Consider the following 104760-nt stretch of genomic DNA (forward strand, 5'->3'; position numbering starts at 1 on the left):
ACAAGCTGTTAAGCTGAGGCCAAGTGGAAGAATTTGGATGTAGTCATCCCGCTTTGTTTTTACATCCACTTTATGTAATGCATCAGTACTGCCGGGAGCCAATTGGGCCCACATTATAATGGTCCCACCACAGTGCTCCAATAAAACCAAACCTAACCTCGGAAAGTGACAATGGAGCTCCAGCAGTTTCCACTTCATGGCAAGATCTCTCACTGAGTTTGGTGTTGGTCAGTTAGATACGTGCTGCTTAATAAAGTCGAGTTACCAGACAATCCCAAACCTTCAACACCACTTATTGAATTATGTAGTTGAATGAATGTCTATATTTGAGCTAGTTCGGACCGTGTGTGGAGCAGAGGGAACATCATTCAAGCTGAGCTCCAAAAGTTTGTTCTTATAGCATGAATGTTTCTGAACATTTCCTGGTTTTCCCTGATTAACGTGACCTGCTACTGTTGGTTACAGTTCCAACTCCCACAGCCCTTCTCCCCCGAGCAGCTTCAACGCCTTCAGCCTGGTGAGCTCTGAGCAGGACAACCCTTCAACCAGCGGCTGCAGGTTAGTACCTGACTCCATCAGAGCTCAGTGTCTACGTGTTTTCAGCCGTTCCCAGTCGCTCCCTATCCCCTCTTTGGCCATCTTAATGCAGAGCATGACATTTCTAGTGAGACCTTGTCATGCCTGACACCTGCACGTCTTTCTCTGTCACGTCATGCAGCAGCGAACTGTCGGCCAAAGCCAAGACTCAGAAGGAGCTGTTCAAGATTCTCAAGGAGCTCAAGATGCACTTGCCTTCAGAAAAGAGGAGTAAGGGCAAATCCAACACTGTCAACACGCTGAAATATGCCCTGCGGTGTATCAAACAAGTGAAAGGTAAGACTCACTCACATCAGCTTTTCTTTTTTAAAATGAGCATCTTTACTTTAATATTTTGAAAATAATAAGAGTGATTAATGGTGATCTGATCTGTCTGGACTCCACAGCTAACGAGGAATACTACCAGATGCTGATGATTAATAACAGTCAGCCTCCTGGCTTCGATGTGTCGTCATACACCATTGAAGAAATTAACACCATCACCTCAGAATACACCCTGAAAAACACAGTAAGTATGACGGCTGTTCACGGCACTTCAAGGCAGGGTCTTTAACCTCAGCTTGGGGTTCTGAAACAAAAAGCAGCTAAAGATAGATTGTAGCTATAGCACTGATCAGTCCTTACTAACATTTCTGTATATCAGGCTCAAAGACAGCGTGAAGCCAAAGGTGGTAGAGAAGCAGCGCTGATACTCTGTTCTTTAAAACAACCAGAGAAAACTCTGATCTATTCAACACCTTGTGGCCCTCTCTACCATCTCTTTAAAAGAGTTTTATGATGTGGCATTTTCTGGTCATAATCTTAAAAACAATAAATTGATGCTGTTTTTATCATTAATAGCCCCCTGTTTAATTTACTTACTTACTAACTGTATATTCAACTAATAGCAGATGTCACAAGTCCCTTATTTTGTGAAGCTAATTGGTTTGTTAGTAATTAATAACATTAGTAAAGCCATCATTTGAAGTAGGAAACATGAACACTGAAACAATGTAAAGGAGATTCCTAAAACAGGAGAATCAACACAAAATTAGTTTTACATGGAAAAACAAAAAGGTTGGCTTTTAGCTGGGATTTGAAGCCCTGCACTAAAAGTTCACACCAGGGCCTCCAAAGGAACACCGGCCCACAATCTGGGAGACTCTGTAGGAAAAACCACAATCTTCATCTCTTTTGATTTCACTCTTAAGACTGCAGAGGTAGTCCCTAGTTCATTAGCTGGAAAAGTAGTTGCTAATAAATCCTTTTATCTCTGCCTCCAGGATATATTTGCTGTGGCGGTGTCGCTCATCACCGGGAAGATTGTTTACATTTCAGACCAGGCAGCCTCCATACTGAACTGTAAGCGGGAAGTTTTCAGCAATGCCAAGTTTGTGGAGTTCCTGACGCCTCAGGACGTCAGCGTGTTCTACAGCTTCACCACACCGTACCGCCTCCCTTCATGGAGCATGTGCACCGGAGCAGGTACCAGCTGTAGCGAAGGAAGAAGGTTTTCCTACTTCCTTGCGGCGTGCACTTAGATCACACATTTCTAATGCCGGGGGAGCACACGTTGCAAATCCACATGAAACACAACCCACCTCACCAAGTTGTGCGAAATTACTTAACGAGCCCCACACACATAGGCTAGATGAACACATTGCAAGTTATTAATTAGTAAGATCATTTACATATTTACCAGCACCTGTCACACACAGGGAAGTCAGAAGCTTCGAAGACAAGTGCAGTGATAAACCTCAGGAAAAACCTCTCAGCTGCAGCGAAGGATCTGAATATTTATTCTGAACAGACTGGAAGAGGTCAAGCTAATCATTTGTTGGCACTTTCTCTCCTTCCCTTCTCCAGAGTCGTCTCCCACAGAGTGCATGCAGGAGAAATCCTTCTTCTGTCGCATCAGGTGAGTGAGAGAGGCTGCAGCTGCTTTGATTCATAGTTTCCTGCTCAAAACCAACTCTTAGTCAGCGCAGAGCCAAGTGGAGGGGGAGGCATCCCTACCTAGTGGCCAGTCCATCGGTCTATTATAATTTGTGATTTTCATGTAGAGTAGTACTTGATTAGGGTATAAAGATTAGATTTTATGTGTGATCGAATGTATTAAGCATGAATCCATTGTAGACATCAATTCAGCTTTAAACGTTTAATTTTTGTGGCTCAAAAATCATTGAGCTGAGAAGCACGGCTTCACTTTCAATCCTAATTACTGAACTAAAAAACACTTGAGAGAAAACAAACATGGTTGTAGTTCAAGTTTTCAGCTGCGTGAAGTTGATACTAGAGCGCTGTGTTGATGTTGCAGCGGCGGTAAGGAGCGTGAGGGGGATCTCCAGTACTATCCTTTCCGGATGACTCCTTACCTGATGAAAGTCCAAGATGCTGAGCTGTCTGAGGAACAGTTCTGCTGCCTCCTGCTGGCGGAGAGGGTGCACTCTGGATATGAAGGTGAGAGCTGAGGTTTCTAACGAGCTCCAACTCAATAATTCCCTTCTTCTTAAAGCAGGTTTATTCACAGATTCTGGAAACATAAATATGAAACAAATATACAAATTAATTTGATGAAAATGGCTTCTTTAATGAAGATGGTAGCATCTAGTTAGGAGCTAAATGTAATAATCTGATCAGTTGTTTCCTATCAGTGACTCTGTGTGAACATCAGATTACTCATTGCTCAGCTTTATGTCCGATCATATTGGATCTTCTACAATAATTATATCGAGTGACTTTAAGTCTTGAAGTATTTAATCTGTTTATTTTGATTCCTGACAAATTATTGTTCTTTCCTCTTTGCTCAGCCCCCAGGATTCCTCCAGACAAACGTATTTTTACCACCACACACACTCCTAACTGTGTGTTCCAGGATGTCGATGAGAGGTGGGTGGACTGGAACAAGTTCTATGAACGGGAGGTTTAATGACGTTGTACGGCTCCACAGTAAAACAGCTGTTTTTGTTACTTGAGCAGGGCTGTGCCTCTGCTGGGATACCTCCCTCAGGACCTGATCGGGACTCCCATACTGCTTAATGTGCACCCCAGTGACCGGCCATTAATGCTGGCTGTGCATCGCAAAAGTAAGAAAGCACTTTGTGTTCTGTCTGTTCCTACTAATGTAATTACATGTGCTATTCAAAAGTTTTCATGCCCCTTCACCTATTTTGTTTCATTTTGATGCGGTACAAACACAAACTTTAATGTATTTTATTAGGATTTTATGTGCCAGACGCACACAAGTTGCCGCAAGATTGTGACGTGAAGACGACACATGGTTCTCAGATATTTGATGAATAAAAATGAATTATGAATTTGTAACCAGCCCAGTTTATGAATTAACTAATTTCCTTCAGAATTCACCTGATTAGAGTCCACCTGTATGTAATTTAACCCTGTTACTCTGAAGGAGCTGCAGAGATGCACAGCTCAGGAAGAAGAATTTAAAAGGACAACTATTAGTCGGCACAATCACGCCGACTTTTCTTCAGCAGGGACACTGATGTTGTTCCGAGTTGATGGAAAGATGAATGTAGCAAAATACAGGAATAGTGGGAGAAGACCTATTAGAGACAGCCAAAGGCTTTAGACTGGGGTAGAGGTTGAGTTTACCTGAACATACAGTAGAAACAATTTGATCAAAGTATTTTCAGGTTAGAATGGTCCAGTCAAAGTCCAGGCCTGAGCTGTTTTGCATAGAAGAATAGGCAAAAAGCTTGCAGACCCCCAAAGCTGTAACTGGCAGAGATTATTTAAAATGTTTGTTTTTAGGGGCGCTAAATAACAAGGTATGCTCCATTTAGTTTTTTAGGCCTTTATTTGTAAAAAACAATATTGACAGCCACATATTATTTTCCACTTCATTACAGTTATGCACTGCTTTGTGTTTGTCTGTCCCAGTACCTTCATTGGACATTCATTTGTGGTTGTTGCATGACCAGTTGTGTCACCCGTAGGAGTATGAATACTTTTCCAAGGCGCTGTGTGTAGCTACAAAGATTGAATCCAGTGATTTCAGGAATTCCATCCATTCATGCTTTTAACTTTTATTTTGCTATCTTCTGTTGCAGTTCTGCAGTGCGCCGGTCAGCCTTTTGACCATTCCTCGATCCGTTTTTGTGCACGAAATGGCGAATACATCACCATCGACACCAGCTGGTCCAGCTTTGTGAATCCTTGGAGCCGCAAGGTGTCCTTCGTCATCGGGAGGCACAAAGTGCGCATGTGAGTGTTTCCATCATGTCGCTTTAAATTTGCGACTTTTCTTACTAATCCAGGTGCAAAAGGTAGATAACCCGATGTCTCTGTGGTCTTCAGGGGCCCTGTCAACGAAGATGTTTTTGCAGCACCAGCTTTCCATGGAGGAAAGATGATGGATTCAGACATCCAGGATATTAGCGAGCAGATCCACAGGCTGCTGCTCCAAGTACGTAAACACACACGTATACTGTTAACTCTTTCCACAAGGAGGAAACCAGTTCCTTCCTTTAACAGTCTGCTTCTTTGCAGCCGGTCCACAACATAGGCTCCAGTGGTTATGGCAGCAACGGTTCCCACGAGCAGCAGGTCAACATCAGCTCATCCAGCGAAAGCAATGGAAATGTCCCAGCAGGGAGCACGACTGAGGAGACGGGAAAGACCAAGCCCTCGAGGACCTTTCAGGAGATTTGTAAGGGAGTCCACATGCTGAAGAACCAGGACACCCAGGTCTGCATGCGCTCCTCCTCGATGTGGCAGCCCAAAGCTGAGCAAAGAAAGACCATTGACAGTAAGTTCAGTTTCATATCTCACTATAAGCCTGCAGCGATCTGAAACCACTTTTTCTGAAAGCTTACATGGATGAACGTTGGTTATTCTAAGCTTTAGACGTCCAAACAAATAGAAATGTTTGTGCAGCTTATGGTTTATAGACCAAAAATAAAATTTACCAACTTCTAAAAGTCACAAACTCAAATGAAAAAGAAACATTCAAGTGCATTTATAGCTGAACATTATCTGAACATTTTATACAGCGGCGTCTCAAAAACAGCTAAAACCTTCAGTTCAGCATCATTGTGTGACATCCAGCTCAACAGCGTTAGACAGCAGCCAGCTCCAGTCAATATAAAGCTGTCCTTATTGTTGGGGTGCATTTTCTGACATATCCTCTCTCTCTCTCCGTCTGCAGCTCAGAGGAGTTCAGGGGTCCTTGTAAGGGACTCTGCCCCCCCTTCACAGGTCAGAGACAACACTGGAGCCAGCATGGACGGCTTCACCTACAAAGACCAGACTGTGTGCTCCTACCAGCAGATCAGCTGCCTCGACAGTGTCATTAGGTGTGTGACTGGGATTTATGGTCTCTACTCAGTGTATGTAACTTCTGCTGAACATTTAGATCAAACCATCTTTGATTCTACGTGTAGGTATCTGGAGAGTTGTAATGTCCCCATCACAGTGAAGAGGAAATACCAGTTCTCATCAAACACCACGTCATCCAACTCAGATGATGACAAGAGGGGCTCAGAAGATGGTATGCAGGTGCCTCAGGGGACGCACCCAGGTGTGATGGCTTTTTGTGCACACACACACACACACATACACACTGTTTTCGATCCCTTTCATATGCAGCTCTTGAAATGTCTCCCTTTCTGATCTTGTGCAGACCCTTTGATGCTTGCAACCCAGCCAGGCCTGTCAAACATGAAAGCACCTAAGAAGCCCCCATCTGGGGCAGCTGCTGTGGTGGGGGGCACCCTGGCACCACTAACTCTGCCCAGTAAGGCTGAAAGTGTTGTGTCCATCACCTCGCAGTGCAGCTACAGCAGCACCATCGTTCATGTGGGAGACAAGAAGCCTCAACCGGAGTCTGGTTAGTTTTAAACTTTAATCTCTTTTAAAAATTGCTGCAAAACACAAAGACAGAATCAACCTGTTTAACAGTATGCTGTGTTTTACACATTTGGCCTTTTTTATGTTACAGAGATCATTGAAGATGTTGTAGAGAGCCCAGCACCCCCGGCTGTTCCGGTCAGTATGGTATCTCCACCCAGTCAGGAGAAGGAGGCCTACAAGAGGCTGGGGCTGACGAAGGAGGTGCTGGCAGCACACACCCAGAAGGAGGAGCAGGCCTTCCTGAGCCGCTGCCGAGAGCTCCGCAACGCCAGAAGCTTCCAGAAGGAATGTTCTTCATGTCTGCTTAACCAGAGAGGTCCAGCTAACGCTGAAGGTACTGCAGGTTTATCGTCATTAAGATCACACTCAGATTAAAACAGAAGTTTTGTTGATTTTCATTTGATGCTTTTAATCTTGTAATTATGTGTTTTGATTAAGTTTGAACATTGATTAGATATTTAAAAGTTCTGGATATAGTGCTTTGCAAAACTATTCATACCTCACTGGCCTTTCCACATCTTGTCTTGATATAACCAGAAACTAATGTATATTAATCTGGATTTTATGTGGTAACTCAAAACCAAGTAGTTCATATTTAAGGAAGGAAATTTATACCTGGGTTTCAGTGTTTGGAGAAGCAGCCAAGAGGCTCATAGTATCATGGAGGAGATGCAGAGGTCCGCAGTTTAGGTGGGAGAATCTTTTGATTGGACAAATCGAGCTTGAGTTATTTTGTGAAGGAAAATTGGCAGAAATTTCAGTGTATAGCATTGATTCAGGGGGGCTAAATACAAATGCATGCCACCTTTTTTCACACTATTACTTGTATGCAATGTTTTGTCTAGATTTGTCTCATGTAATCCCAATAACACACGTTGACATTAGCGACATTTTTATACACGATGAATGAATAATCCAATGGTTATAAAACATTGCAAGGCATTGTAAATCTCTCACTTTTCTCATTTCTGTGTGTGTCACCTCAGACTCACCTGGTCAACAAGCAGTTGCCAAACAAGGCCCCACCAGGCCAGAGACGACCGCCAAGAAAGGCAACCGCAACAGAAAGTCCAAGAAACCACGAATAAAGCATCCTGACTCGTCAGACAGTGCTGTGTCCGATCGCAAACCCCGGCCTCCACTTCAAGGTTTAAATCAGACCTCTTGGTCCCCGTCTGAAGCGTCCCAGTCAGCTTTTAACGTCTCCTACCCTACCGTGGTGCCTGCATATCCTCTGTACCCCCCAACACCTGCTGTGCCTGCCCAGGTCTCCTGCGCTGATGCATCTCTCTCCTCTGCCTTCGGAGAAGGGCAGAACGCCCAAGCTCCCTCCACCAGCACTCCATTCCCTGCTCCAATTGTTACACCCATGGTGGCTCTGGTGCTGCCCAATTATCTTTTCCCCCAAATGGGTCAGGTAAATCAGGTTGGTCAGCTGGGCGCAGCACCTAGACCAACATTTTTCACCGAGCAGACGCCACCACAACCACCTTACTCTACCCAGCAGGCCTTTCAGACGCCACAGGCAGCAAACCCAATGCAAACACAGCCCTCCTTCACCCCGCAGCAGCCATTCCCTGTGCAGACTACCTTTTCTCTGCAGCAGCCTTTCCACGCTGCACAGGCCCCATACATTACCCAGCAGCCTTTTCCGGCTCCTCAGACCGCATACTCTACCCAGCAGGCCTTTCAGACGCCACAGGCAGCAAACCCAATGCAAACACAGCCCTCCTTCACCCCGCAGCAGCCATTCCCTGTGCAGACTACCTTTTCTCTGCAGCAGCCTTTCCACGCTGCACAGGCCCCATACATTACCCAGCAGCCTTTTCCGGCTCCTCAGACCGCATACACTACCCAGCAGCGCTTCGCTGCCCAGTCGTCTTTCCCAGTGCAGACACCGTTTGTGGCCCAAGCTCCTTATCCAGCTCAACCTTTCCCCTACACCAAAGCACCCGAGCACACCAAAGCACCCACGACAGAGCCCAGAGAGGAACCAGCTTCACGCTCCTCCACCCCTGCTTCGGGACCCAGGGAGCCCACTACGTCCCCTCCGCTGTTTGGGTCACGCTGCAGCTCACCCCTGCAGCTCAATCTGCTGAGCATGGAGGAGGGGCAACGCTCGGTTGAAAGGCAGGACAGCACAGCAGTCCCACCTGGAGGTCAGGGCAGTGGCGCAGTAGTGGGGCCAGGGGCCGCAGGGGACAAGAGTGGAGGCGCAGCTAAGACTGATAATCACCAACAGGTGAGAGGCACCGAAAACTTGATGCCCTTAGAAAGTAACTCATGCCAGCATTTCATCCTGAGACTAAGAGGTATCTTTTGTTTTAGCTGGAACCTAGAGGTGATGGGGCACATAGCGATGATAACTCCTCATCCTGTGACCTACTTGACATCCTGTTACAAGAGCAGCAGGATACCCACTCTGGCACCGGATCAGCCACCTCTGGCTCCATGGGCTCAGGTTTGGGTTCAGGCTCAGCATCAGGCTCAGGCTCCAACGACTCTCAGACCTCGGCTAGTGGAGCATCTGGTAGCAGAACAGGTGAGCTGAGGAACATCTGAGTAATTAGCCTCAGGAGAATACTTACAGCTGTGAAATAGAAGAAATATACAGTTGCTTAAAAATGTCTTATTAGCTGTTCCACATTTTTTCATGGTACAACCACAAACCTCAGTGTGTTTTCAGAGGTCATCTAATTCATTTTATTTGTATTTGTAAAAACAAATGTGGAAAACCATGAATTTCACCGTTCCTACTGCTTCACAATGATGCACTATTTTGTTTGGGCTTGACAAACAAGACCAATGAAATAGGTTAACTTTTGTGGTTGTAACATGACAGAAGCTAAAGACATGCAAGTCCTTTCACATGGCACTGTGTACGAACATTTCTTACACTTTCTTCACCTCCTTGTCTCCTTCTCTACTACCTTTAGGAAGCAGCAACACCAGCAAGTACTTCGGCAGTATCGACTCTCTGGAGCATGACCCAAAGGTCAAAGGCAAAATGAGAAGCGAAGGAGGCTCAGAAGGCAATAAGTCCCAGCCCAAAGTCTCAGTTCAGGGGGAAGGGGAGCATTTCATCAAATACGTTCTGCAGGAGCCTCTTTGGTTGCTCATGGCCAATGCTGACGACAAGGTCATGATGACGTATCAAATGCCATCCAGGTTGGTTATTAATGGAGATTAAAACATTATTTTATTGCGTTTCTGAAGACCTCTGATGTCTTCTGGCATTAAACAACTGCTTTCAAACAGGGACATTCAGAGGGTGCTGAGGGAAGACAAGGAGAGGCTGAGGCAGATGCAGAAGAGCCAGCCTCACTTCACCTCAGAACAGCGGAGAGAGCTGGTGGAGGAGCATCCCTGGATGAGGAGAGGAGGCCTCCCTGCAGCTATTAATGTGAAGGTTAGGATCACACAGTTTATCTGCAAGCAGCTAGATCTGCATTTACTGACAGAAACAGCGCAAATGATAATTAACTGTGTGTGTGTGTCTCTCTCTTTAGGAGTGTTTGTACTGTGAGGACGCTGCAGCTGCACCCATTGAGGAGGATCTACCCGACATGGACATGGGCGAGCTGTGCGAGGACCTGGGCAGAGAGGGCCAGAGAGGCCAGAGCCAATCAAAGGAGCCTAAACCTCAGCCAGACCCTGGCTGGGGACAATGATTCCAGGATGGACCTTTTTAGGCACATAAACACACACATTCTCAATGTGTGCCTGACCATCGTGACTGAAACACACACACAAGAAGAAGAGCTCACTGTTACCATTGTGATTCCTAAAGATGTGTGCCAGTGGTGTGTGTGTGTTTATGCTGGATGTTGGACTGGGCCCAAGTGCAGTTTCTGAATTTCCCCCACAGGGGGGGTAGTAGAGGTCTATAAGAGATTTTTAGATGGGATCTGCCTATAGGATTATTCCTGTTTCACACACAATCTCAGTCTCTAAAATCTCTCTTGAAGCATTTCTTATTGAACTTCTTTTATCAGACAGAGGGCATTTATTCTGATACAGGTGAAGCCAATGCTCTCTAAATCTTGTGTTATATCTTGGTAATATATACAATTTTTAAAGATATTATTTTTACAAAACCAAAAAAAGCACCTTAAAAAAAATAGTAAAAAATCCTGTGACCTGTGACCCCCCCCCCCCCCCCGCCCCAGCATTCCTGTTACAATGCTGCGCTGCTCCCCATCCTGTTTGTGTTCTCCTGACTCCCTCCGTGATTTTTCCCTTTTACAGCCTTTACACCCACCCCCCCCCCCATCAGGATTAATGTAAAATAGACGAGGTTCATTTCACAGCTGTGTGTCATAAATAAATTCAAGTTTTTCTACTATCTTTGGACCCGAGCGTGTGAAGTATGAATGCATACAGCAGTATAATGTGGGCTGAGTGAACTTGCTTCAGTGGTGAGAATGTGATACAGAAAGGCTATTTATTAAAAGTATAGTATTGTAAGTTTTTAGCAGATAGTATGTCCAAACTAGATGTTTAAGCCAAAGCCAAATGAATACTACTAAAAGATAATATATTTACACTTAAAGTACTTTGATTGTAAGCACTACAGAATGTTTAACGACACTAAGGCTCACTCCTTCAGCTCGAAACGCTGCCAAAAATAGATTTTCAATGAGAAACAATCAGCATCTAAAAAACGACGCTTTTAAGTAAAGGGTTTAATAAAAGGGGCTCGGTTTACAGGCAGTTTTTTAAAATAAAATTTTTTGTATCTTTCTTTTTTAAGATTGAAGTTTTATTTGTGCAAACTCAGCCTGCTGCAAATATTCTTGAGTAAGATTTTCATCATGTTTAAGTGATGCTTCACCAAGACACAGGAGCACTGTGTGAACAAATGGGTGGAGGTTTTTTATTATGCAAAGCTAACGGGTCTCCACCTGCAACATTTTTAGCTTTTTTTCTTCCCATCATTTTTCTCATTTTCTACAAAAAAACCCCAGTAGCACTTAATGACTTGCTTTCCCCAAGATTTTTTTTGGAATAATGTTAGTATGATTAGGTGCCAAATCTTTAGACCTGGCTGGTAGTAAGTGTGTGTGTATGTATGTGTGTGTGCTGCAATATAAATGAGTACTGTGAAAGCTGCAGCTCAGTGCGGTGAACAATTCTGAGGTCAATGATGAGCGCACTGAGGTCTGCAGCCTGTTGGGAAAATATGAACAAGCGAAATCAGAGGAGCACATTTCCTTCTCGAGAACTGGCCCCACGCCATCGCTTAACATGAAGTCATAGGAAACTGTGAGCCACGCAGCTGGAGAAGTATAGGACCCAGGAACAACTCTGGTGCTACAACGGAGAACAGCTGGGGCCTGCGAATGTAACACAGACTGGACCAAGACCATCTCTCTCACATTGTTCATGTTTATTTACTTTGTTTCCTTTTCAGATTTTTTTTATTTTATTTTTCTATTTCCCTCATGCGTGTCTTGAGTTGTATTTGTCATGACGAAGGTAAAAGCTTTTGGAGCGGTCCTCGGTGACGTACTCTACCTCTAAATAAATCCTAGGTTACTGTAAGCAGATCGTAGGATACGTGTGAATGTGCGAACAAGAGCGCTGAAATCGTTGAGTGATTCCTGTGAGTGAGGGTTGATGTAAAGAGTCTTTGCGTCTGATTAAGCAGATGTGTTTGGACTCCTGCCTTCTTTCTGCCTCTTTGAATAAATGACTCAATGCACAGAAAGTACTGGTGCCTGTCATCAACCATGGCAACCACGCTGTTCCTGTCTCTTTTTGTTCATTTATTTCTGTTCAGCTTCTTTCTAAGGGACCTCCAACCAACTTGTTTGTGAAACATGCAGAAAATCAGAGCTATTTCTAAAACATTAGAAATGAAGCTGTTCAGTACTGGAAGTAAGTTTCTAGTTGACTAGAATGCACACACACACACACACACAAGGTGAACACAATGAAGTTTAAAGTCATGTAAACTTTGTCATATTTCTACTGTGTGAGTTTGCCATATATTAAAGTAGCACAATTCAGTGCATTTTTGTAGCTAAGAAGACATGTTGTTTGAACCTTGTAATAAAACTATAACTATTGCGACTTGTTGTTTTATTTTAGTTTCATGTTATCACTCAGGTCATTCCTAAACAATGTAGATACATGAGGGCTGATGCTTTGTTAAATCGTCAGGACATCACAGCACTCTTATCCCACTCCTTCATTTTAATCATTATAGAAGGGTAGGCAAGTATGAGATTAAAAGTACCCCAAACAATGAAAATGAAGTTATAACATTGAATTTCTTCTAAAACAGAACAACTGTGATTTATGCTCCTGCTAAAATCATATTCATCAAACTTAAAAGAAATTAAGGCTTGGAATATTTCACTCTAGTTGGGAAAATAGGTATTTGATACACTGCTGATTTTGCAGGTTTTCCCACTTGCAAAGAATGTAGAAGTCTAATTTTGATCATAGGTTCTCTTAAACTGTGTGAGACGGAATCTAAAACAGAAATCCAGAAAATCATATTGTGTGATTTTTAAGTCATTAATTTGCCTTTTATTGCATGACATAAGTATTTGATTAACTAACAACCAGTAAGAATCCCAGCTCTCACAGTCCTGTTAGTTCTTCTTTAAGAAGCCCTGCTGTTCTCCACTCATTACCTGTATTAACTGCACCTGTTTGAACTCATTATCTGGATAAAAGACACCTGTCCACACACTCAATCAAACTGTATCACTGTATGTATAATGAATCTGTATATTATATGTTTCACTTTCTGAAATGTTAAACTTTTTCAAAATATTCTTCTTTTTGGATCTCTACTTGTACCTATCCTTTATATTTAACTTCCAGATTTTAGAAAAAAAAATGTAAGCAACATGTAAATGTGTAGCAGGTCCATTTGGCTTTAAAACACATTTGCCTGTAGGAAAATTGGAGAAAGCGCCGGTGCACTTTATCATCTCGTTCAAAGACTGGCTGTCCAATCTTTCAGATTGTGTGTTTTCATGAAGAATATAATAGTTAACATAGTTTTATGTTAACGTGCCAGAACTGTAGTTGACATGCCTGTTAACATAAAACTGTCTCTGGTGTTCACAGACATTTTTACCACCTCGCTGGAGACATGCCATGTCCCAGCCTGCACCAAAGCATCCACCATCATCCCTGTCCCCAAAAACCAAGAACCACAGGACTAAATGACTTCAGACCCATCGCCCTGACTTCTCTGGTAATGAAGTCCTTTGAGCGCCGTGTGTTGACCCATTTCTGGATCGCCTGCAGTTTGCCCACAGTGCCTGGGTCTGTAGATGATGCAATAAACAAGGCCATTCCCTACACCCCTGCAGCACCTGGTCTCCCCAGGAGCCTACGCCAGGATCATGTTTGTGGACTTCAGGTCTGTTTTTAACAGCATCAACCCAACCCTGCAGCAGGACAAGCTCTCTTAGCTGAGCGTGCCCGTCTCCAACACAAACTGTTTCAGACTCTCCCCTCTGGCAAGAGGCTGCCACAAAAACAGCTTCTCCCTGTGTGCAGCTAGCCTCATTAAGAAGACCCTGGTCCCCCACTGACACTTTTTTTTTCTCATAACATTCCAATACAACTTGTTTTTTAACTATATATTTCCAGATTTATTTATGTCAACTGTATGTTTGTCTACGCGTAGCACCCCACCTCCATACCAAAGTAATTTATGTACTTGGCTGGTTGGCTGGACAGAAGTGGTGGGCAAGCAGGTTCTCTCTCCGAAATAGATTTGGCACTCCTGAGGTCCATGCTGGATTATGGATGTGTTGCTCATATGTCAGCTGCTGACTGTAATTTTCAAAAAACCTATATGCCTTGCAATCTTAGGCCCTGAAAACATGTGGTGGAACATTCAGAACATGGCCAGTATCAGCTATGCAGGTGGAAATGGGTGATGTGCCACTAAGAAGATGTGAAATGATGCTGACAGATTTGGCCAGTCTCCAGTGGCATGTGGCAATACCTCTTGTAGCCCCCATCTTAAATGACTGCTGGCAGCCTAGCAGTAGATCATTCACAATTTAGCCCTAGAGCTCGACGTTCTTCCATCACTTCCATCGCAATTACCTTGATAAATACTACCCATTTTCAGTATTAGTGATGACTGGTGGCTCTAAGGATCCACATAGCAGGGCTGCATGTTCCATCTACAGAAGAAGAGTCTATCATGCAAAAATACGGCGATTGTTTATCCATTCATTCTGTTAAACTGCTAGCAATTCATTTGCTTTACAGCTGATAGAAGAGAAGGGGATGAGTAGGCCATTCAGATTCCATTAAGTCAGAAATCATGTCACTCGTTAGCATTTATGAACACACAGAATGAAAAGAACCCTGCGATGTCAGCAATACTGGAAGACATCAAGATAACATTCAAATAAGGGCTGCTAATAGGGGGGAGAGTGAACAGGACCCGAAGGCTCAGTAATCCCTCGTTTAATAACTGAACATACTGCTCTCAGCGACTCCTTAAATATGATAAATAGGCAGGTTTATTGTTTATTGTGGATCCCATTAGCTACAGCTTAACACTGCTGCTTTTCTTCTTGGGATCCATACCGATATCCATACAAGAGAACAAAATAAAATTACACCAATGGCCTAAACTTCATGGAAAAATAAATAATACATAAATAAATAAATAAATAAAAATACAGCATGCTACATTAGTCCTTGTAAATCTTCCAATACTAACCAAACTTAAAATGAATAAATCTCACTACCATCACTGTATCAATATACAACCTTATAATACAACACTATTTTCATTACATATTTACATTGCCACTCATATATACTGTATAATAGTCACTGTAATCTATGGGGTGCCGAATGTAAAAATTCAGCAAAAAACATTTCACTGTCACATTTCTGTTATTTAGTGCACTTTCTTCACATTTAGTGAATTTTTCTCACATGTATTGGGAAATGCTAAATATAAATCTGAAATCTATATCTAGAAATATATCTTAAATCTAAATCTTATATCTAAATCTATATCTTGAATCCAAACCTTAAATTTAAATCAGTATCTTATATCCTAAATATCTTGAATCCAAACCTTAAATTTAAATCAGTATCTTATATCCTAAATCTAAATCTTGAATCTAAATCTATATCTTAAATCTAAATCTTAAAATTAAATATACCTTAAATCTAAACATATATCTTAAATCTAACTAGATGCCAGACTCTAATGGCGTCTTACACCAGTGAACCCACAATGCATTGCGATACAGACATCACATTCACAAACTCTATTGGATTATAGAGATCTGAAGTTCATTTTTAGCCATCCAGGATGTTTATTTTAGATAGGAGGAATGTCATTTCGGAAATCCAGAAGTACAAGTCCAATACACATGAACGTGGAAAGTGACGTCATTTGTACTAGTAAGAATTATATTCAAGATATCTGGAATGATCATTTTGACTAGGAAGAATTATATTTAAGATATCGGAAATGCATATTCAGTCAAGCTAATAAATGTTAAAACGGCCAATTAGAATTTTTAAAGATTTATAGGTATCTGAAACTTAATTCTTACTAGTACAATTTTATTTTTGAATATTCTGAAATTAAGTTTCTGCTGGCAAAATTTTAGTTGAGGACATCTATAATTACAGTTCTGACTAGTAGAAATGTAATTTTGACTAGGAAGAATACTATTGTAATGATCTATAAATGGAACAACAGAGAGGAGTGCGTTTTGAATAAATGTTAAAACTGCCTGCCATAAATGTCCCCCCTCACTGTTCAGTATAACGCCGGCGGGGAATTCCCTGCAACACTGACCCCACGTACATTGAATAGCTGGCTGACTAAGAGTAGATTTCTCCTGAATGACGAGTTGAGACGTTGAAGGGGCGTGGTTAATTAGCATATCTTCTGAAGATTTAAGTCCGAGATTTATATTTAGATGTAGATTTAAGATTTAGATTTACGGTTTAGATTTAAGATCCAAGATATATATTTAGATTTAAGATATTAGATATATATTTAGATTTAGATTTAAGATATATATTAAGATTTAGATTCAGATTTAAGAGATGAGATATAGGTGTAGATTTAAGATTTAGATTTAAAATATAAGCTATAGATTTAGATTCAAGATTTAGATTTAAGATATATATTTAGATTTAGATTTAAGATTGAAATTTTTTTTGCTGAATTTTTACATTTGGCACCCGGTAGGAAAACTTTACTGGCCATCCATTAACTCTTACATTACTCCTCACCTCTCATTGACTCTTTTTATTTGGCACCCAAAGGACAATCCTCAGTCAGAGATCAGTTGTACGTTTCCACAAGTTTATTAAAACCAATCTGAATTCAGAGAGGAGACACACACTTACACTGGTACCTGGAAACGTCTGTGTGTTGTCTCACTGGGGGCTGCGTTACATTACATTTTATACCCCACGCTGCTATGCAGTACACATACACAATCATTCTGTCTGTGGATGTCTCCCCAGCAACAGTATCAAAGAAACAGAGATACATTTCATCATTTAATTAAAGAATTGTTTCCCACACGTCTTCAGGAATCTTCAGGGAGAGGAGTACCATGCCTCCCTAATACGTTGCCGGCTTCTCACGATACAGACAGAAAACACCTGCAAGCTTTAACCTTGAATAATAAACACTCATTGTGTAAAAACTGGACTCTATAATACTAGAGGCTACTGTTATGTTTTTTCTAACTATCATAACTAAAAACTCCTAATAATAATCAATCTATAAGCAGCAAAGTCCCAAATATATCTTAGTCTTAGCTACTAATAATAAGGCATTTATATTTCCACAATTCCCCCTTTTGATCTCTACAAAGAGATCACTCCACATAGGGTGCAGCCAGCTCCAGCCCCTGAAGTCCGTCCGTCAAAGCACACATCTGATAAGTAGGAGGTTTAGATTCAGCACTCCCCTTCTCAATTGTGTTTAAGTGTTCCCTTTATTTTTTTCAGCAGTGCATTTATATATATTTATACATACATACATACATTCATAAACAATTATAATTTATTGCTTTAATAACACTTTAAACAGAAATTTATTTTTTGTTTGTGAAATATATTTGGGTAATAAGTTCCACTGATACATTCCTCTGTAAAGAACAGTCTGTTTAATGGCTTTAGTTTTTACTATTGATAATGTGAAATGACCAACACTGGCATGTCTTGTAAGGTACCTGTAAATGATGAATACTGTCTTTGTTAATATGATATTTCTGATCAATAAAAGTAATGAATATAGTAGCCTATCTGTAACATACAATCAATTTAATTGTCTATGCATGAATTTAATATTAGTTCTATAATTACATCTCAAGGCAATGCAAGCTGCTCAGTTTTGTAAGATTTAAAGTTTCTTTAGTATTTCTGTTGTTGCACTGGACCAGATTATGAGGCAATAGTCTTAATTTGACAGAATCAGTGACTGAATAACTTGTCTCACTGCTTGTGGCGTCTGAAAACCGGCAGTCCTTTTAATTGTAGAAATTACACCCCCCATATTTGCTGTGATCTTATCCATACGCTTTCCCCATGTTAATTTATTATCAATAATAATTCCTAAAAGTTTAACATCATATTCTTAAATTCAGTGCTGGATTTGTGCTGATAGAATAGTTTGAACCAAGTGCCATACTGCTTGTTTGTGTAATATTCAAAACCAGGTGACTTTGTTTTACCCATTGGGCCACAAATTGTTATTCCCTTTATATAGTCCTGCTGAGTTCATATGGTAAATTCAGATGAATATATGAAAATACTTCATAAAATTGGAAATATAATTATACTTATAGGTAAATACCATATTCATAAAAGCAAATGGCAAAATAAAAATCCATCGCTAACTGTTTAAAATTGATGCAAAGGCATACTTCGCTTCTCTGTAACTCCTTAAAGACTGTGAAGCAATCTTCCCTCTGGCACCCCCATGGCCAGGGACCTCCACATTGTGCCAGAGTGTTTTCAGATAATTGAATTTTATTTTCTGTGAGTAACAATTCACACTAACCATTCATGATCTACGATAAACCGACCTGTGTTTGGCAGTGCTCCTTTTAGCACATTACACATAATACTTTTTAGGACATAGTTTCTATCTCCAGTAAATACAGTCACCTCATATTATAGGTCTTACATTGTTCATTAAATAATAACTTATAATGACATCATCATTTGAAAGTAATTATTGACTGGCAACAGTTAATAACTAGTAAGATAACCTGTTTGACAGTTTGGCTTCAGCAAAAACAGCAGCAGCGACTGACTTCGAAATATTCTTTTCTTAATTGCATCTATGTTCGCGCCTCTGGCAACCTTGGTTTATCTCTAATTAACTCAGGAAGGTATTGCTAGCCAATAGGTCTTTTAAAGGCATAATTCATATATCTAACATAAGTGGTAATTGCTCTGCATAAATTGAGTATCAGAAAATGTAACTATGTAAAAAGAAATGTAACCTTTTTTCCTATAGTTTGAAGGACACTCTTAGTGTGCCAAATTCTTCAGGTGTAACTAAAGATGACTAAACAGGTCTGCGACTCAAATGGCTCGTTTAATTTTGTGCTTAACTGAATCCTCATTTTGGCCCATTCATTGTAGAGGAGTCACTTAGTGCCCCCTTGTGGCAATAATTAAAATACATACCGAGTTTGACAAATCCTTTAAATATGATTTAACAGTTTGATCTTTCAAACAATACAGACACATTTAAAGAATAAAATGTGACTTGTCTGAGGCACCTTCTCACGAAGTCTTACTATTCAGTCATCTTAGGTTGATGTTTGTTATTGTTCCAGATTTTAATTTGCAGCACAGGTCGCAAGTTCCTTGGAAAAGTAATGGCAAACCCACTACATTGTGATATGCATCCAAAGCCCTCTGCAGGTCAAGAAAATATTTCAGCTCATATTTAGTTTTGACTTTGGATAGGAAAAAAACAAAAAAGGAGGTATTTCCATTGAAGAATAAAAATAGTTTTCCTACATTTTTCAGCTTGTTTAATTGTTACTTTTACATTTTATGGTGTGTATTAATGATTAGTATGAAAATAAATAAATTATGATACATTTTCCATTTCTAACTAAAAGGAAAGCATTTATAATTGTAACAATAATTATTTTCAAAGTAGTTTTAAGTTATGCACACTTATTGTACCAAGTTCTTGCACCAGTTTTATTTTCTTCATAACTTTCCTTGAACAAATATTTATTTGTCATTTGATTGGTTATAGATATATTCACCACATTAAAGGCTGTGAAACGATGTATCTTGCAGGTATGTTATGACATGTCAAATATCTGGAATTGTAATCTGACTGTGGACACTTTCTCAATCTACTGGGAATATGTATAGCCGTTTTTTTTTCTTTTACACCAGATTGACCACAAAACAGAAGGTTATAATCTAAAAAAATGTGATTCAATCTTCAAGTGAATGCAGCAGAAAATAACAGCTCAAAAACAAACACAAGAGTAGAACTCATCATAAGGAACAGACTTTCAAAGTTGGAGACCAAGGTTTACATAAAAATATCTGAAGCCACACCTGGTAAGGCTGGAAAGCTGGAGATAAATTGGACAGACCTGTACAAAATAGTTGGTCTAGAAAACCAAAGCACAGACCTTTAATCACCAACCGCTTTCTTTCCAAAAGGAACAGCGATCCGTTTTGCATATTCAGAAAAGTGCAACCCAGAATCCCTCACATTATAAAAACACATGTAACAACATCACCAATAAAGGCAGCAACATTCACGACTGCAGAGTCTGGATCCATCTATCCAGCTACGCAGCCTCCAGTTTGTCCTATTGAAACATGTGCCAAGCGATTCTCCATTTCAGCACCAACCGTTGCATCTTATGGCAGCACACCAGCCACAGCTTCATCTTCAGCACCGTTTTCAGGTTCTACAAACGTTGAACAATGTATGTTTTGGGACACTGTTCTGTTTACATTTATGTGAAGTGGAATTTTTAGACTTTAACATCTAAAAGTGACTTTTTATTGCTTTAATATTTTAGATGTCTGGAAAACCTGTGATGGTGTGATAGCCACTGTTCTCCTTTACAGAATTAGGCCATATAAACTACATTACTTCGACATTAGCTGTACAGCACCTGGAGGGGCAGAAGAGAGCGAGGTAAGACAAACATATTTTTGAACTATTTTAAATTTAGAAATAACATTTTCCTGGATGCAATTTCCTTACTATAATTTGATGGAGTAATTAACAAGCAACGGTCCATCTTTCCATCTGATCAAGGCTTACCTGTACATGTTTGAGAGGCCACATAATATACTTAAGTGTTTTAATTGGTTTGGTTGGATCCTTTACAAAATTCTCTTCAACATTGTTAATCAAAACCACCACTGGTTTGGGGTAGTAAGTATTGGCAAATCCACACTGAAGACAAGCCTAATATTAAATCCCTCTGCTTTAATCTTTCTTTAAACTAGTCAGTTGCAAGGATAAGGTTTCCATTTGATGGTTTATTTATACCAACAAAAGGCATGTAAATAATTATAAAACAAAATATATATTTATAAACGGTGGTGCAGTTGGTAGCACTGTTGCCTTGCAGCAAGAAAGTCCTGGGTTCGACTCCTGGCTGGGGGTCTTTCTGCATGGAGTTTGCATGTTCTCCCCTAGCATGCGTGGGTTCTCACCGGGTACTCTGGCTTCCTCCCACAGTCCAAAAACATGACTGTTAGGTTAATTGGTTTCTCTAAATTTCCCTTAGGTGCAAATGAGTGTGTGTGTGCCTGTGTTGCCCTGTAATGGACTGGCGACCTGTCCAGGGTGTACCCTGCCTCCTGCCCATAGACGGCTGGAGATAGCCAGCTTCACCATGACCCACTATGGAAGATGTGGTAGAAAATGACTGATATGTACTTATTTTTATTCCAGATTATGTATCCTAATGAGAAGAAATCTCTTCTTCTGGACTTACTTGGGGCAAGTTGTCAGAAGATGAAGAAATGTCAAGAAATATCAAGGTATGTGTCATTGTTTAAGCTTTTCTAACGAAACTTTATAAAATGTTGGTGCTCCAGCAGAAAATCATTGGGAACATGTATGAGAGACTATGTCAATAGCTCTACATCAGGCAAACATATAACATACATGCCACTTTTAGGTGCATAATGCACAGTGATTTTAGTATTAACTAATCACAGCAATTTTGGTCAATGAAACCTTTTAAATGGGGTTTTATGGGGCTGGTGTTTTAGTCCTATTCTAAACAAACACTAAAACAAGTACATTACGTGGTGTCAAACAGTAACTAGTGTCAAGCTCAAAGAGTTTTTAGAAACATGGTAACCAGTATAAAACAGATAAATGTTAGAATAGGAACAAAGATTTGTAGAAACTTTAAATGACAGAATGATTTTTTTCTACATTATTTAGATTTCTGTTGTTGAAATATGCTGGACCCTTTCAAAGTTTGAACAGTGGCACATTTAATGAAAGATACTGTTGGGAAAATTTAGAGAAAGCAGAGGAAATTTTTTACTAAATAGCTAACACCAGAAGCAACAATTGCACATCATTGTCCTTGTACACAAATGTATATCTTTGTTTGCATTAGAAGTTGGTTCTCCTGTCATACTTAGCCTTTCTTTGATCTGTAACAATCAAAATGTGACTCGAGGTTAATTCAATAAAATTATATTCTCTTTATTTATTTAGTACAGATTCTCCAAAATGTCCCCTGAAGGTGGGTTTACAGAGTCAAGTTATATAGACAGATTAAATATTAATTCCATGCATGCTAATTTGATCATGGTTAAATAATAATGCAGTGGAGTTCAGCTAAGTATGCAAATTGTTAAAAGGTTTTTGAAAGAACAGTCAGGCCTTTTCCTAATGTGGATGTTTTCACATGGATGAGAAGATTGAATTACATAATCCTGTTATTTTATTTTGGGTTTGTAGAGCTATGATGAAGAAACATGGGATGAATGTGTTGTGGTGGGAGAGTGACACCCTTCCAAACAACCTGCAGCCAGACTCCAGCTTTTGCGGCTTGTTCTCCATTAAGGTATGCATGACATAGACTTCGGGATATATGTGTTTAGGCTTTTAATTTCAGTTTGTAGAGAAACTACGCATTTCCAGCTGGACATAAGGATCTAGATTTGCCACGGTGGCAGAGTTCTGTTACTGTCCTCGAGGCATCATGTGGGTTGCAAAAGTAGCACTAACCAAAGAAATAACATCTACATTAGTTAATGCTCTGTTGTATAGTAAAGTAATGCAATTTCTAACTGTAATCACAAATGTTTCCAACCTGGCGAATTAGTTAATATCCACTTTTGCACTTACAGAGGATATGACAGATGTGTGCTGCAGCTGTAGGCTAGAAAATCTGAATGACAACAGTGTTTTCTAAAACAGTCTTATAGAAAATGTTGACACAATAAGAAACCTATCTTGTCAAAATCTTTACAGCTTCATTTGTCTCCAAAAAGACTTCATAGGTAAAGATATTGTTGCAAGTGAGATGACACCAACATAAGCCATTTAAGTAACCATCAGAAGTGCAAGGAGAGAGCTTCAAGTGCTGCTCCTGGACCAGGTCATATAGGCAGTGGGTTGCCAAGTGCTTGCTTGGCCTTTACAGCAGGCCTGTGTGACTATATCTCCCATCAGCACATTCATTCAGGTTGGGGCTTTGGGATCCTGGCCTGGTTTCAAGAAGGGCAGCAAAGGAGCCCCAAACAAGCATCAATAGCCAACTGGCACGTTTGTTTGTTTGTTTGAACGTAGACTCTATATACAATATTTTGATTTAAGGTACAACGAAGGCTATCGACTCAAATGTTTTTGGATGTGTTGAGCCCCCATTATCATCTTATTTGACACGGAATAATGGTTGCCTGGGGGGAAGCAGTGTTTATCAGTGGAGGGTGGATGGAGTTATACATTATAATAGTAGGAAGGTCTTACATACAGTAGGCTCTGTTGCCGTTATGATAGAAAATCTACTGGTTAAAAGCAGAGGGCAAACATAGACAGGTGAGTTGCTGTGAGAAGGACTTTCTCCCAAAGGACCACAAAGGAGCTCTTGCAGAAGATTCAGATCTTTCTTGGTGAGCCTTGCAGCAGTCGAGCACAGGAGGAAGTAAGTTGATGGTCCAGGGAGTGTTCTAACTATGACCATAAGATCTAGATAGTGGAAAAAGAGAAGAAACCATGATCACATACATCTATTCTGATGAAATATTAGATATCCTGTGTTGCATGTGGCAGGTGATTTCACATATTTGTATGGAATGTCCAAATCCATCAGAGACATTTGTTTCTGAAGGATGCTGAATGGATGAAGACAGATCTCAATATGTTGTTGTATAACTAGTGCCTTTGTACTTTGTTATATTTAGAGTTGTAACTCTACTCATCAGTTTTTTTTTTTTTTTTGAAAAAGAATATCAAAGGGACTTCTGTTTGTTCTTCAATCTTTGATAGTAGATGTTTCAATTTTAATTTATGCACAGATGATTGAAGGAAGTGAATGGTTTGTTCATAAAGCGTTAAAAGTTCTATATAAAGTATACAATGACTTTTTTCATATTCTTCATTCTTATATATGCTGGTATATTGATTGCTGTAAATATATTGTCTAGATACACCCAAGCTGTGTTTATAAATATTACTATTGTAGAAGAATTTTACACTTGTAAAACTTGTAAAAGGTGTGATTATCCATTTCTAACAAGTAAAGGTGGTTAAGATGAGGATGACTGTTGGGTGTGCAGTGATAAGTTAGATGTGAACTCTTTGAAATACAAGTGTGTGTGAGTGTATGTGTGTGTGGTGTGTATATATATATATATATATATATATATATATATATATATATATATTTATACACACACACACACACAGTGCTGTTTAAATATTTCAGTCAGGTGTGAAAGAATGCTTTCAGAAATAAAAATGATGATCGATTATTTTTATTAATTTACAAAATGCTAAGTGAGCAAACCTAAACATACAGCCAAAGTCATTAAGAACTATCTTCAGTGTAAAGAAGAACAAGACTTACTGGAAATGATGGTATGGCCCCCATGGGGCCCTGATCTCAACATCATGGAGTGTCTGGGATTACATGAAGAGACCGAAGGATGTGAAAAAGGGTTCTCCATAATGGATTAAATAAATAATAATAAAGTAAATAATAAAAATTTAATTAAAATTAAATTAAAATAATAATAATAAAGGATTCTTCATAAAATGAAGAACATTATGGAGAACCCTGAGCATCCTCTTCATGAGACTGTCCTACAACAACAGAGTGTCTTCAGTCAGAGGCTTCTTCAGATCTGCTGTAAGACGGAGCGCTACAGGAGATCCTTCCTGCCCACAGCCATCAGCATCTACAACGGCTCTTTGAGGAAACCTACATAATATGAGCTATAACAATATTTAATTTCCCTTTGGGATTAATAAAGTATTTTTGAATTGAATTGAATTGAATAATGTTCTTCATTTTATGAAGAATCCTTCTTTACACAATGTTCTCCAGAGGTTGCAGAGGAGTCCACAGAACAGAACCAGCCTTCTTTATCAGCTTGTTGAGCTTTTTTAAGTCCCTGGCTCTGATGCTGCTTCCCCAGCAGATGATGGCAGAAGAGATCACACTTTCCACAACAGACTTATGGAAGATATGCAGCATCTTGCTGCAAACACCAAAGGACCTCAGCTTCCTCAAGAAGTACAGTCTGCTCTGTCCCTTCTTGTAGATGGCTTCACAGTTGTATCTTCACTCCAGTCTGTTGTCCAGGTGAACACCGAGGTATTTATACTCCTCCACCACCTCCACTTCTTCTCCCATGATAGAAATAGTTTTTGACTTATTCCTGTTTCTCTTAAAATCTACAATCATCTCCTTTGTTTTAGTCACGTTCAAAATGAGATGATTGTTTCCACACCATGCCACAAAGCGGTCCACCACCTTCCTGTACTCATCTTCTTGTCCATCTCTGATCCACCCCACGACTGCAGAATCATCCGAGTATTTCTGCAGATGACAGGAGTCTGTCTTGTACTGGAGGTCTGAGGTGTACAGAGTGAAGAGGAATGGTGAGAGTACAGTCCCCTGTGATGCTCCTGTGCTGCTGACTACCTGGTTAGACTCACAACCTTTCAGTCTCACAAACTGTGGTCTGTTTGTCAGGTAGTCTTTGATCCAGGAGATTGTTGAGGCCTCCACCTGAGTCTTCTGGAGTTTCTGACAAAGCAAATCAGGTTGGATTGTATTAAATGAACTGGAGAAATCAAAGAACATGATCCTCACAGTGCTGCTGGCTTTGTCCAGATGACAGCGATAAGCAAACTGAAGGGGGTCCTGATAGTTTATTGTTTGCTTACTCAGGTGAGCCAACAGGAGTCTCTCTAGGACCTTCATGATGTGAGATGTCAGAGCAACAGGTCTATAGTCATTGAGGACTGATGGGTGAGTTTTCTTTGGTACCGGAACAAGACAGGAGGTCTTCCACAACACCGGAACCTTCTTCTGGGCCAGGCTAAGATTGAAGAGGTGCTGCAGAATCCCACAGAGCTGCTCTGCACAGGCCTTCAGGACTCTGGGGCTGACACAATCTGGACCTGCAGCCTTATTCCGATTCAGTCTCTCCAGTTGCATGTTCATCTGACTTCTAGAAACACACAGGTGGAAGGAAAGGGAGGCAAAGGGAGCATCAGCATCTTCTGATTTGGTTGAAGGCAAACATGTAGAAGCAGAAGTGTCCATGGCTGAGGTGGAAGATAAAACATTTGAGGTGTTGCAGAAAAGCTGTGCGTCCTGTGGGTCAAAGGAGGGTTGGATGTCTGTTTGGCTTTGAGGAGGAGAGGAGGAGAGGAGGAAGCGAAGCTTGTTTCTGAACTGAACCTATTGAAGAATGTGTTCAGTTCATTGGCTCTGTCCAGACCTCCATCGGTCTGACCATCCTTCTGCTTGAAGCCTGTGATCTTCTTCATCCCTGACCACACATCTCGGATATTGTTTTGCTGGAGGTTGCTCTCCAGCTTCTTCCTGTACACCTCCTTGCTGTCTCTTATCTTGACATTAAGTTGCTTCTTTATACTCCTCAATAATTCTCTGTCTCCCTCTCTGAAGGCTCTTTTTTTCTTGTTAAGCAGGTCCTTCAGGTCACTGGTGATCCAAAGTTTGTTATTGGGGAAGCATCTCACGGTTCTGGTGGGGATGATGTTATCCACACAGACGTTTATATAGTTGGTTACACACAGTCATGGCATTGATGTCCTCTCCATGTGGCTGGCACAGTGCGTTCCAGTCTGTAGCCTCAAAGCAACCTTGCAGGGCTTCTTCAGCTTCCTGTGACCATTTTCTCACAGTCCTCTTTATTACAGGTTGTCTCTGAACAAGGGGCTTATATTTCGAGCAGAGAAAAACAAGATTGTGATCGGATTTGCCTAGAGGAGGTCTTGCTGTAGAGATGCACGAGTCCTTGTCATTTGCATAAAACGAATCCAATGTTTTGTTTTCTCTGGTAGAGCAGCTGACAAACTGTTGAAACGTTGGAAGTGTAGCAGAGAGTGAAGCATGGTTAAAATCACCAGATATTGCCACAAATGCATTGGGGTGTTGTGTCGGTAGCCTGGCAACAATTGAGCTGATGGCATCACATGCAGTGTCGGCAACAGCAGAAGGTGGAACGTAAACTGTTGCCAAAATAACACTGGTGAACTCTCTGGGTAAATAATATGGAAGAAAAATTACTTTTTAATATCTGGACTGCAGAGACGACACTTTACATTAACATGTCCTGAATTACTTCATCTGTTGTTCACAAATACTGCCAGTCCACCTCCTTTACATTTGCCGCTCCTCTTTAAATCTCTGTCTGCTCGTATAGTTAAAAAGTCCGGCAGAGAGACGCTGGAGTCTGGGATATGATCCTGCAGCCATGTCTCAGTAAAACACATAATACTGCATGCCCGGTACTCTGGCTGGGTCCTTTGTAGAGCTTGGAGTTCATCCAACTTGTTTCCCAACAATCTCACATTGCCCATCATAATTGACGTAAGAGACGGTTTGATCTTCTCTCTTGCTCCTTCTCTGCATCCACGGTGTCTCCTTTTCAACTCATCAGGGATTTGGGGTTGTAGTTGAAGTATTATTTGAGCTTTTGAAATATTAATCAGATGCTCCCAGTTGTAAGAAACAACCCCATTGCCATGGCAATGCATCATAACCAATGTCCAAAAGTAGAAAGTAGTAGGAAAAATCCTTCCAGCTGCACAGCATCCGACACCGGAAAGGACAGTCGTCCAAAAAAAATCAACTGTATCCACCACAAGAGGAATTTGAGTTCCCAAAAAAGAATCAATCAGAATGAAAAGTAACAGAGCTACTCCAACCTGCAGCCACCTAGAGCAGCGCAATTCTATAATATATACATATACATACACATTCACACCCACCAGTTACAGGACGAACCCCTACCGCTGCCGCCACCATCGCCCAAATTGCTCCTGTTCCCTCCTAAGTTGTTCCTTTTTCCAAAATGTTTCTTTTGTAATGCAATATGTTCCGTTAATGCTGCCTTTTCCACTCATGCTTTTATTTTAGCTGAATTGGCTGAAGATGTTTTGGGTAGTTTAGAGTCAGCTTTACTCTCACTCACTTAAAACTGTGCACTTATATTTATATTATATTGTAGATATGTTTGTACTGTTTAATTTGTACTGTATTGCACCGACTACGCCAAAACAAATTCCTTGTATGTCCAAAAACGTACTTGGCAATAAAGCTTTTCTGATTCTGATTCTGATTCTGAAAGCTCCAGCTGAGACCAGAGATGTTTGAGGCACTGTCTTCAGGCCTTTTATCATCAAAAATATTGTAATTTTCAGCTGCATTGTCGTCATTTGATGGTTCATATGGGTGGACAACTTTTGACAACCAACTCTTTATTTCCTCAATAAAGTTGGAAAATGCAGTCACTTTTTGTTAAAAATATTTTGTCTGCCAGTTTACTTCATCCTCTGGCAAATCTAATGACAAGCATGACTCGTGCATTTGCATGGCTTCTTCAAAACACGTTGCCAGTTTACTCAGGGCAGAATTAACAGATCTTACATTGTCCATTGATTGCATCAAGTCACTCAACTAATTCATGAACCTATTGGTTTGTTTACATTTAATAGATCTCTTTTCTTGACAAGTTTGTACGATCATGCCTTTAGCTTTGAGACTAATGCGATGTTAAGACAGAGGCGCAGAGTGTACGTCTGTGGTGTTTCATTTACAATGTTTGGTGCAGTGTCGCACGTTGTCTCTCATTTTTCTTTGTAATCCACAAACTTTGAAAGTGATTCTCAAACAACGTAAAGGTGAGCCACCTGTAGGCCAATCATGCAGCAGATTTGAGCTACTGATGGTGGAATGAAGCACGCACCTGGTACCCCTAAGGCTTCTCATCATCCAAATAAACTCCAATGGCGGGATACGTAAATAATCCAAACAGTGAAAGATAGATCCAATGCTCCAATAGCGTCACCGTTATCCAATATGCTGTCCTCTGAAGAGTTTTACTTGAAGATGGATCAGATTGAATATTTCATACTGTATCCAGGCCCCCAATCATAGGTCCACGTCTCCTCTTGTGAGTAATAATCCATCACACACTCACACACACACATTGTCTATAGTCCATTTTCCAGGTAATCCAATAAATTTCCAGTACAAGGAAGGGTTTTTTAATTTATGTAATGGCTATTTGTCCTCAACCTTTAGCAAAACGAATCAAATGGCCATTCAGGCACTGTCAGGAGATAGGCTTTATGCAGGTCAAATAAAATAATTGATGTCCACACCAAGGGATGCGTTTCAGTTGATTTATTCACCATTGTTAGCAAACACATAGACAGCATAACCATCTACAGCCTTTCTAGACCCTGGTAAAAAAAACATGCCCCAGGGCTCTTTCAGACCTATCCCACTTGACCTACTTATGCAAATTTGCAACTAATGGCCCATTAAAAAAAAAAAACATGAACATAAACCAGCAACAGTAGCAGACTAACAGGTTAACACAAAATAAACATAAACCCCATTTAACATTTACCAAAATAATAAACTAAAAATTTTAATTCTAAAGAAAATTAAACTACAAATAGCTCCAACACCATCACATTAGCTTTTTGGTCCAAAAGTTAATCTCATCTGATCACAGCACCATTGTGTTCGCTATGTTTTATGCATGGTTTCTGGCCAACTTTAATTGGACATCAGCCTGTCAGTTTAGGTGGACAATCGTGTCTTTATAGGTTTGCAGTTGTGTCATATTATTTAATAAGATGTTAAATGCTTGGGATATTGTTTTGTAACCTAACCCTGCCTTAAACGTCTCCACAACTTTCTCCCTGACTGCTGTGTTTCTTGGTCTTCCTGAGACTATTTGGTTGTTCTAATGTTCTCTCTGAGGCCATTACTGACCACCTGGCTTTAAATCAAGATCTAATTACACACATGTGGCCAGTATTTATTAATTATGAAGGGAATTTATAGCACTGGCTTTATGTAAGGATATCAGAGTAAAAGGGACTGAGTACAAATGTCCTACACACTTTTAAGGTTAAAGTAACAATTCCCACATCTATCACACCATCATTTAAAAGAACAGATTTTTTTGGTCAAACTAAAACAAACAAAATAAGCAGTCAGTGTGCTGCTGTTGCCTTTCTCACACAAACACGCGTCGCAAAGCAACCTTGTCAGAAACATCATTTGTTGATGATTTTTAAAAAGCTGCAGGTCATGTGTGCGCGTGGCCTTGCTTTCTTCTGACCGCCAGTAACCCGTGCATCACCTCGAGACCTCCTTCTATCTATCGCTGGCCGGCCTCTAGCACGCGCCACTTTCACGGGTCCAATCACAACGCAGAGAAGGCCCCCTCCCTTTCTTCTTCTCTCTCCCCACGCACCCTGCCATCCACACGCGCGTTCCATATTCCATAAACAACAACACGGACGCGTATGGGCACTCTCGGAGCTCGCTGTGCGCGCAGCATCCACAGACAGACGCAAAGAGTCGGTGTGTGAGGAGACGGGCTCGGGCTCAGCCGGAGAAGCTGGCAGCTGGTCGGAAACCTTCGCCGGTAAGTTTCCCCTTCGTTGTGTAGACGCGCGGGATTCTACGTCAAGTTACCCACAAGTGACAGAAAGCTGTTTAAAGTTACACATTTGATGCGTAAAAAAAAAAAAAAGTCAAACATACGACTATTTCAGCTCCAGCTTCAATCACATTTAATGTTAAATAACAAACTGTCGCAGACTAAGTGGTAGAAGGAGCAACAAACAGGTCAGACAGCCTTATTTATAATTGATAACAAATTGCACAACATAGACTAACTCCTTCAACATTATTTGTCAAATGCGGATTTCTCTATTTTCTAAAAATGTCGGCCTACTAAATGAGACAGACACCGTCAGCATTATTTAATTTAAATATATATATTGTTTTGGCTCCAAGTCGGGAGTTGAGCACATTTTTGCTTTGGCACGGCTGTTTTAATTTTTAAATTGAAAAACCGGAAGTCGTCGCGTGCTTGACGCTTGTGGTGCATTTGGATGTTGATGCAGCTGGAACATCTGTGGCCCTCTGCTAAGACCACTGTGGCAAAGGGATCTAAATTACACAGCATTATATACGCTTTTGGCCGCTCAGAAGTGTTGAACATCAGCAACAACGCATAATGGGCATCTTTTGATAGAATTGAATTTCGTTTTCCTTTATTTAACTAGATTATAACCTCATTGAGATCGAGATCTCATTTGAAAAGGGGGCCTGGGGATAAAGTCTCCAGAACACATCAAAAAAAGAGTAGTAGTTAAACACATTAAAAGACAATCAATTTACCCATTTCAACAACCATAAAAATGTAAAAACTGAAAGAAAAATTACAATTTAAGAAATTGGGACTGAATAATAGATTCAAATTGCTTATTACTGAGAATTGTTCAAAATAATCGTAGATAAATAAAATTAGATATCTTGACTTGAGAATGGAGATCATTTTATGCTGTGGATGCTTAAATACTTCTTTCCCTTTTTGTATTTGAACGCATGGCACAAGCAAAAGAAAAATGTTAGCAACTATTAGATCTTTGATTGGAAACTTTAGTAAGACGAAGCCTGGCCCAGTGGAGTTTTCTTAATCAAAGTCATCTAATGAATGTATCTCCGTACTCCTTTTAGCTGTTCTCTTTGTAGTTCTCCTTTACCTAAACAATAGTTTGGAAGCAAAAACAAAATTTGAATTTTAAAAGAATTTAACAAATCGTTTACACTAAGGCCCTGATCTTTAAAGTTCCCAAATAGGGGGTGCTAAACAGGTGGAGTGAATGCTACAAGTCACTGACTCGATGCAATCTGATGGGTTTCCTTAGATACAAAAACCTTTTAACCAATTTGAATAAATAACTGCGTCTGACTGCACCGTTTGAGATTTAGGATTAATTGGAATGTATGTACCTGACTTGAAATCTGTATGATTTGATTGAACTGACTTTGTGAAGTGCCTTGAGACGACACGTGTTGTGAATTGGTGCTATATAAATAAAACTGAACTGAAATAAATTAAATTAAATTGCTTGTACAAAAAAATGCAAGTGTAATAAGTGGCCGTGTTGTGTGCAATCTTCAAAGATTGGACCGTTCAATGGATAAAAGGCGCAAAAGAGATGCAGACCGCCCTATTTAAATGAAAAAATTGCGTGTGCTACTGGCTTGCTTCTGCCCCCAGCAGAACAAGAGGAAAAGGGAACAAAAGCTGTGGCGCTTGAAACGTGCAGGGGGATTTTTCCTTCTGTTCCAGTCTGCTCCTGTTTTTCTGGACTGTTACAGTTTAACTTTTATCATCGCTATTCACAGCAGCAGGTTTGCCATTTCAGCCTCTGCCCTGACAAGATTATTTCTCCTCTCTGTTCATTTGCAATGGGCTCTTCTGAGTGCGTAATTGCGTATATAGAAGGCTGAGTTTGAAGTTATGTGAGCAAATGCTTTATGTTTGGGGTTCGGGGGGACCCATTGAGGCAAAAATTACATTTTGCTTTACGTTTAATATAAATATTGGATTACAGGCTATTGCGCAGGAGAGCAGAGCTGTGTCCAGAGTAGCGCACATAGGTGCGTGGTCTAGGCTGATGGCACCATAGGAGCATGCACAGCTTGTTAAGTGTGTGGCTCGACATAACTCGCAATGATTGCACCATAGAAATTGGTCAATCTGTATTAAAAATGAAAAAGACAAATATTTTAAAGATACACAACATGGTTTGATTGTTTAGTTGTTTGGTGACAAAATAATTATATAGTGTATAAACCCTCCTCTGGCATATATTCACATTCAAAAAACGTAATCCAAGTGTCCCAGCTTCAGTTGCTCTGGAATCTATGCCTCCTTCTGGCCACAGTGACAGCAGACATTTTTGCGTCCCAGTTAGCACCTGCATTTCAAAAATACGAAATCTAGATGCAAAAACAGCACCCGCAATCCGTTTCAGGTTCAATAAATCACATTTCAGGTGGTAAAGGATTACATTTGTATATCACCCTCCCATAAATTTGCATGTTTCGGTCATTATCATATGTTTTTTTGCATATTTATGAAGGCAAATGCGCTAAAATGTTTGCGGCCACTGTTCCGCTGATTTAACATATGCAATCCGATTAGCACCTTGATTGTAAATCAGCTTTGCGGATGCAAACAGGTTTGCATGCGGTTTGTACTCCTTTGCAAACTTTTTGAAGATCAGGCCCTATATCGGGACCTCTGGAGGTGCGGTTGAAAAACAAAATTACAAACAGCAGACCACCTCACCAACAGGTTTCAAGAATTAAATTTAGTCAAGGAGTTTGATAACCAGTCTTTTAAAAACAAGTTGATCGGGACTCGGAGCCAATATTTGGCATCACTCTGGAACATCAGTAATTTTAAATCTGTTTTAACACATCCAAAGTATCCCTTTTAAAAACACTGACTGTGAGTCTAAACCATTAGCTGCTTGACAATGTGTTTGTTAGCCTGGACTCGAAGTGCTTGAAGTTTGTTTGTTCAAGGATGGTTTAATGTGAATATAACAGGCCGATTTCTCAGAACCGCCACTGAAAAAGATACGTCTGTTCTATTATGGCCTTCTAAAACACATCTGATGTTAAGATTATCAATATTTTATAAGCGCAAGGATTTTTATTTAATTTGTCAATCCTCTTCAAATATGAATTCCCTTCTAACATGTTTTGATCCATTTCCAAAGCTTGATAAAAGCTCGCAGCAAAGGAAAGTTTGTGACTGGCATTTCTGCCAACAGTTTATGTCAGCATTTGCTTACAAAAGTAGAGTAAAGCTGTGGTGTAATCCACACAATCCAAACAACTGTGTTTTGCCATAACATGAAATCCCAACAAAATCAGTTCATTTGTTTTGCAATCTTTTGATTACGTTGTTACTTTAAACAGGCAGATCTGTCCCTTAACACTAATGCACCCTGGCTACGCATACAAACTAAACACGCATAATGTCCTCTTTCTCTTCACACACCTACACAGAAGCACAAACGCAGACATGGTTCAACCCTTGGGGCCAACTCCTGTGTCACTGCGTCGTATTCTCTACAAGAGCTATGTCAAAGTTTCTACAAGACATCCGCTTGCCTGCTCAGCTGAGAGGGTGTCAGCACCATGATGTCTGCCCACAAAAGACCTCATTCAGTCGATCTCTCAAGGAAGCAACGATTCCCTCACACATGCGCAGAGACGCGCACCCGCTTGCTCACCCCACTACTACGTAGACCATAACACGATATTATTCAGTTAATCCAGAGAGAGGAGGCTCACTGCAAAGCTCCTGCTAGTTACATAAAACCAATCATTGAGCAACTACACTAAGGCTGCTTATTTGTCACAAATAGCGCTGCACTCAGGAATTCTACATAATAGGATCCACAATGCACAAATCACTGTGTAAATGCCATTCCCACTTTACAGATTCATTTTGTTATTGCTTTTTAAACATTTAAATGTTTCAGATCATCAGCAAGAGATAACCACAGTAAACACAAAAAAGTAGTTTGTCAAATGATCATTTGATCTATTTACGGGTAGGGGTAGGTGAGGGAAGCTACCCAAACCAACCTGAACCCATGTGAAAAAGTAATTACCCCCTAAAATTAATAACTGGCTCAGTCACATTTAGCAGCAACACTTTTTCATCAAGCAAACCTTTAATATCCCTGTGGAGGAATTTTGACTCACACTTCTATAAAGAATTATTTTAATTTTAGCACACGCACAGATGTTTTGTTCTGACCTTTTCCTTGGTGTTTAAGATCTTGCCTCATTTATTTAATCTCTTTGTGCTTATTATTGTTAGTAATGTGTTGTCTTAACATAATACAAAGAAATTAACTTTCTTAGTTTATTCTCATGTTTTGTACTTTGTCAGTCAGTCAGTCATGTTCTATACCGCTTCTTTCCATAGTGGGTCGCAGTGAAGCTGGTGCCTGTCAACGGGCGGAAGGCTGAGCACCCTGGACAGGTTGTTTTGTTCTTTGTTCATTTGGAATAATTTTCTGTTATATTTCCCCCCTGGTTTGACAGTTTCTTTGTGTTTCTGCTCAGCTCTATTCAGATTATTTAGTCTCACTCCTTCAGCTTACCTGCTTTCACTCTGCCACAGCTGCTTCACTTTTTCTCTGATTAGTTCATCTGGTTTCTTGTCTTCTTCCAGCCCTGCCTCAGTATTTATGCTACTGACATCTCTCTATTTTTTGCTGGATTCTTCTGTTTGACAGCTTGTTTCCCTTGCTTCATTTTTGTTTTCTTTTATGTATTATTTTGTTATAATCCTTCATTTCCTCTTAAGGTGAACAAATGTTTTCTGAACACCGAAGAAATTAAACAGTAAAGAGGTGGTGTTGTAAATTAGGTGCTCCTGGAATTCAGTAGGCACTGGCATGCTGTTTATAGCTTCTGTACTATAGCTTCTGAATAGAGGAGCAGATGGACATCTGGATATAAAATGTTTGGGTATCTATCTTGGGGACACTTGAAAGATGACTTAAGGGAAGAGGAAGAGGCAGGATGTGTCAGTGAGCAGTTTTTGTGGGGAACAATGTGATGCTTCACAGAGGCTAGATGAGCCTCTCCCTCATGAATAATGAATCCCTGTTCTTAAAACGGACTGCCGGATGGATTTTAAAGTGTGCATGCAGTGGGCGCGGCGCTGATGGTGTAGGGATTAAGAGCGCGACCATGTGCAGAGGCTATAGTCCTCGATGCGGCTGTCCCGGATCCAGCAGTCTATGCTGAATGTCTATCCCTCCCTTTGCCCTCTTTCCTGTCTACCTAATGTCAATAACTGAAAAATAAAGGCCTCTAGTGTCTCAAAAAAACCTTTAAAAAATAAAAATGTGCATGCCGTGCCATGCAGAAATTGTTGCATTTATTGACATTTTTTGCATTTTGTTACCGTAAATCCAGTGAAGGTTACTGTAAATTAATGTGATAAACCAATAAAAGTTGTGCATAATTGTATAAAGGATGCATGGTTTTCACATTTCACAAATACAAATTTGAGCTGTGCCTTGCATTAAATGAAGCCCCCTTCATCCCGAGTCCCTCTAAATAAAATCCAGTGCAACCAGCTGTCTTTAGCATTCGACTTGTTAGTGAATGGAGTCCACCTGTATTTCATTTAATATCTGTATACAGCTGTGCTGCGATCCTGTTTGTTCGTATTAGTGAACAAACAGCACCATGAAGACCAAGAAGCACAGTCAACAGGTCAGGGAGAAAGTTGTGGAGAAGTGTAATGCTGGGTTAGGCAATAAAGTGATATCCCAACCTTGAACATTTAACAGAACATTGTTTAATCCATCATGTGAAAATGAATAGTATGGCACAAATGCAGACCTGCCATGTTAAGGTGGTGTTACGGTTTTGAGTGTAAATTTGTTTTGAAGTTATGGTTCAGTACATTTTCAGTATGTTTCAGTCAAGAGAAAAAAAACATATTTATAGAGTATGATTTTTTCAGAAAACACCCCAAAATGTTTTCAATTGTTCAAGTGTTCAGGTTTAAAACAGTGCTGTGTTTGTTGGCTACAAATATGCGTTTAACCGAATGGCTGTACCGGACATTTTCAGTAGGATTAACCAGAGAAACCGCCAATAGGTCCATGGTGAATCTAGAGAAGCTACGGATATTCAGAGCTGTAGTGGCAAGTATTAATCATTAATTCCACAAATCTGACCCTTGTGGAAGTGTAGCAAAAAGTCAGCCATTGTCGAAAGAAAGTCAGAAGAATTCCCAACAGGTGCTCTGGTCAAAAAAGACCAAATTGATCTTTTTGGTCTGCATGCAAAATGGTATATGTGGGAGTAAACTGATACAGCAAATGAATCTGAACACGCCATGCCCTTAATGAAACATAGTGGTGGCAGCATCATGCCTTGGGAATGCTTCATTTTTTCAGAAAGAACAGGGAGGCTGGTCAGTGTTGGAGAGATTAATAGAGCTCAATACAGGGCAATCCTGTAAGAAAACTTGTTAAAAGGTGAAAACTACTTGAGACTGGGGCAGAGGTTGACCTTCCAGCAGAATAATAATACGGAACATAAAGAAAGAGTAACAAAGAAATTAATATCATAACATATCCATGTGTTACAATGGGCTAGTTAAAGTTCACACTTGAACCCAATCTTTGTCGAGACCTAAAATAATTTTCAAAGATGCTCTCTAACCATTTCAACTGATATTGAGCTGTTTTGCTACCATTAATAGTCAAAAATGTCAGTCACTACATGTGCAAAGCTGGAGTCATACCACAAAAGAGTTGTAGTTCTAACTAGGTCAGATAGCATCGACTCATGGAGTCTACAAAACAAATGCACAACTTACTTTTCAGGTTTTTATTTGTAACATTTTGAAAACCACATACATTTCCTCCCACTTCACAATTATCACATAAAATCCCAATAAAACACATTGAAGGTCGTGATGGTGATGGTGGCATGACAAAATGTAAAAAAAAAAAAAGTCAAGTGGTATGAATACTTTTGCCAGGCACTGTCTGTGTACAAACTTACACCGTTTTGACAAGGACTAATTTTTATCTACATTATAACTACAAACCTATTCAGATATGAGCATTTTATATAATATGGTTTTTCTTATAGAGTTAAGTTTAAAATAAATTGAAATGAACCAAGAAAATGAAAATGACTGCATCTCTAATTTAAAACCATTTAATGCTTTTCCTTAACTGGTAGGTCAGCTGATGAAACAAGTATCGGTATCTTCACAGCCCTAACTGTAACCTTTCCAGCTGGCAAACCTTTTCCTTATTCATGACCAGTGTTATGATAGTTTGTTATCACAGCCAAATTGGAAACCTCAAGAAGTAAAGTTAACTATTGTCTTGGTTCAGGACTATGGACCGCTCCCAATCTCCACCAGGGAGATGCGATGTTTGGCAATTGTAGTTAAGGAAGAATCATAGGAAAGTCTCTTGTTGGCATCCTGAAGTAGCATTCTGTAGTACAGCACTCTCGTGACCAAAGATGACCTCTAACGAATAAGAAGCAACTTGAGAAGTTTTCTGAAATAATTGTCCAGCCTGGCTGTAGCTGCGACTGATGTCCTGTTATGATTCTCATTTTCCCAACCATGAGTGCATCCACTGTCTCTGATTTTGTGGCAAATAAACAGTGCCTACCGATAAAGTCAAATAAAGCACGACTGGAAACCAAAGATTGTGTTTTTTCCCAGTGAGGAAAAAACTCAAGAGATGAGAAACTATAATCTCTGCTCATTAACCATGGTTATAGACGGTTCATATACCAGAACAGATAGGCTGGGGCTGCAGCCTATGATTGAGCACTTATCAAGAACAGGGTAAAAGTATGCAAATGGTCATCTTAATAATAATAATAATTGATACTTTATTGATCCCTGAGGGGAAATTAGACCCTCTGCATTTAACCCATCCCTTATAGGGAGCAGTGGGCTGCCGTTGTGCGGCGCCCGGGGAGCATTCTGGGGCTAAGGGTCTTGCTAGGGACCCAGAGTGGCAATCTGTGGGATACGAACCTGGTCCCTTGTGTCCCCTCCAGAACACAAACCTCCTGCTCTAACCACTAGGCCACCACTCCCCCACTCTCATGATTGTTGTTTCTCTTTACAAAAAAAAACCTTAAAACTTTGCTAATCTAATATATCTGCACACATAAACATGGCACGAGGTACACTGTCTGCATATTTATTTATTTATTTTTTAATCTAAGCTTTTTGAACTTGAAACATAAACTCAAGACAAGGCCAAGGAAAGGAAGGCCACAACCCAACCACCACTGAATGATGTACATAGGTTGAAACATCAAGACGGGGCCAAGGAATATCTCAAGACATAATTTTCACAGGTTTTACAGACTGATATAAGAGTGACTCTTGATTGGCTAGATGGCCTGTGGCTAAATCTGTAATGGGCACAGAGCTCCACTTATACTCAGACATCAGCAAGGTGGAGATGAGGTACTGGTAAGGACTGAAATCATTAAATAGGCTAGTTAGACTTTTACAGTTTGAATATGGACTCAAAATAATCTCCCAAACCTACTGTTAAAGTTTGAAGACACTTTCCTCAGTCACTGGTACAAGGATAAAGGTCTGCAGCTTAATCCATGCTTTTTCTGCAGGACAATGCTCCACGGCATGGCTCTGCAGTAAAAAAAAAAAACAAAATGACATGGCTCCCTACTCCCTACATGTTTGTTTCTTAAGTGGTCTACCTCTCTGAACAGTGTCTGAACTTCAACAGATTAAGAAACTGACAGATTGCATGAATGGGAGGCCTTATGACACTTATTGAGAACTAGGGTGGATATACTGGTCGTTGATTCGTTTTTCATATGTCAAACTTGTTAATTTGTAATGAAACAATTAAACCTGAAGTGAGAGGGGAAATGGTTAATAACATTGCACACTAATAGTAAACCTCAGATTTACTTTCTTAATTATTCTGGTCTGAGGTTTATTATTGTTTTGGATCAACTGAGAGCTCTGTAGTTGTTCTATAATTAAAGGAATCATTAAAAGCAAAGGTTTTCTTATAAATTGTGTACACAATATATGAATGACACAACCTCGAGTATTTACAACCTTCTTGAAATGAAACTAGATAATATTTTAAAACAAGAGATGTGCATTATTGTAAACTTTTAATTTATATGTATCTTTTTTTCTAGGACAAGTGACATTATCTTTCAGGAAAGGAATTTGAAACTCTAGAAGAAAACAAAACCCTAACAGAAGAAAACCTGAGCACCTCAACAGCAGGATTAGTGTCTTCCTCCTCCTTCATCCTTCATCTCCACGGAAATGAGGCTCAAAGAAGACCTGAACCCCATGCTGCTGCTCCTCTTCCACCTCATGGTGTGGATCTACACCGCAATCACCTTCTTGCCTTCCTACCTCCTCAGCTGGATCTCCAGATCCCACAGGAATTCTTATGGATCAGAGGAGGAACGGGCCAAGAGACCCAAGGCTCGTTCGGTTCTGGGACGCCCAGAGGGACCCTACAGAGCCGTCAGCACCACCAAAAGACTCCTTTCATCCCTGCACCCAGGAGTGGATACACTAGATAAGATGTTCGAGTATGCAGCCATGAGGTTCCCCCATAGAGACTGTCTTGGGATGAGGGAAGTGGTGACAGAGGAAGATGAGCGACAGAGCAACGGGAAGGTGTTCAAGAAGGTAATCTGAAGTTTGCTTGTAGGATCAACATTATACAATTACGGTGTAATGGAAGAAGGTGGAGGTAAATGAAAAAGAAAAAAACTTTCATTAGACTAAATCTAAGGATAGTCTTTTACCATGTGTACCAATATCTGCCTGATAATTTAGTGACGTGTTAAAGTTGCAAATCTCCCAAACTAAATACTAAGGAAGAGTTGCCTTTTTCTTTCACAATAATTACAATAATTAAATGCTTTTGAAAGACACTTCAGGTGACATCTACTGGCACACACTGGTTCTTACATACAAGTCAGGAGATGGCTCCTAACATATAATAGGGGTGTAGAGAACAAGACCACTGTTGTAAAGGGTCAACACTGGGCTGGATATAACCGGTGATAAATAAACCATTTATCTTAATTCATAGTTTTTTCTTTTGCAGCCTCAATATGATTTATTTATTTGTGGATGTGATTCTTCTGTTATTGTTGAGCAATAGAACCTATTTTGCTGCTTCAGGCCATTTTTAAAAGTGTCCAGTTTTTGTCCATCTGTGGGCAACTATGAAAAGTTAAGAAGACATATTAAAAGGTTTTCTCCTGTAATTATTTCTGAAAGTTGGAAAATAGAAATGCTTAAAGTGAGTTACCAAAGCTAGCAAAATCTTGATACTCAGACTACACAATAAAAGCCTTTCATCCATTTGGTCACAAGACCTGTCTAACCAAAGTTTAATGTCCATTATCCCCAACTTTATAGTTGTTGGGCATTAGAGGTGCCTACAGAGCACATGCAACTCATGCATCCTACCTTAGTTATTTGTTACATTACCAAGTCTGAAGAAATTATATGCCTAATCATTTAGTTTTCTCTTAAATTACCATTCTTTAAAATGCTGACAACCGTATTAAAAAAAAAAAAAGACATAAAGCTAATGTTTACATTATATTCCAGCAAGAACAAGCTAGAGACTGGTACACTTTGGACAAGCCAGTGGTCCATTGCTGTAAGACGTCAGAGACATGTGAGACAGACAACCTGGCAAGCTCACATTTACACGTTAGGTTAGATTCAGCTTTTAGCCCAATATTAATGACTTTAGACAGGGAGAGGAAATCCGAGTACCAGGAAAAAACATACAATGATGGAGCAAACTTCACACAAACTCAGGTAGCTATGAGCCGAACTTCAAACTAGAGACAACCTGACATCCATCCTCTATAATACTGTCCGTCATGTACTTCATATTTTAGAAGAATCACTGTTGTAACTAGTTTTCCCTCTGACTTTATACAGTTTGAAATCCCTCAAATATAAACCTGTCAAATGAAAAGTTAAGGCACAAAGGTTATCAGTTGACAAGTAACAGAGTTGTAGTTAACTTAAATTTCCATTTTGTGTTGAAGGATCCAGCTGCAGGTTAGTATAGAAAACTCTCAGGTTACTCCAGATTATTTGTAAGACAGGTTTAGAAATGGCATGAAGACATAAGGCATCAAGTACAAGACTCATTTAATAACTATTGATTTGTTTTCTGTAGCAGAGCTGTACACTGTTCTTAAAATAAATTTCAAGAAGCATGATGGATAGTAACAGACTTGGCAGGGAAGGATATAAAAGTGAACAGAGCTGCTGATCAGATTTAAACTGTTATTAGATCAGATTTAAGCTGTTATAAGTACGTTGGTGCAAACTGCTCTTATGGTTTTCAGTCGGTTTTAGTGATACATTTTCTTTCAAAATCTAGTGAAATGGTCAGCCTTTGCTGATTTGATTATATAACCTGTTGTTCTCAGTGTATCTTATATTGAAATTCCAAATGTTAGGAGAAAATGTACACACTTTTCATGTGCAGTAGAGTGAGCACAAATCCGTGGTTTGCAAACTTTGACATGCAGTGATTTACCCCTGAATTCCAACACTAATCCCAGCAGCCTGATCATTTTTAATCCATTTAATACTCCCTGTTGAAATACTTGGTGTTGCAAGACTAAACGCCTTAGCTATTTATTTCCCAGGTATTGCATCCATCCAGCAAGTAAAAAGCCTTTTTTATGAGTAAACATTCTGTCTGTGTCTGCACTAGCATTTGTGAACCAATAGGAGTCGGTATTACCTTCCTAATACATGTGCTCTCAGGTCTGGGCTGTGAGCACAGTGTGGGTGTTTAATGGTTATATTCAGAAGAGAAGCAAGAAAAGGACAAAAGGGTAGTTATTTAATTTTCCAATAGTGTGATTTTTGGATGAAGAATGTAACCCAGTGTACATTGAATTGTTGTGGTAAAAACGGTGTGAGGTGACCTAAACGTTCTGGCTTTAACATTATTGCTGTTAATACCTATTAAGTAAATAGCTTTTTTCCCAGTTAATTGCCGAAGCGTTCTTAACAATCAAGTGAAATAAAACTGAATCTTATGAAACTTCTGTTAAATTTATGGAGCACTACAGAATCTAAACACTTTACTAGAAATATATCATTGACCTTTGGATCTTTGCTCTTTGCCAATAAACAGCATTCAGCAGTTTTACGTAAACTTTGCCAATTCCATTTACTTTAATGAGGACAAAATGTTAAACATGTTAAAAGTAATGCATTCAAGTTCACAGCCACTTTCTGGGAATCTTCAAAAAAGTAACAATGTTTATTTAAACTAGCTATTAAACAAAAATGAATCAAATAAAGATAGCCTTTGCCCCTATGTATTAAAGCAAAATGAAGTAGTTATACTGAAAAGAATCAAGCTTTTTAAATAAAACCTCTTACATCATTTGTTTTTTCAGCTGCAAGTTTAAGGTCAGCGTCATGCTGAAAGGGATTTGGCTGCACCGCCGTAAACTGGTTAGCTTTTTTGCCCTGTTCAAATCTCAGCTAAGCAGGATGTTCCTTTGAAAATGTTGGTTTTTTAAAGCTTCCTCCCAGTTTCCAAAGATATGCCTGTTAGGTTATTTAGAGATTGTAAACTGACTTCAGGATTGTGCGTAATGGCACATTGGTATTTGTCTCTGTCCAAGAGAAACATATCCTCCCATTAGGGCTGCAAAATTTCAGTAATGTACTTAACTGCTATGGAATCGCTGTAAATTACAAAAACATGATCTATTACGATTAACCCTAATTCTCCAGACACTTGTCTTTCTTTGCCTTTACATGTCACCATTACTCTCCATGATCTCTTCTATCACAGCCGCCAAAGAAATATACCACTGAGGGAAGGTAAAGTTTATTTGTCTAACCAAATATATCTAGAGAATGTACATTTTAAAATATATTATCCTAGCCAAAATTGCATTTAAGTAGTCCTATGTGATTGCAATATTGCACCCACTGATTAGGCGATGACAATATGTCAGATAGATCCACCTTTTGTAGCTGTCTTGCTGGTCATTAATATTTGGATATAGGCTGAGGTCTGGACTTTGACTGGACCACAGCAGAACCTTGAATTTACTTTCCGAGTTGTTGATCAGTGTAATGGTCAATTTCAATATTGTGGATCAGATAATGTAAAGAAAACTGGGGTTTCTTTAACTCCCTACGTAGTTCAGGCTCAAAGTATGGAGGAAAATCTTCACTATAAGATTAAATACGATCTAAGGAAAACACTTTAGTGCAAAAAGTGGTTAAAACTGGGAGCTGCCAAGTTAAAACAGTAAAGGCTGGTGAAGGAAGCTGGGAGCCAAGCTGAGGTGAAAAAACTAAAAATATTAAGGAACACTAAATGATAACTGAATACAATGTAGAAAATAGAGAATAAAGCTTGGAGCTGTGATTGTAGATAGGAAACACCTGCTGGCAAGCTTTAAAGTTTGACATAAAAGCTGGCATAGGGAACAGAGCTGTCCTGCATGTAAAAAGCAATCTTTTACACATTTGCTAACAATGTTTTTGCTCTTTTTTTCACTCCATCTACCTACCTGCAGGTAGTCCTTGGGGAGTACCACTGGCTTTCCTATAGGGAGGCTCTGACAGCAGCAACTCAGCTGGGCAGCGGTTTGGCATCTTTGGGTCAGCGGCCTAAAACCAACATTGCCATATTCTGTGAGACCCGCGCAGAGTGGTTGATAGCTGCCCAGGCCTGCTTTGCATACAACTTCCCTTGTAAGTTAATTCTGAGTGCACTCTAAAATCTGAGAGGTTACAGTAAAACCAAAGGTCTTTTTATTTCTCAAAAACTAAAACAATAGCAATACCCTCAGCATTTTTATCGAGATCAATTAGATTTTATTGTAAGTTATCCTGATATTTAGGAGTCTGTTTAAAAAAAAAAAAAAAAACTATAACTGAAAGATGTCATGTATGTTACTCCAGGCTTATAGATGAATTAAATCTACTCATTAAAAGTTAAAATTTTAACTTTGTTTCCACTCTTTTCAACGTTTTTAACATAATGGAAGATTTATTCTGTAATTATATGGGTGGAACTTGTTTTCATTTTTCCTGCTGAATTAGAATGTTTAAATAAAGTCAAATGTATTTCTTTTTGTTTGTTTTTACTATTACTTGTTAGACAAATGGATAATTGGAGCAGATTCTTTTCTGTGCAAATAAGAATTTAACGTCAGCTAGCTAAACTAGCAGGTGTGTCTAAAACGTAGAGCATGTAAAATATGAGCTAATCATTCATTTCTGTGCTGTTAAGGGATGGATTGTTTCTATTCTGTTTTGTAAACATTTGAACACTTTTTGGAGATATCTGTACTACTCTCGTGTTGCTTTGTTGGATGTTATTCCACTGAACAGCAGTCTACAGTAAAGCGTCTGAGCTCTGCTGCGTCTGTGTGGTCGTGCATCTGTACATGTTATTGTTTCCAATGCACAGGCTATAACATCCGTGGCCTAACTGTAACAGAACCAGGTCAGTCTGTCCCTTTTGCTTCACTTTTGTATAAATATCCAATTTTTCCTCATGTGCACTTTATCTCTCACATGTTTCTTCCTCAAAATAACTTTTTAAACATACAGGTCCTTCTCAAAAAATTAGCATATTGTGATAAAGTTAATTATTTTCCATAATGTCATGATGAAAATTTAACATTCATATATTTTAGATTCATTGCACACTAACTGAAATATTTCAGGTCTTTTATTGTCTTAATACGGATGATTTTGGCATACAGCTCATGAAAACCCAAAATTCCTATCTCACAAAATTAGCATATTTCATCCGACCAATAAAAGGAAAGTGTTTTTAATACAAAAAACGTCAACCTTCAAATAATCATGTACAGTTATGCACTCAATACTTGGTCGGGAATCCTTTTGCAGAAATTACTGCTTCAATGCGGCGTGGCATGGAGGCAATCAGCCTGTGGCACTGCTGAGGTCTTATGGAGGCCCAGGATGCTTCGATAGCGGCCTTTAGCTCATCCAGAGTGTTGGGTCTTGAGTCTCTCAACGTTCTCTTCACAATATCCCACAGATTCTCTATGGGGTTCAGGTCAGGAGAGTTGGCAGGCCAATTGAGCTCAGTGATACCATGGTCAGTAAACCATTTACCAGTGGTTTTGGCACTGTGAGCAGGTGCCAGGTCGTGCTGAAAAATGAAATCTTCATCTCCATAAAGCTTTTCAGCAGATGGAAGCATGAAGTGCTCCAAAATCTCCTGATAGCTAGCTGCATTGACCCTGCCCTTGATAAAACACAGTGGACCAACACCAGCAGCTGACACGGCACCCCAGACCATCACTGACTGTGGGTACTTGACACTGGACTTCTGGCATTTTGGCATTTCCTTCTCCCCAGTCTTCCTCCAGACTCTGACACCTTGATTTCCGAATGACATGCAGAATTTGCTTTCATCCGAAAAAAGTACTTTGGACCACTGAGCAACAGTCCAGTGCTGCTTCTCTGTAGCCCAGGTCTGGGGAATGTGGCACCTGTAGCCCATTTCCTGCACACGCCTGTGCACGGTGGCTCTGGATGTTTCTACTCCAGACTCAGTCCACTGCTTCCGCAGGTCCCCCAGGGTCTGGAATCGGCCCTTCTCCACAATCTTCCTCAGGGTCCGGTCACCTCTTCTCGTTGTGCAGCGTTTTCTGCCACACTTTTTCCTTCCCACAGACTTCCCACTGAGGTGCCTTGATACAGCACTCTGGGAACAGCCTATTCGTTCAGAAATGTCTTTCTGTGTCTTACCCTCTTGCTTGAGGGTGTCAATAGTGGCCTTCTGGACAGCAGTCAGGTCGGCAGTCTTACCCATGATTGGGGTTTTGAGTGATGAACCAGGCTGGGAGTTTTAAAGGCCTCAGGAATCTTTTGCAGGTGTTTAGAGTTAACTCGTTGATTCAGATGATTAGGTTCATAGCTCGTTTAGAGACCCTTTTAATGATATGCTAATTTTGTGAGATAGGAATTTTGGGTTTTCATGAGCTGTATGCCAAAATCATCCGTATTAAGACAACAAAAGACCTGAAATATTTCAGTTAGTGTGCAATGAATCTAAAATATATGAATGTTAAATTTTCATCATGACATTATAGAAAATAATGAACTTTATCACAATATGCTAATTTTTTGAGAAGGACCTGTACAGTCTCTAATGTTCTTGAACTTCGCAGATTGTCATGGGACAACCACAAACCTCATATTTTATGTGCATTTTGTTCGAATAGGATAAAATAGTTCATAGAAGTGCAAGTAAATACTTTGTAGAACCAGCCTTAGGTATAAAGACAAATGCAGACCTTTGGTGGAACAGTATGTCCTGACTAGCGTTATATCTCAAAAGTGGCATTTTTACCCATTCTTCTTTGCAAGGTCAAGTCCAGTCAGTTTTTATGTCTTGCTGGAGATGTTCAGTTTGACTTCGTCTGGGCCATTCTTAGCTTCGATCAGAACCATTCCATTGTAGCTCTGGCTGTATGTTAAGGGTGGTGATCCTGCTGAAAGGTGAATCTCCACCTTCTTCTAGCTACATCCATCTTCGCTTTAAATCTGACCACCTTCCCTTTACCTGCTGAAGAAAAATGTCCCCATGACATGATGCTGCCACCACTGTGATTTAAGTTGGAGATGGTGTGTTAAAGGTGGTGTGCTGTGTGTTCTGCCATATGTAGCGTTTTGCACGCAGGCCAAAGAGTTTAGATTTGGTTTCAATGAGAAGGGCACCTTTTTTCCACCTGCACAACAAGATTTTTAGATTTTCTATTGAAAACCATGTTTTTCATGACTTCACAATTACTCTCTGCTTTGTGTTGGTCTATCACATAATATCACAGAATCAGACAAGATGAATGATTTTGCTAGACACTAATTGTCCTATCAAAATCATTTATTTTGTTTGTTTTCTCAGGTCACGTTAATCGTTTAACATTAGGTTACATTGTTTCTAAATAAGAAACTTTTTCACTCAGTAAAACGTTGCCTAAAGAGCAGCAGATTTTTCCCCTGAAAGCCTCTGTGCTGATTTATTCTTTAATATGTTCTATATTAAAGAGTACAGTGCTTTTTAGTTTATGTGTCTAGTTTAAGTGTCAGCAGTACTTCATTAAATTATTTTGATTGTCCACAAAGTGGCTTTCATTTTGTCTATGTGCTGTGGTTTAGGCTCCATTAAACTGTCATGTTTCCTTTAAAAAATGGTGTCAGTATGAGCCAAGAAAGCATCTTTGCAAAGCATCCTGCTCTCTTAACAAACACTAGGACAGTGGAAAAAGCCAGGGGCGGTCTATAATACATGGTGTGGGGACCATGGAGGAGTTGAGCTTTGGAAAGAGCATCAGTGGGGAGGAAACAGGACAAGGGAAGTGAGGAGCAATGGCGTCAGAAGAGGGGTGAGAGGGTCTACGTGAGTATCTGATGTTGACAGAGGCACCAAGGAGTCAGCCAGGGCCTGTAGTGAACTCAAACACTAGAGGCGCGCTTGTGTGTGAGTGTGTCCATTGCATGTCTGTGTCCGAATACAATGTGCAGCACATGCAAAGTGAAACTGTCTGCTTAAATAAAAAAATCCAGTTTTAAACTCTAGTGATCTTTCTGAGCTAAGATGTGCAGAGCGTGCTTCTTTGCTTTCAGCTGTTTATTTCCTGCACTTAAAAGACTTTTCCTAAGTGGTGTGTGGTTGTGAGCAGCCGTGTTAATCTGGGGCCTGTTTGAGTGTTTAGATCTCACGGATGGAGGTGTCACGGCCTTTGTTTAGACACACATGCAAACATACACACAGACACAGGCTTAGTTACAATACAGGATGCAGAATACTTCATGACGCAAGAATATGAAGTCAGAAAGGCCTGTGTGTGTCAGAGTAGGAACACAGGGTTAGATTGTGTTACAGTGTGTCAGCCTGACTCCCTCTGTGTCTTCTGTTGTTTCCTTATACCACTTTAATTCTTCCTCTTTTACTTTTGTCCCTTTTTTTTCTTCGTCTCTCCATTTTGGATGCCTTATCTGAACTGAAGTCTATATGTTCCTATCTCTTACTGTTATTGACACATCTGATATTAGCTGCAAGGTTGGCCAAACACAGCTCTGCCCACAGAGCCTTTTCTCCACTCACCAACAGTGCTGTCCTCAGGCACGTTCACCATACATGGTTAATAGATTAATACATTTAGGATGTTGATTTTTCTAGTTCTGTAATTAACCAGAGGAACAAACACCCAAGACTTTCCTTTTATTCATGTCAGACTGTATTTCCCAGTCTCCTCTCCAATGTCCTCTGTACTTTTATTATTCAGTCCTGTGTTATATAATACAAGTCTTTTTTTGTTTTATGTGCCCACAAACCTCATTCCTTTCATTTGCTATATTAATCTACAATAAAGGATGCTGGCCTATGTAGTTTGGATGCACAATATGTAAATGCCTGTTAATAGGTGGTCAAAAAGCAGCCAGACCACCGTTTGATAAGGTGGTCGAACTGCTTGAGGTAAAGTATCAAATTGTATTTATGTTACATCTGCAGTGTCTTGCAAACGTCTTCACACATCTTGAACCTTTTCACATTTTATCATGTTACAACATGTTTTATTGTATCTTGTTTTGGGATTTTATCATATGCCAGGACAAAGTAGTGCATAATTGTGAAGTAAAAGGAAAATGATAGTTTTAAAACCTTCTAACAGATAAAAACCTGTGAAATGAAATGAAAAATGGTGCTTATTTTTTGCACTAATTTGTGTTGGTCTAACAAATAAAATCCCAATACAATACACTGACGTTAATGGTTGTAATATATAGAATATGTACAAAGAAATAAATTATTTTTCAAGGGACTTCTCATAATTTTATTTGAATGTTGATTAGTACTTGGTAGCACTGTTGCCTTGCAGCAAGAAGGTCCTGGGTTTGATTACCGGCCTGGGGTCTTTCTGCATGGAGTTTGTATGTTCTCCCTGTGCATGCGTGGGTTCTCACCGGGTACTCTGGCTTCCTCCCACAGTCCAAAGACATGCCTGTTAGGTTAATTGGTCTCTAAATTGCCCTTAGGTGTATGAATGAGTGTGTGCTTGGTTGTTTGTGTGTTGCTCTGCGATGGACTGGCGACCTATCCAGGGTGTACCCCGCCTCTCACCCATAGACTGCTGGAGATAGGCACCAGCTTCCCTGCGACCCACTATGGAATAAGCGGTAGAAAATGACTGACTGTTCATAAACGAATATGAAAATCAAGTGAAACTGGCTTCAGATCAGTAGCTGATCTGACATTTTTTATTGTTGTTAGTTTTAAAAACATGCTTGTCCATCAACATAAAAGGGAAGCTTTGGTGCTGTTAGGTATAGTTCTTTAAATATCATCAAGAATTGTAGAGGAGACATGATGATGCTGACAGGTGACCAAAAGGATGTACGTCCGTACTTTGAATGAGATCACACAAAGGCACTACCAACATCAAGGATTGCTACCTCGATGGTTCTTCAAATTGAAGTTAATATCATGGGTTTTGCCATTCTATTGTTGCCACTGGAATTATGTTTAAAGATATACTTTAACTGTGACTCAGTGAGAAGAGTGGTTGTCTTGCAATCTGAGAGTTGAGGGTTCAATTCCAGGTTACTCCTGCCACATATCAATGTGCTCCTGGGCAAGGCACTTAACCTCAAGTTGCCTACCGATCTGCGTAAAAGGTGTATGAATGTGTGCGTGTCAGTGAGTGTGTCTGGGTGAATGTGGCTCTAGTGTAAAGCACTTTGAGTGGTCAGTATGACTGGAAAGGTGCTGTATGAGTTCAGTCCATTTACCATTTTTATCCAAGGTTGGTCGACTGTCTTAATTTTTCATGTCAAAAATAAAAAGCCCATTGTTATTTGAACTCAGCTGTTTAAAGTTTATGTCATCAGTACTTGAGGACATGTGGGGCATCAGCAACATTAGAAAATAAAAACTATACGTTTCTCCAAAATGATCAGAAAAATGAGATTGAAACTGGTCAGAAGAGCTACTAAACGTAAGCACTGAAGAAGCAGCATGATTTTCAAACAAGGACTGATTATGTAACAACAATCTCCTGTGTTCGTCATTTGTCTGGGCTAATGAGTATGGTGTTAAGACACAAGCCTTTCTTCCAAAGAAAACATCCAGACTTGGCCAAAGATTTTCAAAACCTTTGTCCTGTTTTACAGACTGATAAAACTAAACTTGAATTCTGGACCACACTTCCAAAAGGTATGTTTGAAACTAAACAATACAGCATGTCATCAAAAAGACACCATTACTACAATGAAACATAGTGGCAGAATCAAGGTCTGGGATTACCTTCCCTCAGATGAAACTGGGGTTTTTATTAAAGTAAATTGATTACAGCCTTATGTGCCATTAAGATCACTTAGGTTGGATGGTGAAACTTTGCAAGGCAGAGCAGGAATATTTTTCCTAGACAAGATGATGCGCTCCAACCAAAACAGATTGAATGTTAAAGTTGAGACTCAAAAGGTGGTTGACAAAGTGTTAGTATTAGGCTGGACGCAATTACAGAATCAGGTTATTCCACTTTTTCCGTGTAACAGATTTGTTGGTACTCAGTTGATTTGTACACGTTAGATGTCACATAATATGTGTAAAATGTTTGGAAATAATTTTTCATCTTCTTCAGACGTTTGAGAGTTACTGTAAGCCGACTGCATTCATGCAAGCACACATTTATAGCCTGGCTCATATGTGCGCTCAGTTATGAGTTCACAACCTCTCACATGGTAAAACTCTTTGTATCCTCAACATATTGCTCAGCGGGCAGTGGCTAACTGAAGGCCTCAGGAGGTGCTGGAGGACAGCAATAAGCCACATCCAAGTCTCTGAGCAGTGTTGACTAAGTACACACATTGTACATCATCACAAATTTTCGTCTCTGGGGGTTTATTTCCACATGAAAACCGATTGGTCCATAGGCACTTTCTGAACGTGGTGCAGATATATAAACGTCATTCACAAGTTTCATTGATTTAGGCCTGCTTACTATTTATGTAATCTGTTTAGTTAACATTTTAGGTGTTTTTTTTATGTTTCAGTGGTCACACTTTACTCCACTCTGGGAGGTCCAGCCATTGCTCATGGACTGAATGAGGCTCAAGTCACCCATATTATCACCAGCAGAGAACTCCTGGAGACCAGACTGAAGGTTAGAGATCAAAAAAAGGGAAAATGTTTTGTAGGTCTATATTAAAGAGAAATATAGCATTGAAGGTGATGATGGCTGATGTAAGGCTTCAGTTCTGGCTTAGTTGTAATGACACCTTGTGGCTTAAGAAAACTATTGCATATTGTGTCTACTGGCATTTGTGGACAGAAAATATTTATTACACAGTGTAATCCGGCTTGGCCATGTAACTCGTTGGTTTGATATTTTCAAAAACTGTAAACGGTAGCATTAATTCTATATCTAATCATAGATCTTTTTTTAACTACACTGTCTTATACACAAGTCAGAAATTGCTACTTCTCAGGCAGTGGTGGAGCTGAGATGGATCATGTCTCTGCACTATAATAGTTTTGTTGTTGGTCTTACCTTTTTATCTTGTCTCTTTGTATGTGTGTCAGGCTATCTTACCTGAAGTCCCAAGGCTGCAGCATATCATTGTAGTTGACAAAAAACCAACCACGTGGCCTGGCTATCCACGGGGCATCAGCATCTACAACATGGCCACTGTTCAGAAGCTGGGAGCCAGACCGGAGAATGGTAGATTGTGTGATTGTGTATATGTGTCCCCACTGACAGAAAATCTTCCACTTTAACTTTCCTAAGTCCTAAAGTTCAGTTAAGCAGCAATATGCTCGTGCTCAATTTTCATGCCAAGTGGTTTAAGTGGTAGCTTAACATTGGCATGCCTTCTCCATGTTTTGATATGACTCATTGATATATGGTTTGTAAGATTTCAACATGGTTCCTGTTAATTGTGTGCTAACAAATCTTACAGAAAAAGTTGTTTTCCTGCTTCGGCAGTCACTTTGTAGAGGTCACCTCCTTGTGGAGGAGGTCACATGAAACAGACAGACGAGGGGTTTCAACAGCTGGTACAATCTCTTTTTCACTTCGTATCTATGTGCCCATAAAGAGGACCCTCCATCCCACCACCAAGATGCCACTAATTAGCTTTCAAAGATAAAAAAAAAATATTTGAAAATGATCTTGCTACATTTTTTTTTTGACCAGTCTGTTAGCTATTAGCTATTGGCATGGATAAACAACTAAATTAAGAAAAAGCTTAAAAAAATGCACTCACATACCTTTACTTAAGAGATGGAGAATAGTCATTGACAGCTGCTCATTCAACCTAATAACCTGATGCTGTTATTTCCTAAATAGATAATTATTAATTTTGTTAGGATACAGTTGTTAACATTAACTTTGTCCTGAAGCCCTCAACAGATTTGTCTTCTCCAAATATTACAGATTGCTTTGCATATTAATTTCTTAAAAACAGATAAACATGACAAACTTCAAGGAAACAAAATAAAACTGCTGCAAACTGTTAAACATCTTCCACCAAACTAAGAGTTATATGTCATATCTGATCAAGGTTTAGTTACTAAAAGACTGCCTAACAGATTCACAATGCTAGTAAAACAATATGTGGGAGTTTCATAGTTGTTTCCTCTTCAAATATAACATTGTCCATCTGAATTGCTCTGCATATCATCTTTAATCCCTGTAATCGGCTTTGTTTGGCTAACATTTTCAAAAGATCCTGACAACTAACAGACTGATGCTCATGTAAAAAATGAAACGTCATGGGGTCTCTTATGGGTATTGGGGTGCGGGTGGACTGGTAGTAGTCATGTAAGGTCATGTGAATGAGGAAGTTCTGACATCTGTGTCAGATTAAGTTTGATACCATACGTTTTGTACTAGTGGACGGATGTGAAAGAATCATTGCCTCCCCACACTTTCCCTCAGTCTGCTCGCCTGTTATTGAAGCCCTTTGAGCCATTTGACCCACAACATGACCAGCTGCTACTGTCATGTGTAGATAAAGGGAGAAAGACGTAGGATTAGGAAGGGAGTTTGGAGCACTGGGATTTGGGAGAGGGTCATGTTTACATACATGGCTGTTAACTTCACATGACATCAGCTCTTTGGATGTTGATGTATGGGAGAAATCAGAGAAATGAGAGATCCATCAGTTGTTGATTTGTGATTCTTTGTTTTATATTTATTCCCAATTTGATTTCTTAGACATCTTAACTTCTGATTTTGAAACACATTAAACTTTGAAGACCTGGAAAAATAAAGCCTCACTTAGACATACGAGTCTCACAGTATGAACCTTATGTAAAATCAGCATCAGAATTAGCTTCATTGCCAGGTTTTTACAGACAAACAAGGAATTTGACTCTGGTACACTTTGCTATCAATAATAAAGAATATCTTTTTAAATGTACATATATACACAATTGACTTTACAATAGAATATAATGTGAGATCAGTCCAGTATGCACGTTCTTGTTCTGGAACTGTGACTGTCACAGTTCCAGAGGAGAGGGGGTGTCTTGAGTGGGTTAAAAACAAAAGAAAACACCACAGTATTATAGTATTACTTTATTAACCTAACAAATAGCTCTATGTATATATTGACTAATAAAATGATAACATTTGATCCGTTTAACTATTTTTATGTTTTTAATTTTCATACATACACTTACAGAAAAATAAAGAAGTAAGCACTCAAAACATTTACATCTTTTTAAAATACAGAATATTCACCTTTTCGTCATGTTAACAGAGTGACAGAAGTCTAACAAACAGATATTAGCTGGTTAATTAGTTGGCCTATCTGCTCAGCTGGTCAGCCTCAGCTAGTTTAACAGATATGCTGCTAACAGCTTGCCGTCTTAAACCCAGCTGACGGACAGTGCACAGCGATAGGTGGGGGGATGAGGAACCCAGTGTTATTCTGGTTACTCCATAACTGGCATCTCATCAAAAGGTGTCTAAACTGTAGAAACAATATGATGAAATATGTTGTGGAACTGTTTAAAACCTTTGGTATACCTTTACCTGACCTGTGTGTCGTTGCACTACATACGGATCTCCCTTTTTCAAGGGCCAAAAAAGCACGTATTTTAGTTATCTGTTTAGTATATTTAAACATTCTCCAATTTGACATAGAATGGGGCACAATTTTACATGGTTATATGTTAGCATGTGGTGGTTTGAGACTACCCATAATGATAAAACATGAATGAAAAATACCACATCTTTTCATTACTGACATATTTGAAAGATTAAAAAAAACTAATATTTGATTTTTTCCAACAAAAGCTGGAATTATTCAGCAATGAAAAATGTTTGCTGTACAGACTGCCCAATCTGGACCTGATTTTATCTAATATGCACAGGAAGAAATTACAAATACTGTATATTCCACAGTCAGATGAGCTCAGATTGGTGTGGAGTAAGATGTTTTTCTAGCTAAATGTGGATATTTTAAGCTATCAGTTGCTGGAAATGATGTTTTACACAAATAATCGAACAAATCTGTCACATTCTTCTGTTTTCAATGTCACTACAGCAACATTTGAGCGTAAACAGCCTTTGTCTTCAGACATTGCCGTCATCATGTACACCAGTGGTTCCACAGGCATCGCAAAGGGCGTTATGATCTCCCATAGCAACATCATTGCCAGCATTACAGGGATGGCGGAAAGGATACCTAACCTGAGGTACTAACATTATCGTAACATTATTCATCAGCTTGTGTAAAATTCTTAATTTGTTAAGGAATGCTGATGATTTTTTGAAAATGAATTTTGTAATCTATTTACACAATTCCTTTGTTCATTTACATTATCAGTAAGAAAATATATTTTTCTTTCAAAACACCAAATAACACCTTATAGTAAAAACGAGCAAACACAAAAACAAAATTAAAACATATTGAAGCTGCACCCAGCAACATTTTGTCCACCCATTGCAGTTGCATATTTAAAAAAATATATGTTGGAGAAAATATATCCAATTCAGCAAGCCAAAACTATCTTGCAGCTCCATTGTTTACTTTAAAAGATAAACCAAGTCTTCTCTCTTGGGACTGATAGGAGTCCAGAGGAAGCATGAGGAAGCCTAGCATGAATGGAGGGACAATCTGGGAGAATGGGAGTCAGATTTAGGTAGATAAAAATTAGAGGCTTTATAGCTTAATGATCTGTATCTGACTTCATAAATGATACATTTTGGAAATTAAATAGATTTGCAAAAGTATTTACACCTTTTGAGCTCTTAGACATTTTGTCACATCGTAACCACAAATTTTAATGTATGTTATTACTATTTTTTGAGATGGGCAAACAGAAAGTAGTACATAGTTATGAAGATGAAGGAACATGATACATGGGTTTTACATTTTTGGCAAAACAAAATTTGAGAAAATGAGGCAATAAATAAAATCCAGTGCAATTTCTTTAGAAGTCACTTAATATGAAAGTATAAAGAGCACTCACCAAATAAACAGCCAGCAGGACAACTATTAGTCATGCACTCCACACATCCAGTCTTCATGGAAGGGTGGCAGGAAGAAATCTGTTTAAGAAAGCCATGGGAGATCTTGTCTGAAGTTGGCTAAAACCCAAAATTGGTCAGTAACACTGGGGCACCGCAGGGGACTTTCCAACTTTGTCAAATGGACTGAAAGAAATCACCTATAGCTAAATATGAAGGAAACCAAAGAGCTGGTGGTGGAATCGAGACGGACTGTGGCTTAAGTGACCCCCACCATCATCAGAGGGATGAGTGTGGAGGTGGTCCAGGAGTACAAGTACCTGGGAGTGTAACTGGACCACAAACTGATCAGGACTAAACACATTGAAGCAGTCTGTAAAAAGGGCCAGAGCTGTCTCTAATTCTTGAGGAGACTGAGGTCCTTCAACATCTTTAGGATGATTCTGAGGATGTTCTGTGAGTCTGTGGTGGCTAGTGCCATTATGTGCGCTGTTGTCAGTTGGGGCAGAAGCCCAACAGTGAGAGACACTAACAACTCATCGGTATTATCAGGAAGTCTAGCCACATAATTGAAGAGCAACTGGACTTTCTGACAGTGGTATCAAAGAGGATGCTCTCTAAAATTAAATATGTCCTGGACATTTCCTTGCATCCTCTCCACAATGTGCTGCAGTCTCAGGAGCTCGTTCATCAACAGACTAAGGCTGCCATGCTGCATCACAGAGCAACACGGGATCGCATTCCTGTCAATGGCCATCAGACTCTACAGCTCTGTGCTATAAATGACACTTGGACAACTGGGGAAATAAACTGTTGTGTAACACGTCATGTTTATTTTATTCTGTTTATTTTATAATGTACCTGGGATTTTTATATAGGGGTCTTTACTATTTATTACTGGTCTTTTTATCTTTGTCGTGTTACACATGGTAACAAAGTAATTTCCTCATGAAGATTAATAAAGTAATTTAGATTCCGAAAATTTTCCTTTTTTTTTGCCCTACATGGAAAACACTGTGTAGGATGGAAAATGAACATGCGCATTACCTATGGAGTTAAATTTGTCTCAATATTATTCAATCAAACAAAAAACTAATCTCAATCAAAAAAAACTTAATCTCAATCAAAAAAATAATATTCAATCAAAAAAAAACTAATCTCAATCAAAAAATATTAAGTTGTGATCAAAACTTTCAGAGTTGTAATGATTTTTTTTTTAAATGGAATATTTTATTTTGGGGAGAAAAAAAATAGTTTGAAAAAACTTTTTTTGATTAAAATGACTAATTTTTTCTCACAAAGAGAAAAAAGTCATTTGCAAAACATAAACTTTTATTTGCGCATGTCAAAAATCTTTGGTTACGAGTCTCGCTTTTTTGGTTTTGACGCTCTCTGTTTTTGGTTGAACTGAGGAAAACAGAAAAGTAACCTACAGAACATTTATATTAATTACATTTTGACAACTTTCACATTCATGTTTTATGTAAAAGAATAAATATTTAATATTTTAATGTACAGTTTTGGAGAAATATCTTGGCAAAATACCTCAAAATGCTCAACCATTATATGCATTTGTCCCACTTTCAGGAATTTATTTCTCCAAAACCATGAGAGGTGACAACAGAATCTCTTCAGATTATATTAGAGGGTTATCTATATTACAACCAGAATTAGTATTTCATAATTTCACTGTAGGTTTCTGGAGAAATACACAACTACCCCAACAAAGTACCACAAACGCTTCTTTTTGGTGAGGTCAATGAGATCCTGGGAAGTGGTCTGGACAACTTAAAGTGCAAGAGCATCCAGATCTCCTGACGTCTCCTGGACCGGAAACGCCCCTCGCCTGTTGAAGAAGGTACAACAGCTCTTCTTCATCTCCTCAGCTGCTTACAGATGTCTACAGGGCCACGGTGGAAAGCACTTTGTGTCTCACCATGACAGTGTGGTGAGGGAACTGCACAGGAGAGGAAGGAAGTATCACGGGTTTTGAGGACAACACACAAGATTATGGGATGCCATCTGCCCGACATGGACTCTGTTTTATACTACACTTGGGGTAGTTGTGTATTTCTCCAAATCTTTACAGTAAAATTATGAAATACTAATTCTGGTTATAGCGTAGATGACCCTCTGATAAAATCTGAATGATTGTGTTGCCACCTCTCATGGTTTTGGAGAAATAAATTCCTGAAGGTGGGACAAATGCATATAATGGTTGAGCATTTTGAGGTATTTTGCCAAGATATTTCTCCAAAACTGTACATTAAAATATTAAATATTTATTCTTTTACATAAAACATGAATGTGAAAGTTGTCAAAATGTAATTAATATAAATGTTCTGTAGGTTACTTTTCTGTTTTCCTCTTATTTTCTCCACCGTTGCCAGGATCGGCGTCCTTTCTGCTCCATTACTGTAATGAACCTTGTATGCCCGACGCTAATCTTTAAGAGAGAGCTAGTGTCGGCTGGCGTGACCGCGTATTTCTGACTTTCGGCTCACTTGACTACAGTTTTCTTCTGTAGAGTTGATGTCTCCTCACTGAAGCGACGCTGCAAGCCCTGCAGTTCGAGCAGAAGTTCAGAGATGCGGGGGATCAGAGTCTGCTGCTTTAGTCAGCGCTAACCAATAGGGAAACGTCTTACATCGTTCGTCTTTGGGCCCCGCCCAGGATGTTCATGTTTCCAGAACTCAAAATTCGTTGAGTTCCACCAAAAACAGAGAGCGTCAAAACCAAAAAAGCGAGACTCGTAACCAAAGATTTTTGACATGCGCAAATAAAAGTTTATGTTTTGCAAATAACTTTTTTCTCTTTGTGAGAAAAAATTAGCCATTTTAATCAAAAACAGTTTTAACAAACACATTTTTTTCCTCCCCAAAATAAAATATTCCATTAAAAAAAAAAAAAAAATCGTTACAACTCTGAAAGTTTTGATCACAACTTAATATTTTTTGATTGAGATTAGTTTTTTTTGATTGAATATTATTTTTTTGATTGAGATTAGTTTTTTGTTTGATTGAATAATATTGAGACAAATTTAACTCCATACTTTACCCTGAATATACCATCCCCAAGGTGAAATGTGGTGGTGGCAACATCATGCTGTGGGGATGCTTCTCTTCCTCTTTGGGTTTCCTGTTCAGGATTGACTGAACCTAAACTATTTTGCAAAGGAGGACGGTCCTTAGATATGCAGAGCTGTAATAACAGCAGTTGGTGGTTCCATAGACGGTTGACTTAGAAGGGCTGAATTACCCGGCACCGGCCCGGGGGCCTTCGGTGCATTGGTGGGCGTAAGGGCATCCTTAACTGGCGGGTAGGTACCATCTCATTGCAGGTGCTCTCTCCTTCAAGGAGTGCACTCTGCTGGCGGGGCGGAAGATCTGTGGGAGGGGGTGGGGTGAAGTCAACCTTGGTGTTTAAAGTCTTATGGGAGTTGTTCGAATGTTAGGGTGGGTGTAGGTTTGCTTCTGGGATGGATGTGGTTGGTTAGCCTTGGGTGGGGATGGGCATCGTTTGGACCTGGGTGGTTCCGGTTCGGATTCTGGTTCCTTGTCTGGATTCCAGTTCCTGATGCCGGTCCTGGTTTTGTCTGGAGGAGGGGGGTCAGAGGGGTCTGCATGGTTTGGGCGGGCGGGCTGGCCAGGGTTGTTCTCGGAGTGGACTGGTCTCGGCTGGGGAGGGTTGTAGGAGTGCGGCCTCTTTGCTGTGCGTGCTGTGGCCTTTCTTTGCCGCCCTTCTGCTTGTTAGGCTGGTGTCTTTCCCTTGGGCACGGTTTTGGGTGGGGTGGTGCATCGCGGGATCTGCTTGACTGCCTGGCTGCCCCAGGGGGTCTTGGTTCATTTGTCTGTGGGCCTATGCTGGCCCTGAGCTTGTATTTGGGTGGGCCTGCCATTTTGGGTTGGGTGTTTCTTGTTGGCGGCCTCTGTGTTTGTGTGGGATGTGTTTTGTTGCCCTGCTTACCTGGTTGTGGCTGGGGTCTGGTGCCAGGCATCGGGGACTGGCCGCTCTGTTGGCTCTGCCCCCTGGTTCGAGGGTTGTTGGGCATGTTGGTCATGTGCCCTCCCTTGTGTGGCGTATTCTGGTTGTGCTGTGCCGGCTGGTCTGCTCTTTTTTCTGTGGTGGGGCCGCACTCTTGGTCGATGCTGCGGACGCTTCCAGCTGGCTCCTTTCTGTTGGGGGTTGATGGCTCCTTCGGGCGGGGAACTGGGTGTCGGGGCTGGGGATCGGGGTTTGAGGGTTTATATAGTTCCAGGGGGGGCTGGGAGTGTTGGTTCTGGTTTTCAGTCTGTTCTCGGGGGCTTGTCCCTGTCCCTAGCCTTTCGCCCGATGGATGTGCCTATGCCTCCGTCCTTTGTTGGAACGGGGGTGCCCTTTGGGGTCAGCTGGGGAGCTGGCTCTCTGGGAAAGCATTTTGCCCCCAAGTCCTTCCCTCCCCATCCCCGGACACCTCCCTCTGCCCACTCCATCACACTACCACTCATGTAGGGCCTTGGGGTGCAGGTGCGTCATTGGAGTGCCGCAAGAGATTTCCATCTCTGCGGTCCCATGGCAGCCTGTGCCCCAATTTTATTGTACAACTTAGATACTTATTAATAACATTTTCATGGCATTCACATGTAGGGCCTTGGGTGTGAGTGCGCTCAATGGCACTAAGAGGGAGGGTATTTTATTACCCTAACCTCTAGTGGCTGTGCAGACTGTGGCAGACCCTCATCCCCACCCATTTTTCTTTTTAAATGCACACTGCAATAACACGCGACCCTCTCGCCGGGCAGGCTCTGGCGAGAGGGTCTTGGCTGGGTGGCGTGCAGTGTTGATTGAGATGTGGCTTCTCTTTGGTGGTGGGGCTGGCCAGTTTGCTTGGTGCAGTGGGGTGTGCCCTGCGGGAGGGTGGGTGGCCGGCATCCTGGGGCTCCTCCGGGGTTTGGGTGTGGAGTTGGCGGGGTGCCCGGTCCTTGGCGTGCTGTGGTGGCCTTCCTCCAATGCTTCCTTCTGTGGCTCTTGCCACTGGCCGTTGCAGGGCCGGTTGGTGGTCAGGTAGGTGCCCGCACTGGGGCGGTCGGTGGGATGTGCTTGACCTGGGGCGGTTGGCCTGTCCGGCCAGGTTACCCGGCTGGTGCATGTTTCCTTCTGGCGGACTGATGGGCTGGAGCTGCTGACTATGGCCGAATGGTTGGGCGCGCTTGGCGGTGTGCTGTTCTGCTGGCTGTTGTGTCTGGGGGGGCATGATAATGTTTTTACATGGGCTATCGTTTCAGTGGTCGTTTCAGTGATGTGGTGTGTCTGTGTGGTTCCTGGGGCAGGATGGGGGACGCCAGTCTCGAGTGCTTGCCGCTGGCCGGGGACCTCTTGCCGGGTGAGTTTGTCCCGTCTTGGTGTGGGGTTGGGGGTTCCGTTGTGAACTCGGTGCTTGACGGTGTCTGCCCTGTTGCGCCTGTGGGTGGGAGTTGGGGCAGCTTTGCGCGGGGCCCTTGCCTTGCTGCCGCGGCACGCTGTGTGGTGGGGGCGGGACACGGCGGGGGTACTTGGAGCAGGGCTGTGTGTGGAGCTTGCGCTGTGTTGGTGTTGCTTTGTTGGCTTTTCGGGGATGAAGGTCTCCTGTGGGAGTGTGCCCGTGTGCTGTGGGGGGATGGGTTCGGGGGGATGGGTTCGGGGGCATGTGTATGATATCTGTGTCCTGGTTGGGGGTGGCCCAGTGGGGAGATTCATGTCGGGTTCATTGGGGTGGGAGGCTCATGGTGTTGGGATCGGAATTCATTGGGGGTTGGGACTATTTTATTCTGTGCCAGCTCTGGTTGGCGGGCTTGTTTGGACCATGTGTCTACCCACTCAGGTTAAGGCACGAGCCCGGGCTAGCCCAGATCAGGTTCAGCTGCTGGGGCGGTCTGCCTGTCTCCACCCCCGGATGGAAGGGGACCACCTCCTGGGTCCGGGGGCTGGTTGTCCCTATGGGGTATTGGCACCTGGACCTGGGAGTATAGAGTATGTATGGGGAGTGTGAGTGAGTGTACGACGTCCATTGTTTTTTCTCTTTACGTTGGGTGCGTGGGTGTGAGTGTTTTTATGTGTACGCGTGAGGGTGGGAATTTGTGATTGTGTGTGCCTGTTTTTTGTGTCAGGTTGGGTCTTGGGCTGCTCCCTCTCCTGGATCAGTTTAGGTCCCCATCGAATGTGGGTCTTATTCCCTCCCCACACACTACCTGCCCGTGGTTGGTATCTCTTCCCGTCGGTGTACTTGTGGTTCTCGGTATCCGGGGCTGGGTGGTCCGGTGTGTGCTGGCTCACTCCTGATGGCTGCTTGCCGGTCGGGGCTCTGCTTGGGGAGGGATATGTCCTGGGATCTCAGTTCTCTGGGTCCATGGCTGGATCTACTCGGGCGTAGACGGGCCTGTGGGCTCGTCGCTGCAGCTCCCTGGGGATTTAGCACTGTGGCTGCTGGGTGGTTCCCTTGGGATTCTCCCCTTCTCCTCTCTGGTGGGGTTCCGGTAGTCCCGGCGGTGGTTCTCCTGGGGTTCCTGTGCCTCTGGATGTCTGTGGCTCGGATCTCCTCCGTGTCTGTCCCAGGTCCAGGGGGGCGGGTCTGTGGCTCCTCACAGTCACTATTGCATATTTTTATGGAGAAACCTTGTATATACAAGCGCGCTCACACTTAGACCCACAGGTGTATAGATTCAGGTGTTAACAGATACACAAATGTTCTATATTGAGCCGCATTTACCACTAAATACATCTTGCGTTGATAAGTACCGTGCACTTTTTGGTAAAAAAGCTGTTAATATGAATATTTCTACAGGTGTAGAAGCAAGCAGGTTGTTATCTTGTATTCTCTTCATCATTCTTTCTTTTCTCCTTCTCTCCCTTTTTCCTTTTCGCCCCACTTCTCTCTTTCATGCTTCTTATTTATTTCCTTTTTGTTTCTGTCTCTTTGTCTGTAACAATTGTAATAATCCCAAAGCAGTTTCTAATAAAGTTTCTTTTATCAATATCAAGCAGAGCTTTAAAGCGTTAGCAGTAATGCTCCACTTGTGAAAGTCAATTTTTTGGGCTTTTTCTTGGCACTCAGACAACAATTCTGAGTGGTAAAAAAGAAAAAAAGAGAGTCTGAATTAAAATGTATTATTTTCCTTCCACTTCATAGTTATGCGCTACTTCATGTTGGTCTATTATACATTATACCATTAAAGTACATGGAGGTGTGTGGTTGTAACATTACAAAACGTACAAAAGTGTGACATGTTTGAACACTGTAAAAGGTATGTTTTACCCACCAATGTGGAACATTTACAGGTTTGTTTGGTGAGAAACAGTTGAATGTGGTCAGTAGAATTGAAACTGAAGAAAAATGTTGTGAACAGAGACACTCCCAGATTAACAGATTTGTAATTTAATTTGTAAGGTGCAAGTCTGTATGTGCAAAAATTCACAATTAACTGTAAACAGATTACATTAAAGTTTAATGAAGCACATTTCTTCTAGTAACATCACTTTCCATATGAAAACACTGTCTTTGTGTTTTTGTAGTGAAGACGACACCTATATTGGGTATCTCCCTCTTGCTCATGTGCTTGAGCTGTGTGCAGAACTCGTATGCATTTCTCATGGCTGCCGGATCGGCTATTCCTCACCTCAAACACTTGCTGACCAGGTAATACCTTCTAACACTGATGATGATGATGTGACTGACATCGTTCAATGATGTAAAATCTTTTAGCGTTAAGTAAAAATGTTATTTGGGTAATTGGGGTTGATTTTACAGTAACTAATTTTTGACTTTAGATAAGTTGATACTACTGTCATAGAATAGGAATAGATTTTTAAGATGTAATATATCAGAGTAGACTGAACGTTTAAAACCTCCTTCGGTGTAAAACCAGACACAGATGTTAACCGTTTTCACTACTTTTCAAGCAGTGTGATGGTTTGCCATTTGTTTCTATGACAACACACCTTTGTTTTATTAAAAACAAACCTACAGGCTTTACCTAAATGTTCACAATAAAATTAGCTTTCATTCCTCTTAGCAATTAAATATTTTGCTATTTTTTTGTTTTAAGAAACACAGTCATGTTTTCCACATGATATGATATGTATCCTGCACAATTCTACTGATAAACCAACAAATTAATTACATAAAAAACTACATGTATAAAAAAAAAACAGCAATAACCTGGCTGCACATTTTGATTCAGTTTTAGCACTCAGACTTCTTGAAGTTACATGGCATCAATTACAGAGAATTTAATTAACTTGAAATACATTTCTTGAAATTTTAATGTAAATCAATGTAGTTTGAAATTGATTAGAACATTTTGTATAAATACGTAATAAAAAGCATAACATGGCTAAAACTAAATCACCAATTTTGAGAATAAAGTACTCATGGTGCATTTATTAATAAAATGTAGGAAATTGCCACCTTGTGAGACAGGAACTCTGATGTGATTAGTTTATATTGTAACATTGCTGGGTTTGTTTTTTTCTTGCAGTCAAGCAAGATCAAGAAAGGAAGCAGGGGAGACACTAGTGTCCTACAGCCCACTCTGATGGCAGCTGTCCCGGTATGTCATGAGAATACGCTCAGAGCATCACAACATGTTGTTTGGCTCCATGCATGAGAAGACTTAAGGTTTGCAGGATTCCCCTTTATTTACTCCCCTTGATGATTATGAGGATTGACTTTGGCCTCATGGCCAGGAAGATCATATTTCACTCTGACTTTGTTCACAGGCCCTCTAAGGAATAGTAATTATTAAACCCTGCAAGCCTAGATCTCTTGGGTCTTTCTAAACTTACTATGACGTACATACTATGCATCCCATTATGGTCAGTGCATCATTAAAGCTTCTTGACTTTAGTATATTTAAATATTTTAATTAATCAAATATTGATTCTAAAATGCACTTCTTTCAGCACTTGAAGAATTGCACTAAATTAAGCTAATAGACAGTTTTCACTGATGCCTTCAAATTCCAAAAAATCTCAGATATGCGGAGATACTTTCAGTGATTAATAAAGCATTTTTAATCTAATAGCTGATATTTTATAAAAATTTTTAAGATGCTTGTGGTGAAAAAACTTTGATAAAATAACTGACTAACCAAATTCTATGTAGACAGATTGAATGAAAAGTTGAAGGAGCGGTGTTATGAAAGCCTTCATTTAATCAAGAATGAAGACCCACATGAAACCCATATTGACTGGAATGAGACTCACAGCTTATTCCTTACATTATTTATCCAGTTAATATTTGTTCCTTATATCAAGACTTCAAAGGAAACAAAAGTTTAGATAAATAAATCAGAAAAGCCAGTAAAACATGTATGAGTTGTGGTGTTATGAAAGTAGAGCTTGGAGCACATGAGAAACTTGCACATTGAGCAGGACGGCAGACACAAACAGAGCTGGGAGAATCGGCCTTGTTCCCAGAGCCCTCTTTCCTGCATTTCTTACAGCATTACCTACTTCATCATGCTGGTTTTAACTCAACGACTCATTAGCAGCCTTCTACAGACCCTGATAACACGTAGGAAAATTATTCAAAACATCCGAACACAGGAAAACCTAAAATACGTGCATCACAGCGGTACTAAAAGCAAAGCATGCAGATCCAGCATGCAGGACGTCGGTACAGCCAGCAGGGCAACGTAAATCACAAACAGTTAAGTATAAATATGAAACATATATATTGTTATTGGCAACTATCTGACATAAAATCAACTGAGCACGCAAGAATATTGTTTAAATTCATCCCCTAAAGGTTTTGATGCAGCTTAGCTAGTCAGAGACATTTCCTCTCCTCTTCTGGGATTCCACTCCATGTTTTTCTTTAAGTAGTTTATAAAAATGTCAAAGTTTTTGAGGATCAGAGTGATTGAACTATGGTCGTACTGTAATATTTTTACCTCTTTATTTGTTGGGCTGAGGGTTATTCTTTACATTTTCTATAGCTTAAATATGGCCCCAACCAGTACAATGAAGTCATGGGAAGCACTATGCTAGGTGTCAAGTTAGTCTATTGTTGTTTAATTACAAGGTTTATGCTATGATAAAGATTTATGTGAAAAGCAATGTAGGTTGAAGCCAAGGTTTGCACTCAGGGTCTACCCATGTGTTAAATATAAAATAATATAATAAAGGTATTGGAGCTGCTATTTATTAATACACATTTTTGTTATTATAATGGATGAAATAACAAATTGTATATGGACTGGGTAAGAATTGGGGATCATGCTGTTTGCTTGAGTATTTCATCTCTTCTTATCTAGAGCTTGCCATTACCAGTCTTACTACAAAATCCATTTGGATATTCTATTGCCCAACACTCTCTTATGCCACGAGGACAGCCCCTCACATATTCCATTGGTGGTTTTATAAAGGCCAGAGGGTCCCAGTCTCTGGCAGCATTCACATCTGTAAACAGAACGTGAGAAAGCCCCATGTGGTTTTCCCCACGGCGAACACACACATCCAAACTGTTTGCTGTGATATGACAACTAGCTGCTGCATGGATGCTGCATCTCCTTCTTTTCTCAGTGCTTTACACACACATGTAAACAGCCACTAGGACCAGCTGCTCCTTATTGGTGTCCTTTTCCCGAATTACACTTTGAAGTGCTTTTAGGGACACTGCTATTTCCTTACCATTTCACACAAAGAGCACTTTTTGTGACTTCTCATGCCATCTTCAGGTATCTGTATTGTATCCTGTTTACCAACCAAAGAAACAAGTAATATTTGTTTAAATTTGCAGCTTTTTGTGTTTTTTTCCCTTTTAAGGTTATTATTGGTGTTTTCTGTTACATTTTGTAGGTCACTAACCTTTGAGTTGATCAAGGAAAAACATTCAGATAAATTAGTCTTGGCTATTGCTTCAAAATAAATAAGAATTTTGGATTTAGTATCTTTGAATGAGAGTAGTGCTCATTTATAATTACAGGGGATACTTAGAAAAAAATGCACAATATTATTATGTGTAGAATTAGGTCTCATAAGTGTAGTATTTTCTATAGAATACACCTCTTACAAATATGTTAACCCTTTCTCATTGGATTATAATGTTCTTCCCATCCTTTTGCAAAATAGTTAACGCAGATGTAATTCAAGCAGTCCAAACTCCATTGTTTAAGTTATGGTAACCAAACGGAAATCACCTATTCCTAACTATGAGAAGCTACCTAGATCAGTATGAACTCCCTGAAGCACCTGTTTGACACTCCTTCACACAAATCTTCAATCAGCCATCAATCTGCAGGCCTTAAAAGCTGCCATGTCTGGGTTATCTTTTACCAGCATGGATGGAGGAGGTCTAAGGTAGATGAGAGTGAAGATCAGTAGTGGGTATTTCTTATTCTCTGATATTTTTTATTATGGTTTACATTTACAGTATTTTCTGTAGTATTTACAGTATTTCAATTTTCAGCCACAGTTTGAAAAAAATCTCATGGAATCAGTAAAATTAGCATCTAAGCATTTCTGATTCTGGATCTAATACTTTGCAAGAGGGAAATTTGGCAGCCTATGTAACAAGATAGCAAATTGCACTGCCATGAAAGTTATGTAATTTGTTAAATGTTTTGCCACACTTAGAGCTTTTCAAGAACAAAATGTGTCACTTTGACTATGACTACCACTGTTTTAAACAGCTATGGCACATTCACTGGTAGGGATGAAACATCGATATGCTTTACATTGACTATGGCCTGCCCATACTTTGACTACAAACTTGGTCCTCAAATTATTGGCACAGACTTTAGCACAGCTGCAGCACACTGGCAATCTTGATCTTGAATGCACTGCGTGGGGGGAGGGGTGTGAGCAGCGAGTACACAAGCGTGATTGACACTGTCAAGACATAGTGACCGTTTTAACAAATATGTAAAAAATAAATTTTTACAAAAGTTACCTACTGTAGCTGTAACAGGAATACATAGGGTTCACCATTATTAAGCATTTTTATATGAGGTAGACTTGAAATTGGAATTTATACTATATATTTCTTGTTGAACAAATTTTTTTATTAATCCATATAGTCCTGCATTCTCATGGGATTACACTGCTCAGTTTTTGAAAACAAATCATATTAGATTTTATTAAGGTTTTATTGCCTATTTTTATTTGTTACGTTTCATTGACACAGACACTATCTTAGAAACTAGTTCTACTACTGTTTTAATTTGAAACCATTATCATCAAAATGGTTCAATACAAATAAAAACAATTCCAGAATTTTTGGGCTGAACGGTGGTGCAGGTGGTAGAACTATTGCCTTGCAGCAAGAAGGTCCTCGGTTCAAACTCTGGCTAGGGTCTTTCTGCAGTTTGCATGGCCTCCCTGTGCATGCGTGGGTTCTCTCCAGGTACTCCGGCTTCCTCCCACAGTCCAAAAACATGACTGTTAACTGGTTTCTCTAAATTGCTCTTAGGTGTGCATGGGTGTGTGTGTACTTGTTTGTTCTGTGTTTCTGTGTTGCCCTGCATTGGACTGGAGACCATTTCAGGGTGTTCTCTGCCCTTTGCCTGTAGACTGCGGTTGACACCAGTTCCCCCACGATCCTGTACGGAAGAAGCGGGTATAGAAAATGGATGGATGGCAATAATTTCTTTTGTCGATATCCCCCAGCTCAACGTCTGAGCTGAAAGCACAGGTTTAACGGGGAAAACTTTGGGGGACCTTGCTGATCATGGAAAGATGTGATCATGATGTCAATAGAAACATGTGTCATGGTTAGGCGCTCAAAGACAGTGCGCTGTCTAAAGAGGGCTAAGATGTGCTGATAAAAGCGATAACCAACAAGGAGTTAATATCTCAGGGCTCCTCATACCCAGACTCCTGCTTGTTTCTCCAGAGCAGCAGCAATATTACTCGTCCCTTCTAGACAGGTACAGATGTCATGGGCTTCTGTAAGTCTTGGCGCACAACAGTTCTCCCTCCATTATTTAATTTCCCTTACGGATGAAAGAAGTTTTTTTGAATCAAATTGAATTGAATGTGTGCCCCACTTCGGCAACGTGTGGATCAAGATGATTTTCACCGTCTGGCCAATGTGATATCTATATGCACAGTATGCCAAGCTGTTGCACAAAACAATTACTTGGCCACATGCAATCCCACAATGAGACCCACATCAAAGTCCATGAAGAACTGGTGATAATAACTGATTAGCCTGCAGTAACTGTCTTACACATATATGATGCAACATGTTATGCCCTCTGTTGCCTATTCCAGACATGCCAGTTACTCTCATATTTAAACATTTAGAGAGCCATCGCCGATCTGGATGTGCATCAAAATGCTTCCAAACCAGACAATTCCTTCTTTGTGCTTAACCTTTCCTTAGAGAGTGCAACTTATCCATCAATATTGTCTGCATTATTTGTTTAACCTCGAGTAGTTTAGCAATTTGGTCAAGTTCTAAAAGTTGACGATTTAGGTCACATGAAAATACACTGAGTTCTATAGCAGCTATCAAACTTTTAATTTCATGTAACCATAGATTCAAATCTCTTGGCAATTACTTGTTTGTTTTTTTTCTTTTTAGGTCATGTACTATTTGTAATCCACTGAGGCCCCCCAATTGTTGTGCAACCAAGCAACAGGCTGATACCGATCCAAGGACTGTGGTTTTGTTCTATTAGTTCGAGCTCACAGTCGGGATAAATACAAGAAATCTTTTGAAGCAATTCTAAAAGCATTTTATAAAGAGCAGATAATAACAAAAAGCAAGCATTCCTTTCTGTTTAGACTCAATATAAAACTAGATAATTGGGTCTTGTTGTAAACTTCAAACCGCCCCTATCTCACCCCAACCACCCCTATCCCACCCCAACCACCCCTATCCCACCCCAACCACCCCTATCCCACCCCAACCACCCCTATCCCACCCCAACCACCCCTATCCCACCCCGCCGGCCTTTTCCTTACTGCAGGAGATTATGGACCGTATATATAAAAATGTGATGACTAAGGTGGAGGAGATGAACAGTTTCCAGCGAACACTCTTCATTCTGGCATATAACTACAAACTGGAACAGCTTTCAAAAGGATACAGCACACCACTGTGTGACAGGTAGGTAGCTGAGCTGGTGATTGTTATACCTGCTGAATGAGTTTTTGTATAGATAAATTTATGAATAGCAGAAAGAGAGCTCTTACCTTCCTTTTTTCTGTTTTAACAGGTTTGTGTTCAGGAAAGTTCGTTCTCTGCTCGGTGGTCGAACACGAGTTTTGTTATCAGGTGGAGCTCCACTTTCTGCCGCCACACAGCGCTTCATGAATGTGTGTTTATGTTGCCCAGTGGGTCAGGGATATGGCCTTACAGAGACCTGTGGTGCTGGCACTATATGTGAATGTAAGCTGAAATGATTTCCAGTGTCCAAACTGTTTATCCACACATTTGCCTTATATTGTGTTAGATTCGGTAAGCATTTGTTATGAAAGAAAAACACACAGAGGGGAGATGTGGGTTTCCTCTTTCCTGTCCTCATAAACTCACCCCTACCCCCAAGCAACATTCCACTCTTGGAGTTATCTCACAAAGCACAAACGAAAAAATTAAAAACATTTAATTTGTTGTCATGACAAATTTTCTCTGAGTTTTATATGCAGCGCCTTGTGAAAATGCACTGTTAAGTTTCATCCATCTCAGCTAGTGTGGTTTATTCTAGTAGATGACATGCAGAGATATTTTTATAATATACAACATTGTTATATTGAACTTTGGAAAATGATTACTTATTATTTCAGATCAAGTAAAACACAGTATTGTGAGACACATAAGGTTACAGGGGGGTTGGGGGCGGTGTTGATGCCTATAACAATGAGAGGATCTTAAACAGGTCATTAGGCTACATAAGGACCTTGCCACAGATTATTCATACAACTTTAACTGGTTCATTCTAACAAAAGAATATGCTTTGATTGAAAGCATTTCCCTGTTGCTCTGGCTGTTTTAAGTTAAATGTCCTGCTAGAAGGTGAACCTCTCATCCCTTACAGCCTCTAACCGGTTTTCTTCCAGGACATAACTGTGTTTTATCTCCATCCATCTTCAACAAATTACTGGACCTACTATGGTCTGGAGCTGCATCAAACGATTAATGTTATGTCCCTTATTATTTTTTTTTACAGTAAGAAGAACAGTTTTTGCCATGCATTTCTCACAACATCTTATAAACATAAACCACTTTCCCTTTTATTTCTGTAACAGGTTGTCAATCAAATCTGTTCTCAAATTTGCAACAAAGTGTTTTGATTTTTTAACATAGAAATTTAATCAGTCTTTCCCAGGCAGACTAAACCAAAAAAGCAGCCCACTGCCACTTACATCCACTGTGGTCACTTGAGTCAGGAAAACACTCTGGCATGACAGTTCCTTCGGGACAAGGTTTCCATGGCGAGGGAGCACGTGAGGTCATGTTGCCATGGCAATAAATGGAGGGCCTTGATGCTTGTGTGCTTTCTGATCATGTTTATTTGGCTGTTCTGTGTTCCAGACTGGGATTATAGCACCGGTAGAGTGGGAGGGCCTCTGGTTTGCTGTGAGATTAAGCTCAAAGACTGGGTGGAGGGTAAGTGGGACTGACAGTCAAAGTCGTCATGCTTCTTTATCATGCATCCTCTTTTACAAAGAAAGTAATATGCTATCAGTCCATCCAGCACTGCTTTCCAAATCTACAAGGCTAGTTTGACTGTTAGTCTTCTAGGAAAGCTCAGAGTACTCCCTCTATAACCTTATAAGGAAATTCCACCACATTCCTCTCCCCATGTGCAGAACTTTCATCATTTCATGTCAGGGTTCATAACTTATTTTTATGGTGCTCTGCTAAACCTCGATGTGTATCAAGTTGAGTTTACTGCTTGCTTCACTCACTAAGCAGAATTCAAATTTAAAGCTAACATGATCTTTATCACAGTCACAAGAAATGTTCTGTAGCAAACAGTTCTCATGTCATTCCGCTGACTTTTAACCTTGTCCTTAGGTGGTTACCGGAGTACTGACAAGCCTCATCCCAGGGGAGAGATTCTTATTGGTGGACCCAACGTTACTATGGGATATTACAACCTTGAGGCAAAGAAACAGGAGGACTTTTTGGTTGACGAAAATGGCCAGCGATGGTTCTATACTGGAGACATTGGAGAGATTCATGAAGACGGCTGTCTCAAGATTATTGGTGAGAAGCCAGGGGACAAGTGATGCCTGACAGCAGGGGAGTATAGCATAGATGTGGAACTGAGAAAACATTCCTTTTAAAAGAAATAAACAGTGTGCCACAAATACTTGGACTTCCTCCACACATCACTTTTAGCTTGCTGTTTGGTAGTAAAGCTTTTAACTTTTATTTTTTTTAACAGTTATTCTGTCAAGAACTATTCCAGTGTTTATTTGTTATTCCGACCCACACCTCTGCCGATGACAGTTTTATGATACAGCCAGCACTTTCTCTGTTCCTTTTGTGCGTTCCAGATCGTAAGAAGGACCTGGTGAAGCTCCAGGCAGGAGAGTACGTCTCCCTTGGAAAGATAGAGGCCGTGTTGAAGAACTGCCCTCTGGTTGACAACATTTGTGTCTATGCTAACAGGTTTGTGTTGAAGAAACACTATAGTTGCAATTGACTGATCAAAATAACAGAGTTCATATTATATAATTTTCCTGTTTGGATATTTTAGGTATCATAGGCCATAATTACATGTCTGTGCATCTGGAGTCGGAGGTTTAACACCTCAGACTTCTAGAACAAGTCTCAATCCAGTCATCTACAAATGCGTTTGGATAACTGCAGTCACTACAACATTTAATTTGTCTCCATCATTGATATAGTATTTATGAATTGAAATGGACCAAATGTTTAACTGTGATGCTGTGTTCAAGTTTAGGTGCAGTTTTAGTTTTGGTGACAAGCTTTTGCATTCAGGCCACAAAATGTTAAATTCTGGTCTCATCTGACCAAGACACTTTCTCCCACATGTCTGCGTGTGTCCTCTACATGGCCTGTGGTAAACTGAAAGCAGAAATTATGACTATCTTTAAACCATGGCTTTCTTTCTTGCCACTCTTCCATCAAGGCCAAATTGGTGGGGGTCATGATTAATATGTGGCGTGTACAGATTCTCCCACCTGAGCCGTGGAACTCGGCAGCTTCTCCAGTGTTATTATGGGTCTCTTGGCTCCTTCTCTGGTTATGCTTCTCCTTGCCTGGCCTTTCACTTTTGGTAGCTGTGTATTTTCAGATGATGGACTAAACAGTGCTCTTTGAGATGTCCTTCCTCCCTGACCGGTCTGCTGTGTTCCTTGGCCTTCATGATGCATGCTATTTGTTCACTAATTTTCTCCAACAAACACCTGATGCCTTTAGAGAGCAGCTGGATTTATAAGCTTAGGATTTTATTATGTGGTATCAGAGTAAAGGGGGCTTAATACTAAAACATACAACAGCTGAAAGCTATATATTGTTCTTCAGTTTCCCAGTTATGCCCAAATTTTTCTTAATCTGTCACATAAAATACGAAAGACCATAAAGTTTATTGTTGTAAGGTGACAAAATATGAAAAAGGTAAGGGGTAGGCAAACTTTTGCAAAGCACTCCAGAAACATGATGTTTAGCTCATCTTATTCCAAGCATATTTCTGTTGCTTGAGTGTTTATTCAACTCTGTGTTTAACTAACATAACAGAGTTTCATTCAGATTTTGAAGTTTCAACAATCTGTTCACACTCACTTCAGGCATGTGTTGCTCCCAGCTCCTTATAAGGATATATATTCCAGTGGAATAATGCACATGCATGCATATCTTTGTGGCTCATCACCTTATTTGGCTCATTGTGCAGTTGCTGAGGGTCCCTTTCATTTGATAGCAGTACTCTGTTGTTTTCTTTGCCTTCTCTTCAATACTGCTTCATCTGATCCCTCTGCTTTGTAGTGATGAGACATACGTGATTGGCTTTGTGGTGCCCAATCAGAAGCAGCTGCTGGCTCTGGCTGGCCAGCATGGGATCCGAGGGTCATGGGAGGAGCTGTGCAACATTAAGGCCATGGAGGAGCTGGTTCTTAAGGTCATCACTGAGGCTGCACTGACAGGTGAGAGCAAGCTGAAGACTACCTCAGATACGGGTTGGCATGGACCTAACCAGGTTAACTAGTTAACATGTTCTTCCTCTGATTGTAGCTCAACTGGAACGCTTTGAAGTACCTCGCAAGATCCGTCTAAGCCCAGATCCCTGGACCCCAGAAACAGGATTAGTGACCGATGCATTCAAGCTGAAACGCAAAGAGCTGAAAACACATTACAAAGATGATATTGAGAGAATGTATGGTGGAAAATAACAACCAGGAGCAGCAGAACACTGTGCTTACAGTTGACTCGGAAATAATCTGTGCCCTCTCAGCAACTCTCCTCACCAGCACTCCTTCATCTGTGTCCACAGAATCATAATGTTTCTGAGGTCTAGGATTCAAGGATTTTTATGTCATACCAGCTCATATGTACATGTTATGGTATGAAATTCGAACTCGGTTCCCAGTTAAGAAGTCTAATACTTAAGTAAAAAGAAAACTAAGTATAATATACGAAGCTAAATCTAAAAATAAAAAGCAATCAGTGAAAATAGATGCAGCAAAGAGCACATCTAGTCCCTAGCTGAACCATGGAGGTAGCATTTGATTGTGTTATAAGTCACTGGACGACTTCCTATAAGAAAACATGCAGTTTATAATCCTGACAGATTTTGGGTGAAATCTTTATTATTGCATATGTGAGTTATGAAACAGAGCAGGTGTTATCTCATCTGTTGAACTCTGGTCTTAAAGCTACAGTAGAAATCCATGTTTGCTGCCTCATTCATTTGTGCTTCCCAACAAGACACTAGATTCAGGTCCTGCATATCTCAAAATCAGTTTATGTTAATTATGTTCTTTGTTTTAACTCAGAAACATTAAGCTTCCTCCAGTGTTCACTTTGCTTATCCTGCAGGTCAGGAGGCAGTTAACCTTTTTGTTCCTTTTCTTTTTGTCTCCACATTGTTTGGGTTTCTTGTCTTTTTGTCTTGTTTATTTTGTCTCCCACCCGCAGTCCAACTGTGGCCCTGCCTGATCGTGGGACGTCTCGCATCAAAACGTTCTGACACAGAAAGCACAAGGTCATTGTAGGGCAAATGACTAACAGAGAACAACTTCTGAGAGTGTGAAGAAAATGCTTGCATAACAGATTAGGAAAAATGACTGTTTAGTCATTGCTGTATTTGATAAATCAATTGCAACATAAAATGTATTATTTCCGCCCAAGTAAGGCAGCTGATTACAGACAGAACTAAGAAAGAATCTAATCTAACTTTTCCAGTATGTGTAGAGAAGTGGTTGGAGTGTAAACACACTATTTAAGTACACTTTTGCCTACGGACGTTTATTCAGTTTCAAGCATTCCAACAGTTTTGTCTTGTCTAGGATTTGGATTCAGTGTCACCTAACCCCTAAACCACGTGCACACACACACACACACACACAATTAAAACCACACTGAGACATTAAAAACCATCAGCCAGAGTGTGGCTGGTCTTTGCAGGGTCTTGGAGAGGTCTTGTTGGGTGCAAGGAGAACACAGTGTGCTCCCCATTACAGCGGAGCAAGAGAGTTCCCCAACTGGACAAGATTTCTGTGATGAGATTGTGCTGTTAGGGTGCATGTTTGGGTTTTGTGTGATGGAGCCTGGTAGCAGCAGCAGTGTTAGCTTATCCATGACAGGCATGATTAGTCATCAGAGTTTGAGGCATGAGTGGCCACACAGACTCCATGCCAAAGCTACAATCTCATTATATCCACAACAGGTTGGCAGCACTCCAAGTAGAGCTCTTAGTGTCCCACCTTTTCCACTTGTCCTTACTCAGCGCAGTTTGGTACGGCTCTACTCGCTTATTAGGCTTTTAATTCTGTAACAGTTACATGAAACTGTTACTAATTTTAGTACCCTCTTGTATGCGGTTCCTACCATGCAGTCTTGTGCTGTAAACGTGACGTCAGAAGACTTTGGATCATCACTGGGTACAAGGTGGCATCGATAGTCACAGCATACATATAATAAAATAACTAATATTGTCAACCATTAAAACGCTGGATGCTGGGTTACTGTGTATATAACCACTATAGCAGGCTAGCGTTAGCTTACCCTCACATTTCCTTAAACTTGTACCGCTCCATGGTTTCCCTCTCTCTCCTACAAAGAGTGCTTTGTATTGCCGCCCGCAGCCTTCTCTGGCTCTGCTTTCACTCTGAGTCTGAGAAAAACCATAGACCAAGCAGCAGGTCGACCATTCTTGTTGTGTTTGCATCACATATACATAATGTTACTTTTTTGGACTGTGGGGCCGCCTTACTTGCAACGATCCCTCCAGCATTGAGATTGTAATGGAAAACAAACCAAACAGGCAGAGCAGAACTGACCCGAGACAAACCACACTGAGTAGGAACTAGGAACTGACACAGATTGTCACCTGTTGTTGCCTTTTTGTAATTTAAAAAAATGCCTTTGTAATATTAAACTGATTCTTGAATCATAATTAATCACACATACAGGTTTGTGGATAGGCAGAGAAAGCAAATGCATGGCCGCTATAGCAGTTTCATTCCCTCTCCGTATGAGAGCTGCTTTATAACATGACAACATCCAACTATTTATTTGTAATCTGCTTTTGGAAAAATCAAATCAATTAATTAAAGTTTTTGATGAAACTGAACATGATTTAATTACATTTCTGTAAACAATTTTATTAAATTGATTTAAACAAATGTTTTCTAGTGAGCCTGTTACATGTGAAAGCAAGGCTAATGCAAGACATCTGAAACACAATTTTTTGGACAGACAAGACCAAAGTAGAGATGTTTGGTGATATTTTACTTCAGTACATTTGGAGAAAACACAAATACATAATTCTAATTTTCAGTCGTGGTGGTGAAAGGTTCATGGTTTACATTTATTTTGCAGCACCTTTTAGTCAATATGGCAATCATGAACTTCTGCAGAAATACCAAAAGTGTTCTGGAGTTTCTAGAACAAGAGAGTGACCCAAAACACAGCATACAATCTACAACAGAATAGCTGAAAAAATAAGGAACAACGGTTTTACAATGGCCCAGCCAAAGTCCAAACCTCAAACAGTTTGAAATGGTTTGGCATGACCAGAAATGGGAGCTTTCCTTAAATGGCAAATGCCCTGCACTTCTATAGCGCTTTATCAAGTCAGAGGACTCTAAAGCGCTTTACACTACAATCACTCATACACACATTCACCCACTGAGAGTGGTAAGCTACATTGTAGCCACAGCTGCCCTGGGGCCTTCTGACCACCATCAGCAGGCAAGGAGGGTGAAGTGTCTTGCCCAAAGGACACAATGAAATGTCCATAAACTCTGATGATCTGAAGAATAAATGTACAAATAAGGTAATACACAATGACAGAAATGTGAGTGATCTGGTCATACAGAAGTGGTCAGAGTTTTGTTACTAAAAATATTCTACAAGTTAATCATAGGCAAGTTGTACACAAACTATGAACTGATATACCTCACTGTAATGATTTTGGAAACTGGTAAACCATGTCTTTGTTCAGTAAACAAAGAGACAGAAAAACTCTTGAACAATCTCAGAAATAGAACCATGGGTGAAATGCAGTAAGCAAGGCTGACATTTGTTTGGCATTTGTTTACACTTTCATTACCCGGCACTTTCTGTACTTCTGCTTTAATCGGCAGATGTTAGATCTGAAGGGTACTTTCTTTAAGTTATGATACAAAATTAGATCTTAATCTACCAAAAATGTGGAAATGTTTGACAAAAACAAAACATTGTGATAAAGAAAATACACTTTTGATGGTTAAAAAGCACCCAACCCTGTGTTAATTTGAAACTACATGGTTGGATTTTAGGTCAACACAAAATTGGTTAAGGTGACTACCTTGCAGTAGGACCCAAGTGCACTTAAGCATGGAAGCAGAGGGGTGAAGTGAAACAATGTTTAATAAACAATTAAATGACACGAGGAGCTCAAAAGAAGAACTGGGCATGATGACAGACCATGAAAAGAGCAACTGAGCATCAAGGAAGGAGTATTATAACGGACGATTCCAGCAAATGAGAAAGAAACAGGCAGCTTATTTACAGGGGTGAGTGAGGAGAAAAGACATGGAGGCCAGGTGAGAGTAATCAGGTGAGAATGAGAAACACTTGAGGACAATTAAGGCAGGAGCTGAAAATATGAACAGGAGTCGAACAGAGAGACGGGAAAGGATATCTAACAGAGAATAACCCAAAACAAACATAACAATAAACCAATAATCTTATCTACAATGAATTAAAATGACAGGAATAAGAGAACATAAACAGGGAAGAAACAGAGTAAAAAAAAAACTAGAACTCAAACACCTCAAATACAGACGGTCATGACACTACCAAAGAATGAGCTGACTAGAATAACCTGGATTACTAAACAAACAATAACTGGGTTACAGTTAACTATTTTTTTTAGATTAATTCTGCAATTCAATGATCATATAGAAAGAAAAAGCAATGTCTAGTAAGGCTTTTACTGAAAAACAAATGAATGGATAGCAAAATTCATATCCAATATTTAACAATGAATAAAATGAAGGTAATTCTATTTTTATTGATTACTCAGTTATTGATTTTTGTTGTTCTCAGTGCATTTTTGGTTAAAATCAAAAAAATATAATTATTAGTGATTACTACAAATAAAAAAATCTTAAAGTAAAAATGAATATAACTTCTTAGTCTCTGGTGACTTTATGACTAATTCTTCTTTAAAAATGTAAAGGTTTGCAGTACTTTCTTAGAGGCTAAAAGTCTAATTTAAGTGAACAAACTTTTTCTGTTGTAGGAGCTAAAATCATGAACACAACTCGTTGACATAAACAGTATTCTGCATCATGTTCCCAAGTTACCATATCTTACTTCATCATGTGGAAGAGGTTCAGGAAACTGACCAGGTCTTCATATACAGGGTGGCCTGTTTGTGGCACATTAGTATAGGTGAGGGGGGACATTATTATCTCTGTGTAAACCCAGTCATCAGAATCTTTGTCAGTAAAGACAAAGAGCCTTTCAGTGAGATGTCTGTGCTTGCAGTATCCATATTTTACAGACTCATGGTGACTCTGGAGCTACAGAGATCCACGGCTCAGGTGGGAATCTGTTGACAGGACAACTTGGGCAAATAAGAAAGGGAAACAGGTAGACTTCAAAATATTCAGCTATAATTGCAGTAAAAGTAATAGCTCAGCAGGCTCAAGTAGAAATGCATGCAACAGCTTTTAGATTTTTATTTGCAAAAATATTTTAAAACCATACATTTTCGTTGACAGGTCACAATTATGCTCTACTCTGTGTTGGTCTATCAAAATAAAATGCCGTGAACCTCGTGGTTGTCACATAACAATATGTAACATACTTTAACACTTGCCATTTTTCTATAAAATTATTTTTTCCATTACTTTCCCTCTGGACTACTTTCTTATGGACTCTGAAGACTTCTTCAGTAAGAATCTGTTTATGAGCTAATAATTTCATAAAAATCCCCAAGAGGTGGGAAACATCTTAAATGTGTGCGTTGATTCATATCAAAAAAACTATTATTCCTTTGAGGGTTTTCTACACGCTCAGGGTTCATCTTACAATCGGACCAGGCCATGTGAGTCATGATGACGCTAGAGGGTCTCTGTATAAATAACTTCATCTTTGTTATAGTTCTGCCCAGACCTCAGAGGGGATAGAAGAGACTCACATGAGACACGGTTCTGCAGTTTGGTGAGTCCATGTATTGTTTTTTGTAACTTTTATGCAGTTTTCCTTTCAGTTTGGTACTAGTACATAGTAGTACATAGTTGAAAAGATTCTCTAGGAAAGCAAAAATTGAAAGGCTTATTAACCTCAACTTAAAATCAGTGGGAAAGGTATGCTTATGGAATCAGACTGAATGAATTGAATATACATAGAAGAAGGTGCAGTGCTCATTTTTGTAGATTTAGATTTATACAAACATTAATTTGAACTGATGGAGTTACACAATCAGTTCAAACAAAAATAATAATAAAACTGACTATGACTCAAGATTTATTTATTATCTTTAACTATTCTGTACAATGTACACAAATTTAATTGGAAGCCAGTCTCCGTGCGTAAACCGCGCTTAAAGGTACCCAGCCTGTCTTTATAGATGGATAAATATTACCCTTTTAACATTTGTATTTGTGCGTCTTTTTGTCCATTTTACAGGCTTTCACCGGGAACTTCACAAAAAAATGGAGCGCCTGGAAAACTCCACAACAGCAACTGAGCGTCTCTTCTCACACACTGGGAGCGCGGCGGAGTCCAAGGCCGCCAAACTGGGCGACGGGAACGCATACCTGTACGTACTGATAGTCATGTCTTTCTACGGAGTGTTCCTCTGCGGTATCATGCTGGGCTACTTCCGCTCCAAGAGGAGGGAGAAGAGGAGGATCAACATCTTCACGCGCCTGGTGCACGAGGAGGAGCAGAGGGAGTGGGGCGCTCTGCCCGAGAAGCACAGCGTCAGCTTCTCGTCTACAGTATCGGGGCTTCGCGTTGTGCAGGTTTCCTTGCCGTTCTGTGGTAACCATGGCAACCTCTCCGGAGCCCTACGTCACGAGGGCTTTCTGCCGTCTCCGCTGGCGTGCGCGCTGTGCGCAGAGCAAAGCAGCGTTAGCTCCCTGTGCTCCTCCGCGGATACGCGCCTGACCATTGAGGAGGAGGAGGTCGATACCGGGGCGGCGGAAGGACAGAAGGGGAACCTGAAGGCTGAACAAGCGGAGCACAGCGGAGACGATTCAGGCTGAGCTTTACCGTGACAAATAAATAAATAAATAAAACTACAAGATAAAAGATGAGAAAACTGCTTGAGGGATACCCAAAATGGCCTCAAAAGCTCTATTATTGGGGCCCCAACGGGGACAGTCGGCAGCTTTGAAGCCCTAAGTTTGTTAGTGCAACTCCACAAACATCATCCGTGTCATAGTATGGAGGAGTGTAGACATTGTAGATCCACACATTATTATTTTTTGTTTGTTGCATGTACCTAACGACGCTTCTTTCAGCTTTATGACAAGTTCATCACAATGCAGACCTTAGCATTCACAGGTCATATAAGCTGCACATTTCTCTAAATGTCAACTCACCTCTACCTTTGGTTCAAACAGTTGTTTGCTGCCCTGTTAAATGCAGCTTTTCTTTCTAGAACTCAGAGCTGATTCAGATTAGAGTTGTATTCTACTGTGTGGGAATGAATTTGGCTCTCTCTCTCACACACACACACACACACACACACACACACACACACACACACCTGTCCCTGCTGCTGCTGCTGCTGCTGCCACCTCGCTGGTTTGGCCTGATGACTCATCCTGCAGGAGGCTTGAATGGAAGACTGGTTTTGTGTTTTGCTCTTAAGCAGAACTTGACTTCAAGTACTGAAACATACCTGGAACCCACTTGAAAGGTTGTCTGAAATAAAAGGAGTTTGTTGTAGCTTCATGGTGGACAAATATCTGTTCACAAACAAGCAATAGATTAGGTTTACTTGATAAAAACAATGCACTGTAGGGTATATGAACGTGTGTTATTGTCACCTTTACATTTTCAAGTTAAAATGGAGACTTTGGAGTGTTAAAAGAAACAATAAATGCATTTAAAATGTGAGCAGATTTTCTTTGTTCCTTTCTTTGAATGTCTTGGATTATAACTTTGTTACTTCACCAGTAGAGGGCAGTGTTGGTGTGGCTGCTTAGAAATATGCAACTGACTGGGGAATAAAATTAGGAATCTGTTTAATTATTTTTAGAATAGATACTTCGTCATCAAAATCATTCAGGAATAACCTCTTTCTTTGTAAAATCTGCTTACAAATCAGATTCTCTCAAACATATCTGTTGTTTTTCATAACTGCTGGTGCCTTTTAGTGTATAAAAATAAGCAAACCTTAGGGGATTGCGAACAGCAATCCATTAAAAATCCATCAGTCTGTCTTAGCACATGTTGATTTGATGCAAACCTAGGAAATCATAGCAGTGATTCACCAACACCTTTCTCTTTTCACTGTCAACCAACTTTCATCCTGCCTAAAAGGAGACAAGATGCCAACAGGCAGCTTCAGGATTTCTTCATTGATGTTCAATCTTTTACATGTTCCTTCCAACTGCAAGACTCAGCCCTGCCCCACACTATTCTCCCTTTCTCTCTCCCTTTCTCTCTGTCTCTCTGTCTCTCTAACACATACACACATACAAACAAGGTCTATCAGCAGCGCTGCAGGCTCACACTCCCACAAACCACTGAAACGACCACACCATCATCAATGACAATAATGGCTTCTGGGAATACATACATAGACTTCATGACGTACATGTTTTGACAGCGTAGTAACCTCGACAATCCCAGCGGTGCCTGCAGCAGCCTGTCTGTGAATTCATGAGGGTGTGAAACTCTGTTCTTTGTTCCTTTCACACTTTATACCACACATCTGTATGAAATGTGTTAATGAATGTCAAGGGGTTTAAAGTGAACAGGGCTTAACAAGCTTTACTTCAGTGCTACCCATTTGTCCAACTTTGATAGAGCTCGGCTGCTTTAAGACACAAGAGAGCAGGAACAATTGAACTAAACACGAAGGGAAAGGTAATTAACTGATAAAGAAGAAGAACATTTGGTCTTGAAGCCATTTGGACAAACTAGGACAGATGTGCTTGAAATATCAACAACTTTCAATGACATGGATAGGGGGTCTACAGCTGGTGTTATATAGATTTTTGGCAGTTTCCAGGAGAATGCCACTTGCCTGACTACACTTTGTCAAGTTTTAAGTTTGGTTCTGATGGGATTATAATGTGGGTCTGTTTGTCGGGAGCTGGGGTTGGCCCCTTTGTTACAATGAATGGAACTGTTATTGCTTCAGCAGATTCTCAGTCTTAAATTTTGTGTAAAAACTTCGCAGAAGAATTGAAGATGTTTCTTATTCAGTTTATTTATATAGCACCAAATGACAACAAATAATGTCTCAAGGCACTTGAAAAAATGTCAATCCAATCCAATCATACAGACAGGTTCAAAGTCAGTTACATACTGTCATGTATTGGACTTTCTTTATTATGTTTGGGTAGTAAAGTTTCTTGCATTTAGAGTTGTCTCTGGTGTCCTATTAGTTGCTTGCTGTTTTGTTTTTGAACATCTGGCCCTTTTTGTTCTCTGTTCTCTTTACTTCCTGTTTTCTTCTTGTTTCTCAGTTTCTCAATCTTCTCTTGGTTTTTTCTTATATCTACAGTGGGGAGAACAAGTACTTGATACACTGCTGATTTTGCAGGTTTTCCCACTTGCAAAGTATGAAGTCTTTAATTTTCAATCATAGGTCCTATTCAACTGTGACGGAATCTAAAACAGCAAATCCAGAAAATCACATTGTGGGATTTTTATGTAATTAATTTGTATTTTATTGCATGACATAAGTATTTGATACATCAGAAAAATAAAACGTAATATTTAGGAATATTTGTTTGCAATTACAGTTATCAGACGTTTCCTGTAGTTCTTGATGAGGTTTGCACACACTGCGGCAGGGATTTTGGACCACTCCATACAGATATTCTCCAGATCCTTCATGTTTCAGGGCTGTCACTGGGCAATGAGGACTTTCAGCTCCCTCCAAAGATTTTTAATTGGGTTCAGGTCTGGAGACTAGCTAGGCCACTCCAGGACCATGAGATGCTTCTTACAGAGCCACTCCTTAGTTGCCCTGGCTGTGCCTTGGTGTGCTTCAGGTCGTTGTCATGCTGGAAGACCCAGCAGCGACCCATCCTCGGTACCCTTACTGAGGGAAGGCGGTTGTAGGCTAAGATCTCCTGATACATGGCCCCATCCATCCTCCCCTCAATACGGTGCAGTCTTCCTGTCCCCTTCGCAGAAAAGCATCCCCAAAGAATGATGTTTCCACCTCCGTGCTCCACGATAGGGATGGCGTTCTTGGGGTTGTACTCATCCTTCTTCCTCCAAACACGGCGAGTGGATTTTAGACCAAAAAGCTCTATTTTGTCTCATCAGACCACATGACCTTCTCCCATTCCTCCTCTGGTCATTGGGAGACTTCAGATGGGCCTGGACATGTGCTGCCTTGAGCAGGAGGACCTTGCGTGTGCTGTAGGATTATAATCTATGGCGGCATAGTGTGTTATTATTGGTCTTCTTTGAGACTGTGGTCCCAGCTCTCTTCAGATCATTGACTAGGTCCTGCAATGCAGTTCTGGGATGATCCCTCACCTTCCTCATGATCATTGATGCCCCATGAGGTGAGATCTTAGATGGAGCCCCAGACTGAGGGAGATTGACCATCATGTTTAATTTCTTTCATTTCTTTATAATGAATTGCTCCAACAGTTGTCTTCTCACCAAGCTGCTTGGTGTTCTCTGCATTTAACCCATCCCTTATAGGGAGCAGTGGGCTGCCATTGTGCAGCGCCCAGGGAGCATTCTAGGGCTAAGGGTCTTGCTCAGGGACCCAGAGTGGCAATCTGTGGGATACGAACCTGGCCCCTTGTGTACCCTCTGGAACACAAACCTCCTGTTCTAACCACTAGGCCACCACTCCCCCGCTTTTATCCAGATAACAAGTTCAAACAGGTGCAGTTAATACAGGTAATGAGTGGAGAACAGCAGGGCTTCTTAAAGAAGAATTAACAGGACTGTGAGAGCTGGGATTCTTACTGGTTGGTAGGTGATCAAATACTTATGTCATGTATTGAAATGCAAATTAATTACTTAAAAAACACACAATGTGATTTTCTGGATTTTTGTTTTAGATCCCATCTCTCAACGCTTAAGAGTACATATGATAAAAATGAAAGACTTCTACTTGCTTTGCAAGTGGGAAAACCTGCAAAATCAGCAGCGTCTCAAATAGTTGTTCTCCCCACTGTAGATCTATCACCTCCACAACCACCACCTCTTATTTGATGCATACATTTCCATTTCATCCTAGTTATAAAAACAATGCAGTCAAATAAAGGTTATTATTTAAATTGGTGAAAAAGTTGTCTATCTCAGAAAATCCAGCATCGCGTCAGTGACTTGCAGCATTCACTCCTGCTGGACGAGCATGTAGCGACAGTGGACAGTTGCTTGCATTGAGTCGTTGACTATGTGGCAATCTAATACATGTGGCACCCACTTTGGATTTTGAGGTCAGAGTTGGCGAGAAACTGGAGACCTCTGAATTGAAATTACAACTTCAGGATGTAATATATGATTTCCAAGTTTTTAACATCTGAGAACAAACTGAATGCAGCATAAACTATAAAAACCTTTACATACTATAAATCAAGGCTTTCTTTTTGGCGCCACGTAGCAACACAAGTGTAATTTTTCTCTGCAAGTTAACCGCAGAAAGATATTCCAGGCTGATAAAGCTGATCTCTAAAATTTTACACAAAAATGTAGCTGAACCACTTTGCTATACTTGCATTTCATTAAAGCAAACATCTCATAATGTTTGTTATATTTCATGGTTCCCAGAGGCTGCTTTTCTTATAGGTGCTATAAAACAGATCCTCACAGCCATTATGTTTGCTTGTTAATGCTGGTTTTTGGCTAAAAGTAAAGCCTTTGTAAATGCGAGCATGGGTCCCTGTTAAAGCACCCTGAACTAGAATCTAAAATTCTTGAAATTAGAAACTGCATACGCCTTTGATTATTAGTCACCTTCACCAACAGTTTTTGATATAGGCAATTTTGTCATATTTTGTTGAGATAGACCCAAATTCAGACAGGAGGATACCGGGACCAGATTTCGAGGTTATTTGCTGACAAAAAGAACAAAAACATATACGTATCAGAGGAAAACAAGCAGGAATGAGTCAGAGAGGTACAAAAGAGCAAGAACACTGGAACTAAACAGGATGGGCAGAATGGTCTGACAAATAACAGAGTGAATTTAAACCTATGTATGCTAGGGTGGTGATTAATGAGCAAAAAGCAAGACACTAAGGTCTACAGAGGGAAACAGTAACTAAAGATTAACTAAAGAAAACTAATGACAGTATATCCAACCCAAGGACATCTCCAGACAGCCCCATGAGACAGTACAAAAAAACCTCTCAAACAAGAGAGGAGGAGGGGGGCCTTGATATGAGGGACAACATCAAAACAAGAGCTCTAGATGATGAACTGGAGGTCATTCTGACAAGGCACAGAGTTCTTAAGGGCATCCTGGACACCACAGGGACCTACACTGGAACTTAGGAGACAGGCCTGGGGGCTGGTGGAACCATCAATGAAACGCATTGGGTTGGCCAGAAGGCCAACAACGAAGCTCAGGAGAGCAACCTAGAGGCTGCAGTAATCAGCAATGGTCCTCTAGAGGATGCCCTGAGGGCCACATAGGTTAGCAGCAAAGCTCTGGAAGAGGGATGGGTGGCCAGTTAAACCCACGATGGAGGGCCGGAAGATGGTGTGGGGGCTGCATTGAAAGGCAAAAACTGTCTATGTACGAGAATACAGAGAGAGGAGGAGCAAACTTCTCTGATAACTTGAAAAGAGCCACTGGAAGAGTAAGATCTATCTCAACCACCTAAGAGAAGGCTGGACCTATTATCTTACCTTTTCTGTTTACATTTCAGAGACAGGTCTGCCACCTAAGATTATATAACACTGGAAGGAGACAATGCACTCATGGTGGTCTCTATCTATCTATCTATCTATCTATCTATCTATCTATCTATCTATCTATCTATCTATCTATCTATCTATCTATCTATCTATCTATCTATCTATCTATCTATCTATCTATCTATCTATCTATCTATCTATCTATCTATCTATCTATCTATCTATCTATCTATCTATCTATCTATCTATCTATCTATCTATCTATCTATCTATCTATCTATCTATCTATCTATCTATCTATCTATCTATCTATCTATCTATCTATCTATCTATCTATCTATCTATCTATCTATCTATCTATCTATCTATCTATCTATCTATCTATCTATCTATCTATCTATCTATCTATCTATCTATCTATCTATCTATCTATCTACAAAGACATATCTACATCATCTGTTACATCGCTGTACCCACAGGGACTAAATAAACGGGAAAAGAGCAAGACATGCCTATCTGTCTCCTGGACAAATTGACACAGATACAGGCTTGTTGACGGACTCCAACTTTCATTTCCTACACAACATAAACACTGCCTCTGAATAATTCATGCACGAGAAATACAGCAAATTACACTGAGAACCATTCATTTATTATCGACGAGGAAGATGAAGTGGGCACACTGCTGTGTTGTACAGAGCATGAAAAATGTTTACATGCTGCCTTGTTCTGTTTTACGGTGAAACGGGAGCAGCGTCAGTTCAGATGTGATGGTGCGAGAGTGAGCAAGGTAAAATGAGGAGTAAATGTGATGCATGGAGCATCTCTTTCACCGTGAAGCAGGATGTTTGTCATTAATGTCCCCCTGTGGGAGCCAGTGGTGGGCTCTGTGTGCAGCCCTAGGACTCTCATATGCAGACAAATAATGAGTTTAGAAATGAGTCACATGAAAAACCACAATCTCTTCCCCTGTATCTTCCTCTTCCTGTCTTCCCCTCTCCGTTGTTTCATTTAACGTCTTTATGTCACCTGAGGTTTTAATAAGAGAGTGGTTCCAGTAATCTGCCTCTGTATCACGGATGTTTCAGTAGACATAAACCTAGCTTCCCTGCCTTGCAAAAGTATTCAAGCTGCCTGAACCTTTTCATTATTACAAGAACACATTTCAATTAGTTTTATTGGGATATTATGTGACAGATCAACACAAAGAAGTGCCTAATCGAGATGAGAGGAGAATGATACATGATTTAATTTGGTGTAGTATGCATTTGTATTTATCCCTTTTCACTCTGATGTCCCTAAATACAATCCAAATGCCTTTAGAATTCACAGAACTAATTATTAGTCTCATAATAAATGCAGCAGTTCTGTGAAGGCCTCAGAGGTTAGAGAACAGTAGAGACAAAACAGCATTATGTAGACCAGGGAACATAACAAAAATGTCAGTGAGAATGTTGTAGAAAATTAGTACTTCACATCACCCTGAACACATTATTCATACGGGAAACAGTGTTGGCAGCATCATGGTTGGGGCAATGCTTTTCTTCAGTATGGATGGAAAAGCTGGTTAGAGGTTGATAAAAGTACTGATGGCACTAAATACAGGACAATCCAGAAAGAAAAAATGCAGAAACCTGTAAAAGGCTGAGGACTGTAACAGATTCATCCTCCAGTAGGACCATGAATCTAAACATGCACTACAGTGGAAGGGTTTAGATCAAAGCATATTTATGTCTGAATGTCCCAGTTAAAATTCAGACCTAAATTACATTCACACAGCTGACGGGTACCGCGAGGCTATGTGTTCTGCGGGACCAGGGTATTTTGTCTCTTCTTTTTGCAGATGATGTGGTCCTGCAGGCATCCTCTAGCCAAGACCTCCCGCATGCACTGGGGCGATTCGCATGCAAAGAAGCAGGGATGAAGCCATGGTTCTCAATCGGAAAAGGGTGGCTTGCCCTCTTCAGTTTGGAGTGGAGTTCCTAACTCAAGTTGAGGAGCTTAAGTATCTCTGGGTCTTGTTTATGAGTGATGGGAAAAGGGCCAGGCAGATCGGTGCAGCTGCCGCAGTAATCTGTACGCTGCAGCGGTCCATTGTAATGAAGAGAGAGCTAAGCTGAATGGCGAAGCTCTCAATTTACCAGTCCGACCGAAAGAACAAGATCCCAGATACAAGCGGCTGAAATGAAGTGAGGAGTTGGCCATTTGGGAAGAGCTTGAAGTACAGCCACGACATCTGTTCTTCTGCCCCCCTGGACGCCTCCATCAGGAGGTGTCCCAGGCAAGTCCCACAAGGAGGTGTCCCTGGAGACGAACCAGGACTCGCTTGAGGGACCATGTCTTTTACTCTATTGTTTCCATGGATTTCTACTTTATTTTATCTAGAGGCAAATTAAGGTCACATTTCTCTTATCCACCTGGTTTAACAATTGTCTGTTAGTTTAGCTGATTTTTTGTCCCCAGTGAGCTTTAATAAATCATAAGCTTGGTACATAATAATTACATGAGGTCAATACTTTAATTCCATACAACTGGTTTGGAGGACAGTAGTTTTGGCCGTAACAAATTAGCAGCCTTTTTTCTGGGTCAGGGGAGTTGTGCTTCACTATCACTCAGGGTCTCAGCAGAGCTGATAATTGACCTGAAAAGCTTTTGTGAAGTTATGTCGTAAAAGCAAGATTTTTAGATGGTTTAGCCAGAGCCTTACATTTCATTACTATATTTGGTGTTAACAGATATTGTATTATGCTTTCTTTTGTAGCAAGGTTGCGGCTTTTTCTTCATGATCTAATGTTAAACTCCATCTTTCCTGGGTTTTTTCTTTTATTGCATATCTGCCTGCAAAGTAATAATCCAGCCTCAAAAAGAAGAAAAGCTGAAAATATAGTCAAATCTACAAGTTCTGCTGAAGCTTATTATGAAATCCACAACTTTTTGCTTCGTTCCGATATTGACTCTGACCTTTTTGAGCTTTATTTCAGAGACCATTAGCGTTTGATCTACAGCTTCTCATTATATTTTGCTTGTTTAAAGTGCCATCTTACAGAGCCAATTCAAATAATTATTTCTGTTGTAACACCTGCACTTTTTTCACGAGGTGTTCTTTCAGCATTTCCTGATCCACACTACCAGTTAGGGTCCCAGAGGCATCTCTAAATAAACTGTCATTCTTGTCAACAGTGCCTCATCCAGTAAACACACTCAATCTGTCAGCACCAACAAAAGAAGCAGCAAATAGTCGCGATTGTTGACTCTTCCTCCAGCCTAAGTAACGTGTTTGTTTCAGAGTGTTTAAAGTTATTTTCTCTTGTTGTTTTTTTTTTTTTTTTTTTGCACCAACTATCTGGAGTCAAGCTTTTACCTAATAAGTGTTACTATGGAAACGCAAGCCAAAGGCTAATTTGCATCTGTGCAACTTGTCTGGAGGAATCGCTGACACAGTTAGCTTGCAGTCAGCTTCATTTGGTCCCCCTGCACTTTGCCAATCAGTGTATATACTCCTCTGTTCTGTTCATTCGATGCTGGATCATTATACTGTCATCTCACCTGCTCTGCCAAGCCAGCTAAGCCAGTTTCATGTCCAAGCCTTTTTTTGTATCTGTTCCACATTTTTGTCCACATCCTGCCTGCCTGTAAGTTTTTGTTTATTTATTAAACCTTTTAGTTTCACCGATCAGCTCCTGTCCGTCTGCATTTGGGTCCTACTCCTGAAGCACTCCGACACTAACAAGATTCCCAGGGCATTTGGAAGACAAACAGCATCAAACATCATCCACCATACTTGATAACGGACATGAGGAGCTTTTCCACATATTCGCCCTTTGCTTCACACCACACCCACTTGGGGGGTCTTTTGCCAAAAAAATCAATAAGCCTGATCTCATACATTTCATGGAAAAGTATGGTTATTTCTTTTCAATGTCCTCATGCGTATGTTTATGTTAGACAGAAAAAACCAGGTGATATGTAGATAGCATCTAACGGCAGTCATTAAGACTCAGTGCCTCCATGTAGCTACTCTCTGGTGCAGCTCCTCAACAGTGATTGTTGGAGATGTTTTCCACCTCCCATACATCATGAAAAGATAAATATGGGTCCTCGTCCAGCCTTGTTTGTCGCAGCTCGTGTTAATTATTGCTCACGCTGTGTGGACTAGCTTTGGCAAACTTTTACATTCTTGTAGCTATTTAATGGATTGTGAAGCTCAACATCTCCCTGAGTTACATGGAATGTTCTCTTGTCTTTCCAATTTTTAAAAGTGTCTAACAGAAATGGACCTATCTTTACATATACTTAAAGGTAACAGGGAGTCATGCATCACCATTTAAAGGTTCCTAAACCCAGGGATCAACCTAAAAAGAAAAAGTTTCTCTTTTGCACATATTGTTAGGGGTTCCAATAATTATGGCAGCAGGGACTTTCATATCTTAATTTTTAACATTGTCATTTTCCCTGGTAAATAAGTAAATAGATGACTGGAACTTTCTATATTCTTCAGGGTGGTTATGCTATTACAATAAAATGTTCTTTTTTTCATACTGCTGTTTAAATGTTTTCATGGTGAACATTCAATGGACTATGGAATGATATACTGATAATTGGGTTTCTCATTCAAGCTTACTATACTTTGCCATTTATTTATTCCCTTTAGCATCTTATTTCCCATAAGTAATTAACATAGCTTGTTAGAGAGGTACTACAATTTATAACTTTCACTCATCAGTGAAGAGTAAAACAATAAGTGAAAGCCCATCGGGATAAATTTCAGTGGAGGGCAGTAAAGTCTCTTTAATAGGCATAACTTAAAATATTCATCTGTTGGGCAGCAGCCTCCCCACCTGTAATATTTTGCCCTGTTTTATACTTGTTCTCTAAAGTGAGTAAAAAAACATATGCATATTTGACTATTTTCCACTGATGAAAAACTTTTCAAATAATGAGAAAGGTTCTCACCTCTCTGATATATCATCTCACCCACTGAACGAGCTGGTCCTGTTAGAAGACTGTGACTAATGGGAGAGATTACGAGTGTGTGGACATGGTCACACATGAGACATCGAACCAGGCACGCAGAGTTTTACCCAGGTCTGAAAATGCTCACTGCTTCACACTGCATGAAATTTAATTAAGTCTGTGGGGGGTGTTGCGCCTTCCTGCTTGGTTTGCGAATATTGCCACTAATAAACATCGTCATGAGTGACTGTGGAGTTGTAAAATTTCTCTTTGTTTGTCTCGCTGAACAAAGGCGAGCATCACACACTTTAGTGAGACCCAAACCAGGCATGAGAAAAAAAGGACTGCATAAACACACCTGAATGGCAGACTGAGTAGTGCTGGTTAATTACTATTAAATAGCTTTTTCCCTATAGATGTGTCACCATGGCAACCACACACTAAGTCCCATCATTATATTTATGATAGCTAGATGTGGTCAATTTTGCTAGTAAACCCAACTACTGCAAATAACAAAGATGTGCTGCAGATTCTGCTTGTGGTCTGGCATGCAGAATTCAGACTGATCCTGTGGCTTTCTGGGGTGATCTGTCAGGTGCCCGAGTCACATTTTTGAGCACACCAGTACTATGTGTGCTAATATGTCACACAGGGAAATTATTTTCAACATGTGGAGTAAGCAGAGGTCCTGGACTGTATTTCTGCAAATCATAAATATATAAATGATCTTGGTTTTCAACCTCAAAGGCCTCAGTCTCCCAGTTAAAAGGAACTACAACCATGGCCCTGAAATTTGGCTCCTATAACAAGTTCATATTTAAGTGATTATTGGTGTTTCACTTTCAATATCAGCAATTAAATGTGTTTCTAACCAATTCTTTATTTCAATCCTTGGTGTCACGAATTTGGACCTTAGTCAATGTTTGCAACTCACGACCCAGTCAGGGCGCACCACCATCCCACTGTGACCACACAAGTACAGTATAAGTGGGAATAGACAATGGGTGCATGGATGGAGTGTCCATCTCTTAAATCAGAAATCCTGCATAGATGCATAGTTCTTTTTGATAGATTTTCAGAACTGACTTGGCACCATTGTGTTGAATCATTACAACTGTGTGCAAACTCTGTAAAAAAGTACAGAATGTTTTCATTTGGAATGGGTGACATTTCTGGAAATCGGGTTCTTTATGTTCCCAGAGTAGGTCCACCTACCTGAAAAATTAGTATTCCAGAGTGGAGTAACACTGGCCAGCCCCAAAAGGAATCTACACTGTTCTTTTCAGCTGGTCAAAAACACAAATCACTCAGTGAAGACTGCAGAAGCTGCTCTCTCACTGTTTTCTACTTCATCATTATGATGGTGTTGGGAATCAAGCACGTGAACAAATAAAGGACAGTGTGCAACTTCAGATGCCTGACTGTAGGCCTGAGAACGAAGGGATAACTCCAAATTCCAGCAGTCATAGCATTTCACGCCTGGGTGTAAGTAAATACGTAAGCTCATTGTCTTCACTAAGCAAAGTGTACGGAAGTCATATTCCTTGTTTGTGTGCACAAACCTGGCAATAAAGCTGATCCTGATTCTGAGATAAGATCCTTAACTTGGTGGCTGAGTGAAAGACTTCCCTGTCTTCGAAGAAATTTGGTTCTGAACCAGCTGTTTGTGTAATCCGTGATTTTATTATTTACCTGCAGAAGAAAAACCTAAACCCAGATCTTCAAAGGAGAAACTGTATACTTGCTAGCATACCGTACTGTACCACTTTCTTTCTAAAGCACATAACAGCTGACCAAAGAGCTGTACACAATTATACGACAGCACAGGAATAAAACAATAAAACAATTATAAGAAAATATGACACATAGAAAAGGTAGAACATTACCTGACTTAGCCTTGCTCTGACCACCCATGTGCTTTTGTCCACCCTTTTGTTGTTATATCAAATGCACCCATCGTTTTAGCTTTTTTGTTTTCCAGCTAAAGTATTTATGCTCACACACAGACGTCTGTACACACATACATCGTCTTAATTGTGATAATGCTGGATTGAGAATTATTCTGTTTTTGCTGACTGTCTTTTGTTTAGTAGTGTTGTAATTCTGAATATGAATATATTATTTAATATTTAATATTAATACGTTAATATTTTATTAAATAATATTTTGGTCTGTTAAGGGTTGTCCTGTGAATACCAGCCCAATAAGGCGATGGTATTAGGAAAAAATAGAAAGAGAAGAGCCAAGCTCTGACATTATTGAACAGCAAAACTCTGCACACACATGGATTCACACAATTTCTTAAAATACAAGAATTTATTAACAAAAATAAGTCAACTCAAAGTCAAACATATTTCAATCAACAAAGTCTTCACCATGCTAAAACAATCCAACTAAACTACCAAGCAGAATTAAAGAATAACGAAGACTAATGGGCTATGAACAATATAAACACGTTGATTAAAGATGGTTGAAACCATGACCAAAAGAGTGATGCAACATTACCATTCAATGTTATTTATGTTTGAGAACCAAGGATTATCTTGAAGAATCTGGAAATGAAGGTAAGTTAGTCTTGGAACCAACTTAGGCAATAATCAGCAAACGTTTTGACAACCATTCACAATGCAAGATCAGATAAAATATTATTTTAATAAAATAATATTTTAAAGAATGATTTGCTGAATAAAACCAAACTTCTGGATGACCTATTCTCAACAGTGTTTAATTAGCTGCCTTTATTTATTAAAATAATATTTAAAGAAATATTATTTTGAAAAAGAAACAAATCTTTCTAGAGAAATGGGGCTTAATGGTGTTTAGTTAGTTATCAAGTTTAGTAAAATAATATTTAGGGAAATATTATTTCACTATTTTAGGGAAATATTATTTTACTAGATTGAAACCTAACAACCTTGTTGAGTAAATGATCTTTAGCAGGAAAGCACGTGTTCTTAGCTGTTAACAGTTAAAGCTAACAAAAGAAGCTTATAGCTTAGCACCAGAATCAAACACATACCTTTAAAATACCATTAATAAAAGGGTAAAAATGCATAAGCGCGGACAGCACGTTGTTGTCGATCTTCTGTGTTTAAAATCATCCTTTAAATAAAGTTTGTCTTAACTTTAAAGAAATACAAACACAGAACACAAACTGAGCATGTGTGCTGAACACATAATCTGCTAGCACTAAGATAGCTGAGTTTCAACACAAACAAAACCAAACTTCATAAAAGGAAAAAAATTTTAGGTTATTTCATTCTAAATTACATCTCTCTGCCCACACCTAACCTCTTTCGTGAACCGTGCTGAGGAAAAGTTGTCCAGGGCAACAAAGTTTGAAGAAAACATCCACAGTGAACAAAGGGTTAGTTTGCAGCTAACCTCAGGAGCTGTGGGGTGGGGTGGCTCGTTCTGTCGGCCGGCCAAACTGCACGTCACAGCTGTAGCCACGGTGATGTGGTCCCATTGTCCTTCCTTCAGACAGGGAAAACTGCTCCACTCAGCGTCATAGAGACGGGGTCTCTGCTGGGAACTCTCTGGAACACAGTTTGCTTCTGTAGACCTCAGAGAGAAAGTCAAGCAACGCTTGTACCTTAATTACCCCCGTTCATGAATGAATACCGGATACACAAACAGCAATTCATTCGTACTTAACTTAGTGCATATGATCGCGTGATCGTATGACATTCTTGGATCCAGTTTGAAGAGTTATGTCTGTTTGCCAGCAAAGAGACATTAGCGCGCTGTGACCCTCCGTTCAGGTCCGCAGGGGACCCGTGTGGAAGAGACAGGATGTCTGCAAAAATTGGGTTTTATTTGGACAGTGACATCATGGGATGTCCGCTAATGCAATTTATTTCGAAAGTTCCAGAAGAGCTCGTATTGGCCATTCATGTTGTCCCCATGGCTGGGGTCCCAACAGTAGTTTTAGTTGAAAGTTTCAAGTTTAGTTTAGTTTATTGAATCAAGTATTTTAACTGTGAAGTTAATAAATTGTGGTTTGATTTAAAAAGAAGTTGTGTGCTGTGCTTGTTGATTGAGAAGGCCAGTGCTTGGATTAACTCAATTCATTGCACAGGGCTGTCAAGTTTTGATCTGAGCTTGGATTGATATTTTGAGCGTTGACAGCATAATCTAGTATGACACCATAACGATTTTTAATGATGAATAAACAGACAAAGACTACTTTCTTTAAAATTATTTTATAAGGAAATGAAAATTATAATCCCATACAACATAAATTAGTTAGTATGTGTATGGATGTGTCTTTTAATACATGTTTATGAATGGTGTTGTATATGTTTTTTAGCAGATTTAGCTTTTTTTAATCACAGTTGTAGGGGGCTCTTTTTAAAACATTTGGATTTGCGTCCATTTATTTCTACAGTTATTACTGTTAATAAGGTGCCATCCAGTGCCAAACTGTTCCTTTTCTTTGCCTTGTTAATGCCAACCATATGAAAAATGTTCTCTGCCTTGCATTGAAGTGGGGATGGACAAGAACCCATCTGGAAATGTTGGACAGCCATTTAAATCTGTCCATATCATTCACCTTCAACGAAAATAGACCAATCAGTCTTAATTAATTAGATTTTATTTAGGTTTAATAACTGTATGTGAGGTACGTGTATAACCACACATTACTTACCCTGTTCTTAAGACATGACCCCAAAAACCTTCAATGTAAAATGTGACATTTGCTGTTATTTCAGCTTTTAACCTTGTTCTCTCTTTTCTCTTCCTAGAAGCTACACTTGGCCTGGCTCTGTGTCTGCCTGTGACACCTTTCTGGAGAGGGGAATCGTCCGAGCTTCTGCTGGCAACAACTTAATGCTCGCCCTCTACCGATGATCCACATAGCCCTGTCTTTTAGTGTTTAATCCTTTCTCTCTCCTAGACATGGAAATTGACTGAGCTTTTACTGTAACTAATTATATGTGCTCTCTTTCAGACTCTAACCTTGAAAACTGGCTCAGAGTTTATCTGTTCATTCTTTCTAGGTGAAACAACTAAAGGAGCTACATCCATTAACATTTACTTTTCCTTCCCATAGAAAGTGCTTCTGGATCAGTGCTTCTGTGTTCTTTTTGTGTCTCTGCTCTGTTCTCTCGAACTCCCAGTCTGTCGTGGCAGATGGCCGCTCACACTGAGCCTGGTTCTGCTGGAGGTTTCTTCCTGTTAAAAGGGAGTTTTTCCTCTCCGCTGTCGCTACATGCATGTTCAGTATGAGGGATTGCTGCAAAGTCAACGCCAGTGACTGTCCACTGTCTCTACATGCTCATCCGGGAGGAGGGAATGCTGCAAGTCACTGACTGGATGCAATCTGCTGGGTTTCCTTAGATAGAAAAGCTTTTTATCCAATTTGAATAAAAAGTTAACTCCGACTGCACTGTTCAATTGTTAGGATTAATTGGAATGTATGTACCCAACTGTTGTGAAGTGCCTTGAGACAGCATGTGTTGTGAATTGGCGCTATATAAATAAAACTGAATTGAATTGAATTGAATTGACAGGATCTGGTATAGGGATGTCCGTTAACTGTCAAGAAACTCCTCGCTCAGTTGGTCGTGCTTCTGGAGCCCATGAAGTGGAAGCAGCTCACGAAATCTAGGAAGAACAAAATGTGGAAAAAGGGAAAGAAAAACAACAGGAATTTTGTGTCGAGTACTTGCCTTCTCACAAAGTACAATGCATCCCTAACATGACAATCAGACCTCTGCTTAGGGTCCACAAACCTGGCATGCTGAAGCAAGGGCTCCAATGGGAAGTTTTGCTATGGCATGCTCTACTGCCTGCACCAAAAATCCTTGTGCTGCCTGCTGGAACACATCAGCCTGGTGTGCTGTTAAATCTCCAGCACTAAGAAGTCTGTTCAGTGTTGCTCTTGTTGTGAAACCAATATAATCTTTGCTTCTACAAAAGATAGAACGAAATGCTGTAATCTCAGATTATTTCTTATTGTAGTTTGCCTTTTTAGTGAAATTGTAACTACTGTTTCCAATATGTTTGTGGATTTTAATTAACGTTTTTAATCAAAAGTAATCAAAAAGTAGCACCTGAGAAAATATTTTACCTGATAAACACAGCCAAAATATAACCAAAACCAGGTTATAAAATAAACCGGAGCTAGGAACAAACCAACCAGGACTTAGCCAAGTGAAAGGACTCTAACCTTTAACACAGCTTTAAAACAGGAGTAAACAAAAGGAAAATGATCAACACCAGCAAAGTTGGGCACAGATCTAAAAACCATCCTTAACTGATCTTTGTCTTTTTCCTGAAATCTTAAAATAAGAAACACATTTTCATTAAAACAATTACCATGTGTACCATTCAATAATGTAGCAAAAATAATTGTGACAGTTTAGGTTTTCTGCATTCATGTATAAATTGACTGATTTCCTAGCCAGCTATAGTTTCTCCCTGACTGTTGTTTTTTCAGAGAACTAGTTGAGGAGGCAAGGAGAAGAAACTCCGTTCGTGCACTTAAAGTCTGACACAGGATGAGTCAGACTATCAGAATCAAAGATGCAGCAAAATCACCCATCTTCACATTTCTGACTCATCTCTATGGAAAAGGTTCAATTCAATCAACAATCCAAGCACAGAGTGATATACTTCCCAAAAAGAACGTTCTTTTATTTCATTTCGCTTTTTAAAATAAATGTCCAGGAGTTAGAGATATGTTGTATTTCTCTGTAGCACTACCGCAACACATGAACCAGAACACACAAACTGCAAGGATGGTTAGAAAGAACCCCACTCTCTGACTCTTTCTGGTACGGGAAGCATTTTTGTTTGCGTTTTTCTGTCATTTAGTGCCAGTATTAGGGATCCTTGAATATGTTACAATGCTTTACCAATAAATTTACTCAATGTGAGCTATAAATTCTTATCTTTAGAGATTATTTATTTTATATTAGGTGATAGCTTATTGCATAAAATTCATCCAATGCTTCATGTAATTCAAGAGCTTATGTTCTTACTTATCATTACTAACCATTTCCAAAGCAGTCAAATTCACCTGATTCTTTAACTAGTTATTACTATTCCCCAGTGTTCTTCTTTCCCAAGATCGTAGAACCAATCAATGTCTAAAATCTGTTTTTACAACTCTCTTCTAAAGAAGACGTTGTGATTGTGTCATTCTGCCTTTTTGCAGCCTTCCTACTTCACACCTCCACCTCATCTTAGTTGCCAAGGGGGCATCAGCTGAAGTTTTTATCTGCCATCTGTTAACCTGCTTAATCACTGACATGTGCATCTACACAACATGGGGCCCAGAGTTACACCAGCCATTCTTAGAACTGCTCATATGGCAGTAAATAAATGCTGTTTGTCAGATTTTGTTTACATTATGTTTTGTACATCATTTCGGACTGTACTTCCTGCGGCAATTCAAGAGGTACAACCTTCCACAGGAGTTGTTGGTGATCTTCTACACTGCCATCATTCAGTCTATCCTGTGTTCATCCATCACTGCTCATCCACTAAAAAGGACAGGTCCAAACTACAATGAACAATTGGGTCTGCAGAGAGGATCATCAGAACTGGCCTTCCCTCCATCCAGGACTTGTGCAGATCTAGGGTCAGGGAAAGGGCAATAAATATCTCTGTAGGCCCCACGCATCCTGGACACAAACTGTTTAGACTTTTGCCTTCAGGTTGGTGCTCCAGAGCACTTTTTGTAAAAACCAGCAGCAACACCAACACTTTCTATCCCCAGACTGGCTTTCTAATGTACACTTAACAGTCAGAGTGCCCAGATCAATCGATACCATGCATATTTGCACTACTTCAACCATGACCTTCTATTTTGTAAAAAGACACATTCCCTTTATATATATTAATAATTTAAATTTAAAGTGGAACTAAATTCAGATTCTTTTCTTTGTGTGCAACAACTTGCCAAATAACACTGATTCTGATGTTAGTTTCATTAATTTACAAGAAAAATCTAAATCAAATCAAAATCAAATCACTAGCATGAATTCTTGTAGGTACACTTGCAAAAGCCAGGGATTTTGTAGGATTGGATTTTGGTGTATGACCACCCAGTTATACCAAACAGTTGCTAACGCTCATCAATGTCGCATGTAGGTTGAAACACATTTATTAACTGAGACAGAAACAGCTGTGTAGGAGGCTTAAAACTGTGAGGAACAACCTAACTCACACCAAGGTGAGGTTGTGGAAGACAGTTTTATGTCTCAAGTCACACACTACGGCAAGACAGAGAACAGCAACAAAACACAGAGCAGTTATACTACATCAGCAAGATATCTCCCAGACAATATTTCAAAGCAGAATGGTATTTCAAGATGTGCTGTTCAAGCTCTTTTGAAAAAGCACAAATAAACATTGAGGATCATAGATTCTTAACCTCTGTCAAGGAAACTTAGTGCAGCAAATGAAAAACAAATCAAGCTTATTTCCTTTTGAAATCAGAAGATGCCATCTGATCACAACTTGCAGGAATCAGTGTTCCAGATACACCCATCTACTGCCTGGAGAGGTCTGACCAGAAGTGGTTTTCACAAAAGAGTTTCAGCAAAAAGATATAACAACCCCAAACATACATTGTCTGGGATTACATGAGGAGACACAAGGATTTGAGGAAGCCTACATCCACAGAATATCTGTGGTTAGTTCTCCAAGGTGTTTGAAACAACCTACAAGCCGAGTTGCAACAAGCAAACAAACGTGACACCCACAGCAACTCAACAATTTCCACAACATTACTGTCAGCCTGATCCCCCACTGAAGAGGTTGTAGAGAGGTCACAGGTCAATAAGTTGGACTCTTAAACTCCAAATCTTTTAACTTCATTGCCTGATGGACACCAGTTGCCACTATACATTCAGGATTTCTCAACCCAAGATGAATGCATTTAGCCTCACCATACTCTCCATGGGTATAGAATCACTTTGATGTTTCAGATTTATAGACACATTATATTCCTTTATTCCTACACAAAAATTGTTTAAATGAAATAATTTGAGTGAACAGAGATTCTCAGACCTCCTCCACCACAGACACCCCCACCTACTCTGCCTAGTGGGAGAGAACTGAGAGATAGGGGGACAGATTTATTATCCAAGGCAATTTAGCATCCAGTTGCATTTCGTACAGAGTCCTGGTGGGACTATGAAATACCTTTTCACATCCTGCCGTCAACAGAGGCAGGAGTGCTTTATTCTTTATTGAGTGCAGTGTTTGTGCTTAGGCTTCATCCATGAGGGACCAGAATCCAGTCTGCATATTCATTTCCTTTACTCTGAACCTATTAACCGTCTAAACTGACAGGCTGGGCAAAGAAAGCCAGTGGGCCAGGTGGAAGAATTTGTCAATAGGACAACTATTAGTTGGCCTTTATGAAAGAGAGGCAAGAAGAAACCTATTGCTGTGAGAAAAACATATAAAGTCCTGTTTGATGTCTATCATTAGCTATATGTAGGGAACATATGGAAGACGGAGCTCTGAACAGACAAAAGATAACACGGCACGTTACCCTGAACACACCATCCCCACAATGAAACATGGTAGTGGCAGCATGATGTTTCGGGGGATGTTTTCTTCAGCAGGGACGAGGAAACTGAGAGTTGGTGAGGAGGATGGATAAAGCTAAATGCAGGGTAATACTTGAAGAAAACCTGTCAGTGCCTGCATATGGCTTGGGACTGGGATGGAGGTTCACCTTCCAGCATGAAAATGACCTTAAACAACCAGTCAGAACTACAGTGAAATAGTTTAGATCCAACATATTCAGAATAGACTTTTTGACATTGATCACTGAAATTCATCACAGATGCACACTGATTTCACAGCTATAGAGACCTCTCAGCCTCTATTTTACAGCATGGCCACATTGAATTCTCCCTGGTGTTTACAGAAAAGCTTCTTTAGGTTAATACGAAATTCGAGGCAAGTGCTTGACAGCTTTTTTATAACACTTCACATGTAGTGGCAACATAGTTTAATAAGGCGTAAAAGCAATAAAGCAGCTGCACGACCTGCTGTGTTTGACAGACAAGCAGGGAGTTGTGAGACTTTTTCACACTTGTCAGCTTTTGTGTGAGAAAATAATCCAGTTTATTATATCTTCACTTTGTTCCATTCAGGACATTTTTACTGAGCAGTTTTTCACACTTTGTGTTTTTTTTCATTGCTGAGTCGTATGTTTTGAAGTTGCCATAATCAGCTTCCCAATGCAGATCATGTGTGCAGTGTCAGGTCTCTCTCTGATTAAGCTACAAACAGCAACCACCCATATCTGCTGCTCTGTCCCAGATCTGCGCAGCATTTCATCTTTCATTTCCTTGTTTTGGTATCAGAGATTGATCTGTCTAATGAAGGACTGGTCCACCACTCTAATTAACACTTTCTTTCTGCAGAGAGCAGCTATTGTTCTTCAGCCAGATGAGTATGACAGGTTTTGTGAGGGTTTCAGTGTTTCTTTAAAAGGCCATTCATCATTATAAGCTTCTTCTTTGTTGAGCATGCATAGCTGTGAACTTGAAACAAAACTTGTGGTCGGATTGAAGTGAAGGAGAATCATGATATTACACAACACATAATCAGTTCTGGTCACTGTTTTAATTAGTTCAACTTCCTCAGTACAGTTTATGACACTCTTTACTCCAAGTAATTAAGCTCAATAGAAGTTGTGCAGCTTGAGGGAAGGCACACAAGTAATGAAACGTTTTAAGGTGCCATTAACTAAAGATATCATCTGATTCTTTCTACTGTTCTGATGTCAGTAATAAAAGTATGCAGAACTGTTTGTTAGAGAAATGATTTCCTGATGGCTACAAATATTCTGACAGATTGCAAAAGTACAAAAATAGTATAATAGTATACAGTAAATAAAAGAAAACTTTAAAAACAGGCACAAAATTATAACATGGCTAGCGTGTAACATCCGCAGGAAGTGGTGGAAATTTGAGGAGAGAAAGATTCAGGCACTGTTTCCACAGCTGATCCTGTCATGGCCTGATGGAAATTTTCTTGTGAATTACGGTCTAATCCAAATAGCTACGTTAGCATAACGTTCAAGTCTGCTATTTCCCTCCAAGTGGCAACAGCTTGTGACAAGAGACTCTGATTAGAGACACACGTTTAAAAAGCTAATGTTGCATCAGGGAGAAACGTTTCTCTAATGCACTTTTTAATCAGTGTTTTCAACCCACACCCGAGCCTTAATGCTTTTTATTTTATGTAATAAACAAACTCGCCATGAAGCACAACAGTGCATTATGTACAAAGGCATAAATGTAAATTCACATCCGCTCACAGGAACGTGCTTTTCATATTCGCTCACGCAAATCTGACCTATGAGTCATCCTGGCTCTGCTTCCAGACGCCCCTCTTTGTCTCTCTCTGTGTTTCTAACCCACTGGATGTCACAGATGGATGCAGCAGACAGCCGCAGTCCTAATTCTCCTTCCTGTCTCTCGCTGAGCACTTAGCAACCGCTCGGCTAACGGGGGAGCTCAACCAGCAATTAAAGGACCAATTCGTCATAACGGACAAGGAGTGGGAGAACATAAACCAAAACAAAGTGGTCTTCTGTCAATAATGCCTCAGGCCTGGAGAGGAAGACTGAGGTGTGAAGTAAGGTGTAAAAGTGTTTGCCTGAAGTCAAATTCCCTCTTTGGTGCAAGTGACTGAAAGTAGTTAATCTGTTACCTGTAGCTACTGTGTAAAGTATTCATAGCGCTTATGCCTTTTCACATTTCTACACATTACAGCAACAAACTACAAACTATTCTATTGGGATTTTATGTAATGAATACAAAGTAGTGCATATCTGTGAAGTGGAAAGAAAATAATACATGGTTTCAAAATCTGAAAAGTGTGACAAGCATTTGTATCCAGTCCCGCTAAGAAAAAAGTATAGACATATATACAGGGGTTGGACAATGAAACTGAAACACCTGTCATTTTAGTGTGGGAGGTTTCATGGCTAAATTGGACCAGCCTGGTAGCCAGTCTTCATTGATTGCACATTGCACCAGTAAGAGCAGAGTGTGAAGGTTCAATTAGCAGGGTAAGAGCACAGATTTGTTCAAAATATTGAAATGCAAACAACATTATGGGTGACATACCAGAGTTCAAAAGAGGACAAATTGTTGGTGCACGTCTTGCTGGCGCATCCGTGACCAAGACAGCAAGTCTTTGTGATGTATCAAGAGCCACGGTATCCAGGGTAATGTCAGCATACCACCAAGAAGGACGAACCACATCCAACAGGATTAACTGTGGACGCAAGAGGAAGCTGTCTGAAAGGGATGTTCGGGTGCTAACCCGGATTGTATCCAAAAAACATAAAACCACGGCTGCCCAAATCACGGCAGAATTAAATGTGCACCTCAACTCTCCTGTTTCCACCAGAACTGTCCGTCGGGAGCTCCACAGGGTCAATATACACGGCCGGGCTGCTATAGCCAAACCTTTGGTCACTCGTTCCAATGCCAAACGTCGGTTTCAATGGTGCAAGGAGCGCAAATCTTGGGCTGTGGACAATGTGAAACATGTATTGTTCTCTGATGAGTCCACCTTTACTGTTTTCCCCACATCCGGGAGAGTTACGGTGTGGAGAAGCCCCAAAGAAGCGTACCACCCAGACTGTTGCATGCCCAGAGTGAAGCATGGGGGTGGATCAGTGATGGTTTGGGCTGCCATATCATGGCATTCCCTTAGCCCAATACTTGTGCTAGATGGGCGCGTCACTGCCAAGGACTACCGAACCATTCTTGAGGACCATGTGCATCCAATGGTTCAAACATTGTATCCTGAAGGCGGTGCCGTGTATCAGGATGATAATGCACCAATACACACAGCAAGACTGGTGAAAGATTGGTTTGATGAACATGAAAGTGAAGTTGAACATCTCCCATGGCCTGCACAGTCACCAGATCTAAATATTATTGAGCCACTTTGGGGTGTTTTGGAGGAGCGAGTCAGGAAACGTTTTCCTCCACCCGTATCACGTAGTGACCTGGCCACTATCCTGCAAGA

At 40.2% G+C, this 104760-nt stretch overlaps 3 protein-coding genes across 5 annotated transcripts in view; all 3 read left to right on the top strand.

The window, feature by feature from the left end:
- Nucleotides 1-11053, top strand: part of LOC124884193 (period circadian protein homolog 2-like) — a 15931-nt gene extending 4878 nt beyond the window's left edge. For both annotated transcript variants that reach the window (XM_047391947.1, XM_047391946.1), the window contains 21 exons: nt 466-558; nt 719-873; nt 984-1105; nt 1860-2061; nt 2443-2494; nt 2894-3036; nt 3387-3465; nt 3556-3662; nt 4650-4803; nt 4897-5005; nt 5089-5347; nt 5747-5894; nt 5982-6118; nt 6221-6427; nt 6539-6784; nt 7437-7957; nt 8135-8692; nt 8779-8992; nt 9387-9618; nt 9709-9859; nt 9960-11053. In XM_047391947.1, coding sequence (XP_047247903.1) covers nt 466-558; nt 719-873; nt 984-1105; nt 1860-2061; nt 2443-2494; nt 2894-3036; nt 3387-3465; nt 3556-3662; nt 4650-4803; nt 4897-5005; nt 5089-5347; nt 5747-5894; nt 5982-6118; nt 6221-6427; nt 6539-6784; nt 7437-7957; nt 8135-8692; nt 8779-8992; nt 9387-9618; nt 9709-9859; nt 9960-10121 — 4051 coding nt within the window. In that variant the 3' untranslated portion in view covers nt 10122-11053. The remainder of the gene's footprint in view (nt 1-465; nt 559-718; nt 874-983; nt 1106-1859; nt 2062-2442; nt 2495-2893; nt 3037-3386; nt 3466-3555; nt 3663-4649; nt 4804-4896; nt 5006-5088; nt 5348-5746; nt 5895-5981; nt 6119-6220; nt 6428-6538; nt 6785-7436; nt 7958-8134; nt 8693-8778; nt 8993-9386; nt 9619-9708; nt 9860-9959) is intronic.
- Nucleotides 11054-30272: 19219 nt separating this feature from the next.
- On the top strand, nt 30273-76843 carry acsl3a (acyl-CoA synthetase long chain family member 3a). 2 transcript variants are annotated; one of them, XM_047391246.1, is made up of 16 exons: nt 30273-30606; nt 34990-35046; nt 39756-40263; nt 44169-44346; nt 51691-51800; nt 52220-52358; nt 55192-55342; nt 63645-63768; nt 64610-64681; nt 70049-70188; nt 70298-70470; nt 71614-71688; nt 72100-72291; nt 72585-72699; nt 74038-74195; nt 74284-76843. In XM_047391246.1, the coding sequence occupies exons 3-16, from the start codon at nt 39889-39891 to the stop codon at nt 74439-74441; spliced, it is 2160 nt and encodes a 719-aa protein (XP_047247202.1). In that variant the 5' UTR covers nt 30273-30606; nt 34990-35046; nt 39756-39888; the 3' UTR covers nt 74442-76843. The 2 variants fall into 2 exon arrangements, with proteins under 2 accessions (XP_047247202.1, XP_047247201.1); XM_047391245.1 differs by lacking the exon at nt 34990-35046 and having other exon boundaries at nt 30274-30606.
- A 2947-nt stretch (nt 76844-79790) lies between these two features.
- Nucleotides 79791-81834, top strand: kcne4 (potassium voltage-gated channel, Isk-related family, member 4). Its single transcript, XM_047391247.1, has 2 exons — nt 79791-79926; nt 80395-81834. The coding sequence occupies exon 2, from the start codon at nt 80421-80423 to the stop codon at nt 80973-80975; it is 555 nt and encodes a 184-aa protein (XP_047247203.1). The 5' UTR covers nt 79791-79926; nt 80395-80420; the 3' UTR covers nt 80976-81834.
- The last annotated feature ends 22926 nt before the right edge of the window (nt 81835-104760 follow it).

Source organism: Girardinichthys multiradiatus, chromosome 18, assembly GCF_021462225.1.
Source record: "Girardinichthys multiradiatus isolate DD_20200921_A chromosome 18, DD_fGirMul_XY1, whole genome shotgun sequence".
In the NCBI taxonomy this organism is placed as follows: domain Eukaryota; kingdom Metazoa; phylum Chordata; class Actinopteri; order Cyprinodontiformes; family Goodeidae; genus Girardinichthys; species Girardinichthys multiradiatus.

What these genes read in the sequence shown, in the direction of transcription:
- acsl3a (XM_047391246.1), top strand. Translation starts at nt 39,889, where the DNA reads ATGAGGCTCAAAGAAGACCTGAACCCCATGCTGCTGCTCCTCTTCCAC. An exon ending in CTCTGATGGCAGCTGTCCCG is followed by an intron (nt 64,682 to 70,048) that starts GTATGTCATGAG and finishes TCCTTACTGCAG; the next exon opens with GAGATTATGGACCGTATATA. An exon ending in CGGCTGTCTCAAGATTATTG is followed by an intron (nt 72,292 to 72,584) that starts GTGAGAAGCCAG and finishes TGTGCGTTCCAG; the next exon opens with ATCGTAAGAAGGACCTGGTG.
- kcne4 (XM_047391247.1), top strand. Translation starts at nt 80,421, where the DNA reads ATGGAGCGCCTGGAAAACTCCACAACAGCAACTGAGCGTCTCTTCTCA.